Raw genomic sequence first — 110,452 nt, forward strand, 5'->3', positions numbered from 1 at the left:
TGTAAAAGTATCTGCTGACTATACTTACCATTATCCTCCGCTATGTAGCAAGTATTTCTAGCTACATAATAGAATCAAACTGTATCATGAATAACATATCATGGCTGTTCCTTTGAACCATGGAGGAAAGTTATACCTGCCGAGAGGAAATGCCATTCTTACCCTGATTCCTTGTTGCCAATAATCTTAGCAATCATCTGCTCTCCCTGAGCCAATTTGAGGAGTAATCGACTTATATCGAAGAGGGATACTCGCAATTATCGAGATTTCCTAATTATCTCCTCTGATGCTTGATAAAGGATCTTAAAATACGACGAAAATCTAACAAACAAAAGATGTTATGCTTGGATTTTTTTCCTAACTTCCAACAACTTATAAACAAGTCTTGACTGGTATACCTTTGCTTCACCCAGGAAAGTAAATCAAGAACACAAGAAAAGTTGTAACGGCAATGAAGTATAGTGAGACTGTAGGGGTAAGGTAGTCACAACAGAACATGGCCTTACAACGTACGTAACCCCAATAGGGTGAGCCTACGACCCTACAAATAAAAGATGTACAGGTAGTAAGGGAGGGAAATTGCAATGAACGCATAGCAGTACAAGTTATGACAACCTAAACATCTGCGTACATATATCAATAGTATTCGCTAACTTCGCATGTTTTCCTTCGCATGAATCTTTGCGCCTCAAAAAAACGTCTATCTCGCCAAAGCGTTTTGCCTCGTCATTTCTGATCAGATGTAAGCGAGATTTTACTTTTCCTTGAATTTACAACCCGAAAAATCCATATGTATATATATGGGTGTGTTCAACTACTTCCAAAATTTGGAAACATATCTTCGTCAGACAAGATGCAAAGAGTTGTACATGAAGTTGATGTGGACAACCTAGCTTGCTAGCAATATCCAGCCGTTCCTGTTCGCCTGAGGCGCTCGTGGGTGGGTAAGGCAAGCGCTGCCAGACGAAAGTCTGTGTCGGATGGTGGATGAAAGTTAACATATACTAAAGCTAACTAATTTTTACTATTGTTGTTCTTTGAAATGTTGTGTGTGCGTGGTCATATAGTAAAATGCCAATAGCACAGTCTATAGCTACGACCTTTACGCATCCTTATACGTCTGGAAGAGCTGTGTATGGTGCATCCATCTTGTTCTTTAATATTATCAAAGCCATGTTGAGGACACTACTCGGTGGTTTAATTTCATTTATAGAAGAATTTCTGGTGTAAAAGACATTCTTAGTCTGATATATATTCAACATTAAGCACCGTGCTCATGATTAACGTAGGACATCCGATATTCCTACTTTTAAAACAACCACTAATAAAGGTTTACTGACATTATCCCACATTATAACATAAATGTTAGTACATACAGTATCCAAGCGTGATTATCTGCCTGTGAGACTTTGTATGTTTGATAACAGTTGGGTCAATGATAAGGAATCACGGATCACTTCTACAGTTAATATTGGCAAGTGGCCAATTTTTTTCATACGACCCTTCTCTCTCTCTCTCTCTCTCTCTCTCTCTCTCTCTCTCTCTCTCTCTCTCTCTCTCTCTATTTGCTATCTATATGAAGCACTTCTCACTTTACCTGTTGTGTCCTGTTACCTCTGATGCCTTAGTCGTGTATCATAATTACCATTGTGTCTTCATACTGCCAATATAATCATATCGAATTTACCGGCTATCTTGGATTTACAAAGAACAGATGAGCCCATAAGTCAAGAATTGAGGCCGACAAAACATCGTTACCACTCAGCGCTTTCAAAAGGAAAACAGAGCAACATCGAGAGCGCACTGCAGCAGCCATCGGCGACTCCATCACACAAATGGTGAGAAGTACATGAATGCCCTCAACCTCAGACACTACAGTGTCTACACCAACCCCATGGGACTAGAAGGTCCGGATACACCGGTTCTGGACTCCAAGCAGCTACCATCCCAGCGACCCTCCTGTTGCTGAGCTGCGGCTGAACCGAGTCCACAAACTCCTCTTGCCGTCCACTCTACCTAAATTCCTAAGCAGTCTTTCCCGTGTCCTATCATATTCCATCCGACCTGACATTCTTCACTACTGCTTCTGTCAGCGAACAATCCTTATGCAGCACAATCTTTACTCTTCTAAGAGGTGTAATTGTATCCAGTCACGCCTCCCACCTAAAAGTACTTTCAGATATTTGCTCTGAATGTCACTGGAGTGCGTATACTACAAACGTCATTTTAACGTCATGGTTACCGCAGACTTCACTTGAAATACAAATAATGAATTCAAGCTGTAACAGACTACGGGGTCCTAACGATGCTGTTTGTGATGGTGGAAGAGAATATAAACTCACGGATTAATGTGGTTGGAAGAAAAAGACACACACACACACACACACACACACACACACACATAAACACCAACCCATTACGCATCAGCTTAATTAATACACCGTGTTCCTTGCCCCTTCAAAACTTAAAGAACTCGAAGGAGAAAGGTCGTAAACACCTGACTCTCTAACTAAGCGTGGATCCACGGAAATCAAGTAGCGGACAGCCTGGCTACAGGGGAATCCCTCGGGTAGGCAGCAGCACCACCGCCCCAGGCAGTATCAGTCACCTAAATCACAATTACATGCATAACGGAGACACAGACTACCAAGCACAATGGCTTCTGTGACACGTCCCCATCAACGGCCTAGTAATGGGAGGTTTAATGGTCTAATCGACCTTGTGTTCACCTCCAGACCACCAGAGTAACGGACGTGTACAACGATCGCGACTAGGCTCTCCCCACGTCCAGAGCTTCGGATCAACACGTTCGGTTAAGACAAAGAAAAATAAAAAAAAGTTAACTTCCAAATGGACACAATAATGCATTACTTGTAAACTGAGTAATTTCGATGTAAAAAAAAAAAAAAAGAAACATAAAAAGAAGAAATATACAAACAAAATAGAACAGCAGCTAAAAAAAATATACATATAATACAAAATAGAACTGCGAATGGAAGATGAACCCATATCATGTCCACGTGAATTTTCACTTAAAATTACTCGTACTGTCACATAAATGTCAAGAATAACTCAACTCATATATATATATATATATATATATATATATATATATATATATATATATATATATATATATATATATATATTCTTGGTGTGTTCATGAAGTGCAGTCTACTCTACTGAAAAAAAAAGTATAATGAGAGCATAGTGAGGCTCACTGACTTGGAAGCTAAAAGTAATAAAGAAGTATACATAAAGAGGTCCTGGGTAACATCAGGACTTTCACAGGATGTGGTCCTGGGGTAATTATAATTACGATAAGGAGGTGTTCTCGGACTTCTCTTCCACGAGGTTACCCCTTGAGTGTGAACGTCACCTTCACTGAGGTGTACAACTGCCAACTGACGAAGGAGGGGAGTACAATTTCGTCGAGGAACTTAGTCACTCCAAAGGAGTCCATCACTTCCCTACTAGTTTTTGTAGTACAAGCTAGAAGCTTTAGGACTAATTTTTTTTTATGGTACAAGCTAGGAGCTTTAAGAGCCCTGTTAATAAGGTTCTGCAATGAAATAATCTAAGAAATGAATATATAGGATGAACGACTGGGCAAATTCTAAAGAGTCTGCCCCTCAAGTAAGCGAACGAAATGGTTTCCTTGGAGCAAAAATATACAGAGACTCAAATTCCTACACGTTCGAATTTAACATCAACAAAGGGGAACTGAAGAGAAATGTGCATGTCACAATTTGGCTGATTCTAAAAGTTTTCTCCATATTCAAGACAAACTTTCGTTTCTACTTCTATAGCAGTGAATTGTTACACAATCAGGAGAGAGAGAGAGAGAGAGAGAGAGAGAGAGAGAGAGAGAGAGAGAGAGAGAGAGAGAGAGAGAGAGAGAACGTACGTTTAAGTACCTGCTGCGTGATTTCGTAATTTTGTTGAAAGCAGGGTCAACGTGCGAGAAAGATCTTAGATAGAATACCTCATCAATCTCAACACTAAAATTCAAAAGTAAATCCAATTCACGTAAGGTGTGAAGTCGTCAAAAGACAAACTCAACGGAAAAGTACGAACATTATAATTCCAGTAGTACTAACATCAATTAACCTTGATATCAACTGTGTTTATCTTGAAACAAAAGTTACAAGAAATGGCACATAAGACTTATTAATTCGGAAGCGATGCTGAATATATAGGAAAAATCATAGTGACCGTGAGAGAGATGCAGTGTTCAGTCCAATTTCCACGGAAAAACTGGGAGAGCTAGGATCTCATTCACAAGCATTAATTAAACGTTTTGTGTAGGCCATTTTGACGGACAGGTTGTCATTACCTGGCATTAATGAGGTGTCTCGTGAGGACGTTTCTTTCATAACTGGAAATGACGTTAAAGCTTTCTCAATGGAAAGAAGAGACTTCGATATCAACGGTTTTGTGCGAAAACATCACATTGCTCGACACCGTCGCTGGAACTACGCCAACACAGAGATTCGTTATCTGTTGGTAACACGACGAAGTCTGATTTGATTTTAGTAATTAATGTTTGTTTATACGTTTATAGAGAAGAAAAGCCTTGTACAGCCTTAAATAGCCAAGGTTCTATCATGCCAAGTCTTATGATCCTAATTCGCAACCTCTCCTTCATGTACATTAAATTGTCAGCAATACCTCTTGAAGTTTAATTCCAATATTCATTGCCAAATGATACCTATAAAAAGTGATAGCTTACGTTCGAGTTTGGGAAATGTAATACTGTCCTTTGCTTCTCCAGACGTTAGAGGAAATCGATTTCACTGTTCTCATTGAAACTAGAAACTTAGTCATCGCTCTTTCCGTAAACTGAATGAGATTTTTTCCATACATAATCTTGTATCGTTAATGGCTAGGACAAAAACTGCATTTTGGGGTTAAGGGAAATCACTGTAGTAAAAATCTTTTAGAAACGGAGCTAGACTTGAAATGCTTTCATGAGGAATGCCATTATGCTTTGCATTTGTATTATAGTCACTAAATATTTAAAGGACAGTGGCTTCATTGCATTCAAGCGATTCAATAATACGGTTTCGAACAGTATAACGAAGCACTTCCGCAATTAAGGTACTGAAGCAAACACTGTCAAAAGTCGTTCTAACATAAAGGAATAACCCAGACTAACATTCGTTACTGCATATTTCACCCGTAAATCAAATGAGCACTGGAAACGGGCTCGGCAACGTTAATGTTTAAGGTTTGGCAACGTTAATGTTTAAGGTTTGGCAACGTTAATGTTTAAGTTTGAAGGTTTTGAGTTCTGCGTATCAAAACACTTGATCGCTCAAAGATTTTCCTGTTGGTAAGCAGAATAGAAATTGGTCCGTTCTGTACAAATTTTGTGGGGTCACCGTTATCAACCACGGGGTTACCCTGACATTCTTAAAGGGTTTTGATAAACCACAGACTTTACTGATTGGTCAAGCAACGTTACTCTCTTGGTACATTTATACAGTCCTTTAATTATTTCCAAAGATGCAAGATATTCTTATCAATACTTCATATGTGTATTGATAAGCAGTTGCATATAATCAGCTACATGACTGGAAAAAAGTGAAAAATAAAAAGGGCTTGCACCTCAAGCAGATGAAATGCAAACATGAATACTGTTGGTTAAAAGGGGATGATAAGGCCATACTTCTGTCTACATTACTTCAGCAGACTAAGCACATTGTTATTCACATCAAGCCAAGTATAGGTATGCTAACTCGTGTTAAAACCAAGCGCACCTAAACAGTGTATGTACAGGTTGCGGTGTCAGTTCGAGGTTGCCGGGCACCATGTTAGGTAGAGGACTCCCTCCCTCACAACCTCTCATCACATACATAACAAAGTTTTTCACTTCGTTATCAGCTCTATCGCTAATTTTCCTAATTACAAAGTGGGATTTCCCATGACCCCGCAATCTCTTTATGACTTACCTCGCACATCTTGCCAAGTTTTCTTGCTTTCGTCTGAGCCTGTATATCGAATAAGTAATCTTTAAATACTGATAGGTGAATGAAATTATACACACATCCACAAATTATGTGAGGGTATGTATCAAAAGATTATTTTACTCTAGTTATCGGAGTTTTTTTTTTTCCCTCTACTTGATTCTTTGTAGTTAAATTTCACGGAAATAACCAGGCGAATAATAACACCTATAAAAAAAAAAATCTTACAACAATCAGCACGGAACCAGAGCAGATAAATAAATGCATCGTTGGGTTTTTTTTCCCCCTCCATGTCAAGTAAACCAGCCCCGCGCTCAGCAGCGGGCTGTTTATGTCTCACGCTGGACCCGTCAGCCCTACGGCTCACCTACCCATATACATTCCAAGTGAACATCGACCATCACAACCTTCTCAGTGCAATCTGCAGGCAGAACCCATGAGCGTCGCTCTGGAAATAATTGTAGACAATCTATTATTTCAGCGGTAACAGTTATGACAGATTTACGGCCTGGACTACGGGAGACTGACTGAGGAATTTTCTCGTTACCCATTTAGCTCCTTAGGTTTTACAGGAATGACAGTTGTTTGGAGGCGATAAAACTGATCTTAGGTCTTCCAAGAAATTACGGTGGACCTAGGCGCCATGTTGGGAGGCAACGTGGAATTAACGCAACCGTTAGTTCGTCTTGCTCAGATAACGGTGAGATGCTAAGGGTATGGTTGGTGATCGGGAGGGGTGCAGCGGTAATGATAGTGATCGGAGAGGTGGTCATAATGGTGACCGGAGTAATGGTGATGATGGTGACCGCTGTAGCGCCTACGACGATGATGATGGTGGTGACTGGAATGTTGCAGTGTTGATGGTGACAAAAGAGCACGGCGGTGGCGATAGTCAATGGAGTCTAATGATAATAATGGTGAGCAGAGAAGGGAGGGTGATAATGGTCACTGGTGGATGTCGTAGTGAAGATGCCCTTCTGGGTGTTGCAGTGAGGGCTGGGTGATCTGATGATGTAGTGATGGTGGGGGCTGGCACTCCGTTGGTGTTTGTACCCTGAGTGCTCAAAAGATGGTCGTGTTTTGAGGACGGCTGGTGGTGGTGTAACTGGGGTGTGTGGTTCTGGTGGTGCTAGGAGGGAGTGGTGCGCTGAGAATGTGATACTGGCCACTCGCTGGGAATGTGGTGGTCACTGTCCTTTGAGGATGTGGCGGGGATCGTAACAGAAAGGTGTATGAACGGCTTGATGTACACCTGGAAGTCGTGGTGATGTTCTGAGTTTATGGTTTTATCAGTGAGGGTCGTGCAATAATGGCGCGTTAGTCCTGGAAACGCTAAACTGACTGTGTGACGTCGGCTGTCGTGGTGTCCTGAGGGTGCAGATGGTGGTGGTGATGCTCGGAAACTGTGCTGACTGTGGTGTTGTGACTGGTTTGATTCAAAAGTCCTGCAAGCCCACTGAGGTAAATGCTATCTTACCTTATAATTCATACCATGAAATCACATTCAAAATTCTTACTGACACAGGTTTGGCGCTCCCTACTAACGTACATTAAGCTGGTGCAAGAGGAGCTTCATAAATGCAAGCAGACGTTCAAGAAGGCGGCTGGGTGGTGAGGGTGGAGGCAAGCGCCAACCTTGCTCCTTGGGTCGCGTCCTCCGCTGGACAAGCGACTGGAGGATAAGTCGCCACCGCGTACGATACTTTTCCTGTGCATTTGTTGTTACTAATTAAAGTTATGAAATTATTTACTTAGATTCCGACGTAAGGATGTGTTTATGATGTCACGTATTAATGCATAATTTCGTTCTAGTACATAAAGATGACATGTACGATGATATTTAGGTAAACTTTAAGTTAGAAATAGAAATTTGCATGTACGTCGATATATGATAAACAATAAAGTTCACGTCAGTGTTACATGCATGTACTCTTATAACTGCAAAGCAATAATTAGGCCTATGCTAATGTAATTCATTGCAACCTACCTTCATCACCTTCACTAAAAAATAACCAACCCTAACTAAAATTAGTACCATTAATTCTTTACGCGTTTCATATATATATATATATATATATATATATATATATATATATATATATATATATATATATATAAACCACTTGGAATTCTCGTAGATCCTTTTCCAAGTGGTGTTTTTGCATTCATGAAGTTTGGTGTGATTTTCTGCACACACACACACACACACACACACACACACACACACACACATATATATATATATATATATATATATATATATATATATATATATATATATATATATATATATATATATATATAATACTGTCAATAAACATTTCACTACACATGCATATTAATCTCGTACACATCCAGAATGTTCAATCACCCGCGTACATCAAGAATAATTTAGTGTAGGCAACCTACGGGTGGACCTTGTCTAGCAGTCATTGTCCTCGGTCAGTGCAGCACTATAATGCCTACGCCACTGTGGTGCAGTCTTCATTACTTCTGACCAGGCCCAAATCATCATCGCTATCCACCAGCCTCCCCATCAACACTACCATAACCCACACCAATTATCCCTACCACAATTATTAACACCTTATGTGTCATGAGCATACACCATTAGCGCCCTTCTCCATCACAGGCCTATCTCCAGCCCAACTGTTCCTTCTTCACCATTCCATTCCAGACCTAGCACCATCTTCATCTCCCTTGCATCACTGTTACCACTTCACCGCAGCTATCGCATCTCTCATTACAACCTAATCTTTCACCATTATCAATAGGTTCTTCACTGCCCCCTTCTATTATCAAACTCCAACACCACCACAACCCCCATTCATCATACCACTTCTCATCCTTTTCCCTGGACTCTCTTGACGTACAGTGTGAGCGTCAGGACACCTTGTCATGGCGCCAGGATTAATGATTGCTATCACTGGCGGGTAATCTGTCCTTTAGATTAATACGGCTTTGTGGATATGATTAAATCTTTTCACGGCACGTGATGTAAGCTGCCATTAAGATATTGTTTTACTGGTGGTCCAACTGGAATCAGAACGCTTCAGAAGGGTGTTTGAACTCTTGCTATTGTTCCCTCTCAACCTCTTTGTCGATCCTTTAGCTCGACTGGAAATAATACATTTTTCTGGTTTCCGTTTTTCCAGCTTCATCTCGTTCGCCGTTAAGATTTGTCCGGCGTCTATGCTTCACCGAAGAAGTTTACATACTGGGAATCACAAATTTGCTCTCGGCTACATGTTTCGTATTGCAATATCACTAGAAATTTTTATGTAAGAGAAGGTAATGATGGTAAGGAGTTTCCCTCACCATCAACGCTTGGCAACTCTGCTAGTGGACGGCGGCTTGATCAACACTGACCACTACTGCCTCATACCTTTTATTAACGGAAATATAGCATCCTCGCTCAGTTTTCATTCTCACCCGCAACGTAAATGTAGAATATTTCCGTAACGTACCTCCAATTTACTCAGTGTGACTCAGACACTTCCAAATTATTCATGAAGTAACCCAGGAAAAAGAAACTTGGCACCTCCGAGGGGTCATGAGGGTTGTGAGTGCAGGTAGGTCGGCCTATCAGACATCAGTTGCTCGCCAGCCAAGCATCAGGAAGGAGACGCGTGCTCACCCAAGCTTGACGCATTGTTCTCACTGATCAAGCTTCACATTAAATATCAAAATGAACGAAAGTGTGGTGTGAAAGCGATTAAGACTACGTAAACGAAACTTCATTTATAGTATCAATTTTCAACCGAGTATTTCTTGTAATTATTTTAATAGTTATGGTAGTGCAAGGCGAAGAAACGTTATAAACTATAAATATTCAACTCACTGAACTGTTTATCAATGACGTTTGAGGAATTAAGAGTCCAGAGGCTGCTCAAGGCTTGCGGTGTCTACAGAAGCTTAAACTGATATATGTCCTGACCACTGCATGTGCTGATTGTGTCAACAGTCTCTGCTGAATCTCGCTGGATACATTTTAGAATTCTGAATCTTGACGGATATCAACATAAATGAAGTACTTCAGCAGTTTAAGTTCTGGTAAATACAGAAGACCGTTACGTCAGTATGAAATTTAAACTGGGATTGCTAAACACACCCCCACTGACGCCAAAAAATGATCTTGCAATGAAAGTGGGCAACTACCTGCAAAGTGACTCAAGGCAAGACGACGAAAGAAGCTGTGAGGAAGACAAGAAGAGCGAGGACCCAGGGCATGTTAGTCGCCAGGCCAATGACGGGGATGGCGCGGGTGGAGGCGGCGTGGGTGTTGGCGCACACAGCACCAAGTACGGGTCCTCCTGTAGTGTTACCACCGGCTGCGCACACACTCCAACTACCAGTAAAAATGTATGTAACAGCAAGTACTTAAACAAGCTAAGTATTGTAAATAACTGCAGAGGGTGTGTCAGTACCCAGGTCGGCAGCCCCACCCGGGAGCGGTCTCCGAGCACCAGCTCCTCCGACTCCACAGGCACGAACAGCACGAGCAGTAGCGAGTTCAGCGGCAGCAGCACCTCCAGCGCTAGTAACAACAAGAGTATCACCTCTGGCAAAAGTAACACTTCCAGTAACAAAAGCACCAGCAACGATTGTGCCAATAACATGAGCAGTAGCAGCGGGTCCATGTCTAGTGATTGCAGTGATCTACGAAGCAGTCTGCTCAGGTTTAAAACTGACATACCGCTTCCGAACCTCATGAAAAAGCGACGTGCATGTGGAGGAGGTCCCGCTACCCCGGCTGGGCTTCTCCTCTCGCGTCTCTCTCGAAGGTCAGGCCGGCCGCAGGACACTCCAGATAACGCCATGATCAACAGCCTTAACGACAAATTTAACCTTTTCAATAACAAGACCAACAACCTTAGCCTTAAAACCGACGGCATCAACAACAAAGCCAACACCCTTGACATACGGACCAACAGTCTAAACATTAAGACCACCAGCTTCAACGGTAAGAGCAACAGCCTCAGCAGCAACAGCAGCTGTGATAGCAAGACCAGCAGCGGTAGTACCAAAAGCTTACGTAGTTTGTTCTCCCGGGGGAACGTGTTTAGCAGCAGCTTCACCTTCGGCAACAACAACAACAGTAAGAAGAGCAGCAACTGTGCGGAGAGCAGGGCAATTCCCTGTGACAACGCTGTAACAAACACCAACATCGTCATCATAGGGGACAAAGGAGTCGGCAAGTCAGGTAAGGCGGGAGGGAAAAAAGTCCAGGTTCATGAGCCGGATTCTAGTATTTACCATTTGTTTCATATTTGAGTGATTTTGTCATCAGGGGCTGGAAAACGAGTCCTTGTACACCAGTGCGCAGCTCCAGCGTGCATTTGCATCACGATAGAGCGGTCGCAGCAGCTGTATCTTATCTTTACAGTACGCGGAGGGAACTCTGTACATTCGTGGTGCCCCAACTCTTGACGTTTCTCAACTATAACTGTTTAAACTATGCTGTTCGCAGTCACAGTGTCATTTCTAAGTTTGTGCCATTACATCTTTTCCAAGTTTCTTGCTTAACTTCATGCTATGGCTTCTGGTCGTTCTAGCTTCGCATTTTTCGCAGACTCGTTCACACCGTCTAGATCACCAAACTGGTTTGAGAATATGAAGGTTGTGTGTAGGCTACCATGCGTAAGCATGATAGAGCTGTAGGTGTATGTAGGCCAGTGGCCATGTGTATGACCATAGTCAGTGAGTGGGCTGGCGTGCATGCGTGTGTGTGTGTGTCTGTGTGTGTGAGGGATGGGCTGGCCGTCTGTACACAGTTGACTCATCGTTTATGCATCCAGCCCTCAGTGGTAGATACTCTAGCAGCAGAAACGGTCTGCTTTCATCTTGACTTGCCTCTCGCTGGATGCAGTTAAGGTTGTATTTATAACTTCATTTAACCCCAAATTATGCTCTCGCAATATTCAAATAAGCAGCTTCCTTTAAGTTATGGCGAGTTGTTATGAGAGGTTTGGGGTTGGTTTTATTATGCAAAATACAAGTAAGACGCAGTTGGAGAAAAATGTGAATATTAGGAATAGGGTTTACCTAAGGACAACAGGAGCTTCGCATATCTTCAGACTCTAACAGAAATGTATTTTCAGAACCAAAAAAGTGACTTATGTTGTTTCACGTATAATTACCGAGGCTGCCTAGTTGCCTTGCTATAAACTCCGCTTGAATATCTTTATTAAACACCTCTGTGTATATACTGTTGTTACACGGTTCATCAGAATACACGTTTAATATGATTTAATATATGATTCACATGCTGATCTCCGTGCACGCTTAATCTAAACGCAATCTTCACAGCTTTCAAACTAGTCAGTGGACTAACGTTCAATTTTCAGATCATGGGACAGTGGAATACAGAGGATGTATGTATGCAGTCCAGGCATTGTCTATTTTTGCCGTAAGATTTCGTAATGACACTAAAAAGAAAAAAAAAAAGCTGCTTAAGAACGTGGCAGTTCATACTGAAATAAAGATATGGACAGTATGCGATGGGATGATTAAGCCTTTCAAACTCGTTATCTTCATTGGACGATTTGATAGACGTAATACACTAACAAGGGTAAGATCATGGACGTCAATACCTACTTACTGGAGCCTAGCAACTACAAGGGTCGTTAAGGCCGTCAACGTCAAGTTCATGTTTACAACCGAAGAATCCTTAACCCCCTTCTTCAGGTAAGGAGAAGTCTTAGATCACATATACTCACTGTACATGTGGCCCTTTATTTTTTTTTTTTTTTTATCTAGACGGTGTGTGTGTGTATTTTTTCATACTTGTTCGCTGTTTTCCACTTGCGCAAGGTAGTGCCCAGGACAGATGACTGAGCCTCGAAGACAGAGGTAAAAAAAAATGAACGAAGAGAGGATGACCACGAGAAGCTACGTGTCAGAAGTGGAGGGAGGAAAGGGTAAGGATCGACCAAGAAGGATATGAGAGGATGGATTGAAGAAGGCCTCTGGGTAGCGGGGCCTGGATATTCAGGTGTTGTGAGAGGTGTCCATGGGATCATTACAGGGTGTGGTGTGAGAGGTGTCCATGGGATCATTACAGGGAGTGGTGTGAGAGGTGTCCATGGGATCATTATATGGATGTGAGGGATGGGCTATAGAAAACGGTGAATGTGTTGGAAATTAATTGTTTGAGGACAATATGTGGTGTGAGGTGGTTTCACCGAGTAAGCAATAAAAGGGCAAGAGAGATGTGTGGCAATAAAAAAGGGTGTGGTTGAGAGAGCTGAAGAGGGTGTGCTGAAATGGTTTGGACATGTGGAGAGAATAAGTGGGGGAAGGTTAACGAAAAGGATATGTGTCAGAAGTGGAGGGAACAAGAAGCGGGAGATCAAACTTAAGATGGAAGGATGGAGTGAAAAAGATTTTGAGCGACTGGGGCCTGAACATGCAAGGGGGGGGGGGGGGGGGGGGGGGGGGTGAAAGGTGTGCACGAGATAGAGTGAACTGGAAGGATATGGTGTAGAGGGATCGACGTGCTGTTAATGAACTGAACCATAGCATATGAAGCGTTCCGGGTAAAACATGGAAAGGTCTGTGGGGCCTGTGATTCTGGTGCATTACACATGACAGAACTTCACATGGCGCTACCTAGTTAACGCGGGAAACTGATAAGTATGAAAACATACACACACACACAAACATATATATATATATATATATATATATATATATATATATATATATATATATATATATATATATATATATATATATATTTCGAGGCAGATGAAACAGAACGAACTGCAGAGAAAATAAACGGAAAGTATGAAAAATCTAACATGTAATTAAGATACCGTCAAGTCTATGTAGAGGTTAACAAGTACTCATTAGCCTGTGAATTACAGATGCTAATGATTACGGTAACAGCCTTGCAGCCTCTCCAGTGCAGTCCAGATACACTGATAAATATGGTTAGAAGTCATGCGTCAGGGAGGTAACATTCGAGACATTTGACTAGCGAGTTCACAGCAAAGTGTGTGACTCGGGCTGTATACCAGTAGGACTGGGTCTGGTTACAATGGGAAGTGAGGGAAGGGAGGCATGGTTCACATTTAGTCACTATTGGTGTCAACAGCTAACCACACAGCGGAGCCGAGATATCACTTCTGTGTTGTCGAATGCGAGTTAGTGTTTCCCCTGTGCTGCTCTGGGCTTCTCTATACTCCCCCCCCCCCCTCTCTCTCTCTCTTCTAACACATAACTCACAGGACTCGTTACTCTTAACCCTACATTTCTACTGCGGCGAGCGCTACGCGATAGTCCTGGTTTTGGTGGCAAAGTCTCGTCGTTTAACTCTCTCTCTCTCTCTCTCTCTCTCTCTCTCTCTCTCTCTCTCTCTCTCTCTCTCTCTCTCTCTCTCTCTCTCTCTCTCTTTGATGTTAATATTTACATCTTCACGACGATTCGTCTTCACGCGTCCTGTGCACGTCACAACCGCCCATTGGTCTGGCAGTTCTCACCGGCGGGACGGTCCAAGTGTGGGGTACACACTACCTCCCTGTGTGGTACAAGCAAGCTGTCTGCCCTCGCCCCTGCCTCCGTCCGCCATGTTTGTCCCTCTATACTCGCGGCTTCATCGCCGCCAAAGGCTTTACACAGCCATGGCGGCGCTACGCTCTCGCTCTCTCTCTCTCGCTCATTACTTTACCCACCATCGATCTTCCTCCCCCGTCTCCAGGTTTTTCTTATTTATTCTACTTTCTTATATTACTTTCACGAGACACGTTTAGATGCGACTGTCTTCCCCAGGACGTGTGCACAAGCCAGCAGCGTAGCTCGGCCGTTGGTCGTTCATCCCCTTCCAACCATCCTGCACCATCGCCCTTCCCGCCAGTCGTGACGAATGTGCCGTTAAAGTTTCGGGTGCCCGTCTGAGTTTGGGTCGCATCCAGTTGACGCCGGTGATCTGCACTGGCGCTGTGTTTCATCTCCGGCGACAGTGACGGATAATCACTACTGGCTCTGCGTGGGTCACTGGCGGCGGCGGCGGCTAGCATCACTGCTGGCGTGGGTCAACGGCGAGGGGGTAAGACTGACGGATTGGACTGTCCGGTGCTAGACAGCGCTTTATAAGATGACTGGCTGACTGCAGGGGGGGGGGATTGGCAACACTGGCGCAGTCGATCATTAGTACTGCTGGTTATTTGGGGGTGTTGGCAACGCTGTGGTCACGGATCACTGCAGCACCGCTGACAACGTGGATCACCACAGAGCATTAACAACATGACGTGGATCACCACACAGCATTAACAACATGACGTGGATCACTACACAACATTAACAACATGACGTGGATCACCACACAGCATTAACAACATGACGTGGATCACCACACAGCATTAACAACATGACGTGGATCACCACACAGCATTAATAACATGACGTGGATCACTACACAGCATTAACAACATGACGTGGATCACCACACTGCATTAATAACATGACGTGGATCACTACACAGCATTAACAACATGACGTGGATCACTACACAGCATTAACAACATGACGTGGATCACTACACAACATTAACAACATGACGTGGATCACTACACAGCATTAACAACATGACGTGGATCACCACACAGCATTAACAACATGACGTGGATCACCACACAGCATTAACAACATGACGTGGATCACCACACAGCATTAACAACATGACGTGGATCACTACACAGCATTAAAAACATGACGTGGATCACTACACAGCATTAACAACATGACGTGGATCACCACACAGCATTAACAACATGACGTGGATCACCACACAGCATTAACAACATGACGTGGATCACCACACAGCATTAACAACATGACGTGGATCACTACACAGCATTAACAACATGACGTGGATCACTACACAGCAACTACACAGCATTAACAACATGACGTGGATCACTACACAGCGTTAACAACATGACGTGGATCACTACACAGCATTAACAACATGACGTGGATCTCTACAACTCTGGCAACAACTCACACCAATTGCTGTAGAAACTGTGGATCATACAAACCACTGAAACCAGTACGACTCTTAGATATGACTTTTTTTTTCTTTACCTAAATTGAACCCTTAAGGATCAGGTCAAAGGTCAGGCCATCATGTCCAAGGGTCGTAACATCCAGTAATTCACATGCACCGACCGGGTAATATAGCCTACAGCACTAGAGATGTTGCTTATGCCAACGAAAGAATGCTGGAGATTTGTCTGTTGCTTCAGAAGGTCCGTAACGGATTCGTGCCTCACAGACGTAATACAGACACATGAGGATTAGACTAATCGTGCCTCACAGACACATGAGGATTAGACTAATCCTGCCCTCACAGACACATGAGGATTGGTCTGTTATATCAACTGTCAGGATCACAGAGGCCGTCAGCGCAAAGCTATATCCACCAACGGAAAAATCTCTGTGAAGAGTTGAGGGAGGTGTTGAAGATCATACCAAGGCCACATACACTCGTACTGTGTACTTGTTGGCCCTTGGGATAAACAAAATAAAAACGCATCCAAGTTTTGCTTTAACTTTAAAAAAAAAAAAAAGAGGGACAATATGAGTAAATTATCTTATTTACCATTTGGCAACTGGGAGACGATCAAGTCGGGTACAAACAATAATTCAAAAGGCGTTTGTTTCCAATGTTTTGCATATTATGCTGGATGTGGAAGGCTGGTAATTTGATTATTCTTATTATTCTGTAGTGCCGAGCGGAGGGTGGGTTACCTCTTTGCATACGCGGCGGGGTATATGAGATGGTGTTGATGCATCACATTGCCTAATTAGAAAAGAAAAAGAAAATGGGTGTGGGCGTACAATTAGTTCCGCCAACCACTGCGTATGCTAATGATGGCACCACTCCGTTTCCGTCGCGGCATTGCCACCAGCCATTCTCCTGCCACCACCACGGGCGCTCATCCTACCAACAATCACCCCCGCGACCCACACTGCCACCATTAGCACCACCCCTTTGCCACCACCACCCCGTGCCAGGAGCGTCACCCACTGTTTACCAAGTGGCGCCAGAGCTGCGTCCGGGACTTTCTCTGCATTCTACCCGCCACCTGGGGAAAGGTGCGTGCAGTGGGCGAGACATGTACCCGGCTGTACTGGGGGCGTACCTGTACACGAATGCTGAGGGAGTACCTGTACACGAATGACCGGGGCGTACCTGTACACGAATGGTCTGAGCGTACCTGTGCACGAATGTTGGGGGCATACCCGTACACGAACACTACGACATTTCGGAATTTAAAGAGGTACACGTTAGGCATCAATGGTGCACTTCGTCCTTTATATATATATATATATATATATATATATATATATATATATATATATATATATATATATATATATATATCGAGGCATCAATATTTTGTCACACATGACAACGTATACATATCAAAATACATTGAGACGTGATGTATAGCAACACACACTGGGACATGGAATACAAACATATATATATATATATATATATATATATATATATATATATATATATATATATATATATATATATATATATATATATATAAATATTGGGATACACGATACTGGAGTACATAGATGAATTCGAGCTTACCTGTGCATGACACGAGCGTGGTATGCCTGCCCATGTCATGGCAGGACCTCCTGGTGGGTTCCCTGTCTTCGTGTGAGGATCTTGGGAGGTCCTCGTTGTTTGGCTGGCTCGACGTCGTGGGCCAGGCTTCGGGGAATTTGATTTTTCGCACGTTACCTTCCAACAGTTGGGGGTTGAACGAGGGATGTCGCGCTCCTAAAAGGCATTCTGTTGAGGCGAAGATGAGAATTGAGAGGATGAGTAAGTGATGCAATGTTTCGTGTCGTTGGTTGGTTGGTTGTTTAGGCTATAGACCGACCAATCGACAATCGTACACATTACAATTCGTACATCGTTATCTATACATACATATGGCATTTGATTCCATTTTTAGAATAATCTGGGAGACGATATACTGCGATTGATTGTTCCTTATCTTACATATGTTGCAATGAGCAAAAAGAAAATCAAAAATATGAAAAATGAGTGCTATCTGTCTGCTGGTGCAAAATTCTCTACGTACTACACAAAGTCTTCCAAACAGATTTGTAAGTAAATGCAAATAAGTCGCATGGTTGCCACCTTCCAGTAATACTCCCGAGTTGCAAAGGAGAATCTTGAAGTGTAGTCATTGGTCACGGCGGGAAACACAAACAATTGTTTTGACAGTTTGTAAGTTCAGACAGCAAAATATGGATGACAGCAGCACATGTTCACAATCAGGAGATATGTATCATTTAATTTCTTGTTGTGCGTTACAAAACAGAAGGTTAGTTCAAATGTCTACACTTTTGTTTGGCAGAAATGTTTGTTCGTTGCGTTTGCTTTTACTCTTAAGATCTATAAGCAACTGTGGGTGTCTTATACAACGATGTCTTCAAAGTCATTTACCATGGTATCCTGGAAAGAAATGGATAATAACAGGCTAACTTCCAAACTTGCCCTACACCGCAATGTTGATTCCCTTTCCCCTTCTTCTACAAGTATTACTCTGGCTTTTGTTCCCCAAGCTTGAAACTTGTGCGCTCCCACCGATAGCTAGAACCTACAAAATACTTTGCAAGCTGCTGTGTCACATGTTCACTATGTGGCTGTTGTCAACTCACGGGTGGGCCGTTTTGATAACTGATTCTTTCCGCACATCTCGAAGCTTTGGAACTCTATACCTTTTCATGTCTTTCCCTTGTCTCATCTTCCCCCCCCCCCCTCTTATTAACCTTTCTGTATTTCAATTAAGGATCTGAACCAACTCCCACAAGGGTCCTGGAGTCTACTGTACGTCTGTAGAAATAAACAAACAAACAAAAAAATCGCAACATTCCAAGTGAATAGGCGTGAGGGGTCAGAGGGTAAGGTCAATCCATTTCATATATGTTGGCTAAAGTCACGTGTACAACGTTTGACCCGTACAACTGAGGTTATGTGCACAATCGTCTTGTTCTCACGCACACAGGGTTGAGATCGTGTACAGTCAAACTGTTGTGTGCTGCGGAGGGTTGGGTTCACGGCGTAAGCAAAGTTGACCTTATCAACCCATTGGTCTGAGCCCAAATGACATGTGGAGCACTTGAACTCTTGTGACCTTTACAAGTTCCAGACTACACGACACAAAACAATTGAACCCTCAAGGTGAACGTCTCATGCGACTGAAACCTCATGCGTCGCGAACCCAGAGACCTGAAGGCTTCACGAAGAGCAGAATGTTCAGGAGGACCTGGAGGGTTCGCGAACCTATTCCTACCCAGGAGGGTTCGTGAAGAACACAGTCGAGGAGGACCTCGAAGGGTTCACGAGGAACCCAGTCATGGGGACGTGGAGGGTTCACTTAGTGAAATCTTAGGACATTGACACACAGAGGATTACTATGAAGAGGTAGCGTAACTAGGTTTGTGGTGGTGCGCATCTCTTGACGACAACAGAACGCAACCTTAGATGTATTTTTCTAACTTCAATATTTTAGGCACAATTTTCAGCACGGCGAATATTTCTCGTGTTGAATTAGTTGACAATATGACAATCTTTCATCGATATTCACGTAAATGATTTTCGAATTCTGAAATATGTTACTCGAACTCAGCTTGTCAAAAAAGATAATATTGCCACAGTGAGTCAGGGTGATATATACGGGCTCATTCGTATCATTGTTCCGATATACTATCATGCCACGAGAGGCAGTTTCTAGTTGTATGGAAGACACTTTTTTGTCTCGAGTTGCCTCGCATTCTGTGGGCGTTGCCATATATTGTAATATTCGAAGTCATGAAGTTTTCGACTAACATTGAGAGGTGACGCCCCCACAGTCCTCATATATATATATATATATATATATATATATATATATATATATATATATATATATATATATATATATATATATATATTCCTATGAGTCCACGGGCAAATGAAACACTTACCGTGTTCCATTTCCCCGTGGACTCAGGAATATACTTGATCACGCGCTCTATTGCGATCCTTTCCAATCCATATATATATATATATATATATATATATATATATATATATATACACCCAGCATAAAATCTTGACTAGCACAAAGGATATTGTCCTAACTATAACCATCATCGTTCATAAATCAATGATTTTAAAGAAATTCACGTGCAGTTTTCTGATACTTAAAAGTAACTCGATCGGTAGCATTTCACACACAAGTCTGAGCTTTCATGCACAAAAGTAACATAATAATGTTGATAGCAACAGATGTGCAACCGAAAGATTTGTGTTCAACCTCGGTGCATGGCGGTTGACGCGCCGCGAACAGCTGCCACATTTTAAATCCTGGCGTTCACAAGGGCCCCTCTACGGGTAGGACTGCACACGTTACTCACAAGATATATAGACACAGCTGATACACAAATACTCATAACCTTAATTGAGAATGTATCCAAGACAGATATAGAAGGAGAGAGATAATTCATAAGAATGTTGCAAGCGTCGAGACCCATGTGTGGTCAAGAGTGATGGAAGTGTGTGCGTCCTCTTATCTTTTTTTCTCTTTGCTTAGCTTTTGTTTACTATTTCGTAATCTTTCATCTTCCATTCTGTATCTCTCTTTTATTCTCTGTTTAAGCTTTCTTCTTGCACCATCCTGACGGGTATTTGGATCAATCCTGTACACACCATCATACCAGCTTTACAAACAAATTTTCAAAAGATCTGGTATATCGACATATGTACGAAACATATATATATATATATATATATATATATATATATATATATATATATATATATATATATATATATATGCAAGACTTATAAAACACACACCCAGAGAACAATATGAGATGTACCAGACACCCTTGGTATGCTGGTCACAACGATTCATGCCATAAGTCCCAACCTTTAGTATCTAAATCCATGTATTTCATTACCAACTATAAGAATGTTTCTGTTAACCTTACCTAATTCACAGTGGAAATTTTTAGTCGGTGTCTTATTTCTTAATGTACAAATTATTTAGTCAGGGTGATACTTTATTCCGTCTGTGTGAATCTGCCAGCACCATACGTAATTTGATACTGTATAGATGTTACTTTTTAACTTTCTCGCAGTTTAAATTCTACTTTCAAGTAAACGTATATAGTAATTTACGAATCTTACTCGCGAGAGGTAGGATGGGACGCTAGTCTGGCAGTTCTTAGCAGGAAAAAAGTTGGTGGCAAGTCATTATGTCTTATCTTGTGCATATCACATACAGCGAGGTATTGCATACATCATTAACAACATTATTTTCACATTGTTATCTGTGTTGCGATTACAATCTCCGCGTCTTCACGTGGCAGTCGGCCCCTCATACTTATGGCCTGATCTTAAAACACTGATATCTATAGAAGTGTGTATACACTGTTCAATTTCCTGGCCTAGGAGGTGAAACTGAAGTGGTGGGTGAGGAAAATTTCGACTTATCTTTGCTGAACGTCTTTAGGCGTTTACATAAACCTTATGGTACTGTAATGAATATATAACCAAATCTGGATTCCATAAAAACTGCATTTATGTAACTTTAGTCCATAAACTCAAGTCTTTAGGTCCACTTACACTTCTCTTTCAAGTGATTTTTTTTTTTAACAATACCTGAAATGGTTTGGGAAAGAAATATCGCAGCCATCTTGCATGAAAAGATAGATTACCCAGAAAATAATGAAGAGATTAATCAAAGTTCCTTCCGTGTTTGCACATCTGGCTTAATCATTAAAGGTGAGGAGGTTCTACGAAGAGCGGGCGAGAAAGAGGAGGAGGAGAACTCCACACCTTCGCTGTTCCAGGAAAGAAGGCATCATACCGGTTAGTCTTCGTGTGGGTGATCTTCACAGAGAAACCACGGGAAGCACAGTGGCAGACGCATGCCACAGGTCCAAGCCTCAACCATAAAATTCCATACCGCAGGAGTGTAAAGATATGACGGACATTACGTTTTTTTTCACTAATAACAAAAGTTTACTATGGATGCAAGACATTTACAGTCTGTGGTATGTCCACAGTGTGGTACTCACAAAAGTCAACACTAATATACCAGAAATGAGAGAGAAACGATGAAGAAGGTTTTGAAATAGAAGACCAGGAAATAAGAGAAAATGTAAATGAACTTTACGTTAGAATCAGTGATGCAAAACCAGCGTGGTGATCAGATATACGAAAGTGAAGAGAGAGAGAGAGAGAGAGAGAGAGAGAGAGAGAGAGAGAGAGAGAGAGAGAGAGAGAGAGAGAGAGAGAGAACCACTGCAAAACGTCAGTATAAAATACTGGAACATAATACACAATGTAAAGACTTACAGGAAAGAAAGAAGAAAGAACGTGGGTGACGTGGATGTGAGTGGTTCAGCGAGAACAAAAGAGAGGTTGTTTGGGAAACGGATGAAAGCAAGAGGTGCAAGAGACAGAAACAATTATGAGCTAGCACGCAGCAGAGAACGTGGAAATAAAGACACGTACAATGGAGAAGTCATGGATGAAAATTGAAAAAAAAATATATATGAAAAGAATAGCCATTGTGAACAAAGATAAAAAAAAATATTATGTAATACAATATTTTTTTTTTCGCAGTAAACGAAAAATAACCCCAGACCAACGCTATGATAACGCTGGTGTTGACCTACTCACAGAACCACGAGACACGATTCGCGATGGGAAACAATGGTCTCTGAACTGTCTCGTGTACCAGAAGGAAATGCTTTTACCGGCGTAGATCAAACAATCAGGTGCGATATAGAAGGAAGGGAGGACTGAAGAGATAGATATATACCTGGAGAATAGTGATAAAGGGAGGAGGCGTAGATCAAACAATCAGGTGGAATATAGAAGGAAGGGAGGACTGAAGAGATAAATATATACCTGGAGAATAGCGATAGAGGGAGGAGGCCTTTTAGACCGGAAAGGTTCCAGGTGGTGACGTCATCCCAGCTGGATTCCATGAAGCTGGACAGGGGAAAAAGGAGAGTGGAGAACACTCATCCTGTCCCTACAAGAAAGACGGTGAGGGAGAATGGCAGAACTATAAAGGGATATTTACATGGGACATCCGAGGAAGAGACTGGGGGGAGACTGATGATGATAATGTAAGTGGAGGATTAGCAAGGAAAATGGCTGCATGGTTCCAGACCAGCAAGATGGACGAATGAAGCTGACCTTTGCACTGAACGTGATTTATGAGAAAAAGTTGAAAGTCGAATTGAGGAACCTACAAATGTGTATTTGCGTGTATTTACTTAGAGAAGGCATTCCACCCACAACGTAAACAAAAACTGGAAAACACTAGAGAGTGTAGTTTATGATATTTCACCAATGGTGAAGCAGCATTAAAAGGCATGTATGACAAATGTGAACGCAGAGTGAAAGTACAGCAGGGGAATCACGACTGGTTTACTGTACAAACGGGAGTCAGACAAGGAAGTGTGCTTTCACCACTCCTGTTTTTGGAAATTTTATGGATAAATGTACAAAGAAATGGTGTCAAAATGAAGGGTATAGATAAAATCGACATATGCAGAGGATGTAGCTATTGCAAGAGATAATGGCGGAAGACCAGGTAGGCTTTGGTAAATGGAACGAGATACTGTGGCTTTACCTGGATGAAAATAAGCAAAGGGAAATCTAAGGTCAAGGTCATCGCGAAAGATCACGTTCAATGTTACTTGCTTCTTAACCATCACCAGCTCAAGTTCTCCAGAAGCTTTACACAACTGGGAGTCGAGTCAAACAAAGTGAACACGAGCCAGTGTAAGCTGAGAAGCAAAATCATTGGTTCTGAACAAGATATCGCATTCCTCAAGTCACTAAGGTAAAGACGTTAGTCTCAAGAGCTACCTTGACATATGGTCATGATTACTGGCTGTAAATTCCTACAGGAAAAGTCAACTTCAAACAGCGGAGATGAAGATCTAGACAATGTGAGAAAGAGTAACTCCAACAGATCTGCGAAATTATGAAATACGGAATGAACTACAGACTGAACCCAGGATTTCATCTGTAGAAAAGAGGACAGATGATACGGATGAATACAGGAGGACGATGGAAGCAATAAGGTACTTCCCCCAAAAACTAGTTTTATGACTACACCACCAGGGGAGCGGACACTAGGCAGACCTAAGTTGGAAACGAAACTTCAAAGCTGCCATCATAATAATCAGTCGAACCATTACAGATATCAACTAAGGCACCTTCAGAGGACCAATGGAACATAGGAGGGACTTCGACCACAGCGGAGATGACTGACAGAGAGGCGGTGAGTGTGCTTGGCGATGAGTGAAGTAAGGAGGGGAATGTGTGATATAACAGTGAACGGACTGGGGTGAGTGGGTGGGTGTGCGGGGGTTCCGTGATGTGACCAGAGGCTAGAGGCGGTCACGGACCACTTGCCACTGACCGAGGAAACAATGGGAAGGCTCGCCAGGAGAGAGTTTTATGGCGAACATAGCTTGTGAGGAAGTCCCTTCCCTCCCAACCCCCGACTGACCAGGAATGTTTATAAGTTCTTTGTGGCTCTGTATAGGGATGACAGACTCGTGTTGCCGTAATGACTATCATTATCACTGCTGCCAATTGTTGTGAAGACACTGTTGAGAAAGTTTATTTTGATGATGAGACACAGTTCAAAAGCAATATGGATAGTCATCATCATACGGATCATGATGAATATCTTTAAATACTGTGATGATGATGATGGATGGCACTGTGGTGGTAGTGATGAGTTACAATGTAGTGATGATGAATCACGATGCTGTGAGGTATGGTGAATTAAACCACATAATTCTGGAAAGCAATAGCATTACGAGTGATGGCTTCCCTAAGTTGAACGTATTGCATCCTAGTTTGAACGTGGTGCACCCTGGTCTGTCTCAACATGGGACATCCTAGTTTGACTGAATCATGAGTAAGAACGTGTTACACGCCAGTCTGAACGTACAACACCCTAGTCTGGAAGCGTTACCACCCTAGTCTGAACAACTGACAACCTTTACTGAACGTCTTGCTCCCTGATCCGAACAGCAAACTAACTAAATGTTACGCGAAAGTTGGATCGTATTCCTCCTACCTTTGGCAGATTCTCTCATTTGTTGCAGGGAGACAGTGCGACCTATAGGCACGAAGGAACGACCCTCGACCATGATGGTACGACCCTTGAGCACGGCTGTACGAGCCGCGACCCTCGAGCACTGCGATGCGACCCTTGGTTAAGATGTCGTTCGGCCTTTGACCTGGTCTATACAAGTCAATGAAAGGCCGTGTCATCATCTTCAAAGGCGAGACAGCTGTGCTCATGGGATCATACCGTCGTGCTCAATGGTTCCTTATCTGACCGTCATATGAGCTCATGGAATCTTACAGTTGTGTTCAAAAAGTAGATCATAAAAAGATGAGCGACAAAACAATCATCTATTGTGGTAGAATACAGCACGAGAGATAGTAGTTCATTTTTGTTAACTATCATTCAGTATTGACCAACATGGCACGGACAAAACATTGGGTGAAAGTAAAAAGGGGGAGAAAAAAAATTTACACATTAATCACGGTTCCGCAAGTTGTCTGCACACCTAACCTTTTAAAGTAAAAAGGTTATACAGGAAGAGGGAAATGCTAATGAAGGAAGAGAATTCCAGTTTAGGTGCTCGAGGGAAGAAGTAGGTATCAGAACAGACAATCCTCGAATGTCTGGTCTCTACACAGAAACTGTGGGATGTTCTTGATATCTTAATCAACATTCAAAAATGCGGGGGTCTGAAGGTTTTATCCCCCAGCGTTCGTGTATGCACCCGCGCTCCGCCTGCCACGTCATCCGCCTGTCACGAACAGCAGCGGATGTTGCCGCATTCACGCGCGCACAGGAATGTCAACAGCGGGACTGACACCGAGATAAGGACTGGGTTAAACACAAATCGAGTCATCTAAGAATACTGTGGAAGAAGCTGAGGGATCAGTCTTTTGAGTTAACGGTATGGCTGCTATGTATATGGCAAAAAGATGGAGAGAGAGAGAGAGAGAGAGAGAGAAGGGCTTGGCCGGCCTGTTCCTGAGGTATGACGGTCACGCATGGCAAAATTTTGTAAACAGAGGCAGCTGGTCGGCCTCGCCTTCCTTCCCTACATCCCGCTACCTACGATATGGACGAGATGAATAACACCAGCATACCATCACTATCTTAAATAATATCACATACACAGAGGTGTGCGGGAGGAAGGTATATATATACAAAATCAACAATGAAGTTAAGACAGGAAGAATAGGAAGTGCGTGCAGTCCCTCAGAGGCGAATTAAAACCATGTCGGGGTCAGCCAAGGATGTAAACAGAGCAGAGGTCGGCGTGCATGTGGTGTTCTTGGTGCGGGGATGAGGCAACACGGTCCTGCAGGGCATCTTCCCCCCCTCAATGCACACGGTAACCACACTTGGGAATGATGACCTTTGCCTGGATACTCAGGAGAGTTTTAAAGGGGGAGGAGAAAAAAAAAAATGATAATCTTGAGCTTCTGTGGTGATCAAAGAAGACTGGAGGCTATTGTGTCAGGAATGCGAGGGAGAGATCCTTGCTCGGCTTGTCCTACTGAGGGTGATGAGCTCGGACGGTCGGAGTAAAGGATGCGGTGGATGTCGTTGTGCAGAATGTAGGCCGTGAGAGTCCAAAGGTGCTAGTGTGTGTGTGTGTGTGTGTGTACTGGGGGGTAAGCATGGGAGAGCAGCTTGTAGGGTTAGTGTTGTGTGGGTGTGGCCATGTGAGGCAAGGCCGTAATTTCCAGCATGGGTGTGTAGCGCGGGGGTTGTGCGTGTCAGTGTCGTGATGGTGGGCGTTTCGACTGATATACAGCCTGGTGGATGTGGGTGTGCTGAGCGAGGGGCGTGACGGAGTCGTGGGAGAGTGATGGGTGTGGAGGCAAAGTCGGGGGGGGGGGGGGGTAGCTGGGCACCTGACGCGGCCTGAGGACGTCCCACCCCCAGGATTCTCCGTAACTCTGACAATAGATGAGCATGACACGGAGGGGCAGCCCGGCAAGGTCATGCAGACCCGTGCGGCCGCCACCCCCTGTATGTGTGTGGCCACACCTGTAGGTGCGTGGTCACGCCCTGTATATGCAAGGCCAACCTCAGCACTTTTGTGTGAGACCAGCTCCTACAGTAAGTGAGGACAGTCCCTGCACTGTATATGAGGCCAGCCTCAACACTGTGCGAGGCCAGTCCCTGCACTGTGTGAGGCTAGTCCCTGCACTGTGTATGAGGCCAGCCCCTGCACTGTGCAAGGCCAGCCCCTGGAATGTATATGAGGCCAGTCCCTGCACTGTGTGAGGCTAGTCCCTACACTGTGTATGAGGCCAGCCCCTGCACTGTGCAAGGCCAGCCCCTGCACTGTGTAAGGCCAGCCCTATGAACAATGAGTGAGGCTAGCCTCATGCTCTATATATGTGTTTGGCCAGCCTCACTCGCTGTGTAAATATTCATTTCTACACTGCGGGAGAGCAGTACACTCGTGGAGTCCCATTAAACTATATCGTCAAGTTACCGTTGCAATCTCTGTAAACTGCCGGCAATCACAGTGTCCGTGTTTAGTCCATCCCAACCATCCATCTGCCTTACGCTGACACGGTACTTCTGTACATCCTTTCTAACCAGCTTCCTCACGTCTCTTGGTTCCTTTGGAGCTACATCTCATGAGGAACTGTTCTCTGTGAACGTCCTCCAACTGATTTAGAAACTTGAAGGCTGTAATCAGGTCACTCCTCTCTCTTCTCTCTTCTCCATGGAGGAAAGATTTGTAGACTTCAGCCTCTCATTCTACCTCACGTTCCATCTTGGTTTCTCTTATCTGGACTCTCTTAATTATAGCTTTGTGCTTCGCTACGTGTGGTGGCAAGACTTGAGAGACATGACGGTTTTCCTCTAATATAATGTAGTGAATAATCTACCAAACATTTCCTTGTCATACTCTTAAATGCTATTCTAGTATTTGCCTAAGGATGACAGGTGGTTAATGATCAAGAAATATAAAATGTTCTAAATTTTCAAAATAACTCATAATATCTAATTTGCGGAGCAGAAAAATAGGATGACGAGTAGTTCCTGGAAATGGTGGTCTACGGCAGAGCTGTGTGATGTCACCATGGCTGTTTGATATGTTTATGTTTGGTATAGTTATGGATGAGAATGCGAGGGTATTGGAAAGGGGCACGTATGGAGACTGTAGGGTGAGGGCTGGGAGTTGAATCAACTGATGTTTGCTGATGACACGGCCCTGGTGGCAGACCCGAAAGAGAAACTGCAGAAGCTTGATGCTGGGTTTGGAAAGTGTGTGAATGTAAAAAAGTTGAGAGTTAATGTGAATAAAAATAAGGTTATTGGGTCTAGCAGTGTGAAAAGACAAGTTCGTTAGACTGTGAGTTCGAAAGGAGGAAAGTTGGAGGGAGTGGCGTGTTTTAGACACCTGGAAGTGGATGGGACAATGGGAACTGAGGCCATAGGATGGGTGAATGGACTCAAATTCCTGGACGCATTAAGGAGTGTTTGAAAACAAATATACCTGTCTGTGAGGGCAGAGATGGACGTGCTTAATAGTATTACTAATTCCCCACGGTGTGGCATGGATGCGAGACATAGACCCTGGATCAGAACGTACGGTAGAGGGTGGATGTACTGGAGATGAAACGTATGAGGACTATGATGCGAGGTGGGTTGATCGATAAATGAACGCTAAGCTTTTATGTGGTGTGAGGTGGGCTGATCGATTAATGAATGCTAAGCTTTATGTGGTGTGAGGTGGATTGATCGATTAATGAACGCTGAGCTTTATGTGGGGGTGAGGTGGGTTGATCGATGAATGAACGCTAAGCTTTATGTGGTGAGAGAGGGGTTGATCGATTAATGAACGCTAAGGTAAGAGAGAGTTGTGGTAGTGAGAGGAATATGTGCAGGAGAGCTGAGGAAGGTGTGCCGAGATGGTCTGGACATATGGCGAGGATGAGTGAAGAAAGACTGACTTGAGAAGTGATGAAAATAATGACAGAGAAACCGGGGAGGTATACAAAAAAAATGTAATTACTACGATGATTAAACGATCAACCCCTCTCGCACCACATAAAGCTTAGCGTTCATTAAGCTGGTGAAGGACCCGAGGTAAACATTTAAAGGAGGGCTGGAATAATAAGATAAGTTTGGGTAGGGGTACACAGTTATAATGTCCGCTGCTATCGGGAAAAATTACAACACGACTGCTATCGGGAAAATTTACAACACGACTGCTATCGGGAAAATTTACATGACTGCTATCGGGAAAAATTAGAACACAACTGCTATCGGGAAAAATTACAACACGACTGCTATCGGGAAAAATCTACAACACGACTGCTATCGGGAAAATTTACAGCACGACTGCTATCGGGAAAATTTACATGACTGCTATCGGGAAAATTTACAACACGACTGCTATCGGGAAAATTTACATGACTGCTATCGGGAAAAATTAGAACCCAACTGCTATCGGGAAAAATTACAACACGACTGCTATCGGGAAAAATCTACAACACGACTGCTATCGGGAAAAAAATGAAATAAGCTGGTACCCTCATTCATCACAACTGATCATTTCCACAACTTTCAAATTGAGGTCGACTCTTGTTGGAAGGCCCGGTGCACATGCCCTGGATGCTCGTGTGTTACTCCCCGTGATATAATGAGCCACACCGATGATTAGGTTTTGTATAAGACGGTCCTCAAGACTCTTTCAGAAGCCAAAAAAAAAACAAAAAAAAACGTTGGGTTTCCAAACTGGGTCACCGAGTAATGAAAGACTCAGTTATACAGCGTAATATCCTATCATTAAAAACAAAAAATTCTGATACCCATTCTGCTTTGGTGTAACTTAACAAACACTTCACGCACGGCTTGGGCAAACATCCTGGTCACTATACTCGTACGTTAGTTTCTCATATGCAGATTTTTTGACGTTCAACAAGGCCAGAACACTATCGACAACCCAGTAATTGCTGAAGAGACGTCTGGTCACCTTGGGGACATACCAGCCACGTCTGTTGTTGCGAGATTCCCCAGGTCTTAGCCCTTGCACGGCCCGTCCCCTCATTTCCTCCCTAGCCCATGTCATGATCGTTCTTTGTTTACCTGTGTCAGCTGATGCCGGAGCAGACCACGTGGTAGGCGGCTGAGCGGCTTGGGGATCTAGGTTTTCACCCGACCGCAGCTCCAGGTGATCGCTGTCTACATCAGCTGTTCAATCACGAGTAGATAAATTAATAAAATAGCACCGAAGGACGTCGTCTTGAACAGAGGAACTAAAAACAGTGATTCGCATACGTCTCCACGAGACGTAGAACATCCAAACAAACGAGTGGGATGATGTATTTAAGGTGTGGGGTCTTAACGAAGTCGGGGCGAGGAGGCTCGCACGGTGTGTTTACCTCGCGCGAAGGCTTGGCCGGGCGGGCGACCCGGTCGAGGCAGCCAGGCAGTCACTTGCAGGTCAACAGCCTGTGATGATGTAGTCTGACGGGTGGAGCGCCACCAACCACACAGCCTTACTATACAAAGTGCAATAACTCACCTGACCCGCTGCATCTGCCCCGCTCCTAACGACGTGTTATCTTTTGTCTTGCAGCCGTGACGGTCCGCTTCCTGACGAGGCGTTACATCGGGGAGTACAGCTCTGACAATGGTGAGTTTCCACCCTACCCACTGCCCTCCTCCACGGTGAGTATCACCCCTGCTATCCTCCTCCCCCACGGAGTATCACCACTGCTATCCTCCTCCCCCACGGTGAGTATCACCCCTGCTATCCTCCCCCACGGTGAGTATCACCCCTGCTATCCTCCCACACGGTGAGTATCACCCCTGCTATCCTCCCCCTACGGTGAGTATCACCCCTGCTATCCTCTTCCCCCACGGTGAGTATCACCCCTGCTATCCTCCCACACGGTGAGTATCACCCCTGCTATCCTCCCCCTACGGTGAGTATCACCCCTGCTATCCTCCTCCCCCACGGTGAGTATCACCCCTGCTATCCTCCCACACGGTGAGTATCACCCCTGCTATCCTCCCACACGGTTGAGTATCACCCCTGCTATCCTCCTCCCCCACGGTGAGTATCACCCCTGCTATCCTCCCACACGGTTGAGTATCACCCCTGCTATCCTCCCCCACGGTGAGTATCACCCCTGCTATCCTCCCCCAACGGTATCACCCACACCCGATCTCATACGGTGAGTAACCCCCCAAAAAACCATACCCTCCCTCACGGCGAGTACCACATCCCACGCACCACCAGCCTCCCTCCCTCCCTCACGGACATCTGGTCACGACCTTTTCTTTCTAACCCTTCCAAGCACAACCTTACGATCCTTAAACAAGACCTTACAACCCTTTCGACATAACGTTACGACCGTTAGGTGCGATTGAGCAGTCTTCATAAAAAGAAAAAAAAAAAAGCGCATCGATGTTGATATTAATGGGGTAAACATCGATAGTATATATAACGGTCTTGCGTTGTCTGTTTACCCGTTGTCTGACCAGTACCAAACCAGGTGTACACAAGATGTATACAAGACACTACCTACCCATTCCTGCTTTATTTACCAAGTTAACGGTGAAGTGTCGCCATAGGTGTGTAAAGGTAGAGGCCGCATGGTGTATCTAACGATGCACACGACGCAGCTAAAGCTGGTCCTGAGTGAGCGAGGGGCAGCCACTAACACGGGTGTCGTCTGGAGATGCACCTGCGTACACAGGTGTTGTCTGGTCCCGAGGAACGTGCAGCTGTAGGGACAAGTGTCCTCTTAAATACGTTAAGGGCAGGAGATTCGAGCTCCTGAGGTCATCATGATGCTCATAACAGACGACTGGATCGGAAACTTAAGGTCCACTTCAAAGAAAATGTGCAGAGAGACCCGATTTGTCTAAAGGTGACCTGATACGCTTGAATAAAGTGACCTGATTCATCTAGACAGGATGACTTGATTCATCTAGACAGGGTGACCTGATTCAACTAGACAGGGGGACCTGATTCATCTAGACAAGGTGACCTGATTCATCTAGACAGGGTGACCTGATTCATCTCGACAGGGCGACCCTCTTAACCTAGACAGGGTGACCTGATTCATCTAGACAGGGTGACCTGATTCATCTAGACAGGGTGACCTTATTAACCTAGACAGGGTGACCTGATTCATCAAGACAGGGTGACCTGATTCATCGACAATATGACCTGATTTATCTACACATGATGAACTGATTCATTGGGACAAGGTGACCTGATTCACTTGCACAAGGTGACCTGGTACACTTGAACAAAGTGACCTGATTCACTCGAACAAGGTGACTTGAGACGCTAAAGCAAAGTGACCTGATTCACTCGAACAAGGTGACTTGAGACGCTAAAGCAAAGAGAACTGATTTAAACAAGATGACCCGATACGCTTGACCTGACCTGATTCATCTGCACATTGACCTGATTCCCCAGCACCACGTGACCTGATTCGACTGCGCAGGGAGACCTCAGGCTGAGCGAGGAAAGCGACTGGTACACGTACTTACCATGAGCACCCATCAAGTTCGAACGCACCAGACGGAAGAAAACCAGTCGTGTAGCCAGTTAACGCGTACCCTGACTGCTGGGAACCCAATTAACGCGTACCCTGCCTCCCAAAAACCTAAGTCACGCGTACCCTGCCCCTCGAGCATCTAAGCAACGCATATCCTGACCCCTGGGTATCTAAGCAACGCGTATCCAGCCTCCCAGGAATCTAAGTAAGTCTTAACTTGCCTCCTGGGCTTCTAAGTACCGAGCACCCCTGCTTCCCGTGAACGTAACGCGTAACATACCTCCAAGGAATGTGAGTAACGCATACCCTACCTCCTGGACATCTAAGTAACGCGTACCCTGCCTCTCGGGTATCCATGTAACGAGTACCTTGCCTCTAAGGATTCCACGTAACGCATGCCCTGGCTTCCAGTCATCTAAGTAACGTTTACCTATTTGGAATGTAAGAAACGCGTATCCACCCCCGCGGGAATTAGTAATGAGTACCTTGCCTCCCCTGTACATTATGTAACGCGTACCCTACCTCCCGGGTATCTTTGTAACGCGCACCCTGCCTCCCAGGATTTACCGCCCGTCAGTTACTAAATGGTCCACACGGCATGATCCTAATCCATACGTCTAACACACTATACAAAAAAGTCACAGCTCGGACATACTATCCGTTGGAACAAGCTGGCCGAGGAAATGTATATTAATGAATTTGTATCTGAAGAATTCTTGATCTACGCAAGAATTGTACGGTTATCCACCTTCAGTTCAATACGACTCCCAAAGTACATCGAGGCGAACGTTTAGTATTGATGGTGAGACAAAGGTCGTAGGAAAGCGTCGTATCGCCGTGCTCAAGGATAGTAGCGTCGTGGACAAAGGGGGTTTACATGCCCTAGGAGAGCGTCGCCGCCAAGCCTCCTAGTAACTCATGTAAGCAGACATTAGGCAGTCCGTCCCCGGGGCGGTGGTCGGCCAACGAGAACCAAAGGCATGACGAAGCACTCGAAACCGGAGTCTCGAATCCTGCCAAGTATTCGTATTTACTATATACTGATGAAACTGATTTGTATGATAGAATGATCATTTAAAAGCACTAAACCCAAGCTGTATTTAGGTATGTAGACCATGGGGAAACGTTACGATGTATAACTATGTATAGCTTTTAATACATGCCTTCTCTCTTCAAACAAAACTTACGATTTACATAACAGCTACAAGAATGCACGCCAATAATTTTAGAGAAAAATGTAAATTATTCAGTTTCTTGGATTTATTCTTCAAGTAATGCATATGTAAATCAGATTCACTGTTCATAACTTTATATAACTGCATTATCTGCCTATCAGCAAACTTTATCGTAATTCAAATGCTACTAACGCTCTTGATCTCTTGGTCCGAAATATGTCGTAGACACTGTAAATTGCCATATTCTCATCATCTTCACAGTTTAAACAACTCGCCCTCACTTGGGAAGAGCTTCACTACCCCCTCAGCCAATTACGATGTACATGTTATCGCATGTAAACCTGAATGTTATTATAAACACAAGCATAATTCATCCATTTACATTCACTTTCCTTTTGTACAGAGATGGAGTACCAGCACAACACCACAGTAGATCACGCGCCCGCGCGCCTCCACTTGCTGGACGCTGCTACACCACAGGTCAGTACCACCAAACCACCACCACTACCACCGGCCATAGTAACCTACCATTACCTGTCATATTACCACTCCACCACTACCATAAGCCACAGTACCATACCACCAGCTACAGTACAACACCATCAACAGGACTACCTCACAACCACCGCCACACCATCACCCTTGGATAAACACTTCCAGTCACTACACCACATCACAATCAGCCACAATGCAACACAACCACAGTACAAAATCTCCAGCCTAAGAATCACCACCGCCACCAACCACAGTACACCACCACCACCACCAAGCACAGAACCACACCCCCACCAGCCACAACAGCTAAGGTAGTGGTAACATTACGCCACAATCATCTAGTGTGTGTTATGCTATTGTATTTATCGGTATCAACACTTGAAGGCCATTAAGCCGGAATCTGTCAAACATTACCAAATGTAGAGTTTTGAACAACACGGCTGCGATGTTTGGTGTCCACGTGTGTATGTGTGTGCGCGCGTTTGTCTCTGACATCAAACACCTCATTACTATGGCACAATTCAAAAAAAAAAATCGCCGATTGTTACTTTCACAATTTTACTTCATTTTCTTAAAGTATACTTTAATTTCTCTCTTCAACCCAGATTGTTTTTTCTTAGCTAAGACGGCACGGGAAACTGAATTACTTACGCCATCACATTTACTTTCTCACACACACACACACATATATATATATATATATATATATATATATATATATATATATATATATATATATATATATATATATATATATATATGTACAGTGTACATGACAGCTTGAGTGTATGTGAACAAATGAGGTCGTTCGTCTGTTCCTAGCGCTACCTCACTATGCAGGAAACTGTGAACATGAAAAACGAATTTAATTAATTTGCTTTCAACATTATATATATATATATATATATATATATATATATATATATATATATATAGAGGTTATTTTAGATAAGACAAGTGGGAGGGGGAACGGTAGCGTTCTGCTCCCGCAATGGAACCAGAGATCTAATTAAGATTGTAGTATATTGTCGAACTCGCCCATTAAGCTGAAAGACTATCGCTACTACTAAACCTTCAGGGTCTAACCTTGTCAAAATGTTAAATAACGTAACGAGATTATTACTATTAGGGTACTGAATAGCCATAATATAGTTAAGATAGATCTGCGATGCCTGTATAGATATTGTAATGACAGCAAGTTTTAATTCAAAACGGAATCGCCAAGCGAGCTAACACGTCTCTCCCTCCAAGTCATCGTGTTCATTGCGGAGGAAAGCACCACCACCAGGTATCTTTGCTACGTCCTCATCAACCTAAATTCATTGCAGGGGCCATCTTCAACGGCAAACTTACTGGTCAAGTCGGTGGCCATCTACCTATGACATATTCATATACCTCTTATCTTTCTTACACCATCTTCACTGCATCTCAAAAGGATCGGACCCGGGAAAAACTCGATAACAGCATTCACGCCATATATTCAATACAACTTCCACAAGGCATCTCTTTGTCAATCCCATCATACTCTTCCTTCACTATATATAGACTCCACTAGTCATCTGACACTTCGACTTGGGCCATAAAACATTAAACAGCCTGACTAATCACCAATAAACTTCCTACTGAAGCGAACAACGATCATCATGCTACACCTGTCTTTGCTCAGCAATGAACACTCCCAGTATTTTACTGACCAGATTTAACTTCTGGACTGACCGAGCTAGGTCATGTCGATTATTTTCCTGATCTTGCAGGCTCCTCACCAGATCCTGCGTCACCTGCCATGGGCTGATGCATTCATCGTGGTCTATGATGTGACCAACCGCACTTCCTTCATCCATGCCCGCCAATTGCTGCATGTCCTGCACTCCCACACCCACTCTTTAGCAAATGCACACACTGCCAACAGCCAAGATGTACAAACCAGGTGTGTCCCTGAGGAGGATGGCCCACACACTCTCGAGGTTCGCCCATGGAATGGTGAGGACAAACGGACACACACTGACCTCCGCACACACCACAACAATAGTCTCAACACATTCACACTCGGAGGCCAAGATGCACTCACCAAAAGGGCCCATGAAGTGTGTGCTCAGAAAGACCAAGAACCACACAAGCGGAGTGGCCCTGATGCAAACAGTTGGGGTAACCACGGTGTGTACTCAGCCAGAATCCACAAACAAACTGGTTACACTCGTCTAAAGTACGAGCAAACTTCATGTAAGGCCCAAGAGGCTGACCAGATGGAGACTGGTTGTAGGTACTGTTCAGCCAGCATGTCCCCTCTAGTGCTCAGCCCAGCAGTGTTGTCCCAGGCAAACCTCCAGCGTCACAACTACACCCCAGACCATATCCATTCTGGCGATGGGCACAGTCAGCACGTCAGCCACCGTCGTCGCATCACCAGCCATAGTCAGGTGGACAATCATATCACCAACCACCGTCGACATGTCTACAGACACCATCACCACAGTCATCAAGCCGGCAGCCAAAGTCACAACATGGACACCCAGGGATATCATAACAACCAGCAATACAAAAGTCAAGATACATATACTTCCAAATACAGCTGTGTTTCCAACCATGATTCTAAAGTCCCTAACCAAAACTCTGCTTATCCCGCTATATTGGGACCACTGCATCCTAATAAAACTGTCCCCAAGCAGGATCAAGATCCAATGACTTGTGAAAACACTTTTCCTAAAAGCCTTCCAAGCCAAATTCATCTACAAAATCCATGTTACCAAATACATGTGAAATATCCCAACCAAAGCCACCCACACATAAGTTCTAACCATGCTCATCATAAAGATCGGAGCTCTAACAGTAGCCATCTACATGCTCACAGCCCAAACCAAAGTCATAATAAAGGTCAGAGCCCCAACCATGGTCACCTGGGAGGCCACAGCTCCGACCACAGTCACCAGGGTTATATCCCTGATCACAATAATATAAAAAACCACAGCCCTGATCTCGATCGCTTGGAAGGTCACAGTTACATACGAGGCGACAGTCACCCTAGAAGCCATTGCCCTGACTACAATACAGTAAGTCATAGCCTTGATCACAGTTATCTAAGTGGTCATGGTCCTGACCACAGTCACCTGAGAAATCATGGCCCTGACCACAGTCACCTTAGAAGCTACACTACACTCCTTCTGGGCAATAAAAGAGACCTTGAGCACTACAGGTGAGTCATATAACTATATTCCCAGCTTAGACATTTCTGTTGCAATAACATTACCGATCTCATCAGTGGTGCAGATACATTTGCCTTCCAAATATTATTCTCTTTCTCCAAAGAAAGTAAGCAAATTTCAATTTTTTTCTGACAAATAAGCAGTTTCTTGCTATTCTTGGAAATCAACAAATTGATTTCCCAAAAGCAAAAGCTGTAACTTGGGCAATATGTATATTCATATGGTCAGAATCAAAATAAAGTAGTTACAGCATATTTGTGAAAATAAATAAGCCGATATAACCTGACATATTTAGATTCTCAAGCCACCACCTCGTTAGTTTGTTAACTTTATTTTCTATGGTAACTAAAACTACCCTATAATGAAACTGAGAAATTTTTCATCCTTGCAGTCTATAATGTTTAAATACCTGACCAGTGTCAATTACTTATATAATTCACAGTGATCTTGTCTTTTGCTGTCAATATTATACAGCATGTCTAATTTTTATAGTAAATATCATTGTCATTTTTCAATTGTTTGAGACTTTTCAACATCTATCTTTTAGCAACTGTTTCTTTTTATTACAAACCAACCTTTCATTTGTGTCTCATACTAATAACTGTATCACTAACTACTCCACACTGATGCAAGTACCTCACTTTCCTTTCATTAACTTTCCTCCTTCACCAGGTGTGTATGGACAGATGAAGGAGAGGCTTTATCCCTCGAGTTCAGCTGTCAGTTTTACGAGGTGTCTGCAGCAGAGTCTGTCCTTGGAGTGCATCTTGCATTTCACTCCCTGCTGAAGGAGGCTCGAGCATTACAGTACATCAGGAGTCTACCACAACCCAGTGCCAAAGCCTCCAAAAGTGTGGTGTCCTCTGCAGTGTCCAAGGTCATTGGTAACTTCTTCACCAGGGCAGGCAAAACAGGTCACAAAGAACGACAATCTAACAGTATTTGATCCACTATCTTCCGCAAGAATGCTAACAGTAACACAATGGCCAGAACGTACAATCCTTCAAAATGGAACAAGTTGTTTCCTAATTTTACAAAAAGGTTGGACAAATCAGTCACTATCCACCTTCCCACATGTTCTACTACCAAGACAGACAGCAACACTAAATAATTAAAGAAAATATTATGGGCTACCTATAAAAAAAATTCTTTCTATAATACAAAATAGATCAATCTGTTGAGTGATGTGACAAGTAAGTTACTGTATGTGCAAAATATAACAATAAGCATTGTAAGAAAAGCTGAAGTAAAAAACAGTATTTGTGGCGAGAAATTCTGAAAGACCACCAAGTGCAACTGCCATGTGAATAAGGCCAAAGAGAGAAAAGTATCAGAAGAAACAGTTAAGGAAAATGCAGTTAATAGTATTATAAAATTTCCTCATTAATGCTTCCGATGCTAACTAGGGCTAGCTGATCAACATGTTATAGAGTATTGCATTTATTACATAAACTTAGAAGGGAAAGGGAAAATGGTTTGATCTGCTTCTGTTACTGTTTTCACCCAAAGACTTTGCCTGGGCACTGCTGCTGCAACATTTTACAAGGTTCATAAATAAATTTGGTTTTTAGATATCTTTTCTGTCTTAGAAGACAATATTGATCTTTGCTGTAATAAGTATAATATACATGTTTCAATATCATACCCAAAGCAGTCAAGACTAAAGAGTTGTGCATTGCCTGTTAAACATTAGAATAAGATTTTTGTTGCTGTGTTTAATTATATATAAACCATGTGCCGAACAATAATAATGTTTGTACCAGAGAAAACCTAACCCTACGCTGTCTAGCCACCTTCTGGACAAGACAGAAAAGATAATTAAAATAATGAAGTGGCTCTCAACTTTCCTCAGCAATGAAGAAAAACTAATTGATTTATATGTTATACTGTTTACCTCTAATCCCATGAAGAGTGCATCAAGTAAATATAGCCTTAAAGGATACACATATGTATTCTTAAGAAAGTCTTCCTTACTGGAAATGCGTTCAAATGTAAACATTGAACACTGCAACCTAATGGCACAGATGCCACACCATCAAGAAGTGTCTAAAAATTAACTGAAAAAGAAGTATCCCAAGTCTATATTACCAAAAATATAGAAAATCAGTGGATTAAGTGTATGCACGGACATCCACGTACATCTCCATAGAAATATTTGACATTTTGGTACTGGAGTAAAGATATTAAAAGTAGTTCCACTTTAACCTTTAATAACGAAACAGCTACTTCAGAAAACTTTTAATTTGAATGTTTTTGAAACTACTTCCCAAGCAAATTAGACAGCCTAGTAATCAATATAAAATTTAACCAAATTTCTGGTAGACTGAATACTCAAATCAACCTACTTTCTTCCTTGGATTCGAACACATGCTGCTGTCTTTGCTCAAAATGTTTTTCTCTTGCTGACACTGTTCCATATGAAAGTGAGCTGGGATAAATACCAAACCCTGACATGTTTTGAAAATCAATTGTTTAAAGTACTGTGTCTTAGTGTACATAAAGTATGCAGGAATACAGATGAATAAATAGCAATGCAACCCTATACTGCTTATGCAAAGCTTCCAATGTCAAAAATTAAATGTTAAAAACCATGCACTCTTACTCACCCCTATGACCAAAGTACAGTACTTCACTGGATACCTACTAGCCACTTGCTTGTAGCATATATGTTCTTGCTAAACAAGGCAGATTACTGACTGTCAACCAGGACACTCATTATGCAGGAATAGTAAGAAACCAAAGCATTTATTAACGTGGCAAGAAGTGGTGAATTGCAATGCTAAACATAAATCTTAAGATTACTCCACAAACCTTCCACAATGATTTAAAGGTCAATGCTATGGATTGTCTATCAAGAAACCCATGATGGTAGGGCAGGGACTCTGGCAGTAGTTCATTAAACAAAATGTCTAGCAGCTAATTGCATGATTTGAATGGTAGGCCAAATGAACTCTGTATCTATCTATCCATTTATATCTGATTCTTTACCACTCTCAGTTATTCAATATAATTTTAAGACAAAATAACCATAACCTAAATCTAAATCAGTAGAACAATCCCTGTGACATGCATACTTCCAACAACTCTATTCACATGATAATACTTCCCCTTCTGAGAAAAAAAAGGGAGACCATTGATGATGGAAAATGTAATCTCAAAGTGCACAGATCTTAATGTACAGTACTATATGCAAAACAAAAAATTCCATTAGTGACCCTCCACAATACAAGCCTAAGAAATCAATGATTTTGAAATAGTAATTTAGTAGTACTTTCCAGCAAACAGGTTTTGCTAGATTAGGTTATAAAGACATGTCAAGCTGCTAAACCTTGACCAAAGTTGTGACTCATTACTGTACATTCCAACGGCACTTTCAACACTCTGATAAGAATATTAAGTATCAGCTTATCCTAATTTCTTACGTTAGGTTAATCAGAATATCAAGTATCACCTTATCCTAATTTCTTAAGTTAGGTTAATCAAAGAGAATGTGACTTTTTTCCTTTATTGATAACTATTTAAATTCTGGAGGGGTACAGCATCTGAAAAATACATACATACATTATATAGATAATTACATCTTAATCTATCATTCTGATATGCTATATCTTGTATAAGCAATTAACAATATGACTACTAATCTGTCCTAACAAATATATGAAATTTCCCATCTCATATATCTTAATAAAAATTAAACAATAATCTCCCTCATTTCAAGATGAACTTGAAAAATACAGCTTAAGGTAACAATCTACTTTAAACTATGGGTGGGCAATCACTTGAGTCTGGGAGCCTAGTGGAAAGATTTCAAAAAGTGGAAAATGTATCTAATACATTAAAGATTTGCTTTTGATCAATATAAGTGATTCACATGCGTAATTCTTCCTCCTCCTACATATATTATTCTTTCCATCGTTTTTTGGAAATAAAGCAATCATTACTTTTTCTATCTTCCATGGTCTCTTAAGTTGGCCAAAATTCTGGTCTATGACCTTATGTCTTTATAATTGTTCTGACCTCATGAGCTGGAATATGTCTTTTACAGGCCAGACCAGGGCCAAATCCTAGCACGCTAAACATAAACTTTGAGCTGAAAATGGATTAGGAAAAAAATTTCAACCAACCCTTGACCTACATTTTTTCATACATCAGACAATCAGTGTGCAAGAAAAGTTATCTCTAATCTATGTACAGAAGAAAACCAGAGCAATGTACCTAGATGTAGAGGGTGGGTGGCATCCACCACCAAGGGAAGTAATACCACCTGGGGATTGGGATGGTTAGTGATATTATCACAGTACATCAGCATTGTGCTCTCCATCATATTCCCATCCCTAACCTCAGCAGATGTCTTTTCTCCTCGCCACATGTATGCAAGAGCTGCTAGCATTAAATCCACAGAACACATTTGACAACATAACTCATAACCCTTTACTATCCACTCCAGTTTATCCATCTTTTTTCATAAGAAATCAAAGCAGTATATTTGCATTTACATTCAGCACCAAACTGGAGTGGCACTAGTTGAGAAAGCTATATCATTCCTAGGACCCTTCTGAACAACATCAAGCAACTGGAATCAACACCACTCATTCAGACATAGGTGCCACACAAGACTTTTCCTCTGTTCATTTCTGCAACATTCATGGTCTCAAACCTTAACCTTATGGTGAACACCAACCGTCAACTTCCTTCCCTCATCATTTCTGAAACCTAACTGTCCAAGGCTGCTTCCCATCTACACTATCATCTCTCTAACTTAAATCTCTAACATTTTCACTCAAAGGGTAATATTTACACCTGCAAGGGATTTCACTGCCACCACAAGGATTGATCAGGATCTACCTGGGATGGTCCTGGAAGATCTAAGGCCTTTCCCTTTTAACTGGATAACAAGCTGGAGCAAGTTGAGTTCCTAACAGTCATGACCACTCTTCCAACACATTCAACTTTTTTTTTTTTTTTTACTTCTCAACCCTCCCACCATAAATACATTCTTTCTGCCCCCTTAGGGTCCTCCAACCACCATCTTATTTCTTACTAATCTGTGAAGGAGTCCTAAATCCTATCTTCCCCTACATATGTACCTAGATTTGAACCAAAATTTTTTTGGGGCTAAGAAAAGTAGCTAAACAGTACATGTGGGTTGAGTATAAATCACAGTTTCCAACAGAAAGTTCATAGCAATGACAAATGGAACCATGTTTGAGGAAGTATTTTTGATGAACCACAAAGAAATGACATTAGCCCCAACATTCTTCAGCATAATATCATCCACTGACAGAGTAGTAAAGGAAAGCAGAGTAAGGGGCTTTGCTGATGACACCAGAGCAAGCAAAATGATTAAATCTGAAGCTGATCAAAAGGATATGTAAAAAGACCCAAGACCCAAGACATTCTACAATCGGGTAGATGTAAACTTTGCTGAATTTCGTGATGATAAATTTGGGCAAATAAATTATGGAACAAGTAAGAACACACCACTGATACCATGTAAAAGCCCAAGACAGTACGTGATGGAAAGTGAAACAAACCTAAAAGATTAGGGTGTCACCATAAAATTGAAAGAAAAGAAAGAAAAATACCAGAAAATTCAGAAGCACTTAACAGGCAAAATCAAGTGATTGGAACAAATGAACCACTATGAAAATATGAAATAACTAAAACTATATAGTTTGGAAAGAAGACATATGATAATCTGTGCATGGCAAAATTTACTTTTACAAGCGCTGGTGGCGGATTCATGTGAGAAACTGCAGAAGCTGGTGACGGAGTTTGGTAAAGTGTGTGGAAGAAGAAAGTTAAGAGTAAATGTGAATAAGAGCAAGGTTATTAGGTACAGTAGGGTTGAGGGTCAAGTCAATTGGGAGGTGAGTTTGAATGGAGAAAAACTGGAGGAAGTGAAGTGTTTTAGATATCTGGGAGTGGATCTGTCAGCGGATGGAACCATGGAAGCGGAAGTGGATCATAGGGTGGGGGAGGGGGCGAAACTTTTGGGAGCCTTGAAAAATGTGTGGAAGTCGAGAACATTATCTCGGAAAGCAAAAATGGGTATGTTTGAAGGAATAGTGGTTCCAACAATGTTGTATGGTTGCGAGGCGTGGGCTATGGATAGAGTTGTGCGCAGGAGGATGGATGTGCTGGAAATGAGATGTTTGAGGACAATGTGTGGTGTGACGTGGTTTGATCGAGTAAGTAACGTAAGGGTAAGAGAGATGTGTGGAAATAAAAAGAGCGTGGTTGAGAGAGCAGAAGAGGGTGTTTTGAAATGGTTTGGGCACATGGAGAGAATGAGTGAGGAAAGATTGACCAAGAGGATATATGTGTCGGAGGTGGAGGGAACGAGGAGAAGAGGGAGACCAAATTGGAGGTGGAAAGATGGAGTGAAAAGGATTTTGTGTGATCGGGGCCTGAACATGCAGGAGGGTGAAAGGAGGGCAAGGAATAGAGTGAATTGGAGCGATGTGGTATACAGGGGTTGACGTGCTGTCAGTGGATTGAATCAAGGCATGTGAAGCGTCCGGGGTAAACCATGGAAAGCTGTGTAGGTATGTATATTTGCGTGTGTGGACGTGTGTATGTACATGTGTATGGGGGGGGTTGGGCCATTTCTTTCGTCTGTTTCCTTGCGCTACCTCGCAACCGCGGGAGACAGCGACGAGGTATAAAAAAAAAAAAAAAAAAGTATAAAGGATACTGTATTGAACCTGAAACTCTTATCAAATTTTCAAGAGTGCCTAATACCAAAAATAAATAATACATCAATGCATAGCCAGAAAGCTAGAACATCTATTCAATACACTATCAAGAGAAACAAGAAAAGTGCACTGAACAACCACATGAAGCATTTACAAGACAACTTGACATGTAGTTGAAATCATTTCCAGATGAACACAGAATAGATAATCATGTAATGCCTGTGTCATCTGAGAGGAACAGGATTATTCATTAAGCAAGCTGTATAGTAAGTGCCAGGCATATCACATCTGAGACAGCACATGCTGGTCCTTCCCCCTAAATCTGACTTAAGTTCATTCCCACTCAGAATCACGGCAAAGATGTTGCTCTTCTTTACAAAGTCAAGCACACCTTCATAAAAACAATTTGATGATTTGACTTCAACATACAATCCCTTCTGGTACCTGCCAATTCTGATAACCTATTTAAATCCTTCTGCAACATCGCTGAATTTTCATCTGAATCAATTAAAGCCATTTCAGAATCATCGGCAAATTTACAAAAGTCACTGATTATTCCCATATCTAAACTGTTAATATATATATATATATATTATATATTATATATATTATATATATATATAAGTGCAGTCAATGGAACTGAACCAGGGCATGTGAAACATCTGGGGTAAACCATAAAAAGGTGTGTGGGGCTTGGATGTGAATAAGAAGCTGGGGTTTCGGTGCATTACGCATGACAGCTAGAGACTGAGTGTGAACGAATGAGGCCTTTTTTGTCTGTTTTCCTGGCGCTACCTCACTGAAGCTGGGGGTAGTGATGCTGTTTCCTATGGGTGGGTTAGTGCCAGGAATGGATGAAGGCAAGTAAGTAGGAATATGTACATGTGTATATCTGAATATGTCTGTGTATGGAGGAAACGGTGATAAGTATAATAAATAAAATAATAATAATAAGGGTTTTATTCCCCTCTAGTATGGAATACCACACACATCTGGAATGGTTCTTCCTTCTCTCTATTACTATGAGCATAATCAAAAGCATAAAACAACTATGATCACCTGTAAACGCCCAATTCATTTTTACCTAATTATTCCCTTCCTTTTACCTAATAGTCTTGTATGGGGGATGTTTTGCCCATGTCATGTCAAGGGGACAAACACAATTAATCATGTTTTCCAATCTAAAATCCTTTCTAAATTACACAAGAGAGATTAAGCAAACAAAAAAAAATTTTTTGTAAGTAGCTGCGAGAAAACATTCCATACCAAAACCTAAATACATACACTACTATTTTTCGTGACTTGGGTACCTACTCCCAATCATAACGCTTTCACTAGTGAAAGCACATACAGAAATACAAGAAATAAGGCCCTATTTCTCTGTAACTTCATTATGAATGTTGATTAAACTTCAAAAATCAGTCAAATTGGACCGATTGTCATCTATGAATTTCTAAAGAGCACTCTACTTACAATCCTGACTATCCTTCCCATGGCATGTGCAGGTAGTGCCCGAGAAAACCTGGCACGAACGACTCCAGTGTTTCCATGAATGCGGGTTACCTTACCCCAGATCAAACGCTGTCTGGATGTGCCACCATTTGGGCAGGGAGTCTTGTTCTTAGACTGAAAATAAATGCATAAAGAAATACATAAAATGAACCAAAACCTAACATTATAGCTCTTATAGGTACATTTGTTTGAGAACCCTTATATATATAAAAGAGATGTAGAGTTATATACACTTCAAGGGATGCACAAAGCATTATATAGTAGTTGATTACTATAAAAACCTTACTTAAACTCCCTAGCAGTCAAGAATAATCTTAATGTTCATTATTATTGTTGAAATATACCAGTCACACAAATGAACATTCCCTTCCAATATACCACCATCTGTCAAAAGACAACAGAGCAGGTGACTATGCAATCCCTGACAAAAGATGAATGTAAAGTCGGCATATTTCTATTATTATGTATGTATGGTTAGGTGAGGTCTTTATAGGTTCAATTGATAATTTAGAAGTGTTATATCCATTTTCTATTATCATGTATGTATGGTTAGGTGAGGTCTTTATGGGTTCAATTGATAATTCAGAAGTGTTATATCCATTTTCATAATAATCCACACATTTTCCTTAACATATTTGACCTTCATTGCTACAATACTGTTCTATAAAATGTGATGCTCTAAATCATGCTCCAAAACAGTTATTGTGCAGCATTCTCTAAACACTAAACTGGCTTTAAAAAACAATTAGTCTATATCTAAGGCTAAATGTGATGCAGAACTATTTCAGGCTAGTAATCAACAAAAAGTTTATTGCAGAATGACTCCATAGTTACAAACTGGAGGCAAAACAAAATGAAAAGTAAAACAAATGATGTGATCACATTCCAAACTTACCTTGTAAACATAGACACAACGCTTTCCAATATAGAAGGCACCATCAGTTTTGTTCTTGGAACCTTCCACCTTCAGGAGAGCTGTGTTTTCATGTTGCTGACGGAGGCCTCGCTTGTAACCAGTAAATATTGCTTTGGTGTAAAGCCTGTTATGAGAAATAAGACAAAATTGCTGTGCAGTCTGCCGAGATAAATAAAAAAATACAAAGTCAAAGATTGAAGGAGCTTTTAGTAATCGTGATTTTAATTTAATTTCCAATACTGAGAACTCTCTGAAGAAAAATCATAATTTAAATACTTTCCCTCGTCTTTTCTTTTTCCGCTTCATAATTATCTATTTCAACTAAGGCTTGGCCTTGATGTGGACTTTAGTCCGTGACTGGAGCCTTCAATATATATATTATTATATTTCTTTTTTATTCTTATTTTGCTTTGTCGCTGTCTCCCGCGTTAGCGAGGTAGCGCAAGGAAACAGACAAAAGAATGGCCCAACCCACCCACTTACACATGTATATACATACACGTTCACACACGCAAATATAAATACCTACACATCTCAACATATACATATACATACACACACAGACACACATATATACACATGTACATATTTCATACTGTCTGCCTTTATTAATTCCCATCGCCACCCCACCACACATGAAATAACAACCCCCTTCCCCCTCATGTGCATGAGGTAGTGCTAGGAAAAGACAACAAAGGTCACATATATTCACACTCAGTCTCTAGCTGTCATGTAATAATGCACCGAAACCACAGCTCCCTTTCCACATCCAGGCCCCACACAACTTTCCATGGTTTACCCCAGACGCTTCACATGCCCTGGTTCAATCCATTGACAGCACGTCGACCCCAGTATACCACATCATTCCAATTCACTCTATTCCTTGCATGCCTTTCACCCTCCTGCATGTTCAGGCCCCGATCACTCAAAATCTTTTACACTCCATCTTTCCACCTCCAATTTGGTCTCCCACTTCTCTTTGTTCCCTCCACCTCTGACACATATATCCTCTTATGTCAATCTTTCCGCACTCATTCTCTCCATGTGACCAAACCATTTCAAAACACCCTCTTCTGCTCTCTCAACCACACTCTTTTTTATTATCACACGTCTCTCTTACCCTTTCTTTACTTAATCAAACCACCTCACACCACATATTGTCCTCAAACATTTCATTTCCAGCACACCCACCCTCCTCCGCGCAACTCTATCCATAGTCAATGCCTCGCAACCATATAACATTGTTGGAACCACCATTCCTTCAAACATACCCATTTTTGCTCTCTGAGATGATGTTCTCGGCTACAAAGATCAGGAAAAACATAGCTAAATGATGTAAAAGTAGCTAAAACACTTCTACAAATCAACAGAACCTATGCAACCTTGTGGCTAACTTCTAGCACTAAAGGTTTACCTTCATTATGAGTGGAGTAGCTATAATGCACCAATCCTATGGTTGTAATTACTTACATGTAATGTACAAGATGGGATTTTTAGTCAGTATGCATTAACCATGCCTTCACTCATTTTCTTCCCTTTGTCCACCACTTTCATACTATGAAAGTAATTTTTCACATCTTTCTGATGTTTCTTGTTTAACTTCTACGTCCTCTAGTTGTCCTATCTCAACATCACCCAAAGCACTGTTCACTCTCACTCATCGATCTGGTTTAAAAAACTAAAAGGTTGTGATTTGGTCATTAAATACTCATCCCTCATCAAAGATAGGCCAATTAAAGGCCTCCAACCTTTCGCTTTTAACTCAATTTTCTTAATTCTAGTACTGGCTTTACTGCTCTCCTCTTAACATAGATATGCTTGCCCTTCACTCTGTTCATCACTAATTGCAAAGACCAATCTTGAGAAGAATACTTTACGTCTGGCCTGACATATCATGTGAACATCTTGCTGGTTATTTTCCTATTCTTGAACTCGAATACAAATCTAATATTTGCAAGCATACACGTGCTCTTAATTATTCCATTCTTAATCTAATAGGCAAGTCATCTTTCTGACAATGTCAATTGAGATCTTACATTTCTTATATGAACCCACAGTTTCCCTCTCTCGTAACCCTATCACTAACAGCTTTTTAAATATCTAAAGATTAATTCTAGGAATGAAATAGAAAGTCTCACACTTTACAATCACTTTCCAGTGGCAATAATAATTCCATAACCGAAACATCTGCTCAAAATACAACAAAAAATGCACACGTTTTCTTATCTCCCTCTCCTCCATTTTCATCTTTGTTCCCTAGTCCTAATCATCATTCTTGCCAATCACTTTTAGAGAAGTACAGCATAATAAATATACCAAGGCTATCTTCAGACTACACATGGTGCCAGCTAGGAAAGGGTGGCCTGCACTGATAAGATTCAACTGTAGGTTGAGTCAGCCCCCGTGTATGTCTATCCTTAGGACATTAAAAGCTAGATATTTAGATCTGCAGTTAATATCTACTGCCTGATATCCACATCTTCATAACATATATATATAGTCTCAGTTTACTATATACATAAGATTAAACTTTGGTTTTCTATATCCATAATATTCACAAATGTTTATAAAGCTTCTATTATCCCCTGAACAAAAGTACTGCCAATTCACAAAATTACCCAAAAGGAAGTTATAAAACAGTTCCTACTTCCATAACAGGGAATAAATTACATACATGTTGTGTATCCATCAGAGGATTTTTCTTCAATTCACTAACTTCCTAAACATATACATTATGTTCTAGAAACCAGACTGAATAACCACAGTACACTAATTCCATTGATATTCCAAAATTCGTTTCGGGGTAACCCTAAACCGAAGTTTCATAATTCAGTATATTCATATACTGTATATTAATATAACAAAAGCAGAAAGCTTTTTTTTTCCTGAAGCTGAGCATACACACCGAGAGGCGATACCCATCTATCTTCGGCAAAACCGAATCTCATATTGTCTGTGTCCATAAACCATGTACAAGATTTCTCAGCCTTGCAATACAAATATAAGACTAATCAACGACTTCACGTGTTACTCACTAGTACTTACTATTCACAGCTTCTTGGTCAAATTTAAGCCTGGTGCTTTCAAATGAGAATTTTACATGCCAACTTCGACATTCCCTACTTACAGAGAAATGATGTGTTCCTCGGACGTTTTATCCCTCAAAAATACTTAAACACTACAAGAAACTGTAAAACTATGCTCACCTGCCAGGCCAGAAAACTTTTTTCGCCATAACTGAAAAGAAAAGATTGCAACTTTAGCCACAACCTTTTAGCCATTCAAACACATCAATCTGTATCAGAGATCATCTACTTCACAATGTCACAATACATTCCATTATGCTTTGAATTCAATACCATATTACATCAAGATTAGAACTACAGCCTTAAATAACAAGAGAATACACTACAAGTTAACGTAAAACTTACTTTAGTAATTGCGCCAGCAGCTGCCACTCAACTCTAGCACGTTTGTTTACCAAAAGAAGATGTTTGACCCAAAGTAGCGATTTTTAAACTTTGCATATAGTATAATCATTTTATTGCAATTTTATATAGAATTATGAATTTTTAAAAATCTTTACACATAGAATATAAGACTGGCTATGAATTATTGACAATGAAGAAGAAATCTTTATATAAAATCCAGTCATAGGTCGTAAAGCTGGAATTGCTGTAATGTAGCATGACAGCAAGAAGATGGAGAACCAATACAAATTTCATACAGTAATACAATGTTGGATAAATTAATGTATATGAGTAGCTTTAACTCAATTCCAAGTTCTCTGCATTTACACTGTATCGATCAAGATGCTTCAGACTTAAATGATAGTTTGTGGGTGCAGAAAAAGGAAGCCCAAAATATGCTGTTTATTTTGTTCTTTCTTTGGCATCAAACTTACTTGTTTAACGTATTCTAAGAGTATGAAATATTCAACTTTTTTCATATATTGACTACATTAATCCATGATCATATCTGTGATGTTTCTTACATTCCTACATATATCTAGTTGATAGTATGCTAAATCAATTTGTGTCAAAAATAAATGCAACGATACAGGGCTGAAGAGATATATAACTATTTGCGAAGCTGTGTATTAATTTTTTTGTTACACCAACCGTAACATTTCTGAATTTTCTTAGACTGCATATCATACATAAAGAAATCCATGCTGCTATCTAGAAAAAAAAAGAGTCTTATTGTGTGTACGGCTTTGTTGTAGATGGTTGGCTCTGGTTTAGATACATTTTGCATAATAGTATCTCACAAAAGCAAGAAAGTTAATATGGATGAAAACAGAAATTACAGAGAGACAAAGTAGCATTTCTCCACGCCTGTACAGCAACTTAGCGATACGAGCTAACATTAGCGTCAACAAAACAGATGTGAAATGTCAGAGGACACTCAAGTCTCTCCCTCTTTTCCGCCAGAATCAATTAAGGTGATCGCAGAGAGCATCGGTATATCTGCAGTTGGTGACGATGTCGCCAAGGAACTGGCAGAAGAGATCACTTTCAGGCTGAAACTCTTAATTCAGGTGTGGATTTAAGGTTTTGATACTGCTCTTTTGGCGAGCTGACGACAAACTGAGGAACACCCATCCTCAGCCTTTTTTTAATGTTATACATAGTTTACGGAGAACTTATTTATTTTGCCTAAGAGTTAATGGGATTAGTAATGTACCAGTAAGAAGATGTTTGTTTTCTAGGTTTATGAAGTGTTCGTTTCCTCAGTAAAGAATGATTGAAGAGGGTGAGATTTTTCATTTACACAGGTATGATAGCTTTAAATAAACCATAATGGAGATTCTGTAACTCCTTTATGTATTAGGAAATGGACGTGTGAGTTCTAGTGGACAGATTTTTTTTTTTTACGAAAGTGATACCGCTGGATTCTTTACACTGAAACTGATTTAGTATGAGATTTTAGCTGTAGCATCCACAACTCTCACAATTTTAAGTTTTCACACAGTGTGGGCAGGACTTTGAATTAGAAGGTAATTGCATAGTGAAACGTCTCTACATCAACAAGTCAGAATGTAAAAAATCAATAGGTATCAAGTTTGTCAAAATCTGTCAAATAGAATAGGAGGGACACCTGCCGTAGGATGCTTACAGCATCCCAAAGTAATTTTCGAATGCCCTCTTTTATTCATGTCATTATTTTTCTTTAATTTTCCCAATTGAACTGGATCCCAATCCTACTGTGTTGCATAATTCTTACATAAACATTTTGTTTCTCTAAACATTTTTTCTCTCTCCTTTTATGACTGTGATGAGAATTGCAATACATAAAGTTGTTAGAATCAATGTAAAAGATAGTAAATTCCATGTGTAGGGATGTTCAATTCTTGGAAAGGTATGTTATCACATTTATGCATGTGTTCATGCTTTGGAGTCCTTCAACACATATTGCAGTTACTGTAAACAAATGAACAAAATTATTTTTTCAAAATTCCCTAGTTACTGATATAAATGTAGACCATACACATAGTTATGACTACTCCAAAATGCACACTTTACTGCTTTAAGGATTTTATTAGGTATTATTAGATGTCGACAGGCTTAAATATCATTTATTACTGTTACTAATTATCACATTTTAGCATATTCACAAATTACTTAAGGTGCTATAGGAATCCCTCCTCTTCTAGTTGAAATGCTTTGATGACACTGGTGTATATTGTTTCATTGCACTCTGAAATGATGATATGAAGTCTTTGTACAGTTTTCCACTAATTCAAAGCCACGCCCACTTTATAAGGACTTAGAATTGTGGGAGTTAGTGTTATACCTAAAATCCCACACATTATGTATACTCAGTAGAGTTTAAGGAATCCAGCAGTAACTTTTGTCAAATTCTATCTGTAAGAACATGTATGCCCATTTTTCTGATACGTTACTAATAACTTGTTGGTGGTAGGGTTATGGGGTGAAAGAAAAAATATGGGATTAATGATATTGAATGATATTTAAGCATGTTAATGGATTATGACACTTAGCAAAACCCTTTAGCAAGCCACAATGTGCACCTTCGAGTGGTCAGAATTATGTATGCTTGGAACAGACGAAAAAAGGCCACATCTGCTCTCATCTTTTCTCTAGATATCGTGTGTAGTGTACCAAAACCACAGCTTTCCAATCACAACCACGTTCCAGATACCTTTTAATGGTTTACACTAGTGCTTCACATACCCTGGTTCAGTCGATTGACAGTACATATTTCATATTGTTTCAGATCACTCTGGCCCATTCCCTCCTTTCACCCTCCTGTATGTAAGGCCCTGATCACTTAAAATCTTTTTCACCCTATCCTTCTATCTCCAAGTTGGTCTCCCTATTCTCCTTGTTCCTTCCACCTCTGACACATAAATCCTCTTTGTCAACCTTTGCTCATTCAATTTCTCCATATGTCCACACCATTTCAGCACACCCTCTTTAGCTCTCTCAACCACACTCTAATTACCTACCTCTCTCTCTCTCTCAACCTTTCTTTACTGACACAATCAAACCACCTCACACTGCAAATTGTCATCAGTCATCTCATTTCCAATACCACCTTCCTCCACACAGTGTTATTTATTGGCCATGCCTCATATCTGTATGATATTCTTTGCCAGCTTGAGAGACATATCAATGAAAGATCTAGGAAATGTGAACTTATATCCAATATAATATATTATCTCAAATTCATCATCAGTAAATTCCGGACTGCATATACATAGTACCCAAAGGAACATCAACTGGAGTGAAACTTATAATCATTCCATTTAATGTTCCTTATGGCATTACATACATGCAGTCCGGAATTTATGGGTGATGAGTTTGAGAATATATATTCTATTGGATCCAAGTTAAAGTAACTCAGATCTTTCATTGATAAATCTCTTAAGTTGGTAAAGAAATAATTTTTAGTGTTATACCCAAACCCCCTTGATACCAAGAACCTTTTAGTTCTCCCTTTCAATGATAATTTTACATTACTTCCCTGGTTGCTTAAATCCTTTAATGTAGTTGTATCCTTCAATAATAACATAACTATAAAGAATATTGTAATGAAAAAATCACCAGAAAATTATGCTGGCTGTGTTTGTAGAATCCCCTGTAAAAGCTGTAATATGTCTATTGTTGGTCAGACTTATAAGGATCTTTATGTTAGATGTAGGCAACATAGATATAGTATAAGAATAGGACAAGAAGCTAATGCTTTGTTTAATCGTGTTAAAGATTATGATCATTGTATTGTCTAGAGCAACATTAGTTTGATTATTAACTAACTCCTTTACTATGAGAAATACCATTGAGTCTGTTATTACTGAATACACAAAGAATTGTAACATTAATATTAGTGAAGGTGTATACAAATTGGATAGCTTTGTTTTAGGCAAAACTTGTAAACAGTTTCCTTTTCTGTCTACATAATAATAAAAGATTTTGATGGGAATAATGCCAGACCCAAACACCATCAACCCAAACACTACCACCCAGTAACGTTTGTTTACCAATGGTGTCTTAGCTATGTATCTTCCATGTACATCATCTGACTGTTCTTTGTTTTCTATCTCAGTCTTGTATCTTCCCTGATGATGTGATCATTACATAAAAGTGCACTTGGGAATTTATTTTGTTTCATTTTCCCAGTGGTTATCAGCATATACGAGATCATGCACACCACTGTGACCTCTTGCAATATATATACATTATTTTTTCATACTTATTCACCATTTCCCGCATAAGTGAGGTAGCGTTAAGAATAGAAGACTGATCCTTAGAGGGGATATCCTCACTTGGCCCCCTTCTATGTTCCTTCTTGTGGAAAATAAATGACTGGAGGGGAGGATTTCCAGACCCTGCTCCCTCCCCTTTAAGTCACCTTTTACGACATGCAGAGAATACATGGGAAGCAGTCTTTCTCCCCAATCCGCAGGGATAATTTTATTTATTATACTTTGTCGCTGTCTCCCACGTTAGCGAGGTAGCACAAGGAAACAGACGAAAGAATGGCCTAACCCACCCACATACACATGTAAATACATACACGACCACACACACACACACACACACATATACATACCTATATGTTTCACTGTATACAGACATATACATATATACACATGCACATATTCATACTTGCTGCCTTCATCCATTACCGTTGCCACCCTGCCACACATGAAATGGCAACCCCCGCTCAGTCTCTAGCTGTCATGTGAACTGCACTGAAACCACAACTCCCTTTCCATATCCATAGGCCCCACAAAACTTCCATAGTTTGCCCCAGACGCTTTACATGCCCTGGTTCAATCCATTGACAGCGTGTTGACCCTGGTATAACACATTGTTCCAATTCTCTCTATTCCTTGCACACCTTTCACACTCCCGTATGTTCAGGCCCCAATCGCTCAAAATCTTTTTCACTCCATCCTTGCACCTCCAATTTGGTCTCCCACTTCTCGTTCCCTTCACCTCTGACACATATATCCTTTTTGTAAATTTTTCCTCACTCATTTTCTCCATGTGACTAAACCATGTCAATACACCCTCTTCTGCTCTCTCAACCACACTCTTTTTATTACCACACATCTCTCTCACCCTTTCATCACCTTGAATTAGTCTAAAATTGATAGTAATGAAATTTTGACAATTTTACAGGATGGTATGAAGTATATGCATCATGGAAAGCGGAAACGCTTCGCTACCTCTGACTTTGACCATGTGCTGAAAATGAAAAATATTGAGGTAAGCATGGTGGATGTTATCTTTAAAGAAATAACTTTTCACTTTGTAATTACTATAATTGTATGAATCCTATTCTCAAACCCTTTGGTTATCTTCAAAGATCACAATATTCTCTGTCACTTTTATGATTTTCCTCTCCTACCTTGCACATGGTCTCTCTCTCTCTCTCTCTCTCTCTCTCTCTCTCTCTCTCTCTCTCTCTCTCTCTCTCTCGTGTGTGGCAGCTGCTTCACTTTCATAGATTTGAGTTGTGAACGGTAGTTGCACATTCTGGTATGAATAGAGGAAGAGCTGACATTATATAGATAGCCAGAAATAAGTCAGATTGATTTGTTTATTATTCTTCAGTAAAACCCCCTTGTAACAAGCTGATTGGGGGAAAGGGGGGGGCGTCCCTGAGAAGGCAAATTCCATTTCTTCCTGAATTTTTCAAAGGACCGTTAATAGATTAATTAATATCAAGTCCATAAATATCATATATACCATGTTATATGTATGTAGTAAGGTTTTATGTGTAGGATCACTGACTCATTTGGTATACTTTGTCAAAATGAATTACTGTTTAATACATATCTGATGGTACACCCAGCAACTGAATTATCTGTATGGATTTCAAAAATGAACTCTGCGGCTCCTATAATTTCAACAAGGTTATTAAGCATTGCTTCAATGTGAGGTGCATTTTTTATTGATTATGGTAGCTGCTGTGTTTGGTACCACCCTTGTAATAGGAGATGAATAAGATACATTATAACTCTGTGAAGTCTGTGTACTCTACATTGTATACTTTGTTTTACACACTTTGTTGAATATAGATTAGGAAAGCAGGGTTACTGATGTGAGGTAAGATCCTAAAGCATTTGGTAAAATCCTTTGTCTGTCTGTTGTATCCTATTGTTTAACGCAAAAAAGTATGGATACTTTATTTGTTGGTTGTACAGTGGATATGTCTTAAAATTCATTTGATTTGAGATGTATGGAGGAGTCTCTGTAGAACCATCTTACTGTATATAATGATAAGGTAAAGAGGAAGTAAGAAAATGCTCATGAGGAAAAAGCTTTCAAGGATTTGTAAAAACATATCTTTATTCATTCATCATTCATGCAATATCCTCAATCATAGCAGTTATCATATTCGAAGTCCTTGTATGTTATTGTAATGAATTTTATCTGTGAAAATAAGTTATTGGTAATTGTTAGATTAATTTCACTGATTTTTCAGCCTTTGTATGGCCTTCAGTCTGTGGAACACATTCCTTTTCGATTTGCTTCAGGAGGTGGACGAGAACTACACTTTTTGGAGGATAAGGAAATTGAAATTAATGAAATGGTATCATCTCAAACCCCACGACTTCCTTTGCAAATGACTATAAAACGTATGTGCCTTTTTTCTTTATTTGGTATATACTTTCATGTACATTATGCATTATTACAGTATGTGCCTTTTTCTTTATTTGGTATATACTTTCACATACATTATGCATTATTACGCTATTATTCTTAAGACTCAGGTTACTTTATTTTTTTCATTTGATTATGTATATGATGTATTAAAGCAAAATTTTGAATCTACTATTGTATTTGCAATTCTTAGGGTAGTACTATTTTATGTTTAGTCTCTCCTTTCCCCTCCACCTTCAGTTAGTACTCTTGTGAGTCATTGGGTTAACCTAGGCAAGGGAGAACACTTGACTAGTTATGCCACAATTGCATTTTATGTATGTAAAAAGCATTGATAAGATGTGTCATGAGGGTAATCAGAAAAATCTGCTTAAAAATGTTGCTAAAATCACCCAGTATGACATGTTCTTTTGCACCACTAGCCATGGTGTCTGGACCCCTCTGCTCAGCTTACACATATCTGAAGCCTCTCATGTGTCACCAAGAGGCAAGTGTTTGATCCAGTTAAGGTTAAGCATATTTATAGATTTGTCAACTTTGTGACTTGCCTTATGATTTCATATGGTTGACTTGTTATTATGCCAAAGACACACCGTTGATGTGCTCAAGACGTACATTTTCATGGAATCTGGTAGCTATTAGGTAATGCCTAAGACATTCATTGTGTCACTTTCTAGACCATGGTAGTGTTTGTAGTGTTATAACAGAGACATATGCACAACATGTCTCATTTTGGACTCTTGTTCTTGTATCTAACTTGGGAAACAGCAAACAAGAATTAAAGCAAAAATTTACATGTAAATGTTAATGGACTTATCTTGCTGGTGGTAGCTACTAGTATGAAATCACTTTCACTGAGGCTATCATTTTCAGTGGATGGAAAAGGGTTACTGTGATGTCAAGGGCCTTCTAGCCCTAGATAAGCCCATTGTAACCTTCTAATATGTGGCACACAGCCTTAAAGCTGCTTGAACCATATTGAAAGGATCCTAGGGTTACATAAAGATTGATGAAAATATTTACATTCAGTAAGTAAGAGAAGAGTTTAAGAAACATGAGGTAGTGCCCCTTGAATATGACTCTTCTTATGTTGCAGATTTATATAAGACTGTAATTGCACACTTATGTGATTAACATATGCATGCACACAATGACAGGTATTTTAATCTTTTGACAAAAAAAATCATTAACAAAAAGCAACAAAAACGTAAATAACATTGTGAACTTTTTCGTTAAATTTCATTGCTCTCTGTCCTCAAGATATTGATTTAAATAGATTTGAATATCAACATTGAATGCAGGAATCCTCGAAAAGATGTTGCACTTGGTCATCTTTTGATATATTGATAAGGCTGGGCCTTATAGAGAAGTTAATGAAGGGGAAAAAGAAGAGACAAGGGAAAGTATTTATGAATTATGGAGGAGGTGAAAAACTAGTCTTATGAAATGTCCCAAGTCATAGTTATTGGGAAAGACATAAGAGGTCGGGAGTTCCAAAGCTTCAAGGTGCATGGAAAGAAACTGTTGTCAAAACGTCCCACCCCTTGAGTTGCCAGCAACCATACTGTGATCATGTGATGCAGCAGCTTGCCAAGTATTGTGTGGTCTAGCTATTGGAGGGAGCATGCAAACAGCCAGCTCTTGAGAGCAAAAACCAAATTAATACCTGTAGAAGTGGGAGAGTCAACCAACATTGCAGGTCAGGGAAAGCAGGTCAACTTTTGAAGTTAGCAGTTATCCTTGGAGAGTTTATAAGTGGGACTGCTTTTAACTCGACTCTTTCAGGTAATGATGCAGAGCTAGGATCACCCACAGATGCAAGAGGATGGATTGATCCTTTTTATAGATGGAGCAAGTGTTCGGAAAAAAGAAATTTCAAGAGGACTCTTAGTTTCTTAGAGGCTAACTTAGCTATTTCCATAAAGTTTCAGTGCATGTTACAATGATACCAAGTATTTTCATTAAGTTGAGAGGTGGAATTACAGAACTGCAGTGCTGAGTCATCAGTGTATGAGTGCATATTTAGTTATTTGTTGAAGAAAGGAAATTGTTGATAAAAAGGAGAGAAATTGTAGGAGACACTTCTGTTGATTGAGAAAGGGGGAGTGGTAGATCTAGTAACAAGTACAGAGATAGATTGGCCAGCGAGGAAGTTGGATATGAGGGAGAAAAGCCAAAAGAGGGAAGCTTAGAGATGAGACCTGAATGCCACACCCTGTATTGTTCTCATAATTTCTTGTGTGATCTGCCACCTCACTGTTGTATCCCATCCCATATCTTACCTCCATCCATACCCACAGTTAAAAAAAAATTTTGCCTCACCTCACTCCTGAATATTCAGCAAGTCTGTAGAGTAACCTTATGATCTTTCACTTATTCTATCCAAATGTGATTATGTGATGTAATGTAGATCTTTATACTTTAGATTGTTTATTGTCTTACAACCTCGAATCCAACATTAAACCTTGCTTTGCATTTTGCTATGTACTTATAGTAGGTATCTTTTAGCCCACTGGTTGGCCATTGATGGGGTACAGCCTACCATCCCAGAAAATCCTCCACCAATTACCAAAGATGTGCAAAAGAAAGATTCAGTGGATCCGGCAGCAAAGCTTTCAGCTCAGCAAGATAACAAAGACCAGAAACACATCCATGGGTAAGGACTGTCTTATGATTTTCCTTTATCAGATTTAGATAATATGCGAGTGTTGAAGAATGTGTGGAAGGTGAAAACATTATCTAGGAGAGCAAAAATGGGTATGTTTGAAGGAATAGTAGTTCCAGCAATGTCACATGGTTGCGAGGCATGGGCTATAGATAGTGTTGTGTGGAGGAGGGTGAATGTGTTGGAAATGAAATGTTTGAAGACAATATGTGGTGTGAGGTGGTTTGATTGAGTAAGTAATATAAGGGTAAGAGAGATATGTGGTCATAAAAAGAGTGTGGTTGAGAGAGAAGTAGAGGGTGTATTGAAATGGTTTGGTCACACGGAGAGAATGAGTGAGGAAAGATTGACAAAGAGGATATATTTGTCAGAGGTGGAGGGAATGAGAAGTGGGAGACCAAATTGGAGGTGGAAGGATGGAGTGAAAAAGACTTTGAGCAATTGGGGCCTGAACATGCAGGAGGGTGAAAGGCATGCAAGGAATAGAGTGAATTGGAACGATATGGTATACCGGGGTCGGCGTTAGCAAGGTAGCGTTAAGAACAGAGGACTGAGCCTTTGAGGGAATATCCTCACTCTGCCCCCTCCTCTGTCTTTGTCGCTGTCTCCTGCATTAGGGAGGTAGCGAAGGGGGAGAGAGAGAGAGAGAGAGAGAGAGAGAGAGAGAGAGAGAGAGAGAGAGAGAGAGAGAGAGAAATGTGGGAGGTCGGATGCTTTGTGGAAGGTGTTATGCATATATGGTGTGGGAGGAAAGTTGTTAGAAGCAGTCTGATTTTTATCAAAAGCATAGTGTGTGAGTAGGTGAGTAGGTAGACTATATTCATTAATTTAAGACTGTCTCTCTTTTCTCCTGAGAAGTTCATTCCTTTGGTATTTTTTCACTGTGTTGAAATAATACCCCTTTTCATTTCAGGCGAGGTATGAAGAGCATTGAGACTGTGAAAGTGAAACAACTGGCAACCCATGAACTTTCTGCTGAGCAGCAACTGTATTATAAGGAGATCACAGAAGCCTGTGTTGGATCAGATGAACCTAAGAGAGGGGTAAGAGAATGTTTCACTGATTCATATAAAGTGCTGGTTACTTTCCCAACCTTTGGCTATGTGATTTTTGTCTTATTTCTTTAGCTCTTGATGTGTGGAAGAGACTTTTGATGGAAAGGAAAGGCATGTCATGTGCATGGGGAATACAAGGTATATGAAGAAGGCACTCAATTTAATTGATCATATCCAATAAGAAGAATAAAGAGGATGTTTGAAGTAACTTAAAACTAAGTGTTACTCTGGTTTAAGTTCAAGTTATTAAGGATATTGATTATTGCTGAGTTCTTTGATGATGTTGTTGATAGGGATTTTAAAAAAGGTTGCTGCTGGAAACCTGAAGTGGAATATAGAATTGAAGAATGCTTGAAGGAAGTAAATTTTGCAGGGCTCTCTTGAAGAAATAATGAAGTAATCGCTAGAAAATGTTTTGGTACTAATTCAGCAATCAGAGAACTTGAGTGAAATTTTAGAATTACGTTTTGACCACAGTAACATCTTTATTATGATATCATCTTGACAGATTAGCTGTGTGTAAAGTGAAGAGGAGATAAGCTTTTTTATAATTTCAAGTATGGATGTTCATGTATCACTTTGACACACTGAGCATAGATTGTTGATTTAAATTAGTAATTTCATAAGTCTGCACTTGACCCATGCATTTATGATGGGAGGTAAAGTAATGATAATATATGAATAGATAATATGTACATAAATCTCAAATATTTACAAAATGAGCTTCAATTTATCAGTTTGTGTAGCCAACAGTCGTAATCTGTATGTATCTCCTCCACACTTGAAAAGAATAATTCTCTTTTGGACACTTTTCTCTCACTAATGTCTCAACTTTTTGATGCTTGATTACCTTTGATATTCAAATATGTAGTTTTATCTTTTTTCACATTTGTTAGAACCAAGTGTATCGGTGAGGGTTTTACATGTAGAGTCATTTGTAACTTTCTGCATAGTCGAGGTGTGTAATGAAAAAAATTTATATGAGAATATTTAGACTTTCATGCTATAAATCTAGGAAGTTATGATTTATATCACTATTCTTGATTGTCAAGGTGGTTTAGGAAGAGTATGCATGTTGATAAGCTTTGCTACTATAAGTATTGTTTGAGCAGTAATTTACATATACAAAATATATATATTTCAGGAAGCCCTTCACAGTCTGGCATTTGACCCTGGCCTTCACCAAATGGTGCCACGTCTCTGTACTTTTATTGCAGAAGGCATTCGAGTGAATGTTGTACAGAAGAATTTGGCACTTCTTATTTATTTGATGAGAATGGCAAAGGCTCTCCTTGATAACCAAACCTTGTACCTGGAAAAATATGTAAGTTGAATTATATATCTAGATTTTTTGGCAGGCTGAAGACAACCATCCAGAACTCACATGTAGGTTTCATTTTGGATTGGAAATTTTATTGGAACTGTGTTAAACAAAATGTAATGGTTATGCTGTTGCCTTCAGTTGACATTCTCACTTATGGATGTCTCAGTGTGTAACCACCGAAATACTTTCTTGCATACTTTTGATGGAATGTGTGTCCAGAGCTTTAAAAATTCACATGGAAAATGTTTTAGGTCTTTACCTGTGTTGTGGTTTGAAGTGTGTGCTTCCCCTTTCTGCACATCATCTGGCCACACCAAAGAATTGAATGGGGCTTTCCTGTAATCATCAAACACATTCATCAGTCCTTCAAAATCTTTCCATCTGTTTCACGCCTTTTTTGTCTTTTAACGCTTATTCATCTACTCCCTTTGCTATTACTTTCATTAGTTTTCTTGTTCTTTTCACACTGTCACATCTTTCCAAAACATTTTCATGTTCTCTTTATTATATTTATCCTGAATTCTTCAATGTATTTACTTTTCATGCATATTACATATAGACTGAGTTGGAGTTTGATAATGACATAGATGGTTAAGTTTCAGAAGTTGGACAGTTGTTGGATGCCATTACAAAGGCAGAATTGGGGCAAAAACTACAGAAATGACAAAAATAAACTAAGTATACAGGGCAACACTGCATGTATGCTTTGGAAACTTGTGGACTGTTTTGGCAGGAATTTAATGCATGGCCATTCAGATTTTTTATATTTTTGGACAGCAAAACGTTTCTAGAGATCGTCCCATTCTAACTAGGACTTGATTCCAGGATAGACAGATGATGTAGTTAGGATTAAGCCATCTTTTTTAAGGATGTTTCAGAAGGAGATTTCTTTGTTTTGAATATTGTGATTTGTATGAGATTTTGTATTTGCCAACTTGTCATGTGCATAAGCATGCCTCAGGTGTGGCCATCTTAGATGAAAGATAAAGCAATGATTATGAGCAGTGATGGGAAGATTAGAGAAAAACAAAAAGATGAAAGGAGGGAAAGCATTCCACAGCTTTTCATGTGACTGGTCTTTGCACGGAGACTGGGAAACAGCATCCTGTTATTTGCTGGGACACATACAGAGAACTCATGAGAGCACTTACCAAAGTAACTCTTCTTATTTTGTTAGATGTTGTTCACTGCATATGATTGTATCCCTGCCAGTATGTTATGAGATCTTGCCAAGAAAGAATACTGGTCTTTTCTTCCTGGGACAACTTCAGAGGACCCATAGTTAATTAATGGTAATGGAGAAATATCACCTGGAACAGAAATAGCAAAAATATCATTGAATACATGAACAGCAAACAAAAGTTAAATCCATGAACTCTCAGTAGCACAGGTAACTGAGGTTGCAAATCATATCTTCTGACCTCTTAGACTGTACCGTGCTGCCAGACATACAACATCCTCTCTGTAAGCAAGGGGTAGGATTTCTTTCACATGTGAAAGCATCTTTTTCAATGGTAATCCTCAGATTTTCACTACAGATGCTGTATGTAAATTGCTGATATCATGCCCATTATAGCTAAAACTAGAATTGTTAATATTCTTCTGGATTTGTTGAAATTAGTTCATATTAAGAGATTGTGTTTATACAAAATCTCCTGAAAGTCTTAAGGATTTGATAAAATGTCATTCTGAGTCTCATCAGTATCATTATTTTAGACAAGCTGTACTTTAAATCTTTGTTTTTCTTTGTAATATTTATTCATAATTTTTCTTTTTATATGATTTAGCGGAGGTCGAGACTGAAAACTTAAGTGGCATCATTACGGTCACAATAATGGCATAAGTATCTGATTCTGGCTCAATATAAAGTTTGTCTGGTTTCATGCCCTAGCTTTAATGTAAATTGCTCAGGCTAAGCTGATCCTTTTTTGAATAATTGATTCTTTCTTGTATCTGTTGATTGAAATATATATATATATATATATATATATATATTGTGCTGTTATCATTGCAAAGCATCACTAATTGCATTTTGCTAAAGTGCAAAATAGTGAGATTAGTGAATATAAAGTGTTTGACTTGGCATAAGTTTTACAAAGGGTTTTTGTTATTCTTATCAGTTATTTTGAAGATTGTAAAATGTAATAGTCATGATATTGTCACATGGAGTTTAGAAATATGTATCTATTAACAGATGCATGAACTGGTTCCCTCTGTTATGACGTGCATAGTAAGTCGTCAACTGTGCATGAAGCCTGACATGGACAACCACTGGGCTTTAAGAGATTTTGCTGCTCGTCTTATCTCACAGATCTGCAAGAATTACAACACCACAACAAATGGCCTACAAACTCGCATCACACGTGTCTTCTCAAGATGTCTGAATACAGACAGAACACCATTGTCAACTGTTTATGGTGCTGTGGCTGGTGGGTATTCTTGCTTTACTTTGTAATATTTACTTTACTTTCCTGCCTCATGAACCCTTTCTTGGAGCTCCCACAGCACACATCTGCTTTAAGAAACCACAGGCTAAGAAGTGTGATAATGATGCATGCTTTTCCCTCTGAAGTAAGCACAGGCCAGTTAAGGAGTGACTGTTCATTGCCTTCATAGTGGAGGTTATATCTAGGGCATGACAAGTCCTTTGATGTATTGAATCTGTTGGAAGTGTTTTAGAGATGAGTGGTGTTTAGAATGCAGAAAAGAAGGTTTCACTTGCATGTGCTTAGGGAAAATGGTTTCGGTTGGATGTATTTCTAGTGGCAAAAAGTTTAAGCCTGGGCTGCGAAGGCTGTTTCTTAATGTTTGTAATTACCAATTTATACTTCAAGGGCAGGGATTTTTACATTTGAACATTCTCTACTATCATGCAACTTCTAACATTTATATGTGCTGTCTGCTGTAACCATGTTTTCTGTCATTTCATTCCATTCATCCATCATTCATACTATAAAAGTACTTCTTTACATTTTTTTACAAGTTTCATGCTTGATTTCTTGCTCAGACTCTCAAAGAACTGTTTACTGTTTACGTCATCTGTATATCTTAAAAGCTTGAAGTTGTAATTAGGTCACCTCTCACCCCTCTCTCTTTCAAAGTGGGCTCATTTAAAGTGTCTAGTCTTTCCTTGTACCTCAGCACTCTTAATTCTGTTACCATCTTTTTAACCCGCCTTTGGACCATCTCTGTTGGCTCAATATTTTTAGGTGCAGTGACCAAGCATGAGGAACTTTGTTTAGTTTTGGCTCATTGTTGGGTGTATTGTAGGGTGTGAACAGCTTGTTAGATATTTCCATATCCATATACTGATGGCCTTCATGTAATGAGAGGGTTATGTTCCTGGGTATCTGTTGTTGTGGAATAGTGTTATTAAATGAGTCGTTGAAACCCATGTTATAAGGGGGGTTATGCCCCCCCCAAAATTTCCCCAATCCAACTCATATGTACGGACCATACCAAGAGCTTTGCTTACTAGCAATATATTATGCTAACATGATTTATTTTGGAATATTTGATTCAACAACTGTTGCCATATCATAGCTAAATTGAATGAAATTCATTTGATACTTAATGAGAATGCTTTTAATGAGGACTTGATGTAGTGGTGAAATGAGGGTTACTGGGAAGGAAAGGAGACAACTAGACTTATCTACATTTCACCTGAATTATCTTGTTCAACAGCTGTTTCAATTGAAGAGGAGAAGTTTGCTTTGATCTTTTGAAAAAGTTATACAGTGTAGGTGTGTGTCCTGCCATTTTCTTTCCTGTAAGTTTCCTTATAGGCAAGTGAAGCAACGGTAAGCTCTTTAAAGAACACTAGGGCACATTCACTGTAGGGGTCCATGTCATTAATGAGGGCCATAACCTTGTCTATATAATCAGACATTTTAGTCCTAGTTCTCAATTAGCCTTTGATAAAGGACGTACTGGTAACATTATCTTCTGTCTTTCTTGGAGTTTTATGCCTCCAACTGCATGAGATACTCATTGCTCAGATCCTTAGAATGTGACTTTAGCAACTTGGTCACTTTTTGCTCTTTAATTTTTTCAAATTCAACACTGTTGGCAAGAGTAACCCTTGTCTGCTGGATCTAGGGCATTGTTTCTTCCTGCCCAAAATCTGAGAAACCTAGCACACACTCAGCTTACAATAGACACCATTCTTAGTTGTAGGTTTAACTTCCTCCCATGAAAGTGTGATGTTCACAGCATCTCTAATGTTGTGCATGATCTACCACTGTCTGTTTGCAGGCTTACCCTCCCCATCTGTGCCATTGAGGAGCTGTCAGAATTTCCTTAAAAAGTTATGTCTCCAAATGTCTTTTAGTTTTTAAAGGGTTACTATTAAGATAGTGTCAGGTAAGAGTTTTTTTTTTTTAGTGTATTATACTTTAGCTGCAGTATGCATATTGCTTATGACTGGCATTACATTATAGAATGTTCACTGTAATTTTACCTCTCCCATTTCATATTTTCAGAAAATATGTAGCTGTGGCCTATCTATTTGTCTGTCTGACATTTTCTTTAGTCACATTTCTTTGGGGGTGGATCAGATGCATTCAGGTGCACATCTTGAGAGGAAATTAATGTTGGAGAACTTGGGTACCCAGCTCTAACCTTGCATGCTGGCAAAAGGAAGAGACATCCAGTTTTGGCTGACTGGATACCCTGCTACCTTTCAAATGTAATCATTGTGACAAAAATTACAGTTTCTTTGATGACAAAGAACAAATATCTCAGTAATATTATGTCTTACTTTTCCAGGCTTGTCTGAACTTGGTCCAGAAGTTACTAAAGTGTTTGTACTTCCAAAATTGAAGGCATTGAGTGACAAGATTGAGCAGTGCATGGATGGAATGAATGCTTATGACAAGAATGCTGCTTCCCACATCAAGGGCCTGTTGCTGGTAAGAAAGATGGTTTCTTCTAAAGATAACTGTCTAAACTTTTAGGTTAAATACTGATGGTGATTAAAACACTTACATATATTTGAAACTTGTTCTTCAGAAATATATCTGCCTTTGAAGAATAGAATTTATATTATATGCAGATGAGTATCAGAATTGATATTCATAATGATAAAGAGAAAAAATTACTCTACCATTTGTCATGGTTGTAATCATAGCAATTGTCTTTAGAATCAAGGCAACTTAGACCAAAGTTTAGTTGGAAGACCAAGGTTTTAAGCAAAAAGTAGTTGGCAGTCGGTGAAAATAATCAGATCAATTTCGTTACTCATCTTTTTCCTTCTGACACCTTCAGATGGCTCTTACGTGAACAGAAACTGATTTTTTGTCATATCTTCATTTCCTTTTGGTCATGAGTGTGTCTGTGATGCATGCTTTGTGTGATTTTTTATTCATATGTACATCTTGTGCAATATGAGGATGAGATATTATTATGCTCATAGGCTTGTCCCCATCTCTACCCTGTCTATACTGTCATACAATCTTTTAAGCTTCTTTGTTTTTTGTTCACTGTTTCTTCCTACAGCTTGTTCTAAGCATTCACCACTCTGTTGAAGCGCTTTACATGCTTTTCTTGCTCAGTTTCATTTAATACCCTCTAGCTGTTTAATATTCACATTTTCAAATTGATTTGATTCTTGGTTGTAAATGTGTCTGGTCTTACTTTCTTCTTTCAGCCTTAGGAAATTCATGGCCGCCATTCTTTCCTTGTAGATCACTTCCTTATTTTTGCAAAGCTACTTTTTTAAATTCATAAGGGCATCTGTAAAAGTTTTATGATTCTTTAAGTGAGGCGACTAAACTGTTGTTTAGTAATTAATAGGTAATTTACCAGTGTAACAGTTCTCCTAAAATGGTCTGGCATTGGCGTTGTTACTATATCAACCCCCAGATCCCTTTTGCATATAAATACCTGTAATTTGTCTCCTTCAAACTCTTCTTAACATTACAAAAGTTAAGCTTATGACAATTTTTGCAATCCCTTTTGATGAGTTTTTAGTACTGAATAATTCTGACTTTCATCAGAGTTGTTAATAGGATGTTATTCAACTTATTCCTTATATTAAGTCAAGGTCTTCTTCTCTTTGTATTTGTTCATTTAAGTCAAGGTCTTCTCCTCCTTGATCCCTTTAGAAAGTTCTGATGGAAATTTATGTTATTTTCAATACAAAGTTAGCAACAGTCAGAAATATTTTATTTCTTCTTATTAGCTATTGGCAAAAGGAGACTGACTGATATTTGAGCACTGTCTTGTTATTTTGTAAGAAAAAACAGAACATTTATGTGATCCACTGGAAGAGATGTAGGCATAGAAATGAAAGTAGGTCATTCTTATCCTGTTTGCTATAGTGTTAAGTGCAGTTCAGATATATTTGCAGCAAGTAACTAATTATGTCTGATGAAATTCTGTCTGAGAGATTTTACAGCCATTTACTGTTACTTGAATTCCTTATAATGTCTGGATTAGAAGTATTTTATGTTTCTTACATGATAGATAAGTTTATCACATCAGCTGCTTAGTGCAGAGAACACAATATATATCCAGTGGTTGAGTGAATTGATGGCATTTTTTTTAGCATTTGCAGAACAACTTTTGGTGTTCATTTTTCAAAGTATTTGGTTTCAGGTTCTTTGATGTATTAAGAAATATCTTTCCATATTCCTCATCACAAGGTAACTTTTTTGCTTTGGGGCAGTATATATATATATATATATATATATATATATATATATATATATATATATATTTTTTTTTTTTTTTTTTTTTTTTTTTTTTTTTTTTTTTTTTTTTTTTTTATACTTTGTCGCTGTCTCCCGCGTTTGCGAGGTAGCGCAAGGAAACAGACGAAAGAAATGGCCCAACCCCCCCCCCCCCCATACACATGTACATACACACGTCCACACACGCAAATATACATACCTACACAGCTTTCCATGGTTTACCCCAGACGCTTCACATGCCTTGATTCAATCCACTGACAGCACGTCAACCCCTGTATACCACATGGCTCCAATTCACTCTATTCCTTGCCCTCCTTTCACCCTCCTGCATGTTCAGGCCCCGATCACACAAAATCTTTTTCACTCCATCTTTCCACCTCCAATTTGGTCTCCCTCTTCTCCTCGTTCCCTCCACCTCCGACACATATATCCTCTTGGTCAATCTTTCCTCACTCATTCTCTCCATGTGCCCAAACCATTTCAAAACACCCTCTTCTGCTCTCTCAACCACGCTCTTTTTATTTCCACACATCTCTCTTACCCTTACGTTACTTACTCGATCAAACCACCTCACACCACACATTGTCCTCAAACATCTCATTTCCAGCACATCCATCCTCCTGCGCACATCTCTATCCATAGCCCACGCCTCGCAACCATACAACATTGTTGGAACCACTATTCCTTCAAACATACCCATTTTTGCTTTCCGAGATAATGTTCTCGACTTCCACACATTTTTCAAGGCTCCCAAAATTTTCGCCCCCTCCCCCACCCTATGATCCACTTCCGCTTCCATGGTTCCATCCGCTGCCAGATCCACTCCCAGAACTAAATCCTCACTTCATCCAGTTTTTCTTTAGATGTTACTCCAATTGACTTACCTTATTAATAACCTTCTCTTTTATTTTCATTAAGTCTCTTCTCTCCTGATCCCTTTAAAAGTCTGATGGAAATTTATGTTATTTTCACATGAATCAGCCACCAGTGCTGTATCATCAGCGAACAACAACTGACTCACTTCCCAAGCTCTCTCATCCCCAACAGACTTCATACTTGCCCCTCTTTCCAGGACTCTTGCATTTACCTCCCTAACAACCCCATCCATAAACAAATTAAACAACCATGGAGACATCACACACCCCTGCCGCAAACCTACATTTACTGAGAACCAATCACTTTCCTCTCTTCCTACACGTACACATGCCTTACATCCTCGATAAAAACTTTTCACTGCTTCTAACAACTTGCCTCCCACACCATAAATTCTTAATACCTTCCACAGAGCATCTCTATCAACTCTATCATATGCCTTCTCCAGATCCATAAATGCTACATACAAATCCATTTGCTTTTCTAAGTATTTCTCACATACATTCTTCAAAGCAAACACCTGATCCACACATCCTCTACCACTTCTGAAACCGCACTGCTCTTCCCCAATCTGATGCTCTGTACATGCCTTCACCCTCTCAATCAATACCCTCCCATATAATTTACCAGGAATACTCAACAAACTTATACCTCTGTAATATATATATATATATATATATATATATATTGAGAAATCTGTTGTATAAGCAATAATCCATTATTTGACACAAATTCATTTACTGTTCCATTGTTCTTCTGAGATAGGCTGTTGTTGGAGGCTAAGAGATCTGCAGATAAACTATAGCAGTAAAATAGCAAATGTCTACCTCCCTTTCTATACATCTGTTATATTATTTGGTCAGATTTATTGCTTAGGCAGAAGATCAGTTTTTATATTTGGAGAATGATTATCTACATTGACAAGATGCCTGAAAGATATAGGAGTATAACACTCTCCTGTCCTTTAATTTAATTTGTGCATCTGGTTTTCTTGTGCTCAGGACATATTTGGAGACATTTTTGGCAAGTGCTGTATGAGGCCCAGGTGAATGCACATTCTACTAACCCTCCGTTACATATATAGTGATCAGCATGACCTTATTCATGTCATGGGGTTGTCAGTCCTGTTTACCAGACCTCTTTGAGACTGAAGTGACAGAAGTGGCCTAGCAGTTCATTATTACATTTTCATGGGCAGTAATTGACAGGTCTGCAACAAGCTGTTATTCAGGAACATTGGAAACTTTCATTAGGTAGTTTGCCATTACATTCATTAGTGTTGTCTTTTCAGATCAGGTTGTTAAACATTCATTTTACATATATAATTCATCAGAGTATGGAAATGAGTTTTCAGTCAAAAGAATTTTTTATTGTCTCACACTCCATGTCTTTCCTGTTCTTCACATATGTCATTAACCATATTAGTTTGAACAAAGGAGGAAGAAATATTCTTTGAAGAGTGAGAGTATTATTACATATCATGATACTACTGACTTAATGTAGAAATCTCTCTTTTCTTCCCTTTTCTTTTGCTTGCCATCTGGCTCTGGGAACCACAAGGAATAAGTTGCAGGTTGTCATCCCATCTTTTTCAGGCTTGATACTAAACAAATTTGTATACATGATTTTGCAGTTTGTTGAACTAACAGTTTCTGAATAATGGTTAATTGATAAAAGGAATAATATGATAGTTCACACTTTTGCAAGCTTTTTTTAGTTGTATCTGGCAGCAGTGGACATAGCAAGATGATAGTTTACCCTGGACACTTCACTTGCCTTGGCCCAGTCCATTGACAGCATGTCATCCCCTGTGTATGACATTGCTCCAGTTTACTATTCTGTGCATGCCTTTCATCCTCCTGCATGTTCAGGCCCCAGTCACTCAAAATCTTTTTCACTCTTTCCTTCTGTCTCCAATTTAGTCTCGCTGTTCTCCTTGTTCCCTCCACTTTTGACACATATATCCTCTTAGTCAACTTTTCCTCACTCATCCTCTCCATATGTCCAAACCATTTCAGCACACCCTCTTCAGTTCTCTTAACTGCACTTTTTATTATTTCACATCTCTCTTACCCTTTACCCTTTCATTACTTGCTTGATCAAACCACCTCACACCACATATTGTCCTTAAACATTTGATTTCCAACACATTCACCCTCCTCCACACAGCCTTATCTACCGCCCATGCTTCACATTCATATGATATCTTGGGAACTGCTATACCTTATCCATACTTGCATGCCTTCATCTGTTCCCGGCACCACCCCACCTCTCAAGAAACAGCATTGCTACCCCCTGCATCAGCGAGGTAGGGCCATGAAAACAGACAAAAGAAAAAAGGCCACGGTCATTCACACTCAGTCTGTAGCTGTCATGTGTAATGCACTGAAACCGCAGCTCCCTATCCACATCCAGGCCCCAAAGACCTTTTCATGGTTTACCCCAGATGTTTCACATGCCTAGTTTCAGTCCATTGATAGCGTGTCAACCCCAGTATACCACATAGTCCCAATTTACTTTATTCCTTGTATGCCTCCTGCATGTTCAGGCCCCGATTGCTCACAATCTTTTTCACCCCATCCTTTCACCTCCAATTTGACTTCCCGTTTCTCCTTGTTCCCTTCACCTCTGACACATATATACTTTTTGTCAACCTTTCCTCACTCATTTGTTCCATATGTCCAAACCATTTCAGCCATATGCATGTGGAAGCAGGGGGCTGGAAATCATCGCCTGTTTTGCTTTTCCAAAAGAAGGAATAGAGAGGGGGGGTCAAGTAAGGATTTTTCCCTCTAAGGCTCGGTCCTCTGTTCTTTACCTTGCTAGTGTGGGAAATGGCAAACATATGTACAAAAAATATTTGTATATAAATGGTTTCGGTGCATTACACATGACAGCTAGAAACTAAGTGTGAACAAATGTGGCCTTTTTGTCTGTTCCTAGTGCTGCCTCGATGGAGAGGGGGGGGAATGCTATTTTGTGTGTGACAAGGTGGCAGTGGGAATGGATGAAGGCAGCAAGTTTGGATATGTACATGTGTATATATGTATATGTCGTGTATATATGTATATGTCTGTGTATGTATTTGTATGTATATGTATGTATACCTTGAAATGTATATGTATGTATATGTGCGTGTGTGGGCATTTTTGTATATATGTATATGTATGTGGGTGGGTTGGGCCATTCCTCCTCTGTTTCCTTGCACTACCTCGCTAATGTGGGAGACAGCGGTTAAGTATAATAGATGAATGATAAATAGATGTGCGTGTGTGTGTGTGTGCGTGCATTTGTCAAGCATCCACAGTAAATTTTGGAAAGGTCTGTGGGGCCAAGATGTGATAGTTTCCTCGCTGGGTCCGCCTTTGCACAGGTCATCATCATCTTGATGCCGAGTCTGGATCTTCACCACTACTCTCTCGTGCACGGGTTCGATATCCAGACGTGATCTCTTCCTGGAAGGCCTTTGGCATTCTGGAAGGCACCGCTTTCCTCCCTGGGCCAGGCCCTCAGTAGCTATGGTTTCAGTGTATTACACACAACAGCGAGAGAAAGGATGCGAGTGTATGTGGCCTTTCCTCATCTGTTTTTGTCACTAACCCATTAATGTGAGAAATGGTGATCATGTATAAAGATATGTATAGAAAGAAAGATAGCATTAATGAGATGACCTTGAATAGGGCTTGCAGTTGCTTATGCTGTCTCAGCTAACATGGAAGCATTGGATCACCTCAACCCATATCATTGTTTAGTCCCTCCTTACCTTCTGTGGATTTAACAGGAGATTCAAAGAGTACATGGTTACTTAATATAAGTTTTCAAGATAACATCAGTGTAGAGCTGCTGTTCAAAATGCAAAGGAATCGTGTTAAAAGTTGATGAGAGAATGAAAGAAAGCTTCACACTAACATAAGGGAAAGACTTTTATAACTGATTTTGTATGAGACTAGGTGATTATTTCCATTATGTAAATACCATTAATCAAAAGCAATTATAAAAAAGTCAATTCCTTTGGCAGGTAGTGTTTACACAAGCCAGTAGGCCTTCAGTTACCTAGTCTCTCATGCCTCACTTCTCTTTCTGTCTCCATCTCAGTCTTTCAAAGAGTGGTTTAGAAACTTTTTTTTATAACACATTATTAAGAAAGATACATAAACAAAGGCTAGTACATATTTGTGGCAGCCAGAAGTACACAAATTCTGTCTATGATTTGTAGCAAAATCACTTAGTATTGAAATAGCATGCAAGGAATGGATAAACGCTATTTTCCATGACTCTGCATAGCTATTTCATGAATGGTAGCAGAATAAAACAAAAAGTAAGTAATATGAATGAAGGAGTTTTCTGTCGATAGAGAACTCTTGTTAGTTTCTAAAGGATCAAATATCTTAGCGTGTGTGTTACAAGGCATGGTGTTGGCCTCAGTGTTAAGATAACATCAGACGTTAACAAACAGGTAAGAGGAATGATATTGATTGAATTTCAAGTTGACATCAGAGTAAGCTGATAATAGTAGAGAGACAAAGGAAAATCTATATTATGCACCAAAGCCAGAGCACATCATCCACAGTGAAGCTTCAAAGACTAATCTGTGGTTTTCCCTGACTGCTTTATACACCCTGGTTCAACCCATTGACAGCATGTCAGAAATGGCCTGAGGTTTGTCGGGACCCTGGGCTAGAGTCATTTAGAACCATAAAAGGCATAATTTTCATTACCAATTGATGCAAAAGCGTGCCCTCCCTGAAGCCTAGTGTTGAGCATGTTATCCCCACATATACCACATTGATCTAGGTAATTCTGTTCCATGTATGCCTCTCACCCTCATGAGTGTTCTGAATATGATAACTTATAACCACATATACAAGTTAAACCAGGGATGTGGATTGATAAGTATTTAGTTGAGCCGACAGAAAATTCAAGGTACGCTAGCAAAAGGAACCACATCCAATGTAGATATTTTTTCAGGTGTCCTATAAGGAATAGTATTGACCACACAGCAGTGGCAGCTCAGGGGGTCATGGGGGGTTGAAGCCCCTCTGCTTTGAAAAGCAGTATGCTGCAACGTTGCCTTCAGCTTTTGTTCTACTAGAACATACTAAAAATTACTGGACAAAAATACGCAAATGACTAGCAAAGAAACTTAAAAGGTTATTCAGTGTAGTTTCAGGAGAAATAGGAAATATGCATGGAATGACTACAAAAACATTGAAAAGATTAGATTTAAGGCTGAAGTATGTCACAGATGTACCAAAAATTGATGAATGTAATGCTGCAGTTGAGGGAAACAGCATTGTTCGACAAGCAGGATATAGTAAACACTACATATTTACAATTAGCTAGTTACTCCTTAGTCACCTCCCACCCTGTTGCTTCCTCTGTTTCTGACACATAGATCCTTTCAGTTAGGTTTACTTCACTCATCTTTAGCTTTTATATATAAGTGGATATAAGAGACCTTGCGCTACCTCGCAAATGCGGGAGACAGCAACAAAGCAAATAAATAGATAAAAAAAGAGACCTGGACAGAATTGAGTTCAGAAAAATTTTATCAATTTCTCTTGGAATGGTTAACAATATAGTGAATACATATTAGAAGGAATCAATAGGTAAAGATATTGGTTGTGAAGGAAAATGTTAGGTGTAACCATAAATGAAATATGGGAATGCTGAGACTACTTTGAAAAAATTAAACTCGTTAGTCAAACGGTTAGTAGTGAAATAATTAGAACCATCACTGCGAGACAATAGAAATCATATAATGAAAATGTTTAACGTTGATCATGTAAGAAAAGATAGGGTAAGTGTGATAATAGAATTATAGTTTAGAGAGCTGAAGAGGGTGTGCTGAAATGGTTTGTGATAATGAGAGAATAAGTGAGGGGAGGTCGACAGTGAGGTTATATATGTCAGAAGTGAAGGGGACAGGATGAAGAGGGAGACCAAGTTGTAGACTGGAAAAGGTTTAGAGTGCTTGGGGCATAAACATGTAGTGGGGTGTCAGGTATGCATGGGACAGAGTGAATTGGAGCAGTGTGATGTACATGGGGTAACATGCTGTCCTTGGACTGAACCATGGGATACAAAGAAGTCAGGGGAACTACAGAAATGTTTGTGGGACCTAGTTGTAAGGAGAGAGCTGTGTTTTGATGAATTACACATGACTCCTAGAGGAAAGGTTGTGAGCAAATGAGGCCATAGCTTTTTTTGTTCTTGGCATTACCTTGCTAACTCAGAAAATAGAAAACAACTATGAAGAAATATAACTATACAGGAAATATTTTTCCTCACCAGATCCATATCTTAGGTAATGAAATTTGTCATTATCACTCTGCTCATTGCTTGGCTTACTAATACTGTATGAAAATTTTCACCATCACTCTGCTCATTACCTGACTTTCTAACACTGTACCTTTTTTCATTGTCAGCTTCATATTTCAACTTCTCTCTTATTATGACCTTTATGTGTTCAAGATTTGTTCGCTCTTAATATCTCCCCTGTTGAACCCATGTAAGATTTCAGTTATATTGTTAATTGCTCCATATCTTATTTGTTCCATTTTCCTCTGAATTCTAGCAAGTTCCCATCTGCCAATTTATATGTAACATTTAAATCTTTTTACATTTTCTCTGTGTTCTCATCCTATCATATTATTAAATCTTTTGTTGTCTTTGAGATATTTTTCTGTGGTTTATTTCAACTTGCTATCTGCATTTGATATCATTATTATACACTGTACTGAAGCTAATATTGTTCCTTGTGGTTCACTTTATAGAAAGTTGTCTTCATCAGACATAATTCCTTTTGCCTTTACACTGAATATTCTTATAATTTAAAACTTTTAGTCCATCTTAAGAGTTTATATTTTATTTTTGCGACCCTATGTTACTAAATCTCTGTAATATACTTTTTAAAATGCCTTAGCAGAGTAAGAGAAACAGTTGTCATTCTTGACCTTTGTATTGGACCTTGATATAAGGTAACTTAGTTAATAGTAATAGTTAATAACAGAGGTTTTCTACTTTTGTATGATGCAAATCCATGTTGGTGTTCATTGAAAAGGCTACCCATTGATAGTATTGTTAGCCAGGTGTTTTATATGTTTCGTAATCATTATTTCAATCTATAGTGTCTGCAAAAAAAAAGTTGTCTCCTCCCAAGTATTTTCAAAGGTAATACACAGTTAAGGTTTATTGTGGGTACAAGCATATGGCTCTTTCAGGGTGAAATCATCGTACATTTGGTTACTTTGACCTGTGTTTCTAATGGTGTGAGCACCAGCAACCTGCCACAGTGTGCCCCAGGCTTGAGGGAACGATGTTCTTTCTTTACTCTTCCAGGCTACCACTTCATTTTGAGAATTTTGCTTCTGGGCACTGTATTTCTTCCACCTATGCTTCAAGATGATTGACGCTTACCCTTCTAAGGAGGAGAAAGCCCAAATTCTCAACTGGAAGTGAGTAAATGTAGTTACACATGAGATTTCTAAGTGCAGTAGGCACTCAGAATGCACAATCAAGTGGCTGCTTCCTGCAACACTTCATCAGTGTCATGCCTCATTTAGGAGAGCAAGACCCCTATGGACCTAGAATATTTCACAAACCTTGTCATTTCTGTACCCAGACATCTGCAATAGGTAATCAAGGCCAAAGGAGAGATGGCAGAGTATTAAAATGTAAGTGTGACATTGCCTTTTTGAATGTGTGTAAAGGCGGTTAAGTTTTTTTGCAGACACTGTACCCCTTTTTCTTTTCCTTTCTCTTTACTCCTCTGCTTTCTCTCTCATGTAGAGTATAGACAATCATGAATTTGATCTAGGAACAACAAAATCACATTTTGAGCTGAGTATTGAAATTGTATTACAGGCCTCTACAGTGATTAGATGTTTTCTTTGTCATTTTTTGTAATGATTTGCTTTATTTTGTTTGTGATTTTTTTGTTTGGGTGATTTTCTTTCATGATTTTATGCATTTTGTTAGATATGTGTTAATTAATTTTAAATTTGTGCAAAGAAGTTCAATTATAAGTTTATTCAATTTGGGATTATTTTGAAATAGTTCATTCACTGTTGAATACCTTTTAAGCAAGGGTTATGTTAGCTTCCTTACTAAGTCAAGTAACATATCAACCCATTAATTCCATGATAGGTTTTTGAAAGCTTTGATAATCAAATAGTATTATTACATAGACATTATGGGCCCATTATTTTGATTGTTCCAAAAAACTTAATTATTTTATAGACACAGAAATACGTGCCTAAGAGTACCTGTATTGATAACTTGCTCTTTAAGCATACCTTATCTAATATCAAATATTTATATGGGTGTATTGTATATGTTAACCAACTAGTTTCTGCTTGAAGAAGGAATTATCATAACTCATTTAACTGCCACAAAATTATTTTACACTTAAGACTGCCTTGTATAACAGGGCACAATTTGCTTTGACAATGTAACTGTCTCTTCATTTCCTTTATCAGGATCCCTGAATTACTGTCATTGATCCACCTTTGACATACTTTTGTTAAAAAAGAGGAAGAACAGAAACACACAGGATGAGGGATGCAGAAATTGATCACTGTTGCTATACAGGGTTATTCTGTCTGGCCTGGATATTATGACTCATTAGTGTAACCAGTTGATATAGACATCTAGCTTGGTATCAGGGAATTTTCCAACCCAATTCCTCTAGGAGATTATAGTGACGGATTATACTTGCCCAACTCCCACATGTCATTTACCTACTGTTGTTTTGGAATTTCTTTGCTAGTTATTGTTTTATTAGCCTCAACTGACTATTTTCATTGAATCTACAGAACTAAATTTGCATTATATGGTTAAAGTCATTTGCTAAATTACCTCAGTTATTCCTGATGCCATAATTGGAAGACAAAAAAAACTATGTAGGTTGCTCCCAGATGATTTCTTCAAGTATATATTATCATGTGACTACTGCCAGTATAATGGGGGTTACTTCTCTCAGTGTAGAAGTTTAGCTCAGTTTGGGGCACCCTTTCTTACAGCATATTGTTGATTAAATTTTTCATACTTTAGTAGTATACCATTTCCTACATAGCAATTTAGTGCAAGGAACAGACAAAGAATGGCCTTAATTGTCTACATCCTGTCTCTAGCTGCCATGTATAATGCACTACAACCACAACCCCCAGTCAATAGCCAAGCTTCACAAACCTTTCCATGGTTTCCTCTGACCACTTCACATACCCTGATTCAGCCTAATGATAGCTGACCACTCTGATTTGCTCTATCCCTTGTGCACCTCTCACTCTCTTATATCTTTAGGCCCTGATTGTTCAAATTTGTTTTCACTCCATCTTTCCATCAACTTCTTGGTCTTTTCTTCCTTTTAACCTACTTCAGTTTTGATGTATATATCCTCTCAATCAGGCTCTCTTTGCTCATCCTCTCCATATGTTCATATCAGTTCACTACATCTTTGTCACCTCCCTCAGTCATATTGCTCTTAATACCCCACCTCTCTCTTACACTGTCATTCCTACATAATCACATAATCAACCCTCTTTGCATCTCATATTGTACGTAAGCATTTTATTTCTAACGCATCCACCCTCTTCCATTAATTTCTTTTTAAGGCACATGATTCACACCCACACAGCACAATTGGGACTATAATATCATCCAGTGTATCCATCTTTGCTCATACACACTGTAACCTTTCTTTCCTCACACTCCTTAATGCACCCAGGACCTTTGCACCCTTACCCACCTATGGATCACTCCAGCTTCCTTGTCCACTCCCAGTTATCTAAAACAATCTACTACCTCCAGGTTCTCTTCATTCAAGCTCACACTAAGACCAGCCTGTATCCCATCATAGCAAAACCTCGTATTCTTACCTTGCTGCACATAAACTCTCGACGTCCTTCTTTCATACACTCTATCAGATTTGGACACCAGTTTCTGAAATTTTTAATTCAAGACTGCCACCAGAGCTGTGTCATGTGCCTGGTCCCCAAAATACTGTCTGACCAACACCTTTCTTCAAAGTGTTCACATTTGTTTCTTTTACTACTCTCATGGATGTGAGCGAATGAGAACTTTTCATCTGTTCCTGGTGCTACCTCGCAAATGTTGGAAACAGTAACAAGCATGAAAAAAAGTCCATTTATTGATTAAACAGCCATGGTAACATCTAATACCACTGATTCAGACCCACCTTCACCTGGAACCACGATCTTTATTTCCCTCTTACTATTCATTTTCCACACCATGTATTCAGAAAACTTATCATATGCTTTCTCCAGTTCTATATATGTCACATACACATCTTTCTCTTACTCTAAGTATTTCTTAAAAATATTTTCAAAAGAAAACAAAGCAAAGCACAACACTTAATCATCATATTTGTCAATACCGTAGTATGTAATACCATGACAGTTTAAGAAAACCGTATACTACTTTGTCAACAATGAATATTCGTTGCGAGCAAAGTGTTTTTTGTATTTTATTTGGCATGCCTGTCTTTTTAGCATCCTTTTTGCATAATTGTTTCCCTGCAGGATTTAACATCTTGATATATCATTTCATCTTGTAATGAAATAATCGTTAAAGCTACATAATGGCAAAGTCTTCCCTTTTTGTAATTCTGATATTACTCAGTTTTATATTCATTTTAGATCTGGGTAGGATATTCATATGAGGAATTATATATCAGCCTAAAAATCTGGCAGTTCATCTGCTACATATAATGAAAAGTGCTTTTCAGTTGAAGGGTTTCTGTGTGTTTCCCCCCAGAAACACACTCCTCTGACAGGGATGGGGGAAGTCCCGTTAGATTATGGCAACAACCCAGTCCATGTCTTGCTGGTCCACTATATGGCAGGTCTGTTTACCTGTTCTTGTTATCACACTTATTTTATACAACCAGAATACACCCAAATGCACCAGTGTATAATGAGTCATGCAGCAGTTGAAAGTTCAGAATAGAATTTAATTGGAGTTGTTGCTCTCTTCTTGTATACAGCACTCATTATTATTACAGTTTTGTTTGTGTTACATTTCTGTATATTTAAGTAGTAGACCAGTTGGCCTCAGTTAACAATGGAAGTATTATCCAGGGAGAAGTTTCCCCTAATTGTTCTTGGATCACATTCACATTACTCTCAACTTCAGCTGAAGTTGAAAGTAGAGTCGTCGAGGGAAAGAAAATGGTGGTGTACTGAAAGCTCTAATGAATGGGAAAGATTTAAATGTAGAGCATGCAAGAAGCTTGCATGAAGGAGTACTTGTCTCATCTTTGATCTCTTGACGTGAAGCATTTTTTTAATAGGCTAGGATATGTCACAAATTAGATCAGTAAAGATGGGTAACTTGCATAGTTTAGTTTGAATTAGGGGGATGTATGGGCAGTGAAGAATGGAAATTTGTGAAAGGTCTTTAGTGTGCAGAAATCATTAGAAAGGCACCGGGACAAAAGTCCCTTAGGATGTGGTCCTACAGAACTTAGGAGATAATTTATTCAAGATGATATGCAGTAGTACAGTTGAAGGTACAAAGAGGAGAGGTATACCACAGAAGAACTCGGTAGATGCTGAGAGAAAACTGATTAGTCCTAAGAACATTTAAGTGAAGATGGCAGAGGAATACCTTGGGATCAGATACATTGGAAGCATTTGTGTATAGAAGTGATGTTGATAGAGACAATTGTCTCATTTGAAGAATCAAGTTTGTGTGCAAAGTGAAAATGTAAGGCATTTTTATACATGTAGAAGGCTGCATTTCACTTAAACATTATGGTTATGGGTTGAGGATGTGTATGAGTGAATTGAGAGGCTGTTTGTATCTGATCCTCCCCATGAAATTGGGAGTAAAGTTAATGATGTATACATCCTCAAATTTCTCACTGCCCTTTGAACGTTATTGTTGCTTTTTATATCAAGATCTTGCATTGTTGATCCTTATTTCTATCTTTTTTCAGTGTTTTCAAGCCTCTTTGGTTTTGTAAGAATGTCTGAAAGATATTTTGTACTCGTTAAATTTTCATTGTTGTAGAACATATGAACTGAACTTCAGCTTCTTTTAATTCTTTTTACTAATTTTGGATAGTTCAGTATGCTTAATCCTGTCTTTTCCAACTTTTACTGATGTACATAAAGCCTTAGAGAAAATTAAGTACAAAGTTACTTTCCAGGATAAAAGCTCATGTAATTATGCTGCAATCTAGCATATCTTCCATGTAGTACAGTCCTCATTATATCACAGCCTATAAAATTCTTCAGTCTGTGCCTATAGATTCTAAATAGGTACATTTGCATTATTGTATTACAAAAAGCTTACCTTCAGTAAGTTTGCAAACCTCTCTTCATCCTTTGAATATTGAAGGTTACTACATGGTGTGTGTGATCCAAGGTCAGATGAGGATACCGAGGTGCGTGTGGCTGTTTAGGTGTTTAGGGATTGCCATCTGGTGTATTAAATGTCATGTTATGTAGAATACATACTTGTGTATAGATGTGTGTGTGCAAATGTGTGATCATATATGCATATGTTAATTTTCAGTGTTCATTTATGTGTTTGTTCTTGTATGCATATCCATATACAATTATATGTGTATGTATATGTGTAATTGTTTATATTTTGGTGTATTTGTATGTTTTTGCATGTTTGCATGATACATATACATGTAATTCTGTTTTTGAGTGTATGGGTGGTGGGTGTATGAATGTGTATGTTTGTGTGCTTTTACAAATATATATTTATACATGAGTAATTATCTACTTGTATGGTACGGGAGGGAGTTTTACAATCGTGGGGCCCCTTCTCTTTCACCTTCTCTACTATTATGCTGTCTTCCTCTATGGATTAATCATGTCCTCAGTCGTCTTATTCATCCACCACTCTTATACTATAAAAGTATTGTTTATGTTAGTTGAGATGGCATGGGCAGCCGAGGCCCTAATTAAGGCCTTCCCATTAACAGTGTGGTTTCAGAAGTGGTAGAGGATGTGTGGATCAGATGTTTGCTTTGAAGAATGTATGTGAGAAATACTTAGAAAAGCAAATGGATTTGTATGTAGCATTTATGGATCTGGAGAAGGCATATGAAAGAGCTGATAGAGATGCTCTGTGGAAGGTATTAAGAATATATGGTGTGGGAGGCAAGTTGTTAGAAGCAGTGAAAAGTTTTTATCGAGGATGTAAGGCATTTGTACATATAGGAAGAGAGGAAAGTGATTGGTTCTCAGTGAATGTAGGTTTGCTGCAGGGGTGTGTGATGTCTCCATGGTTGTTTAATTTGTTTATGGATGGGGTTGTTAGGGAGGTGAATGCAAGAGTTTTGGAAAGAGGGGCAAGTATGCAGTCTGTTGTGGATGAGAGAGCTTGGGAAGTGAGTCAGTTGTTGTTCGCTGATGATAAAGCGCTGGTGGCTGATTCATGTGAGAAACTGCAGAAGCTAGTGACTGAGTTTGGTAAAGTGTTTGAAAGAAGAAAGTTGAGAGTAAATGTGAATAAGAGTAAGGTTGTTAGGTACAGTAGGGTTGAGGGTCAAGTGAATTGGGAGGTAAGTTTGAATGGAGAAAAACTGGAGGAAGTGAAGTGTTTTAGATATCTGGGAGTGGATTTGGCAGCAGATGGAACCATGGAAGCGAAAGTGAATCATAGGGTGGGGGAGGGGGTGAAAATTCTGGGAACCTTGAAGAATGTGTGGAAGTTGAGAACATTATCTTAGAAAGCAAAAATGGGTATGTTTGAAGGAATAGTGGTTCCAACAATGTTGTATGGTTGTGAGGCGTGGGCTATGGATAGAGTTGTGCGCAGGAGGGTGGATGTGCTGGAAATGAGATGTTTGAGGACAATATGTCGTGTGAGGTGGTTTGATCGAGTAAGTAATAATAGGGTAAGAGAGATGTGTGGTAATAAAAAGAGTGTGGTTGAGAGAGCAGAAGAGGGTGTTTTGAAATTGTTTGGTCACATGGAGAGAATGAGTGAGGAAAGATTGACCAAGAGGATATATGTGTCAGAGGTGGAGGGAACGAGGAGAAGTGGGAGACCAAATTGGAGGTGGAAAGATGGAGTGAAAAGATTTTGAGTGATCGGGGCCTGAACATGCAGGAGGGTGAAAGGTGTGCAAGGAATAGAGTGAATTGGAACGATGTGGTATACTGGGGTCGACGTGCTGTCAATGGATTGAACCAGGGCATATGAAGCATCTGGGGTAAACCATGGAAAGTTGTGTGGGGCCTGGATGTGGAAAGGGAGCTGTGGTTTCGGTGCATTATTACATGACAGCTAGAGACTGAATGTGAAGGAATGGGGCCTTCGTTGTCTTTTCCTAGTGCTACCTCGCACACATGAGGGGGGAGGGTGTTGTTATTCCATGTGTGGCGGGGTGGCGATGGGAATGAATAAAGGCAGACAGTATGAATTATGTACATTGGTATATATGTATATGTCTGTGTGTGTATATATATGTATACATTGAGATGTATAGGTATGTATATGTGCTGTGTGTGGACGTGTATGTATATACATGTGTACGTGGGTGGGTTGGGCCATTCTTTCGTCTATTTCCTTGTGCTACCTCGCTAACGCGAGAGACAGCAACAAAGCAAAATAAATAATATATATATATATATATATATATATATATATATATATATATATATATATATATGGGTGTGTTTGAAGGAATAGTGGTTCCAACAATGTTGTATGGTTGCGAGGCGTGGGCTATGGATAGAGTTGTGCGCAGGAGGATGGATGTGCTGGAAATGAGATGTTTGAGGACGGTGTGTGGTGTGAGGTGGTTTGATCGAGTGAGTAACGTAAGGGTAAGAGAGATGTGTGGAAATAAAAAGAGCATGGTTGAGAGAGCAGAAGAGGGTGTTTTGAAGTGGTTTGGGCACATGGAGAGGATGAGTGAGGAAAGATTGACCAAGAGGATATATGTGTCGGAGGTGGAGGGAACAAGGAGAAGAGGGATACCAAATTGGAGGTGGAAAGATGGAGTGAAAAAGATTTTTTGTGATCGGGGCCTGAACTTGCAGGAGGGTGAAAGGAGGGCAAGGAATAGAGTGAATTGGAGCGATGTGGTATACTGGGGTTGACGTGCTGTCAGTGGATTGAAGCAGGGCATGTGAAGCGTCTGGGGTAAACCATGGAAGGCTGTGTAGGTATGTATATTTGCGTGTGTGGACGTATGTATATACATGTGTATGGGGGGGGTTGGGCCATTTCTTTCGTCTGTTTCCTTGCGCTACCTCGCAAACGCGGGAGACAGCGACAAAGTATAAAAAAAAAAAAAAAAAATATATATATATATATATATATATATATGTATATACCCTAGCCTGAGCCAGGTAACCATTTTATCAACCAACTCCTAGGGGTGGATGAACAGGTGGGTTGACTATGGACTGACTGCCGTAACCAGGATTCAAACCTATGTGCTCAACCGTGGGTTGCCCTTGAATGCATCATGGTCAGGAATGCTAACTGCTACACCACAGGAGTCCATAAGCTTACATCTTTTGTAATGTTTCTTGCTTAATTTCATGTTGTGACCTCTAGTTGGTCTGTCCCTACATCTTCCAGAGAACGGTTCACTGTCTACATCATCACTCGTGTTTCAAGGACTTAGTAGTTATGATCAGGTTCCTCTTATTTTTCCCTCTCAGGGTGGGCAAATTTATAGCTTCAAACCTTTCCTTGTAACTTAGCTTTCTTATTTCTGGCACTATATTTGATGCCCTCCTCAGAACCATCTCTGTTACTTCTGTGTTTCTTAAGGTGCCATGATCAAACTTGATAAACATAGTCTGATTTTGGCTCTGTGTAAGATATGAAGAGCTCACCAAATATTTCTTTTTCCATAAACTTGAATGGTATTCTAATTTTTACCAGCAGATAGTTTGTCTCCTTAATTTTTCTACCAGTGTGAGACTCTGGCAACAGGTTAGGGATAACTTTGACTCTCAAGTCTTTCTCATACACGGAATCCTGCAAGATAATCGTATTGAGGCCTTCTTTCACATTGTCCCATCTTCTTTGATTTACATTTGAACAGATTGAATTTCATCAACCGTGTATCAGCCCAGTTTTAGTCTATTTAGGCCCCCATGTAAAATTAAGTAATCCTCTTTGCTTCTCATTCCCCTCATGACCTTGCATCACCTGCAATTTATTCAGGTAGGAGTCTTTACCTTCTGTCATTTCATTTGCATAGATTAAGAAGAATAGTTGTCCCATAACAAAAGCCTGTTACTCTCTGCTGGTTACCTCAACCTGTTTGGAGATGGCTCTTCTGACTTGCATCCTCTATTCCCATACACTGAGATAATCATCTATCCACAAAAGGAATTTTCCCTTAATTCCTACCTGGTGGTCCAGTTTCTTAATCAGTCTCCCGGGCAGTACAGTGTCAGATGCTTTCTGGCAGCCCAGATAAACAATTTCCTCAGCCATCCTTTTTGTCTAAGACAGAACTTTCTCATAGAAATATAATAAATTTGTTTCATATGCCTTCCTTTCTCCAAAACAGTTGTTTTTTTTTTTTTTCATCCCCACCTGACACAGCACGGGCACCTGAGGCCCTAATCTAGACCATCTCATAAAGTAATGAAAGGGTGAGAAGGATGTGTGGTAATAAAAAGAGTGTGGTTGAGAAAGCAGAAGAGGTTGTGTTGAAATGGTATGGACATCAGGAAAGAATGAGTGAGGAAAGTTTAACAAAGAGGATATATGTGTCAGAGGTGGAGGGAACAAGAAGTGAGAGACCAAAGTGGAGGTGGAAGGATGTAGTGAAAAAGATTTTGAGTGATCGGGGCCTGAACATAAAGGAAATGAAGGGTATGCAAGGAATAGACCGAATTGGAATTATGTAGTATACCAGGGGTCAACGTGTCATCAGTGGACAGAACTAGGGTATGTGAAATGTCTAGGGTAAACCATGGAAAGTTTTGTGGTGCCTGGATGTGGATAGGGAGCTGTGGTTTTGGTGCATTACACATGACAGCTAGAGACTGAATGTGAACAAATGTGGCCTTTTTTGTCCATTTTCCTGGTGCTACCTTGCTGAAGTTGGGGGGAGCGATGCTGTTTCCTGTGGGGTGGCACTGGGAATGGATTGAAGGCAAGCAAGTATGCATGTGTATATATGTATATGTCTATGTATGTGTATGGATATGTGTATTTGTTGATATGTCTTTGTTTGTATATATACGTGTATGGGCATTTATGTATATATATATATATATATATATATATATATATATATATATATATATATATATATATATATATGTATATATATGTGTGTGTGTGTGTGTGTGTGTGTGTGTGTGTGTATATGAGTGGATGGATCATTCTTACTCTGTTTCCTGGCACCACCTCACTGATCCAGGAAAGGGCAATCAAGTATGATGAGTATGAAATGAATATATGTATGGGGATAGGGGAGAATGTATTCCCTGTAAATTATAGAAGGCAACTTAAAGGGATGGGAGCAGGGTGCTGGAAATCCTCCTTCCTATTTTACTTTTCCAAAAGAAGGAACAGAGAAGGGGGCCAAGTAAGGATTTTTCCTTCAAAGGCTGAGTCATCTGTTGCTTACACTACCTTGCTAATTGTGGGAAATGGTGAATATGTGTAAAAGAAAAGTATATGTGTGTATGTGTGTTTATGTATGTATGTGTGCATGTATGTATATATGTGTATCTATGAGTGGATGGGTCTTTCTTCATCTGTTTCCTGGTGCTACCTCTCTAACTTGGGAAAAGGTGATCAAGCATAATAATGTTAATAATTATGATAATGATAATAATATTGATAATATATGTATACTACTATGTGTACACACACACACACACACACACACACACACACACACACACACACACCATCCTAAGATAGGTACCCATTTATTAACTATCCCTGAGGGGAGGATGAACACCTGGGATTGGCTGTGTGCTGATTACTGCTCCCACATTTCAAACCTATGCGAACCCAACCTCAGACAGGCCTGTGTTGACTCATGGTCTTCTATCATAATGATAACCACAGCATCATGGAAGCTCAAGTGTGTTTGAGTTAGAGTATGTGTATCTGTATCTCATTATATGTATGTTTTTATGTGTTTGTTATGTCTGTTTTGCGTTTCTGTTGTTCTCTTTGTGTGTATGTGTCTATGTGTATAGATACTTTTATGTGTTGATTGTCATCCAAGGTTTTTTCTTTGAAGGTTGACTTTTGTGTTGTATGTAATGTATGTATGCCTCAGGGTGTTACTTGCTTCAATTGTATTAAACCTCTTGCATTGTTTCATTATTTTCTTCCTGTATAATGAGATAATAAGGTGTGTGTTGTTGTGGATGTATTTACCCACAACTAGTGGTTAAGTTTATAACTTTGTGACATTGAAGTTCTTAGAAACAAGTTTAAGGATATTATTTGACCCATCTTGCCCTCAGAGCACTCAGTTAACCAGTAATTCCAGGGTTTGAAGAATATGACCATTGTCAGGTGCCTCTCAGTACACTTGCTGTACATTCATGATGGGCCTGTTGCATGATTTTCTGTTAGTTAAAGTCAACTTTTCAGCAGTTGTAGTCTCTGCATTTCTCTATGTGTAATCTTTCTTACCTCATTTTTAGAGGAAAATTGGTGATCCATGCCATGTTAATGAACAAAGTTGTAGAGTTTACAGTGGCTGTAGCTTGTTTTTAGTGAGTCATGCATTTACATGACCTTTTATCAGCAGTTGCTCAGTAAGGGCCTCATTCTGTATTTTCATGTTCTTATGCTTTTAAATTCTTGCACCTAGATGTGTCCTATTTTTCTTTCATATATATTTCCTATCAAAAGAGTAGGAAACATTTAATCAACATCATCTTGTTAATTGGGTTCTTAGTCTCTCATCAGAGTCATTGACATGCTTATTTTGTTTTATACTTTGAATCTTGTGTATGCTTCTTATAAGGAGAGCCTTATACTTTTTCACACATTTCTTAGTACAAGCATGTGGCACCTGCTTCACAGAAGTAAAAGCCCGACCATCATTTGTATGTTTTGAGCACTGTTATTTAGTCTTTTACACTTACACATGAGGAAATTGTCAGTTATTGAAATGCTTGGAGAATATTTTGCACACATCACTAAGTTGAAGTTGCAGGAAAAAGGTGTAAAGGGTTTATATATCTGCCTAGAAAGTGTACTTTTGATTTTTATGAAATTTGTTTGTGTGAAGCATGGTTGAATTAAATCTATATCTCTTTCTGTAAACTTTGAAGTTTTATGAACTGTCTAAACTGTGATCTTCCAACAGAAAACAGTAGCACCAGTCCTTAAAACACTGCGCAACCCTCCCGACACTGTGGCAGATTACAAGGCTGAATATGGCTACCTGGGTCCTCAGCTGCAGGTGGCTGTGGTAAAGGCACGGCAAGCTCCACCTCCAACTGCCACAACACTTACTGCACCCATCAGAGCAATCACACCCACCACAACACGTATCATACAACCAGGTTAGAACCTCTGTCAGAAGGATGTGAAGAGACTAAAAGTATCATAGTTTCATTCTTGTCATCATGAGCTGTACTGTCATCATGTGTACTATGAAAAGATGGTCCTGTCTTTCCTTTGTTTGTAGACTTGCCAAGGAAGTTGCAGGATCCACAACTAACCCCTGTACACAAATGCCAATAATTCGCCCATTACCGTAACAGGATAGAAATTCCTAGCTGCTGGGGTGATATGTTTTTGGGGAATATGTTATTGGTGAGTGGGGAAAGTTTTGCCAGCAATATGGGAAGTATGAATAATATGGCTGGAGAAAGAGGTTGTGGTCATGCCAAGGAAGTTGCCAGACACACAGTGACAAACACATGGTTATAATTCATCCATTTCCTTGGTAGAATAGAAATTACTGGGTGCTGGGGTGCTATATTTTCAGGAAAATATACCTTGGGTGAGTGAGAAGGTTGTACTGACATTGTGGGAGGTATGAAGAGGAAATTAACATGGGTGAATGGTAATACCACTGAACAAAATCATTCTACCTTTCTTCAGTGTTGTTATCAGGATATCTGCTTTGCATAAGTCTTGAGTCCAAAGGTCAATACTCATCTGGTTAGTGTTCACATTTTAGTGAGTTTTTGGTTTCCATGTGATGTACTTTTTGGCCCTTCATAGGACCGAGCATATGAGGGCCTGAATCTGCTTGCGTTTTCTAAATTGCCTTTTTAATTTGTATTGCATTTTATTTTCATAAAGAAGGCAAGTGTCATCATGCCAGAATTTCAATGTAATTTTGTTTTCTTATATTATTGAAAAAACTTTGATTGTACAGTGTTCATAACTAGTTATGTACCTTTTCTGAGTTGTGAAGATTAGCTATTACTTATGACCACAACTTTCCCTCAGTCATTTATATCCCATTTTTTGTTGTTGAAAGTACTGAGTGAAGTCATATTCTACTAAGAGAATGAGTCTTGATTTTGTGCTCATGGTGAGTGTGTGACCAGTGGCACGGTTTAATCATTATGTTACCGGTCATTTTGGTAAGTATATGTTCTGTCAGTGAATCATAGGTTAGGGGAGGGGGCGAAAATCCTGGGAGCATTGAAGAATGTGTGGAAGTCGAGAACATTTTCTCGGAAAGCAAAAATGGGTATGTTTGAAGGAGTAGTGGTTGCAACAATGTTGTATGGTTGCGAGGCGTGGGCTATGGATAGAGTTGTGCGCAGGAGGGTGGATGTGCTGGAAATGAGATGTTTGAGGACAATGTGTGGTGTGAGGTGGTTTGATTGAGTAAGTAATGCAAGGGCAAGAGAGATGTGTGGAAATAAAAAGAGCGTGGTTGAGAGAGCAGAAGAGGGTGTTTTGAAATGGTTTGGTCACATGGAGAGAATGAGTGAGGAAAGATTGACCAAGAGGATATATGTGTCGGAGGTGGAGGGAACGAGGAGAAGAGGGAGACCAAATTGGAGGTGGAAAGATGGAGTGAAAAAGATTTTGAGTGATCGGGGCCTGAATATGCAGGAGGGTGAAAGGTGTGCAAGGAATAGAGTGAATTGGATTGATGTGGTATACCGGGGTCGACGTGCTGTCAATGGATTGAATCAGGGCATGTGAAGCGTCTGGGGTAAACCATGGAAAGTTGTGTGGGGCCTGGATGTGGAAAGGGAGCTGTGGTTTCGGGCATTATTGCATGACAGCTAGAGACTGAGTGTGAACGAATGGGGCCTTTGTTGTCTTTTCCTAGCGCTTCCTCGCACACATGTGGGGGGAGGGGGATGTTATGCCATGTGTGGCGAGGTGGCGATGGGAATGAATAAAGGCAGACAGTGTGAATTGTGTGCATGTGTATATATGTATGTGTCTGTGTGTGTATATATATGTGTACATTGAGATGTATGGGTATGTATATTTGCGTGTGTGGACGTGTATGTATATACATGTGTATGGGGGTGGGTTGGGCCATTTCTTTCGTCTGTTTCCTTGCGCTACCTCACAAACGCGGGAGACAGCGACAAAGAAAAATAGCAAAAAAAAAAATATAATGTTCTGTCAGTGTTGTGGAATTTCTCATATATATATATATAACTGAATATGAAATTAGGTGGCATTTATTCATGCCTTTATACTACACTGACAAGAAAATGATAGGGAGGATTTGAATTATGTTAAGGCTGATGAAATTAGATGAGGAATCCTACTGACAGTTTTCATTGGTCAGGGACAGTATGGATATGAACATAATTCAAACTGACATTTCCTGTGCTGAGAGAATCATTGGACGTTTATTTAAGCCAGTTTTTTATGATGAGGAGATAATGCAAGTGACATCAAGGGAGGTTACTAGTATGAAATAAGATAACAAAGAGAAGGTTAATGACCGCCCTGTCTTATGGGATATGATTTTCAGAGGGTCTCTGAGTACCATTTCCCATCGAGATCATTACATGCAGCACAAAAATTATTTAAGTAAGGAGTTCACAAAGACTGAGACAGTGACAAAGCTGACAAAAGGTGCTGCTGAAATATTTATCTCACCTAAAAAGTTTTCCAGATATGATAAAGGCCATATCATGTGCAGAATTATTTATGCTATGAACCTATGAAGCTTCTTGGCTAATAGCTTTGCTGTCTTCATTCCATCTTAATGTACTGTTATTTGCATTTAGGGTGCCTCACATGTACTGTATACATTCAGTTATGTATTGCAAGTTGGTATGCAGTTTTGCATTTCATTTAAGAGCTATATATTTCATTCGTGAGTAGCTCTTAAAAGGTTTAGATCCTTCTGATACTGAATAAACATGAGAAATGATGTTTGATGACAGTGCTTTATGAAAAAGAATCTGGTTTGTGCCTGAATTTTTACTTATGAGGTGCATATGTATGTTACTTTACTTTTAATTTTCTGCATCGGTATCCCTTCCTTTAGGGCTCCTACATCTCTGAGGAAGCTGGCCATGTTGAATGAACAGGACCAAAGATCATAAAGTTTGGTGAGGTTGTGTGTATGTTCTTGTGTGGGATGAGTGCAGGTCAACTGAGAAATAAGTTTTCAGTGTTTTCACTACAGGAGTTACATCTTAGGCATGAGGGGTCTCATGATATATTGAATAGATGTTTATAATGTAGAAATTGATAATGTGCACAATACAGATAAGAAGGTTTACCTCATTCAGCTTTCCATACTCTTTTTCTATGTATCTTCTTTACCCACATATCTCATAGATCCCCCTTTACCTCAGCAAATGCAACACTGACAGAACATATGCTTACCAAAATGACCCGATAATTGTGAAGCATCTGCCCTGCTAACTCAGATTTGAACACCATGCCACTGTTCTTACACTCATTTGAAACCACACTACCCAGACATATGTGAGCTGCAGTTCTTCATCTGTGCGATGGACATCACCTATCCCAACCACCAGTTCAGCATATCTCAAGCCCTTTCATGCTCACAATTCAACTACCACAATTAAGACACTGAACACTTTGTATTTAGTTACTCTTCACTCCCCCCACATAGACATACACACAGCTTCACTACATTTTATGACTTTTGGTCCCTCCCACTGGATGTGGCCAACTTCCTAAGTGCTGTGGGAACTCAAATAGAAAAAGGAAGAGGCTTCTGGGACAGGTATTTCATGGCTGTCATAAGGTAACTAGAGGGTAGGGGCTGGAAATCCTCCTCCCTATATTATTATTTCCCATAGGAAAGAACAGAGGAGTAACCCTGCTTTTGCCTCACTAATGTGGGAAATGGTATACAGGCATGAATAAAGAATATACATCATATGATTTATTATGCATTACACATTATACTGCTCATGACAGCTAGAGATGAAATGTGAGCAAATGGAACCATTGTTCATTTCTTCCTGATGCTTGATTGCTAATGCAAGGGAAGCAGTTAGGTTTAAAAAAAGTATAAGATGATCTGGAAGGCTATAGAAGACCCTTGAAAAACAAATACTAAAAACATTTGATTTTTTGTTAGGTGCCATGCCAGCAATGGGTAGCATGGGTCCTCGCACTGTGGTTGTAAATAAACCTGCCACCTCAAGCATGGCTCAACAGCAACCTGGCCAAAAAGTCATCATTATGACCTCTCGACCTCCTACACCAAGTCAGGTTAGTTCACTGCTTTTTGTATACTGAAAAAGTAGTCCTAAATTTTACTTTAATTGGTTTATTTCTTCAGTAAATAGGTTGCTAGATGTAAGTAGTTCGTTTTTTAATTTGTTAAAACACACTAATATTTCAGTGTTTCATATTGAGATAAATATATGAAAGATATATGAAGTAATAGAGGTACTTTGCTTTCTTTGTTTTTGATACAGAGTGTAACTACAGAAACTGTGGGTGGAGTGATGAAAACAGCAGTTGTCAATGCTAGTGGTCCCTGCAGCACAGGACTAACTACAGTCACAGTTAACCCTGGAAGTCTTCCAGCAGGATCTCTCTCCCAGGCAACCATAGCCTCAACTGCCATTGCACAGCAGACTGCCGCACACCAACCGACCAAGTTTGTAGTAGTATCAGCACCTAACCAAGTTCCCATCAAAACAGAGATTAAGGAAGAAGTAGAAACTCCTCAGCCGCAGCCCTTGGATTTAACATAACTTGTCTTTTTGTAGAAAGTTATTTTCATGTCTACCTATGTATTTAAGTATATACTTTAAGCATTCTCCTGCTGTTTAGCAGAATATTTTGTGAAAAGTCTTATCCAAACATCAAACTGGTTCATCAGTCATCACGTATCTTTTCAGCTGTCAAACAAAGTTTTGGATGAAATGGTTACAGGTGAAAAATCATTTGCTCTCAACTAGTTTAATGGAAAAGTTATTGAATTATTAGATTTCTTATATGACTCAGGGTTTGTTATGAAAATCTCTAATGATTTTTTCACCACTAAAAGATGCAAAGTAAAAGCTAAGCATTCATTTTGGTTATGCAGATCTAACAAGAATTCTGTGGAGGCTTCAAAGATGCTTTAATGCACCATAAAGTGAAGCAGGGGATTCATTGTCTGGTTGAGATGATATTGTTTTCTTTGTATAAAGTGGCTCCTTATAGCCTTCTTCATTATTAGATGACACAGAGTGGGAAGACATTTCTCTCTTGCTTCTTGGAAAACCCTATTGCATCTGCTGATACTGTTCACTTTCAGCAACAGTATTAGCTACCACAAAAGAGCTATTCATTTTAAAGCATTGATGATAAGAGCAAGGCAGAGGAGTGGAAGAATTCATTTCAACAAATTCCGTTATTCTTCTCCACACTTTTTCAGGTTTGATAATAGAGTTGACATCCCCATGTACTGGTACTTTGTTCAAGATGCCTTTTTGGCTTCACTAAAAGTCTTTATCCTTTTATAGGTACTCTTGGATAGCTTAATCTGTTTACCAAAGAATTATATACCTTAATGGATAATGATATTTCATAACTTTACAATGTAGAACTCATTTAAATGCCTTTTGTTATATACACAGGGTGCAATATCAGCCCATTATTCCTACCAGACTTTTGATTATGCTCATTTCTGTTACATCAGTACATTTTTATTTGCATTAGCATATATCATGTATATGAACGTCTGTTCTGCATGAAATTAATGAAATTATGAAAGAAACATTTCATGTGAACTGTGATGTAGTTTACTCCCATGCTGTGGCAACATGTCATATTCTTCCCTTTGACATCTAGTAGATGATTAAGGCCTAAGACTTCTCTTATATGGGTAAGGTTTACAGCCTTGGTTAGCTTTCTGTCACCTTGCAAATGGAATTAGTATGACCTTAAAAGCTCCAAGTTTGAAATGTTAAGAGTGGACAAAGGTTAAGGCCCACAGCAAAATGCAATTTGGAAAAAGTAAGGATTTATGGTGAAAGGGTCACTGAAGATGAATCAGAATGAATGAGCAATGGAATGATTAACAAAATAATGGCAATAGGGAAAGAAATAGAAAGTGACTTAGATGTAAGATCTATGTCATTATGAATGGAAAATCGGAATTCAGAAATACATTGATGAAATAGTGCTTTTGGGCTGAGGAGTGGTATTAGAAATTTCATCATTAGAGACAGAAAACATGAAGAAAGTGTTTTGTATTTAAAAGGAGCAAAATGGAATACAGCTGTGTTGTCACTGACCAAACAAACAGAAATAAACAAGTTAGAATTCAGACACACTTATAAATAGCATCAAATGAATGGAACACCCAGACTCTCATAAAAGATAGAAATAATTGAAATACAGCCTTTAAAAAAAGAAAGTTAGATGGTACATAGCTCTTCCTCCACCTCTTTATAGACCAGAGTTGACTGAAATTCCCTTCTCATTATTAATTCTGTCTTCACCTCTTTTCAGCCATCCCCATTCATATGCTGTAATGTTCCTGCTCTTTCTATGTTCTTCAGGTATTATTTTGACTACTTTTTGTGAACTGCTTGCTTGTGTTCCCTCTTGCAGGTCTTGAACCTGAGGCACATTTCTTGCTGCTGCTTCCTGTGGTTTCTGTATGAAAAATGGCCTCTCAGGGATTGACCATTATGATACCTCTCTCTTCCCTCAAACACCTAAGCTGTAGGATTCTCTTCCTTCTTTCCTCTTTCCTTTTCCTTTAATCTTTCTTCATTTAAGAGTTAAAACATCTGAAGAGCCTAGATTAATTCCCACTTGTTCTTTACTGTACCTTTTCTTTCCCCTTTCTTTTGTTAGCTGAGATGACACAGACGGCTAAGGCCCTAATCAAGGACATCTCATTAATGATGAAGCAGGGGGTAGTGATGCTGTTTCCTGAAGGATGGGGTAGCGATAGGAATGGATGAAGGCAAGCAAATATGAATATGTACATGTGTATACATGTATATGTGTGTGTATGTGTATGTATGTATATGTTGATATGTATATGTGTGTATACGGGCGTTTATCGGGAAATGGTGAATGTGTATGAAAAAGAAATGGGCGTTTATGTATATATACGTGTATATAAGTGGGTGGGCCATTCTTCATCTGTTTCCTGGCACTACCTCTCTGACGCGAGAAATAGCAATTATGTATTATGATAATAATGCAGAGTCACAGAATAAAGAAATAAGGAAAATGAAGTGGATAAGAACGAGTTACCTAGTAAGATAAAAACCTTTGCCAGGGTGAGCAGTGAAACCTTCAAAAGGAAATTGGACAGCCACTTTAGAAAAGTACAAGATTAACGAAGAATTCACTGTTAGCAAAATGTCCAGTAGCAGAGAATAACATTGTTAACCAAGAATGTTAGCCCTGCTTTTGATGGAATCTTATTGCAGGTGCTCTTTTTGACTTAGGGTGGTATTTTTCCTTACTCCCTCCACTCCTGACTGCTAGATCCTCTTTGGCAGTCACTCTTTACTCATCCACTTTGTGTTCTGGAACCCTTTCAGCATCTAGCTATCTCAGCTATCTCAGTCAGACAGTGCTTACTACTACTTTCCTCTCCCAAACTCATATCCTACAGGATCATCCTACCTTATGTCACATATCCGTAAGGGTTTCATTCCCAGCACATATTTCCTCTTTCTTTTGTGTTCAAGTCTCACAATTCGCATATATAGGATGCTGTTGAGACCACTGTGCCTTGATAAATATACATCCCTGCCTTTACAAATAACTCTCATTTCCTTTCAAATGCTACTTAATGCAGCCAGGATTTTAAGCCCATCTTTCAACACTTTACTCACTTCAGTTCCCATGGTTCTGTACTCTGCCATGTCCTTTCCTATGTACCTAAAGCACTCCACTTCCTATAGGTCCTTCCCATTTAAACTCCTTGCTCATGCTGCTCTTTAGTGGTGGCTTGAGGTACTTAAGGCCTCATTTTACAGTTGTTACACAAGAATCCCTCATTTACCTATGGCATGGGGAGGATGTTAAAGTAGAATAAGTGTAGGTAACATCAAGTAGTATTTGCTCCATGGTGTTGAGTAGCCAAGCAGTGTTTGCTCCATGGTTGATGAGTAGCCAAGCTATCCATAGGGTAATTTCTTTGTGAAAATCTACTAATGATGAAAAGAATCATGTGCATCAAAACACTTTATAGATGAGGTGGTAACACTCAAGTCTTGGCAGAACTAGGCTGTGCAGTGCATAGAACTGTCTACATCTTTACACTATGATTCCACTAGAAATTCTTTTAATTCTGTAGGTAAATGTGAGGCCTATGTCACTTGTTTCTCTATTTTTTCCTTATCCTCATATGATATTCTTCATCTCTGAAGAGAAATTTTTCCCCCTTTACTTGGAAAATACCCATTTTTCAGAAGCATCAGTGAATTTATGTGCTTGGATTAGGGGTTAAACACTCACCCAAGGACTGTTGCCTACATCTGTAGTCTGCCACCAGAGCCATGTCATCTTCAAACCAGAAACCGTGGCTTATTAAGTTTCCATGCCCTCCTAGCCCTAGAATAATATTGATCTCCCCCATGTTCTAGTACCTTCACATTAACTTCCCTCACCACCCTGTCCATGAATTAGAGTAAACAGCCATAATAACATCAGATAACTTTCATGCAGCTCTACCCTCACAAGGAACTACTAACCCTCCTCATCCCTTCCTACTTGCATTCATGTCTTACTCTTCCCTATTATTAAATATGATTTTTACCCTTTGTTCTCTCCTATAGATAAAAGTTCAAATAACTCTCATAACTTTTACTTTCTAGGGTGTATATATTTTTTAAGTAATAATGTTTCCGGAGACAGTTCTCAGAATCTGACTCCATCTTCACTCATAATCTTTCAACATTCCAACTTTGTGAAATTTCTCAAGGTTCCTAACTTTATACCTAAATCCTAGTTTTTCTTAGTCAACATCTTCCAGGTTCAGAAATGCAAAGTTGAGATTTTTCCTTGTTTGAAATTGGTGCATTGAGTTTGAGTTGGTACATGATTCAGCTTAAAAGGATAGTAATCCTTTATGGGAAAACCATTGGTTACCTTCTTCCATTTGTTCACAGTACTGGTACTGTACTAGAATTCTTTGTGCACATCAGTACTTCTACTTGTAAGAATATTTTACAAAATATGTCTTGCACAAGCTTGAAATTAATTCTCAAGTTTTACAAGTATTGCTGCTTACCTCTTGAATTTTTTTTGTTCTGAGCCTGTAGTGTACCCATAATTTTGACCTAATAAGCCATTCTGGGTTCTAGGGATGCAGAACCTCAATTTAAGCAACCCTGAGTCTAACTTGTAAAATCATGACATAAACATCTACCACTCCTCTTTCATTTGCTCTTGGCTTTTAACATTCTTCACGCAGCTTTTTGTAGTATCTGTTCACATGTGCCACCTTCCCATCATTTTTACCATTACATCATTTCTTTTTTCTTAGTACCTCACTCAGGCCAGGTCATACAATCTGTTGTAAAAAAAAAAAAAAAAGGTTGCTCCAATGAGGTTGGAGAAAGAAGTCTCTCAGAGCAAAACTTTATCTTGCTGAAATCAACCAGATCATCCAATACTTAGGTTATGAGCTGTTTGTGATTGATGACCCAGTATTCATACCCAGTTTGCAGATATAAGAAGAGGACTGTTCTTTGTCTAGATGATCTCATGAGAACCACTGTTTTATATGTTTAAAAGACAGGTGTATGTTGTATTGTTGGAGACCAAGAACAGTTATAATCTTAAGACAAAAACATTTTATAAATACAAGTAAAGAATTTAGTACCTATTTTATCAGAGTATTTTTAATATCTCTATACAGAATGTAAATAGACTGCTGTATTTATGGTGTGAATGAATAAATCAGACAACCATATTTTACACATTTTCATTCTCCCACACAATGTGTTAAAGAAAGTTAAAGATGAATAATTCTCAGTTTATATTGTATTGTATGTATTGATGCACATAAGTCTTAGGATATGAGGACTCTGTAGTTCTGCTTGAATTAAAGATAGACGAATCTGTTTTAGAGGAAAGCCTTTGCATTAATGTGTGCTTTATGATTTGATTTTCTAAATGGCCTTTAATATTCTAGTCATTCATCTTTCTTTTAAGGCTGATCCAATAATTCTGAAGTTTTCCATATTTTTTTTTTTTTTTGAACTGACCATGTTGAAAGAACTAGTGCACCCAGTGTTGCTGAAAAACATGATGGGTTTAGGAGGGGAAGAGGGTTCATACATCAGAATTTTGAACTTGTAATGCTGTATTAGTGGAGAACTGTAGAAAAATATAGGTTTATGCAGCACTTATAAATGAGAGAAAGCATGTATTACAGTGAAGAGGAAGGCACTTAGGGAAGCTTTCACTTTACATAGCATGCTTGAAGACTTGATTGCTGTTTAGAGTATCTATAATGGAAGCAAGAGTGTGAGTGACTAGTTTGAATTAAATGCAGTGCGAGAAGTTTATGTGGTGTCACTTTGGTTATTCAGTGTTTTTATGGATGGGACATAGTAAAATTTAAGAGTGAAATGGTGTGATACTTAATCAAGGAGAAATTGTGGAAAGTGCAACAGTTTTATGCTAATGGCAGTGTGATGCTAAGTAAATCAGATGAACTGTTGATTAGAATAATAGGCTGGTTCACTGATGTTTGTAGGAGGGTGATGCTGAAAGTGAGTGTAAATAAAAGCATGACACAAGTTTTTGAAGAGAAAGGGAAATCAGATTTTTGGATTAGTTTTCATGGCAAAGAACTGGAATATATAGATGGATTTAACCAGTTGAAACTTTCTACCTATAGCTATTAAGTGTCTCTTGGAAACTTCACCTGAAGAGCTACAAACTGAAATTTCCAGCCACACTTCCAAGCTTCAGTTCTGGGTCGAGGTTAGGAGGGTATGTAGGTGCTGACATATTTTTTCATTAGCCTCTCAGACAGAGGTAACAAGCACTTTGAGATGTGCCACGTCTCTCCATATCACTGCTTTTGTTAATTATATATATATATATATATATATATATATATATATATATATATATATTTTGCTTTCCTGCAGAAGCTGGTGACTGAGTTTGGTAAAGTGTGTGAAAGAAGAAAGTTGAGAGTAAATGTGAATAAGAGCAAGGTTATTAGGTACAGTAGGGTTGAGGGTCAAGTCAATTGGGAGGTGAGTTTGAATGGAGAAAAACTGGAGGAAGTGAAGTGTTTTAGATATCTGGGAGTGGATCTGTCAGCGGATGGAACCATGGAAGCGGAAGTGGATCATAGGGTGGGGGAGGGGGCGAAAATTTTGGGAGCCTTGAAAAATGTGTGGAAGTCGAGAACATTATCCCGGAAAGCAAAAATGGGTATGTTTGAAGGAATAGTAGTTCCAACAATGTTGTATGGTTGCGAGGCGTGGGCTATGGATAGAGTTGTGCGCAGGAGGATGGATGTGCTGGAAATGAGATGTTTGAGGACAATGTGTGGTGTGAGGTGGTTTGATCGAGTAAGTAACGTAAGGGTAAGAGAGATGTGTGGACATAAAAAGAGCGTGGTTGAGAGAGCAGAAGAGGGTGTTTTGAAATGGTTTGGGCACATGGAGAGAATGAGTGAGGAAAGATTGACCAAGAGGATATATGTGTCGGAGGTGGAGGGAACGAGGAGAAGAGGGAGACCAAATTGGAGGTGGAAAGATGGAGTGAAAAAGATTTTGTGTGATCGGGGCCTGAACATGCAGGAGGGTGAAAGGAGGGCAAGGAATAGAGTGAATTGGAGCGATGTGGTATACCGGGGTTGACGTGCTGTCAGTGGATTGAATCAAGGCATGTGAAGCGTCTGGGGTAAACCATGGAAAGCTGTGTAGGTATGTATATTTGCGTGTGTGGACGTGTGTATGTACTTGTGTATGGGGGGGGGTTGGGCATTTCTTTCGTCTGTTTCCTTGCGCTACCTCGCAAACGCGGGAGACAGCGACAAAGTATAAAAAAAAAAAAAAAAAAAATATATATATATATATATATATATATATATATATATATATATATATATATGTAAGGCATGTGTACGTGTAGGAAGAGAGGAAAGTGATTGGTTCTCAGTGAATGTAGGTTTGCGGCAGGGGTGTGTGATGTCTCCATGGTTGTTTAATTTGTTTATGGATGGGGTTGTTAGGGAGGTAAATGCAAGAGTTTTGGAAAGAGGGGCAAGTATGAAGTCTGTTGGGGATGAGAGAGCTTGGGAAGTGAGTCAGTTGTTGTTCACTGATGATACAGCGCTGGTGGCTGATTCATGTGAGAAACTGCAGAAGCTGGTGACTGAGTTTGGAAAAGTGTGTGGAAGAAGAAAGTTAAGAGTAAATGTGAATAAGAGCAAGGTTATTAGGTACAGTAGGGTTGAGGGTCAAGTCAATTGGGAGGTGAGTTTGAATGGAGAAAAACTGGAGGAAGTGAAGTGTTTTAGATATCTGGGAGTGGATCTGGCAGCAGATGGAACCATGGAAGCGGAAGTGGATCATAGGGTGGGGGAGGGGGCGAAAATCCTGGGGGCCTTGAAGAATGTGTGGAAGTCGAGAACATTATCTCGGAAAGCAAAAATGGGTATGTTTGAAGGAATAGTGGTTCCAACAATGTTGTATGGTTGCGAGGCGTGGGCTATGGATAGAGTTGTGCGCAGGAGGATGGATGTGCTGGAAATGAGATGTTTGAGGACAATGTGTGGTGTGAGGTGGTTTGATCGAGTGAGTAACGTAAGGGTAAGAGAGATGTGTGGAAATAAAAAGAGCGTGGTTGAGAGAGCAGAAGAGGGTGTTTTGAAGTGGTTTGGGCACATGGAGAGGATGAGTGAGGAAAGATTGACCAAGAGGATATATGTGTCGGAGGTGGAGGGAACAAGGAGAAGAGGGAGACCAAATTGGAGGTGGAAAGATGGAGTGAAAAAGATTTTGTATGATCGGGGCCTGAACATGCAGGAGGGTGAAAGGAGGGCAAGGAATAGAGTGAATTGGAGCGTTGTGGTATACCGGGGTTGACGTGCTGTCAGTGGATTGAAGCAAGGCATGTGAAGCGTCTGGGGTAAACCATGGAAAGCTGTGTAGGTATGTATATTTGCGTGTGTGGACGTATGTATATACATGTGTATGGGGGGGGGGGGGGGGTTGGGCCATTTCTTTCGTCTGTTTCCTTGCGCTACCTCGCAAACGCGGGAGACAGCGACAAAGTATAATAAAAAAAAAAAAAAAATATATATATATATATATATATATATATATATATATATATATATACTTTATTCCTAAAACAGTACAATGATAAATCATATAATGATTGGATTATTTTATGAGCATTAAATTTACAGATATTCTGAATTTCGACGTAAATGCGTCAGTATCAGAATATATCAAGACATCAACACTTGAAAAATTAAAATCAAACGAAATTAGTTTGGAATTGAGATTCACAAAAAAAAAAAAAAAATAATGCTCTGAGATTCTAACGTAAAAGCAGTGACATGAAAAATGTATACGGCTAGTGACAGACTCGTGAGGAATAGAACTAGTATTTAAAAAAACATATATATAAACCATAGTTTCAGGTTAACATATCATTTACGTATACTACTCTCTCGATAACATTCAACGTCATCAATATATGGTGAATCCAAGAGTTTGTCATCGATCGAATTCTTCGTTATCATTCACATAATGTGTTACATCTTTTATACACACAGGTAGTCGCATCACTTACACATCATACTCGTAATCTTCCTCCCAATCTTCGTCCGCTTGCACTGTGTGGTTGTATTTCTGATGATCATCTCGTGAAACAGAGTTGTCTTTGTCATGCATTTGAGACCTTTCACTTTCCAAGATAAAGCTCAAATCTTCGGGTTTTATCAGTTTTTGATTCTCCAACAGATAATGTACGAGAGCTTGGTGTCTGGCGTTAGGATCATTTCCCACCTGGTGATCCTCGGTTGTGGACTTAGGATGTGGAATTTTCGTGATTGCGTCTTCTCCACGGCGACTGTTGCTAGTGTCTTGGTAAAGATCCTTAGAGCTACTGTGACGCGAATTGTACTGATAATGATGGAGAATATCCGACCCTCTCCTATGGAAGGTGGATTGTGGTATTGGTTTGTTATATAGCAGGCGAGTGATCGTAGCGTCTGATATCGATTCGAAACTTGGGTGCCTGAATGCTTCCTCTAATTCGTGAATTTTGTCTCCGGTTCTTGATGACACGTCTGCTTGCTTATTCCGGGTAACAAATGGGGTCACGTATCTATGCTTTTCGGGTTTATCTAAAGGTATGATCACGTCATAGTAGTTATCTTGAACGGGTGATTCAGTAACATCCAGAACTCCCTGAGTAGATACCTCACTGTTTCCTCTCTTGCTCTGAGGATGAAATGCTGATGTAGAGTGTGAAGCGTCGTCAACTGTGTCCGTAGAACCCTGCGACATTACGTTCCGATCGCATAGCTGCTTCAGGATGCGCATCTGCGTAGAAAACTCAATCGGCTCGTCGAGCAGTGAGTCACGTTCTTCCTGTAGAAGCCTCACAAGCACCTCCTCTTCCCTCTCCACCTCCCGCTGTTCTTCCTTCAGGAAGCGTCTCAGTTCGGCGTACCTGAGGGCGGTCTCGTACTTTGGTGTGACCCCGGGGAAGTAGGTCACGTCTAACTTGGAGGCGGAGCGTTTGGCGTTGGTCATAAGGCCTCCGGCACGTCCCAGCACCAGGCAAAGGAGGATTACTACCCACTGAAGACGAAGGAACCACATCCTACAGCTATGTCCTCTGAAAGATTTTGGTCCAAAGTACAGTATAACGTGTCACCGTGTTGGAAAAAGATAGAGTATGACCTTTCCCACCAGAGGTCAACTAACAACTGACCTCACTCGGCCAAGTTCCAGCCCTACCGCCTCACCCAAGCCAGCCCGGCCACTCCTAAAGCCTCCAGGATATATCACTTCACTTGCTGGTCTATAGGTATAGCTGGGCCCAAGTAAGCTCTCTCCGTGATTACAATGAAAGCTAATGATAGATTCTTTTAAAAAAAAAAAAGTAATTTTTTTCTGTATGAATGGACTTGTCAAACGTGGGTAACTTCAAATTAAACCTTTCACAATTCCAAGCACATTGGTGAAGTTATAGACGGTAACTAACAAATATGAAAGGACGAAGACACGACTGATAGCAAGAACAGAAAGTTACAAACAAATTAGAGAAGAAAAAAGTTAAATAGGTGGGATCCATCGAGGTTAGAGCTCACACAAATGAATTTTACTGTTATATTTGTCTTTTTGGCTCGGCGTCTGGGTGTCCCTGCCTGCCTTACCCCTACCCCATCGGAAGGGGTTCAAGGTGGTTCGACCGAGCGACCCACACGCGGGGAATTCAACCCTTGGGAATTCATGCACAAGATTATTAGTTTCTTATAATGACCGCAAGAAAAACGGGTAAATGCATATTTAGAATTAAGAAATTCATTCAGTAAATATCATATCATATATACATAATTTACACAAAGTAATGTGACATCGAAATTAGGAAAATTCCCGTAATTTTGATGGAGTGGTGGATGGCAGGCACTTCAAGGTACTTCTCTACCAAGTTATGACCCTTGGGTAAAATTGCCATGATTTGATATTAAATACAGGTGGTCGTGTGTTACCAGAAGAATGTTGTTTTTCTTACACTAAAGATCGCAAATGGCTAATGACTATACTTGAAACTATTCTAATCTTTACTTATTGTGTCACTTGACGTCTTTAGCTAAGGTTTTGTCTTCATTTCCCCTTGATGACTAACATGAAGACCAATATCTGCTTAGACTGTATTAGAATATGTCAAGTTCGTTTCTAGTGATGAATAGATAACGTGACATTCTGATGATGAACACAGCAGTTCATTACTACTGTTGAATGTACAGTACTTATAGATATGGTCATACTCCAGTCCGTTGTCCCGAAAATGAATGGTAGCTTTGAGAACTGAAGAGTGGAAATCTTTTCAGCAACGCGAGTGTATATTTTCATGCATTTTCGACACATGATCATCCTCCCGCAGCATTGTTCGCATTTAGTTACGGTATGCAACAACTGTGGCCTTCACGGCGTATGCTACAAAGTTGTTGCTCCATTTACAATTAAGTTGCAGCATATATCCTTATTTTGTGCTATGAGTTTAGGCAAACTTTTTTTTCATTAGAAATTACATTAATTTGTTTATTATTTCAGTTGTGTTGAATACATACATAAGTTCAGATGCGTCTATGGAACACGGCGTGGGCAGGACTTCTACGCTTCAGACAAGTGTCAACAAATTGAACTGCCTATATTTTCTCCTCATCCAACAATTACAGGTGAGCTGACGTTTGTAGACTTCTATATTGTGATGAAATAATCACTCTGCTTATATCCCCTATAGCCATACTTACTGTAAACTGTCAATGGGAAGTTACTATGTTTAAAATTGAAGGTCACTGTGAAGAGTAACACGAAAATATGTTACTGAAATCTAGTTACCTGATTTTGTCTGTTGATTCTCAGTTCTGAGACGATGTGATGTATTTGACATTTCGTGCTGTATTTAGGTTTAAGAAAGAGTATGGCGATTGAAGTAAATTTGTGTTTGGCCGTGGATTTACCACAAGCACTGATTGATGAGTATTTATAATTGTTCGGTATAATTTCATACTCTGCTGCCTGGTTAAATGGTGCTTATTCTCAACTTTTTCCCTTCGCTAGGTTTAAATGTAGGCCCGTCTTAGGATTTCGTTGGGGTTATTTTGCTGTCTAGTCGGCGTTAATTTTCTGGCTATTATATTTTCAACATAGTTTATTTCGTAAGCGTCAGCTCTGAATTATGTTGAGGGTCGGGTGCCCACTGGCCAGAGGTGGAGCACCTTCAGGATTCGTCGGGTTTAGGTTAACTTGATTAGCCTGACTGTTTTAACCCAACACTTTAAGTAGATTTTAAGATGGATACGTGCCTGAGCTCTGTCGTCACCCCAGTGGACTGAATGCATTAAAAAGTGATGTTTTCGATCAGAATTGATATTTGCTGGATTGAAGGCATTTGCAAAAGCTTTTATTTGATTGAGAAAGTGGATACACCAAGTAATACAGTAAAAAATAATACTGTTAGACCATGGCCGACTAGTCGGCAAAATTACCACAAGGAAAATTTATTGGGGTTATTCACAGGACGGGAATACATTCCAGTTGTGTAACAATCGCTTATTGGAATATTCAGCTTTAAAGAATTTTTTAGGAGTGCGGGTTAATTAATGTTGATAAAGAATTTTAATAATCTATATCTGTGTACTTCACGTATGCGTGCTTTTATTTTTATGGTTATCCATGATGGCTTTGGGAAGATATCCAAAATTTGGTCATATTTTGTCAATATTTGTCCTGGTTGTTTGACGTGTGATTCGAATTGTGGTATCATTACCTTAAAATTACGAGATATAGAAATTCATGCACATACGTTTTTATTTACATTCATCGTAAGATGAGCGATGCGTTGTAACTTTTTCCCACCATGGAAGTGATGTTTGTGGTATTGATTGCTCAATTTGTCAGTAATTAACGGGAAAGTAGCGTTTGTCATACACTCACAGTTCACTTCAAACCTAAATTAGGAAGCATATATGGTATGTTTATGAATTCCCACAAGCCTGGTTGGTCATTAATACATGTTCTGTAGAGAGGCTTTAAACCCTCTGTTGGCTATTCTGGATGTCAGAGAAAGATAAATAGTTCCTCAAAGCAATAGATGCACGATCTTACATTGTACTTTGTTTACATAGTTCGGGGAGGAATTAAGTGAGAAGGCTTCTTATCTACAAGTCTTAGATGTATGTCCATGATATAGAGGACACGACTGAACAAAGCGTCTATCAATTTGTAACTGTGCCTGCCATCATATCTGTATAATTTTCTTAACTATGTATATGCATATGTAGGAGGAGATACAATGTTTTTTAAACTAAACAACGCTTGAAAAAACGCAAACCTTAGTAGCCGAGCTAGTCGACTTTGTAATGAATAAAAAGATGGATTCTTAACAGTCATGATTTTCATTATAATATCGATTAAGTTTTTGTAACACATCAAAGAGGTGTTCATGACATTCACAGTTAAGGACTTAAATACTTACAAAAGCCTACTTTGCGTGCAGTCCTTCCTTATCTAAGGTTTGGAAGGGGTTCGCGTGTACCTTCTATAAGGGCAAATTGACCTTTTGTATCAGTTAATTGATAACGTCACACATCATCTGTGTATCATGATAGTTAACTCCAACTGTACCCAACCTCCTTCACAACTACTCTAACAGCGAAGCCTATCAGGGTGACTTGAGGAAACGTATGAATTATATCTGAATTCAATTTTTAAACAATCAGAGCAATCGGTATGACCAAATACCCAGCCACGGGTTTGCTTGTTAGGGGTGATGGCATGCGGGATCGTTTAATGTAAGATGAACTGAAAACTAAAAGCGGGATCAATTTCATGGTTTATTTCTTTCTAGATATGATTATTATATATGATGCAGGTAGATATTCTGATCAAGAACTACGACTTCCCTAGCCATTTAATACAGTTTTAGGATATCCAAGAATAACATTTAAGGTAATTAATGAGTGAGCTAAGAGTTTAACAAACTTTTTTCGAGACATGACGGCACTTGATAAAGGTTAGGTCAGCTTTATTTCTTATAGGAAACACATGGAAGGAATCCAGAAACACAAAAGTATGAAGAAAACATATATTTATCAGTGCTAGAAGTCAGTATACAATCAGATATATCAAAATCTATATAAAGCAATATTCATGAAAGACCAAATATGCATAATGTGCTATATTCATGTAATACCTTTACCTCCTGATTAAAAAAAAATCCTATAATAATATAACATTTAAAATGTATATCCATAGATGTCACGACATCCGTTGTAATAGTAAATCCACAGTATTATATTGCCATATAAAAATGCCATTTGAATCTCGTAATGTCATCAAAATGTCAATGTTTTTTCAAGATATCAGTTAGTCTGTATTGTAGCCTCGGTGTGTTTTCCATGCTTGTATCATTTGTTGATTCCATGGCCATCGATAGCTACACACATTCATTGAGCAAACACCCGCAACATACGTGAAATAAAATGTAAATACATGAGGCAGCCAGCATGTGTAATCTTTCTGTACCCACTGCACGTTGGCATCACACACCATACTAGGTTTGAACAGTTTCCGGCACTTCTTTGAAGACAAGAAGAACTCCTCAGTACTTTGTCTTCATTGAACTTAGGAAAATAAGTGTTCTTTGTTTTTGTCATCCAGTGAAGAATGATGTTCAAATTTCATTCTTTCACGATGGAACATTCTCATTTTCTTCTTAAAGGAATTCATAACGGATGTTTTCATTATCCAACTTGCAAGAGGGTTGCCGAAATGTATTTTTTCGAGGGATTTTTTTTCAGCACTGGGATTTTTGCAAAGGGATTTTTTTTTTCTAATCACTTGATATTTCAAGAGGTGAGTATCTCATTACTTTCACGTATGAGCAACAAAGTTCAAGTAATGACTTAAGACAAATGCTCTTCTTCACAACGTATGAAAGATTAAAAGAAAAAGTTTTAATAGACTAGATTTTTGTTTACTGTGCCGCAATATCCACCAGTCCTCCGCTGCCGTTTATTTTATGACTGTATTTCACAGAGTTCTTGGGGCACAGCGGTATGACCTTTTGAACACGACGGTACAACTTCCGAGCACGACGTTACGACCTTATATGATGGGCGTGGCCTCTGACATTGACCATTAAGGATTAAGTCTAAGGCCGGGCCGTCATAAGTAAAAATTATGACTTCGAGCTTGCGTTACCGGACTCCGCCCCCTTGTGGATAACGCAGAGGGGGGGAAAAGTCACCTTCGGCGAAGTTCTGTCATCGAAGAACTTCTCAATCTAAAAGCTCCATATTTTCGTGCTGCTGATTGTAGCGCAACCTTTGAGCTACAGGAATTTCTGGGAATAACAATTATTATTATTATTATTATTATTATTATTATTATTATTATTATTACAATAACTACTACTACTACTGTTGATAATATTGATATTACGTTCGTGCTCAAGCGCAGTGCACTGTCGTACTCCCTTCCTAATGTAATAGATTAGTCTCCTCGCTTTCGCTTCACTCCTTGGTGAAGTCCACATAGGGTCACCTCTCACTCTCCTCAGAGGGTGATGCCTTCCTTCTTGGCCCTCTTGACCAACCAGTCGTCCTCGAAGGGCTCGTCGTCGTCCTCATCCCCGTCCTCGGCCATGTCGAGGTCGAGAGTGTGGTAGACACGGCGCCTGCTCCTCCACTGGTGTCTGTGAACGTTCCTACAACCCATTAGTAAGCCATCAGTATCAGGATTGATTAATGAGGCTAAGGGTCATAATTACCATATTACTGTATTAATAGCATTAGTAGTAATTGTCAGAGTTGTCGACACTAAAGGTAATTAGGAGAGTAAATTATGACCATTAGTGAGCGTAATTTCGATGAATTATGATATTTTCTACAACTACATCAGGGGAAGCAAAATAAGCTACAGCAACCATAAGGACAACAGGCATCAGTAACAGTAACATTAACTGCATCAGCAACAGCAGCATTAAGCAGCAGTAGCAATATAAACAGCAGTAACAACAATGACAGCTGCTGTAACGTCATAAGCAGCAATAACAGCAGAAGCAGGAGGAACAGCAGTAGGAATAAGTTGCAATAACAAAATGAACAGAAGAGGTAAGAGCAACATTAATCATCAGATGCAACACAAGTAACCGTAAGAGGAACGTTGACAGCAGCAGCAGCAGCAGCAGCAGACATCACTGGACGCCTTCTAGCAGTAATACAAATGACAGTATCAACAACATTAACCGGAAGTACCTGGAAGAATACAAGCAAAACTACCAGCATCACCAACAAGCATCACGAACAACACAAGCAGTAGTGATGGGAACAATAACAGTAGCATTCGCAGGAAGAACACAAGTAAAAGGATGAAGGGGAACTCTTCAATAGGAGGGAGGAGATTTCAGAGAGATGGGAGAGGCTCGAGAAGGAAGGGTCAAGTCTAGAAGGATGGGAGACGTTCCAGAACGAATGGGAATTTTTTTTTAAAGGAAGAGGAAGGAACTAGAAGGAAAAGGAAGGTTTCTAAAGGAAGAGGAATATTTTCTGGAAGGAAGATTAAGTCTGTGGAAAGAAGAGGATGGCTTTAGGAGGAAGCGAAAGGTTGAAGAAGGAAGGGAAGGATTCGAGAGAGAAGAGGATGACTGTAGATGGAAGAGGAAGGTTCAAGATGGAAAGTTCAAGAGGGAAGGGAAGTGTTCTGACCTGGTGAGGAAAGCCACGCCTCCCACAGCGGCCGCCATACCAGCAGCCAGGACGGTGGCGTGGGGCAGGAGAGGCCTAATCCTCCCGCCCACGCCGCTCACGCATAGCCCCCACACCGCTGACCCCACGCCCAACCCCACGCGCCACGACCACCATGACGCCCACGCCTCCCGCTCCTGGTCACCTGTTGGCACGGCACAACCAGGGGCATTACTTAATCTACCGTCATAGAGGAATGGTTAAAAATACTTCTTTTTCTCACGTGATTACTTAGGCAAGTAG

The 110,452-nt window shown here is 39.8% G+C and overlaps 4 protein-coding genes across 4 annotated transcripts in view; 2 read left to right on the forward strand and 2 right to left on the reverse strand.

The window, feature by feature from the left end:
* Positions 1 to 9,577: 9,577 nt before the first annotated feature.
* Positions 9,578 to 40,074, forward strand: LOC139755573 (uncharacterized). The gene is made up of 5 exons (XM_071674051.1): positions 9,578 to 11,172; positions 30,675 to 30,731; positions 34,192 to 34,268; positions 36,038 to 37,473; positions 38,156 to 40,074. The coding sequence occupies exons 1-5, from the start codon at positions 10,050 to 10,052 to the stop codon at positions 38,427 to 38,429; spliced, it is 2,967 nt and encodes a 988-aa protein (XP_071530152.1). The 5' UTR covers positions 9,578 to 10,049; the 3' UTR covers positions 38,430 to 40,074.
* A 900-nt stretch (positions 40,075 to 40,974) lies between these two features.
* Positions 40,975 to 50,164, reverse strand: RpL35A (ribosomal protein L35A). Its single transcript, XM_071674060.1, has 5 exons — positions 50,041 to 50,164; positions 49,816 to 49,846; positions 46,589 to 46,733; positions 45,655 to 45,807; positions 40,975 to 41,025 (listed from the first exon to the last, which is right to left on the reverse strand). The coding sequence occupies exons 2-5, from the start codon at positions 49,842 to 49,844 to the stop codon at positions 41,002 to 41,004; spliced, it is 351 nt and encodes a 116-aa protein (XP_071530161.1). The 5' UTR covers positions 49,845 to 49,846; positions 50,041 to 50,164; the 3' UTR covers positions 40,975 to 41,001.
* An 806-nt stretch (positions 50,165 to 50,970) lies between these two features.
* On the forward strand, positions 50,971 to 98,659 carry Taf6 (TBP-associated factor 6). The gene is made up of 11 exons (XM_071674061.1): positions 50,971 to 51,149; positions 55,261 to 55,347; positions 56,570 to 56,723; positions 59,257 to 59,404; positions 60,327 to 60,456; positions 61,613 to 61,792; positions 63,987 to 64,221; positions 66,560 to 66,702; positions 88,661 to 88,859; positions 92,855 to 92,988; positions 93,198 to 98,659. Exons 1-11 carry the CDS (start codon positions 51,003 to 51,005, stop codon positions 93,477 to 93,479), a joined length of 1,839 nt encoding a protein of 612 aa, XP_071530162.1. The 5' UTR covers positions 50,971 to 51,002; the 3' UTR covers positions 93,480 to 98,659.
* An 8,874-nt stretch (positions 98,660 to 107,533) lies between these two features.
* LOC139755707 (uncharacterized) overlaps positions 107,534 to 110,452 on the reverse strand; it is a 9,653-nt gene continuing 6,734 nt past the window's right edge. The window contains exons 6-7 of the mRNA XM_071674352.1: positions 110,171 to 110,354; positions 107,534 to 109,158 (exon numbers count right to left, since the gene is read on the reverse strand). Coding sequence (XP_071530453.1) covers positions 109,020 to 109,158; positions 110,171 to 110,354 — 323 coding nt within the window. The 3' untranslated portion in view covers positions 107,534 to 109,019. The remainder of the gene's footprint in view (positions 109,159 to 110,170; positions 110,355 to 110,452) is intronic.

This window comes from Panulirus ornatus, chromosome 19 (genome assembly GCF_036320965.1).
Source record: "Panulirus ornatus isolate Po-2019 chromosome 19, ASM3632096v1, whole genome shotgun sequence".
Lineage (NCBI taxonomy): Eukaryota > Metazoa > Arthropoda > Malacostraca > Decapoda > Palinuridae > Panulirus > Panulirus ornatus.

Bases quoted from the DNA above. Each gene is read 5' to 3' on its own strand.
- RpL35A (XM_071674060.1), bottom strand. From the start codon at position 49,844: ATGGCGAAAAAAGTTTTCTGGCCTGGCAG. The intron at 46,734-49,815 runs GTGAGCATAGTT...TTCTCATAACAG, and splicing joins AAAGTTTTCTGGCCTGGCAG to GCTTTACACCAAAGCAATAT. The intron at 45,808-46,588 runs GTAAGTTTGGAA...ATTTATTTTCAG, and splicing joins GTTGTGTCTATGTTTACAAG to TCTAAGAACAAGACTCCCTG.
- Taf6 (XM_071674061.1), top strand. From the start codon at position 51,003: ATGTCAGAGGACACTCAAGTCTCTCCCTCTTTTCCGCCAGAATCAATT. The intron at 59,405-60,326 runs GTAAGGACTGTC...TTTTCATTTCAG, and splicing joins GACCAGAAACACATCCATGG to GCGAGGTATGAAGAGCATTG. The intron at 60,457-61,612 runs GTAAGAGAATGT...TATATATTTCAG, and splicing joins CAGATGAACCTAAGAGAGGG to GAAGCCCTTCACAGTCTGGC.
- LOC139755573 (XM_071674051.1), top strand. From the start codon at position 10,050: ATGAAATTTAAACTGGGATTGCTAAACACACCCCCACTGACGCCAAAA. The intron at 11,173-30,674 runs GTAAGGCGGGAG...TTTGTCTTGCAG, and splicing joins CAAAGGAGTCGGCAAGTCAG to CCGTGACGGTCCGCTTCCTG. The intron at 30,732-34,191 runs GTGAGTTTCCAC...CCTTTTGTACAG, and splicing joins GGAGTACAGCTCTGACAATG to AGATGGAGTACCAGCACAAC.